General features: G+C 41.2%; 2 protein-coding genes across 14 annotated transcripts; one reads left to right on the top strand and one right to left on the bottom strand.

Annotated features, from left to right (window-relative positions):
* Positions 1–4,485: 4,485 nt before the first annotated feature.
* ENTPD1 (ectonucleoside triphosphate diphosphohydrolase 1) lies at positions 4,486–79,469 on the bottom strand. 12 transcript variants are annotated; one of them, XM_087764934.1, is made up of 13 exons: positions 79,358–79,469; positions 39,042–39,222; positions 38,834–38,955; positions 34,477–34,690; positions 14,349–14,482; positions 13,842–13,959; positions 12,682–12,832; positions 11,657–11,816; positions 10,776–11,012; positions 9,978–10,238; positions 8,779–8,898; positions 8,443–8,580; positions 4,486–8,287 (listed from the first exon to the last, which is right to left on the bottom strand). In XM_087764934.1, the coding sequence occupies exons 4-13, from the start codon at positions 34,547–34,549 to the stop codon at positions 8,081–8,083; spliced, it is 1,599 nt and encodes a 532-aa protein (XP_087621060.1). In that variant the 5' UTR covers positions 34,550–34,690; positions 38,834–38,955; positions 39,042–39,222; positions 79,358–79,469; the 3' UTR covers positions 4,486–8,080. The 12 variants fall into 12 exon arrangements, with proteins under 12 accessions (XP_087621060.1, XP_087621061.1, XP_087621059.1 ...); XM_087764935.1 differs by lacking the exon at positions 79,358–79,469 and adding an exon at positions 63,476–63,526; XM_087764933.1 differs by lacking the exon at positions 79,358–79,469 and adding an exon at positions 39,469–39,640.
* Positions 56,911–114,759, top strand: LOC104012864 (gamma-aminobutyric acid receptor subunit pi-like). Of its 2 annotated transcripts, none has more exons than XM_087764947.1 (10): positions 56,911–57,043; positions 74,590–74,678; positions 80,647–80,750; positions 90,444–90,511; positions 91,976–92,193; positions 92,875–92,957; positions 97,431–97,568; positions 107,628–107,780; positions 108,653–108,846; positions 114,448–114,759. In XM_087764947.1, the coding sequence occupies exons 2-10, from the start codon at positions 74,623–74,625 to the stop codon at positions 114,757–114,759; spliced, it is 1,326 nt and encodes a 441-aa protein (XP_087621073.1). In that variant the 5' UTR covers positions 56,911–57,043; positions 74,590–74,622. The 2 variants fall into 2 exon arrangements, with proteins under 2 accessions (XP_087621073.1, XP_087621071.1); XM_087764945.1 differs by lacking the exon at positions 56,911–57,043 and adding an exon at positions 66,270–66,327.
* Positions 114,760–115,203: the final 444 nt, after the last annotated feature.

Genomic DNA, 115,203 nt, shown 5'->3' with positions numbered 1-115,203 from the left:
CGAGCCCTTCCGCGGGGCGAGAGCCGAGCGGGGTGGGGACGGCGCCAGGGCGGCCCCGGTGCCCGCACGGCTGCCGCAGCCCTGCCCGGCCCCTGCCTGCCCGCCGCGGGCAGCTCCCGCCGCTCTCCCCGGGGCCCGGACGCCGGCTCGGAGCCGCGCCTGCTCTCCTGCCCCATCTCCTGGGGAAGCAGAGGGAGACATCGCCGCAGGCTCTGCGGGTCTGCCGGCCCCTCTGCCCCCGGCCCTGCGCCCCCGGCCGTCCCGCTGCTCCCGGGATAAACAGAGCCGGGGACCGCGCCGCCCTCCCCGCAGCTGCCTGCCCGAGCAGCCCAGCTGGGAAGTCGCAGGGGGAGGACAGGGCAACGTGGGGTCTGATGCAGGAGCTGTCTGCTGAGCAGGTACCAGCAAGGAGAGCTCTGCTCAGAGGTCTGGTATCGCTCTGCTGTGCACTGGAAGTGGGCACGATAATGACCTCTGACAGGCACCGGACAACTGGCAGCAGAAGAGAGCTCAACAGCCTAAAGGCAGATGAAAATGCCCTGCTCTCTGTTAATAGACAGAGTTGCAGACCGTTTCTGGATTTGGGGGAAGCTGGTTTCTCTCCACCCCTCTGCCACATATACCCTTGCCCCAGTGGGCATCAGTCACCTGGGGGTCCCTGTGCTCTGCCCATGGACGGGCGCAGCTGCGGGAGGCAGCCCTGGTTTGCAGCCTTACCCTGCAGGGCTAAAACCCCATCAGCTTAGTGGTTCTGACAGAGATCGTTATTAGGACATCCCTGACACAGAGCCCAAATGTGAGTACAAACAGCTGAAAGGTTTACCATCACACTTGGGCATGTCAGGAGAAAGGCTCCCTTTGCTAACATGAGCGCGCCATACCGCTCTGTCCAGGCCACCCCGGAAAGGAGCTCCTCCTGCCAGAAGCAATGAGCTTCTCAGAATACTCAGAGCCGTGCTAAACACCTGCCTTCCCTTCAACCTTGAGGTGGATCCACAATGCATTGCTCTAACCCCTGTGACAAGAGGCAGCTAGCCTCTTCCCCCAGCAAAGCATCCTCTACCAGCGCTGCCCCGCACCACTGCTTTCCTACCCGTCCTCTACATGCACTTGGGCTGCCGACTGCCTTTCTGCCTCAGTTTCCCAGGAAGAGCAGTGGTAAACCCAAGGACCCCCATTTATAACCTCTAACGCAAACAGTGCAGGCTGGTGGGCAAAGCACACAGCCTGTCTGCTCCTGGCTTGGCTTACTCAGACTTTCCCACTTCCAACTTTCTTCTGCCCCAGCTCCACCATACTGGTCCTTTCTCTCCTTGTCCCTGTGCCTTCTTGGTCTCCTGCCCCATCTGCAGTGTCCTCCTCTCAATTACGGCCCCTTTAAAAAAAAAAAAAGGGGTGTAAAAGGCCTGGTTTTGAACAAATATCTTTTGAAGACATGACCAGAAAAAAAAATGTTATACATATATAAAGACAGCAGTAGCCACATTAATACCTTCTCCCAGTTAAGCTCCATCCCTCCACATCCCTGCTCGTCAGTAAGTCTCAGAGCAACACACATTCAGGAGTGGGAATGGCATTGCACCCATCTTTAATCAGGTAACAAGAAACGGTGCTGGAGGTGTCAGCTTCTCGCAGCACTTGTAGGAAAGCAAGGAAAAGTAGCTGAGGTGGTGGCAGGGCATGGCAAGCACGGGTATGGCAAGCACGGGTACGGCAGGACAGCTCGTATCTGTACAGCAAGCCACGTCTGGTGGTATTTTGTGGAGCTGGCGGCTCACACAGTGGTGAGAAATGCCCTGGCCTCCTTCACATCGTGGCTCCCAGGGCTGCTGAGTTCCCGTGGAGCTGCTCTCTCCCCAGCTTTCAGCAACCAAGGCGATGCGAAGGAGGTAGGCAGGTTTCCAGTGCTAGCTGGTGTTACTTGGCAGCCAGAGAGCGCTAGGCAGGGCTATAGTAAAATAGCACAAACCCCATGTTTGGTCTGTCCCCCCCCTCCCCTTTCCCTTGCCAGGCTGTTTCCAGTGGCCTGTGACAGCAGTGGGAGAGTTGGAGCTGCAGTGCTGCCAAGGGACGCATGAGAAAAGCACTCGCTTTCCTACGGAGACAAGCAACACTGATGTGAGAAACAACAGAAAAAAAAGAAATGCCAGACCGTTAGATCCTAAAAAGGAGCCATGAGCAAAATCTGCGGTGGGCGGAGAACGCATCTCACGCACTACTAGGTCTGGAGAATTAGTCAGCGTTATCTGCAGCATAGGGATGGAGGCAGCCTGTTATCAAGCAGCAGGTTTAAAGCAAACAAAAGCAAATAGTTTTGCACACAAGGCACAATGAAACTACCTTGTCAAAGCTGAAAGTTAAATGAGTGCAAAAGAGGACAGCATGAATTCATAGAGAACTGCGGCATCCACAGCTGTTGATTATGCAGATCCAGAAGCAATCGCTTGATCACAAATTGCCTATGCTCCTGATGACTACAAGAGAAGGATCATGCCCTTTCTCTAACTGTCCATCTAAATCCTCGCCCACCGTGCAGCTGGAGGCAAGCGCCAATGCACTGGCTGGCTGATCTGACCTAGCGTGGCTCTTATTACATTCTAGGAAAACAACATGCTAATGAAGCTTTAAGCCAATAATAAGTTTGGTTATGTTAAAAAACACTGATGAAAGCAGAAACAAACAATATGTGACATTAGCTCTTAGAAACAGTGCAGGAAGTAAACAAAGACTTAGTTTGGAAAATGCAACTAATACATCTGGGATGGATCATCCATCCCCCCCCCAGATGTTCAAAGATGGAGAGACCTTGAGGCAGTGGGAGAGAGAGGGCGAGCAGGAACGCGCTGTGCCACAGCGGTGAGAGTGAGAGGAATGCGAATGTGAGCTCCGTCCCCCCCATTGCTCCGTGGCTGAGGGTCACAGGCAGCAAGAAACCAATCCCTCTGGAGCCGGCCGTGGAAAGACTCCACCTGGTGCGCTTGTTTTTAATTCCAGCCATACTGTTACCAGAAGGAGACTGGAAAATTTGAGGAAAGTTCAAGCTACAAGCCATAGGAATGAGCAAACTAGGAAGAGTGTGCGCTGAAAGAAAAATGATGAGCCGTGACAAGTATGTTTGCTTTGGCGGAGCTACAGCTGTGGCTGCACGCAGAGGCACGCAGCCGCATGGCCCCCAAGAGAGGGGGACAGGCCCCCCATCCTTCAGCTGCTTTGGGGGGCTAACAGTGCCAGCGTGAAGCCAGTGGTGCTGCCTGGGGGAGGCAGAGGGAAAACGAGGACAGAGGACTGCAGCCATCCAGTGCGCGGCAGGGGAGAACAAGCTGCTTTGGGGAGATCAGGCTGAAGCTAAAGCAAGGAAAGATGGGGTTTGGGCAGTAGCAGCCTTCCCGGGAGCGAGGCCACCCATGTGAGGTGCCTGGAGCCTCGGAAGGACCACAATGCCTTTCCTTGCCAGGAGGGGATGCTGCCCATCCACCAGGAACTTCAGATCCGACCCAGGAGAACAGCAGGGAACTGGCAAGAGAGGAAATCCCATCTCCGGACTTTTCCATGTTTAGTGCCAGAAGCTCCATTCCACTATTGGCGAGTTCCCATCTTCTGGAAAACAGCGCAAAACTTTTCTGCATCAGTTTAGAAGCCTTTATTGTGATAAGGATACAGGGATTTGTGCGTGCATCAAAACAAAGATCCACTTCATTAGGGCTGAGCCGCAAAAAGAAAGCGCGTGGCCTGGGTGACAGGGACTGTTGTCCTCAGTGTGTTCCTCCCAGCCCCTCCTGAACAGGCTGCTGAGCCCCGCGATGCAGCCGGCATCCCCGCAGAGCCTGCGCATCCCTCCGGCACAGAGCATGGGAAGAACTGGGATGACGAGGAGGGGGCACGCATCCAGCTGAGGGCTGCTCTTGGAGAAGCTGGGGAGCCCTGGCCAGCACCAACATTGCAAATCAGCCTCTCACCACAGAGGTGATGGCCCCACTTCCCAGAGCTTTCTTCCAAGTGGAGGCTCCACTGCGCTTTGCTGTAGGGTCAGAGAAATCAGCTGTAGCCCATGCACAGGGGAGAGCTGGCTGTGTCGTGGAGGAGTGAAGGGTACTTAGAGCCTGTGGTGGGGACTGATGGTTTTCTACAAGAAGTGAGTGTGCTGCAGGTACCCAGGCTTTCTCTTCTGACCCCTGAAAATCTCAGCCTCACTGATAGTATTGCCTCAGACCTGACACTTGGGTGAATATGAGAGAGCTTGTGGAAGTCATCAGTCCCAGAGAGACCGGACTGCTCCCGCACCCTGCAAAGCTATCAAATTCCCCTGCAAGGAACCTTCCCAAAAATGGACCACTCAGCATTTGAACCCAAACCAGAGACACTCATCCCACCTTGCTGCAGCACATCTCAGGGCTTCCTGTGGCAAAATGGGAGCGACCAAGGTCTGGAGTCTCAGCAGCCCAGCAGAGCTGATCGGTGAATAAATATTTGCAAGACAAGAACATGTGGTGTTAAAAGATGCTTTAACCCAGAAGAGCAAAACTGTACAGGAGCCAGTGGCTGGAAATTAAAGCCAGAAGCTATTGAATTAAAAATAAGGCACAGATAATTATCAGTGAGGCAGATCAACTGCATTAACAAGAGAAGTGATACCATATTATTACTGGCATATTTGGAAATTCCCCCCGCTATGATTCATGGTCTTCACATACGCATTGAGTGGCTCTGGAACACACATTTGAGCTGAATACAGCTGGGTCAGATGCAGCACAGAAGCAAAGTGAATGTACATTAAACTTGAACTCTTTGACCAAGGATTTTGAGTAGCCTCCATGAGTGAAGTCCTGCAAAAGCAGGAGAAATGGGGAGAAAAAATCATGCTTTTCTGGGAAGGTTCAAGTGCAGCCACTGATATGCAGAAGTCTCACCCTGATAGGATGCCTTCAGTCGACCAGTTCCTGGAGCCTCAGCCTGCTCAAGTGATTTTTAAATGGCACATCTGCTGTCATCTCAGAAATTCTAGTTCTGGAGAGATGGACTCGTAAATGTGGTTTAAACATCATCAGGTTTTAAAACAATGTAACATAATTCGTATTTATCTTAGTTTGGGGCCTTTAGGTTGCGCTCAAGTCACATTTACAGCTTTAAAAAAAAACAAAACCCAAACCAAAAAACCGAGAGAAGGCAGGCAGGAGGGAGTGAGCAAAGACACCAGCTGATCACCTGACTCCAGAATCAAGAGCTAATAAAATTAATACTATGGGACTTGCAATAAAGATACAAAACATTGCTAAAGCTCTTCTCCCAAGTTCTGTATTTGACCTTTTCCTTTGGCATAAACCCTTAGCAGGGATCAGAAAAGCAGACTGGCACAGGCTTTCTCTCCACACCAGCTTCCACATGGAGTTTCTGCATCAATTTCTGAACTGTCCCAATGGATCTGCTGGTTTCAGCATCATGGACACAACTAAGCAGTTGCAAGATCCCCGAGGGGGTCCCAGGAGAGGAATTACCATTCCGCAGGTTTCCACGCTGTTCATGGGGAGGAAGGAGGCACCAGCGCACGCGGGGAGCTTCTCCAGGGCACCTGCTCTGCTACAAAGACTCTGTATGCAAGGAAGGTGGCACAGGATAGAGTGTGTTGCAAGTGGGGCTGACTGGGGAGCTGAAGTGGCTCTGATCGCACGCTCCTCCTTCATGCCTTGCAGCCATGACCAAAACCTACTGTTAATCTCTCACATACCTATCTTTGCTGAAAACAACGGAAGGAAGACTCCATCTCTAGATGAATTCCAAAATCTCAATGTATTTGCAGATAAAACAAAAACTGGTCAATGGACAAACAGTGTGGGGAAGCGTCATTTGCCGGTTCATCTGGATCACTTGCTTGGGGGAATATTCTTTGAATAGTACGTGTTTCAGTGGAGCCACATGGAAGGCAAAGCTGCTCATGTTAAGAGATGGTAATGTACAGTGTGAGACAGTGGCCGTTCTGGAATGCAATGACTGGAAGAAAAGGCCAAGTTGCAATAGTCCAACTGGACAAAACAGCCCCAAAACTTTCTCTTAAGTGAGAAGACCTGGCCCTGAGATATACAAATGGGGAACATAGAGTATAGATCAAAACCAGAGGGTAGTACTTTTATATACACTATTAGCTACTTCACTACCACTTGCTGCTGGAAACTTTGGTGTCCAAATTTCAGAAAGATGTAAAAATTTTCAAAGAAATGGATTCAAGAGCTACAAGTGAGGTCAGCACAGAGCACTTTACAGATTGAAGATCAATCTATTTAATATGATACAATAATGACTTGCAAGCACCAACACGGAAAAAGGGATTTTGATAGCAGAGAGTTACTCAGTCTTTCTGAAATGGGCAGAACAAGACCCAACAGAAGCTGAAGCCAGCTAATTCAGAGCAAAAATAAGACACAGATTTTTGGAAGAACAGTGAACTGCCCAGAGATCTTACCACAAGACAGGGTACATTTTTCCCTTACCTTCAGGTTCTTCAATATGTTACGGCTCCTACTTGCAGGCACGAAGTAGAAATAAGTGGGGGACATTTTCCAGCCTGCACTGTGCAGAGGGACAGGCTGGGAGAGCATGAAAACCCCGAGCTCTGTGTCTGTGCTTGCCTAAAGGAGAAGGCTTTATTGGGGTTGCACATCCTGATCCCCTCCGCGCCTTCTACAGCTTTGCTTGGGAAAACAGGCAAAGGTGTGTGTTTGCCATGCCCTTCTCTCCACAATATCTGCTTTCGTTTGGCCTCCAGCACTTACAGGTCATTAGGAGAAGAGATTTCCGAGATTTTGTGCGAGGTGGACAGGCACCAGTGGTTCCAAGTGTTTTTATAAAAATGGATTTCTGACTTACCTCTCTTTTTTTTTTGGGCCAAGGAATGCAAAATGAAAGAAAGTGATTCATAAACCTGATCAGTGGCATTGCCCTAGTTGTGTGCTAGAAGATGGGCTGCGGTATGTGCACTCACAAGCCCTGGGTCTTATGGTCGTGGGATAAGCCTAAGCCATGAGGGAAGGAAAGGCAAATTTTCACTGATTTTGCTGGTGGAAAGAGTGGTTCAATTTGTGCATGCTTATGCTGGTTAACTGCTGCCAGCTGTCTATTTATAAAGGAACATGACCTAATAAACATTTTCCCTAGATCAGAGGCTGTTGTATGATCAGCACAGTGACACTGGATTGCTTTAGTGGGTGTATACCTGTAGGCACACTGATCACACCAGAGTCCCTGTAGGCATAAGCACTTGCTACTGGTCAAGGATCCTCGGCCAGTATGAGCTGTTCCTACAAAAATCAGCAATGCTTGGCTGGGAACTCATGTCTTGATGTACCCTAGGGACATGGGAATGGCTCAGTGTAACAGTGAGCCAGCTTTGGTCCAGCAACAACATCAGGAAGACGTGGGAAAGAGGCTTCTTGCCACCTGCGAAAGGAGCAGACAGCCACCGGAGCCCAGCTAAGGGCTGATGACCACCAGCACATTCAGTTTCTTCATCCTCATCCCTTCTTTTCCCAGAGTGGCATTTGGGAGCCTGGCCAGCCTTCAGGGGCCAGCCAGATGCAGGTGGCCGTACGCGGCTGTAGGGCTGCGAGGGCTCAGGGCGCGGGGAGGCGAGTGGAGGTGTGCTGGTGCGGGAAGGGCTCTCGGGAACGGCTTCAGCAGAGGAGGAGCAGGATCACCCTGTGTGTGATTGCTCCCAAGAGCTCAGTGGGATATGTGACCCTGAGATTACCCTTGCAGGAGCACCGGCTCCCAAAGATTGCTGCCATTTTTCTCTTTATAATGCTGTGCACAAGGCAAAAAACAACAAGCAGCAAAGTTTCATTGAATGAAAGTACGACCCATTCAAGGAGGGGACACCTGCTTGTCTGTCCTTGGTAGAGAGAGGTGGCGAGCCTGATGTCCCACCATCTGTCAGTGCAAGTGTGAGTCAGAAGGAATAAATGCCCTTGTTGTACACAGTCAGTAGCTTCAGTGAGAGGCAAGAGGGGCTCTGCAGTACAGCCTGCTCTGCTGGGGTCTCTTAGCCCTGAGTGGCCAGGGTGACGTGGCCCCTCTCACCCCAAGGCTTTTCCTAAACAATTCCCTTCTGCAGGCACTTGGGCTTGTGGAAGAGAAGCCAGGCAAACAGGAGCACTAACACCAGCACGAGGGAGCACAGCACCATCAGCCCCACGTAGCTGCCGTGGGAAAGAGGGGGCACAGCAGGCTCCTCTGCGGGGATCATGTTGGTCAGGTTCAGCATGTAGCCCAGGGTCCAGCCCGCATCGCTGCTGCCGATCTGAAATGGGAGAGGAGCAGAATCAGTGCTGGGAGGTGCAGGGGCTGCTTGTGGCATTGCTGGGGCCGTGGCACCTCTGGGGAAAAAGGGCCGGGCTGTGCAGCAGAGGTTGCAGTTAGCTGCTGGGGTAGAGCCCTGCCTGCCATGAAACACACCTTTCCAAGGAAGTGGATCCTTTGCCAGTTCTTTTCAGTGAATTCGTAGCCATTTTCCAGGAGAGAGAGGATGTAGGCTCCAGAGAAGCAATATTCGCTCAGGTACTTTTCTTTTATTTGGTGATACGCTGTCTTCACCTAGGGAAGGAGGAAGTCACCAGGCTGTTAAACACGGCTTCCCATAGCTCCAGCTTGTGCCTGAGCATCCACTGCAGGTGCTGGGGGGATCTTCCTCCTCTTGCCTTGGAAGTTACCCCCAACCATTTGTCCTACAGAAAAATATCAGCAGCTCTTGCCACCCGGCAGCCCCAGCCCACTGCCACAAGCACTGCTCACCTCATGCCAAGGCCGGGCGCAGAAGCTCTCGATGGCGCTGGCCACTTTGTCCAGGGCAACGGGGCTTTGTTCACTGGTCAGGTTCAAAAAGTTCATCACAAAGTAGAAAGCAGAAAAAGCCTGAAGGAGAAAGAATATTTTAACTGGACTGGGCCTCAGCATGAGCAGGACAGAAGAAATCCCACAGAAGAAAATGGTTTTATTTGCAGATAGAGGAATATACGAAGCAACATCACACACACAAAAGTAGGTATATTTTCAAGAGCGATGTCATTTTGAGACACACCTCTCAGAGCTGATTGGAGGTAAGGACCCCAAAAGGCAGGTGGAGGTAGGAACTTCACTGACCACAGTATCCTCAAGAACTTCAGTAAATCCCTTCCCTCTATGCACTGGTGCCAGAGTGGCACATGGTGAACGCTGCTTGCCATCATAACCGTGATCCCATTTTGGCAACTGAATGAGATGAGCGTGCAGCCAATATCGCCACAAACAGCAGAGGTGATGGTCTGAAAGGACTGTACACAGCCCCAGTATATAATCCAAAGTTCAGAAAACCCATCTCTGACCATGACCAACAGCTGATAGGTAGGGGGCAGTTTATGAAGAGGGCAAGGGAATATTAACAGTTCCCCCAGAAAGCCTCACAGCCGCTGAAGTCTTGCAGCTCTAGGACTGATGTTCAGTGTGGTGTCACACGTGACGTCTGTTCAGAGCATGCACTGTCTGCTCATCACGTCTGGCAGGCAGACAGGTGAGCCGACTGATTGGTTTCAGTAGCGCTTACACATTTCTGGATGAATTTCAGATCTGGTACCACCATTAACCTCAGGAGACAAGGTTTGCAGGACCAGTGTATCATGCACGGCCTGCAGCAGGCTCTCCTGCCTCTGGTGCTGGCCATCAGGAAGGACTGCTTGAAAAATGAATTAATAAATGGGGCACCCCAAGGAGATGCCTATAGGAGATGGGTTAGAATGGGAACAGCGCAGTACTGGTAGGTCAGTATTTACTGGGGTAGCTCTTACACATGTTGTCCTCACAGCAAGTGCAGCACTACTTTTGTAGTTACATGTGCAAAAAGCCATCTTGTAAATGATTTCTTGCCCCAGTCATGGAAAATACACTCTAGTATTACTCTGAGTTTCTGCTCTTCTGATGTTCCGGGTTATAGAGAGTTGAAGAATGTGAAGACTTACCCCAAAATCCCCTTGTAATGGAGGTAGGTATATCCCATTGAAGGAGCAACTGGAGTAAGGACAATTGGTTTTGTTAAAGAGTTTCTGGATGTTTCTTCGGCACTTTTGATAATCTCCCTCTCCCTGTACGTACAGCTGGCTGAAAGGGAATTGCTTTTTCTCAGCTGATGTACAAGGGTTTTTGAAGAGGTCACTTATATTTATAGTCCTCTGATACCCCTGGTGAAAGCACGGATCAAGGAGGCTGCTGCTCTCCACAGTCTGAAAGTAAAATCAACCCAAGTTACACTTCACTCTAGAGTAACACCCGGGGAAAGAGCCACAAGGAAGGGTGGCCACAAGGCACTTGTCACAGTACATCACACCAAGATACACGCATCGGGTCAAAGTGATGAGGATGGTTTAAGGCACTGGCTGTGATTTGGGAGATGTGGATACTGCCACAGCCTCCCTGAAGGACTCTGGGCAAATTACTTTCAGGCACATTTTGTGAAGCTGCTGTTGATTTGGGATTCTCAGAGGTGGTGAAACATCACCTCCCCTGAGTACTTCAGTTAAGCACAGTACTCCTGCTATCTCATGCCCAAGAATCAAGGCATATCAAAATTGGTAGTACTTTTGAACATGTTGACTGTCATCTCTTTGGGCATCTTCCCAGTCTTTATGAAGGATAATGGCATTTCCCAAACCCAGACTAAGGGATGAGACATTTAGCTGGGACACAGCAACTTCTACTGCACCAGTACGTCAAAGCTGGGAGGATCCAGGACCTCCACCTGCAATTACAGATGTACTTGCCTGTAGGTCCCTGGCCAGTTTCTGTTGCAGAGCCTGGTCCTTCCCATAGCAGAGAAAGCTGTGCGTGTACACTAGGTAATCCTTGCCATAGAGACGAAAGTAGAGCAGATTCTCTGGGGACTCAGAAGAGAGTTGATTTGGTACAAAGGTAATCTGTGTTGAGGCTCCTCCGAGGTCTAGCGCTCCTGATGTCTCACTTATGGATTTCAGGGAATGTAGAAGTTTTGTCCAGCCAGACTTTAAAACAAAAATTCAAAGTAAAACAGGTACATCAGGCATGGAGAAAATATATTTGGGAGCAAAAAAAAAAAAAAAAAAGAGAAAGACATATGAGGAGAAGAGAAGCAGAAGCACAGAACACGGGAAAGGCAGGAAGACCTGGAGGGGGGCATGAGATAAGAGCTGGAATAAGACACATGAAAGATGCAGGCTTGGAAAAGCAGAAGAGGGATCATGTCTGAGTGTTTGCCGGAGGACTAGGAATATGAAATCTAACACAATTATTATAAGAAAAAACAGTCAACTTACTGTTTCAGCCTCCAGGTGATTTATACGCTCAATAGTAAAGAATCATTGTCAAACTTTGCAGTCACAGAAACATTTTAGATCAGAAAGTGAGGAGGATGCTGTACCCAAGTGAAGTTATCAAAGATGTTAGTGCTTTATTTCAATGCTTTAAGCCTGACTACAGTGGTACATCCTGATACTTATTGGCATCAGGATGTACTCACAGTAATTCCTGAGGCAAGATGTGCAGCTTCCTGATCTCTGGTAAATGGCTTACAAGGGAAGATAGTGCCTGTGACACCCTCCTGCAAGGCATGATTTACAAAGTGCTGTAAGCCCATGATTCAAATACAGACTTGCTGTTGATACAGTACCTGCTTGAAATTGCCCAGCAGGTAGTTAATGGTGATCCATCCATAGGCTCCTTCTTCCTGACCACTGATGATTCTGGCACCCTGGAAGTTGAAGGGAGCTGAGCGTAGCGTCTTCTCTACTGAGGACAAGACTTTGTCAGCTGCACTTTTATTCTCCAAGCTGGATGAATGGAAGAAAGGATGGAGTGACTCTGGCTGACAGCTCTCTGCAGCCTATGGGCTTTTCTGAGTAGGCAGGCTGGAACTCCCCACCAGATGTTAATTCTAACAGAACAGTCATTCACATGGGTACATCCAGCTCTAACTGGCCACGTCCCTCTCTGTCACACATTGACAGCACAGCTGCCACCAGCTCTGACACTTACAGATCCCGCAGCTGAGAGGTGTACCTGGAGCAGAGACCAGAGCTCTCTTGTTGTCCTGGAGCACGTGCCCTGGTAGGGACTGCATTGTGGAGATTCCTCTCACTCTTTGCCATCACCATTACAGAAGAAATCCATGCCCTCTGATATCACCAGGGAGATTTCCCAGGGAATACATACATAAGATCAGCTCCCTGTCCCAGCCAGGCAAGAGGTCTGGAGCACCCCGTGAAAATCACAAATTGGAATTAAAGGAGGATATGATTATAAAGTTACCTTAGCTCTGATGGTCTCAGACTAAGTCAAGGTATGTGGGGAGCCGCAACATGGTTGGGCTCAAAAATCCTGGGCCAGGCCTAATACCAGACTGCGAGGGGTGTCTGAGCATCCCCTGAGCATCGGCTTGGGCACTGCTACCCTCCTGGTGTCTCTGTGCTGCATGTGGGTGCTGGAGATGATGGAAGGTTGGAGTGAGTGGAAGTAGACCTGCTGGGCAAGTACGGGAATAGCCCAGGGAGACTCGGGGCTCAGAGAGGCCAGCGGCAGAAGGGGGTATCTGGGCAAAGTGTGAGCTGGCAGCATTTCCAGGGACTTTGCCCAAGAGGTCCCCACTGAGCATCCATGGCACAGTGCTGCAGGAGAAGGGGACAAGCCCTGAAGTACCTGAGAAGCCGCATGCCGGCAGTTGCTCCGAGGTAGACGGGTGTCTCTTGGTGCTGCTTTGAGGGAATCACCTCTTCTGCTTGTCGTAGGCACTCTGCCAGAGAAGGACCTGCCTTCTCTGTGGCATGGGAGTAACCTGAGATCCCAGGGCCTGCAAGAAATAAGGATACTTCATTGCTCAAACTCCAAGCATAACCCCAGAGTGCTGTCATGAGAAGTCGTGTTAAACCATATCACTATCACAGGCAGGAACATCAGATTCAACCACCTCATTTCTAAAGAGTTTTAGAAATCCTACAGTACCAACTAAGCCTGATGCACGCGGGGACGACCACAGTGCCCAGCATCTGCCACCCACTCTCCGCAAAGCAGGCTATGAACTGGCGATGAGGGCCGCAGTGAGACAGATCATTTGCTTAGTATGTCCAGGACATCTGCAGACTCATCTCTGCTTCTGCCTGGGTGTACCCCAGATCTGCACCTAAAAATCCCTGACCTTTCACTACGCTGGGTCCTCCAGGGGAAGATGCTGTCATTTGTTTGTGTATTGTATGCTCACACTACAGCACTGAGCATTTTGCAGCTATCCCCTTTCATGCTAACCCAAAGAAAAATTCATTGTCCCTTCCTGCCGTGTGTCCCCTGGTGAATGGACTGCCCCAGGACCAGTGCCTGCATGGGCAGCAGTGAAGCCCGCTCTGTGTTTGCTCCAGGTTGCCGTATGCTCAGCACGCTGCTCGTGGTATGGCATGCTGCAGCGCCGAGCAGCTATTGCAGCAGCTCGATAACAGCGTGTCTCTCCCCTGCGCTGCAGACAGGCCTGAAAAGACCCCAGGCAGGCTCTGACAGCACCTCTCCTCCCTTCAGCAAGCGTGCATGCAGATGTTTTATTTAAGTACATTCTTTGGTGTAGTTCTTTCCAAAAAGCACTTACTTCCAAGCATCCTAAAAACAAAGGAAGAAGTGGATCCAGCTTTCCTCCCAGGAAGGTCAGGCACATACAGCTCCCCGTGGGGGGTGGTGGGATATACATTAGCTCACAGATGTATCACTGTTTTTATTATTGGCCTCTTCCTCCAGGTTTCTCCTCCCCCACCCTTTGGTCGCATTATCTCTTCTTCATCCTGTGCCCCTTCCACAGCTCCCTTTTCTCCTCTTACCTTCGACTTTACACACCTCCACCTGCTGCACCACCCCAGTGTCGTTCTCCTTCTCTGCTGGCCACTCGTACACGTACAGGTTAGTGTGGGATGACCCCGCATCCAGCACAATCCCATACTGTGGGCAAAACAGAGCCGTCATTGCACCTGAGGCACCGAACCAGCGTGCGCTGGTCTCCACACGCGAGGGGACCAGAAATGAACAGCCTATCTGGCAGCTGTGGGGACATGCTGTGTCGTTACTCAGTAGTGCTTCAGTGCAAAGTTTCCATTAAAGAATACAAGAGCAGAGAAGCAGCAAAATTGGGACTGATTACTTAGGAGATGATCCCCCGTGAAGCCATATCTGTTTTTACCGCGAAGATGTAAAATGAGATGTTGAGGTGCATGGAGCCAGAAAGAGAGGTTACTCGGACCCAGCAAGGGCAGCGACTTGTCCTAGAGCACTATGCATGCCTAACCCCCTAGCTTGGCTTGTTTTCCTGAAAGAGTCCCAGCTCATAATACCTTAATATTCTTCGGAAGTGGCTTGTTTTGGGTCACTGCTACAGCAATTAAAGCAATTACAGCCAAAGTAGAGAGGAATCCCAGGATGAGTAGAATCTTTCTTGTCCAGGACATCTTTGGTTTGGTACCTGTGACTAGAGCAGAAAAAGGATGTTAGTATCCAGCAGCCCAGCTTACCTCACACCCTAAAGGTCTTCAGGCATGTTCCTGCAGTCCCTTTCCACTATGAAGCATCTGCCTTTGCCCATCCCTGCTACCATCTCCTGCCCCATGTCCTCGTGCAGGATTTCTTAGAGGCAGAGCTCAGCAATGGTGTCCTGCAGATCTGCTGTCATGGGCCGTGCCACATCTCCATGGGCTGCCCTGTGCCAAGTGGTGACGAAGGAGGACTTCAAGATGCAGCTTATGGTTAGCCTGTCCTTGAGATACCTGCAGGTGGCTGAGCAAGCGTATAGCAAAAGCATCGGTATGGGGCAAACACCAACTTCTATAGCTCTGCATGTGGCTTAATAATCCCTGAGAAGCTGAAAGAGCAGACTGCTAATATATAAACAGTGTAACCTTGTGGAACCCAAAGCTTTAACCCCTGTGACATTTTGTCCTAGTATACTTTGTGCTTCAGTTTGTTTACAACATTTATAACAATTTCCAACATCCTCATCACTAGTAATGCATTTAGGAAGTCTAACACTAGCATTTCAGTATGTGGCAGTCAGTTCAAGCAATGCTGTCCTGCACCTCAGCAATGCTGTATAGAAAATTTGATCTGCACTCCACAGGGTGTTTAAGAAATCTGTGGAGATTTTTGATGCCACTTCTCATAAGACTGATAAATTATGAATAGCCTGTATTTGCAGAATTGGCATATGGTTAAAAATCACACACTTTTTGCAAAATTTGTACCAGTCTGATTCCTTTACTGTTACTGATATATTTGGTATGACCTATCTAACAAATTAAGATTTTTTGTAACTTAAAATACATGGTTAGCAGTAGAATTCTGTAAAAAAAAACCCCACGTATGGCTGACGGAAATCATTCACAACCAATATGGCATTTGAGTTTTCAGAACCAATATACATACATCTGCATTTGTTGGTGGCTAGCATGATGCTGTCTTTTATATTTTCCTGCTTTGGATTCTCCTTCATATATCCCATGCTGGAAATCTCACTTCACAACTTAGGCTCAGACAGTTTTGGTATTGTTTAAGAAAATACCATCTTACAACATGAAGCTCTAGAAAGGGTATCAGCAAAAGCATTTTCCAGATTTATAATCTAGCTGTAAATTCAATGCTGACAACTAACAAATAGCTTCAGCACTCTAGGGGACATACCTGCTCCCACTACAACAAGAAATCCATTTCTACCCACACTGATGCTCCATACTCAAAAGCACTGATTGTCTGACTGCTCACATGGGTACTAATTTCTCTTCTCCTTGTACACAAATACTCCAGGAGATGTTTAGAAGTACATTATGGGTCATCCAGGGTGACAATATCTCTGTGCAGGCAACCACATCAACTACCTTAATGCTCCAAGAAGGTAAGGTGACTGAACCTGCTCTGCATCTGCATGCCAGAACAGGAGTGACACTCAGGGTGAGTGACCTCAGGTGACACTGGGTCAATGCTCCAAATCCATCCTGGCACCCCACGTCATGCATACAAATACAAAAAGCATTCAAGTTCTGAACAGGGTCATTGAACCACTCTGGTTTCACATGAAAGGTGGTCCCAGGCGCCAGAACTACACAAAGTGTTACCCAACCTTACAAATGACTCCAAATCCTAGAGTTATTTTCAGAAGTTAGCCCAAGTAAAAAGAAGCAACGCACCTCTGGAAATCTCTAACTGTAGACCAATAATGTGTTCCCACCTACCTAGAGAAAACAGAATCTAGAAGTGCCAAGAGAACTGGTTTGGAAGATCTCCCTGCAGGCAGTTCCATTGGAAACCTAATGCTGACCTGGAGCTCTGTGCTCCCTCTCATCGTGCTCATGTGTAAATCTGCTGAGGCTAACTGTGAAATTTGGAAGCTTGTTATGCTTGCATTTTGTGAGTGCCTGTTAGAGGCACAGCATGCTTGCCAATATCTCCAAGAATGCAGCTTAAAAAAATAGTCTAGTGCGCATACCAGACAGCAAGAAGTAAGAATGAATTTTATACAGCTTTATTCAAAAAGGCCCCAGAACTCATGGCTTGAAGTGATTAGAAACAGCAGAGCATGACAGCTGGGAGACTTTTCTTCTTATTGGAGAGGGTAGTTGGCTCAGGTTGTGATAGCACTGATCATGTCTGTTGAACAAAAATTATTTTAACACTAGAAAAATGAATAAAACCAGATGCTATAATGTAAAATTAGCTGTACAGTATAGATACAAAGATAGCATGCTTGAAAACTGAAACTGCTGCTGACAGTTGCACAGCACATCCATGTAATTATTGCCACCCTTGCTCTGAGATCTTGCCTAGAGGCAGCCACTAACGGCTTTGTTGGGTGTTTACTGTCATAGGAACGAAGGATGGGTGACTTTGCATCATTTCTAAGATTTTCAAACTTGCCGTTGTGATGGGTATTGTCTGTGTGCTCTGTATTTTCAGCAGCCACACTCTGCAAGTAGCAGCAAAGCAAGAACAATTTTCTCACTGTAATGGACCATCCCAATAAACAGCTGTAGAAATCCCTTGTCTGTAGGCAGAAGCATAACGATCATTGTCTGCATCCCACCTGCAACCTGAGATTAGTCATTTTTTTCCAAAGCACATTATTTCCTTAACCCTGAACATGACTTTTGCCTGAATTTTAACTCAGTATCATGAGCACTTTTCAGGACTTTGAGAGTTGTAGATATGCGATTTCATTGCTGTATCCCATACCAGAGCATCCATCTGTGTGAACTCTAATGCTATCAAGCAGCATTTTGTTGGAATGTTTCAGACAAGAAAAGGTACAAAATGATAAGCATAATTGAGAAAGTAGCCTAGCAAAGCAATAACCATCCAAACAGCACTCAAAATGTACAGACTTGAATACTTATTTTAAAAAAAAAACAAAACCAAACCACATCATTGCAAATCCAGATAAAGAATTCAATGTAATTAAAATAAAACTCACCTGCCATTTGCTTAGAAAGGTGAGGTACTTGAACAAGTTCCCTTTTCTGCACACTTCACTGTTACCTCCATCAGGTCTAGGCATAACTGCAGGTTCCGCAGTGGCTAAAGGATTAACTTATTCCCTAGACTTCTCCAGCTCATTTGCACCCCACGTTCACGTCGCTGAATGCCGTGCAAACACTCCTCAGTCTCCACCAGGTGGGGCAGCACCTGACCCGCCAGCACCTCTGATGGCCAGACCCCAGGACTATTCTTCCACTAGCAGTTTTCCTCAGCTAAAGATTAAGCAGGCATGATCTTCTGTCTCTGTGCCCAGCCAGAACCAAAATAGAGACAGATCTCTACTCTTTCTCCCATACTGCCCGCTGTAAGTGGTGATAAAAACATCATGTAAGGCCATAAGTAGGCATAGAAATGACACTGCTTTTCTTCTTCCCCACCCTAAAGCTCAGAGCCGGCTGGTGCTGGAGCCCTGCCTGGCTGCGCAGGCATTAAGCACTCTCCAGATGTTGGAGCACAGCCCAGTTGCTCAGGCATCTCTGTCTGTTTCTAATTTTGGTCTCTTTGTTTTTTTGTAGGGGCTACCATTGGTTCCATCCAGTGATTGGTGCAGGTCCCAGAACATAAACAGATCTAATATCCTTTCTGTCTCTGAGTTAGCTATCAACTGAGAATGATGTTGGCAGCCACTCCAGCTAACAGCAGTTTTGCTGCAGAAACCCTGTTGCTCTCGGTGAATGACCCAGGAAGGACCACACCAGCATAGGAGGTAGCTCTGTGTGAAGGCAAGGAAGCAGGATTGTCCCCAGTGTCTTCCACAGCCTCAAGACAAATAGGAAACTGCTCCTCCAGCCAACATCACGCTAAGTCACCTGCAGCTCTGCACGCCAGGAGATGTCACTCACAGCCAAGGTTACCCACCTCCCAACTTCCTTCTTACCAAACAAGACTTAGCAACAAATGTTCAAAGGCATCAGGCAACCAGCTGCTTTTAGAGATGCAATAAGGGGAGGCTAAGGCTGGCTTAAGGACTGAAATTAGAATTGTCAAGCAGAAAAGGAGAGATGCTGTGCGTAGTCCAAAGCCATGTTAAGTTCAGATAACCTCACTGTGACCCATCATCTCTAATATAAATACAAATACTGTCGTAAGCTCTGACTTAGCAGAACAGCTAAAGTTGATGTTTGCTCTTTCCTTTGGATGCTCATGCTCAGCCTGTTACAGACGGGATCACAAGAAGCTGTACTGCAAGGCCATCACTCTTCCACCACACAAGTGCCACACTGACAGAGACAGTTCCCACCGTCACCTTTATGCTCTCAGCACACCTTTGTATGGTCAGAAACATTCTCATTTTCAGCCTTAATTTATTTATTGCCAGTCTATTCCCTCTGTCTTTGTTCCACCTCTGTCTCAAAACTTCTGTAACTTTCAATCCTCCTGGAATTTATTCTCTTAACCAACTTATAAGCAATGATCCTTTCTGGATTTTTGTCTTTCCAGCCTTGTCCATCTCCCTCAACAGTCTCTGCATACAGAATAATCTGCTTTTATTTTTCTAGCCTTGCACAGTAATGTACCTGTTACACCAGGAGATGATACCATCCCAGCCTAAATGAAGCGAGGTGGGGACCTGTACTACCTCAGACGCATGATCATCTACAATCACAGCCAGTGCTAAGTTAACCCAGCAATTCTATGCAATCCCAGCAAACCCACATTTGATCACATTTAATTAAATTAGCCCTGCTACATGCTTTAAGCAAAGGGAGTTCCAAAGACACATTGCCTGCTGCCCACGAGGCTTGGAGTGACAACAGAGAATAAGACAGCGTCTTACGAATCCTGCCCATCAGCTGGCAGCTACCTCTACTGCTGATCGCCCACGTTGCTGCTGCAGTCTGTTGGGAGTCTCTCCAATAATTGGTTTCCTAAGCACATGTCCAGTCTTGGGGGAGAGCTGCTGGATGCTCATGAAATCACGTAGACCATCAAATGTGAATATAGTCTGCAGAGCTCCTGAACCTAAACGTATCAGAGAGACACAGGGCAGTGCTGAGAAGCCACTGAATTATGACCCATCACAAAGGGACACAGGCATACTCAAAGACTGAGAAACTGGGAACAGTATGGATTGAAATGAGTCAGATGCCACTGTATTTTTAAAGTGAGGAGCAACAACTTGCCTGCCTGACTGCCAGCTGAAAGAGCACAGGAGCCCATGGCTGAAGGGTGCCTGAATCCCTCAGCAGTCTGAATGCATCCAGCACCTGTGACCAGCTCTGTGGCACGGGGTGGGCAGCTTGGGCAGAAGGAGCATCCGTCAGGGCAGGTGCTTGCAGACAAACATCATCCAGGTCAGCAGAGAGCCCAGTAGACAGGGGCTCTGGCAATGCAGTCTGTGCACATTTATTAACTGCAGGAATTCATTTCTATGAAGTTCTGCCAGCAGTGATGGCAGGGAGGGGGAATAGGAGCAGTCAGTGCTGCTGTTCTTCAAGGTGGATAGGGGGGACGCACATTATCCTCCTGCTGAGGGAAAATGAGATTTCGGTAGTCATGAAGTTTATCAGGCTGAATTGCACACTCTGTGAGGTTGCTGAACTTGGATCAGGTTTTGAGGCACAGTACCTAAAAAGGCACTCCTGTCTTCAGACTCCATGCAACCAAACATCCGAGTCCAAAAACACTCAGAAGAGCCACACTGCTTCATTTATCCACCCTTTTCTGAAATTTTCTCTGTCCCCATCTGACTTCTTACTCATTCTTTATCTGCCTTTTTCACTCAAACGTGTTCTTGTCTAAGTTACCTAGGAAGATTTTCCTGCAAAGTAATGTAAACCACCTGTTTCAGGCCAACATATTGGAAAAGTCCCTTACACTGGCGAGAGGCTCAGGTTTGTCTTAGAATATACATACAAGTGCGTATACAGTAAGTGAATTGCTTCGGTTTAAGGAGTTTTATTCAAAATATCAGAGCAAGACACTGAACATGTTGAAAATTAGAATTCAAGCTCCAGACCAGGATTTTACACCACTTTTTACAGCTGTTACATGGAACAGTGTGGCAGGCTCTGCTCCAAGATTTAATTATTCATATGGCAAAGATTGTGGCCTAAATACTGGTATGATCTCTGGCCCTCTTTGTGGTGCTAGATACAATTATAAATGCACATTTACTGGATTATGTTTTTCCAGATTAAATACTTCTAAATGCTGATGTACAAACACTGAAATGTCAGCAAAACTGATAATCCAAACAATGCAGTATATTTCTTTTTGGATGCCGTCTTTCGGAGATATTTGACACTTTGAAATAACACAGTCCTACACATCTCAAACCCCAGCAGACTCCTATGGATCTAGGCTATGCAGCCGGGCAGAGTGCTTGAACTAGTCTGTGCCACGCGCACAGACAGATGTGCGTTAGTGAGCTGGAAGATGGAGTAAAGAGTGCGCCTATATCTGTGATAAGACCAAGCTGGGAGCAAAAGCACACTGACACATAGAACTGGAATTCAAAATAAATTTGATAAATAGGGGAGAGCCTCGGGAAAACGCCTAACTTAAGTAAGGACAAGAGCAAATATGACATTCAGAAAATAGCCACCACCCAAAGACAGTGTGGTGAGCAATCAGTTAAGAAGCACTTCCAGATAAAACATTCTTGCAGCAATAGCGGTTTGCAGTAATCCTTCCCTCCATCTAACGCTGATAAAGCCTCCTGTGAAGTTCTATGCCCAATTTTGGACACTGTCTTTCAGGAAAGATGTAGACCACTTGGAGAAACTCCAGAAGAGAACAAGAAGAAAGATCAGAAGTCTAAAAACTTGACCTATGAGGAAGACTGAAGGAATTGGGTTGTTTAGTTTAGCAAGAGAAGAGCAAGGGAGACACATTAGCTGTCTTCAGACAAATGAAGTCTCTATCTGCCAGCACTGCTGTAGCTGATCCTGCCTCAGGGCAGGGGTGGCTCCTGGACTTTCTCCCAGCTCTGTTTCCTTGGTTCAGAAGGCAGGGAGTTAGTAAAGAGAGGGTGAGGCACTCATAAGCCATGCTGTTAGCAAAGACCAACGCAATGTGTATGTGCTCCTCATGCGATACCGATGTATTTGAATAAATCTGTCCCCTCCTTCCCCCAACAAAGCTCCAGGTTGCATTCAGACATAATTCAGCCACGACAACCACCCTGCTATATGCTATCCATATGTACAACATTGCTTGGGGTGGGAGCACCTCATACTTTTGCTGCTTTTAAAGTTGTGACTGGGATACAACCCTGGGAAATTGCACAAGACACATTAGAGGAGCCCTGTTTTCCTGGAAAAAAGAAAAGCACGTGGCAATCCTGGAGAGCTGGCGGCTGCTAGAGGCTGCAAAAGCCGAGCTGCAGCAGCAAGAGACGGACACAAAGGAGCGAGCAGCCCACAGGCCTCTTCTTTCCCTTCCGCAGCCGCCCGCGCAGCCAGCAGCGGCACAGAGAGGCTTTGTGCTCGGGGCAGTCCCATGGCCCTGCTTACATTGGCCCTGTGGTGCGGATTTACTGCTGGAGGGGTGATGTCTGAGGGGTTCCAGGCAGGAGCCCCTGCGACCCAGGCTGCCCCACCAACAAATCCCCCATTCACCCTGTGCACAAAGGAGATTCCCGTTTGAGACCTTCCCACGGTGCCTGGCAGTGCTGGGTGCGCTGCTCAGCCTCCCCAGATGCTCTGCAAGGCACTTGCACCACCTCCCATCCCTGCATCATAGCCCCTCTCCCTGTTACTATACACTGCCCCCACCAAAGCTTTCCCAATGCCTGTTCGTTAAATAGTCTCTCTACGGGAAGATATTCTTCTGGCTTACATGCCAGCAGTCAGACCAAGATACTCAATATTCTCAAATACAACCAACAAGTGGCAGGATACCACTGACACAATGGCCTTTAGACAGTTAATTTTCACATTTATATGGTGTTTACTGGGCTTCTAAGCCTGTACCCTATTTGTACTCATTTCTTTAGGATTCACACATCAAAGAGGTTTTCAAATCAGAAGGAACAACTGTTATCAGTTACATCAGTCTCCTACCAGGCAACTTCTGGTATTAACTTGCTACCAGCCCATCAAAGCTATATTTTAACTGGAGAAGATTTATTGCCATTACCCACAAAGCTTGAAGTTTCATCAGAAAATATCCAGTGAGTTCAAGATGGCTTCCCACTCCCCCCCAGCTTATCACGTAAGTCATTGCTTGAGTATACTTGGCTATCACATGATGTGAAGACATTTGTTTTTCTTTCAGAGAAAAAAGAAGCATCAAGCACTGACACTTTTTCTGTTTTGTTATTATCGATAGTTCTAATATGCTGACTTGCAATGGTCCAATGGTGCTGCTAGGCTTCCTTTTGTGCTCAATATCCTTAAATTCTTCTTTGCTCTTCTTAAATCTCTGACCATAATTTTTTCCTTATGCTTCTTTTGACCACCTTCTACACTTCCTAACTTTAAATTTGCAGTAATTGCAGATTTCTTTTTCCCCCCTAAATGTGCATCTTTTAGAGATGTTATTATTTTTCAAATTAGCATAACTTTCAACTGTTGGATTAAAGCTTTGGGGGAATAGACTAAGAAGTGAATAGGCTGCTTCTGATTAGCATGCCTATTTGGCTATTTTAAATACTCCACTGATTCAGCTCAAATATTTTTAAATTTGGGAAATCATTTCTTTTAAGAGCTACTAGATGTTATTTGTTGACACAGAATAAGCACGCGTTACTTGTATAATAACTTGTAACTCTCATAGCAATGCTTCTTTCTCTATCAAGATTGGGGCCAATATACATTTCCTTTGTGCTGGAAGTAAGGCATTGCAAATTATGAGATAGTCACCCTTGGTTTTGAGGAATTACCCTGTCATGCACTAAAATCCACCATCATATCAGCTTTCCTCATCCCTATATAGACAGTCGCACACTTCTCTGTCTCTGGCATCCTGGCTGGTAACGGGCACTAACTTTCACACGCTTTGGTCGCTTGTTCCCAGTTCAGCCCCAGGCAGCTATTGTGTATAACTATTTAATTATTATTGTTGCTGTTAAAGACAGCAATAGGAAGACTGGTGATGCATGAGTCTGTTGTGGTTTAATCCCCGTTGGCAACCAAGCACCACATAGCCGCTCGCTCACCCTCCCGCCCCCGGTGGGATGATGGAGGGAATCAGAGGAGCAAGAGTGAGAAAACTCATGGGTTGAGATAAGAACAGTTTAATAATTGAAAATAATAACAACAACAATAACAATAATGTAATGAAAAGGAAAACAATGAAACAGAGAGAGAAACAAAACTCAGGAAAAACAAGTGATGCAACCACTCACAACCTGCTTGCCCGATGCCCAGCCAGTCCCCAAGCAGTGATCGCCGCCCCCCGCCCAACTCCTCCCCATTTATACACTGAGCATGACATCATATGGTATGGAATAGCCCTTTGGCCAGTTTGGATCAGCTGTCTTGGCGTCCCAGCTTCTTGTGCACCTGGCAGAGCATGGGAAGCTGAAAAGTCCTTGACTAGTGTAAGCGCTGCTGAGCAAGAAGTAAAACATCAGTGTCTTATCAACATTATAAATCATACTAAATTCAAAACACAGCACTATGCCAGCTACTGGGAAGAAAATTAACTCTATCCAAGACGAAATCAGGACAAGCCAAATCCAACCCAGTATAGCCCACCCTTCCATGTGCCCCATCCGCCACCCACACCAGGAGGATGTAGAATTTGTCGTGGCAAAAGAGAGGAAATAGCCTCCAGAACAACAATTCCCCTCCCTTCAATACCCATGTTGGGTCAGCAAGTTAAGAAACTTCCTGGAAAACACAAAGTCCTGAGCACTGTAAATACTGCTACCCGCAACAGGAGGTTCTAGCGGGGGAACGACCGCAGAGGAAACACATCCAAACCTCTCACCACCCACAGCGCGCTCTGCACCCAGCGCTTACAGCAGTGTCAAAATACGCCTTCCCAGTAGCCACCAGTTTCCCATCTATGCCCCCTCCACTGACAGCCTCTCCTGACTCGAAGGGGCCGAGGCCGGCAAGCCCCTCGCCACATCTCAAGGACGTTTTTCTCTGAATCGCAGATTCCTGGGATCGCCTTGTGTGTTGAGCAACACTACTGCTTTCAGGGGCTCACTTCCCCAGCTTCCAAAAACCAACATGGCTGCCCAAAGTGCCACATGTGAGCAAACAGAGCAGCCGCCAGGGACCCAAACTTCCCGGGTATTTCTGCTCAGCAAAGCAACCAGCGTTTCTCCTGAAGTTTCACTTCCCACTCAGGACTGAAGACCATTGGAGACCGACTGCAGACGCACAAACACCGTTCCAGGCTGGTGCAGCATCAGCAGAGCCACTGCAAAGCCCCTGGACGACGAGGCCATGTATGCAAAGGGACAGATGATGCCCATTCCCTGGCAGGCCTGTGTGCGAGTGCGTGCGCTGGGGACTGCTGCAGTGCTTATCCGTGCCTGGAATTTTGCCTGCACCTGGATTGTGCCACCCCTTGCAAGTGTGATTTCCAGCACAGGTGTTTGCTCTTTTAGAGGAGCATATCTCAGGCCTGCAGGATACCCAGTGAGTTTTTCCTCCCTTAACATGCATAGTACTCATCTGCAGCAGAGAAAACTATGGGCACCTTCCCTTTGCAAGTAGTTCTAGCAGATGAAGCGAAAGGCCCCTTGCTATCCAGGCACGGCAGCAACCCTGCTGCCTCCTTTCAGTAAGCCAAGGTTAAGCCTGCACGCATAAAAAAGATAGCTCTCTAGTTAAACACTTCCAGATTTGCCCCCTTACTGCCAGCTGTCAGCGCTGGTATCTTTGTTCCTCATTGCAGAGCACAGGACAGGGAACAGCTGGGATAGTTTCTGTCTCCTGCTGAGGAGTGCATCCACTGTCTAGGCTTTGCGGAAAAATATACTGATTTCTCAGAGGTCAGCTTTAATAACTAGGATTCCCACAAACCATGAGGAGAATTCAGGTCATGATATTTGGCATGAATATCATGCTCTGTTCCACATGCTGCTACAATTTCCATTTCAAATAGCAGGAAACAAATTACCCTGTGGTATTTTTCAGGACAACCAGTGGGAAGGAACATGGGACCAAAGCCTGTTGCGGGGCACAGGCATTGACAAAGTTCCCGAATGTGAGAGAAGAAATACTTCTTGGAGGTTACAAAGGTAATGAAAAGTAAAAGTTAAATATGAATCTAAATTTTCATGGTCAGAAGAGCACCTTGCAAGGGCTGGAGCCTCATGCAGACGTGGAACAAAACAGCAAAGGAGTTTTGCTGGATGAATGGGCTGGCACAGGATGTCATTAATCTCTAAAGTTCAGATTACTTATTACCAGGAGGTGCAGTGAATCCCAGGGAGAATTAGGCTCAGGAAAGGAAACCCATTTAAAATCAAACTGTAGTTTGGCCTTCAATTTGTATGTCTTCATTACTCCCCTCCCCCAACAGTCCTTGCTTCAAATAGTTCAAAATACAGACATGAAATATTTTGGATAAGGCAGCATGGGGACAGAGTGGTAACAAGGACAAGGGACAGTCACAGCAACCCATCCTTCTGACAAGCGCCCGAGCTGCCCTGTCTGCGCGCGTTACACGCAAGGGGCTGCTGCGGAGGCATTAAACCACTGTCACCTCTGGGTGGCTGAGCAGCCCCCAGGCATCTGCAGAGGCTGCACCCAGGAGTGGCCCCAGCAAACGGACATTACAGCTCTGACTTCTCACTGCATCGCCCCCAGAGGAGTAAGAGCATGGCATGAGCCACTCTCCATTCCCGGCGAGAAGATGCAAGCAGGGAGGTCCCAAGCTCTTCTCTAACACTTGCCTCCAGTTTTCTGCTCCATGCTCTAGCCTGTGTGTCCAAAGATGCTTACCGGGACAGAGAAATCAACACTCTCCACTGTCAAAAGCCAACAAAACGGAGGTTACTTCAGCTGAAGAAGCCACAAGCTTGTGACACGGCCACTCCAGCAAAGGGGACAGATTTACAGCATGGAGAAGAGCCACTGGCTGGGCTCTATTAAGATGAGCACAGCCCCTCAGCAGCAGGAATGGCCAGCAAACCTGGTCCCATGCAAAAAGCAGCTACAGGTCTGCTGCTTTCCTGCCACTGCTGCATTTCCCTGCCTCTCTGAGCACTGTTCTCCCTCTGGCTATGGGAGGTCCCAAGCTCAAGCCCACCTTCTAGCCACAGGATCCCCAGCCCAGCTGCAGTGCTAAGTTCACATGAACACAGACTTGTTTCCTCATGTCTCCTGCAGGAGCAGGGGCATTGAAAAGGTTATTTATTAACAGCTCTGGGACAAAGGAGCAAGAAAGAAGACAAATCCATTTATAAATCAGCTAAAGAGAAAACTTGTGACTCTAATGGTCTCCTTTGTAATTCCTTAAGTGTGGCCTGGAGCTGCCCTGGCATCACTTCTTCTGATGCTGAATCAGCAGAACAGCCCCACTTGTGCAGCAAATAGCCCGATAAGGGCAGAATAGTCCTGAAGAAAGCGCTAACTTATGCTGCGTCCAGATTTTTCTTGGCTTCTGCTAGCATTTAGGAAGACTGATAGTGGTCAACTTTCTCACCACTAAATACCAACTGGTGACTCACATTAACATCTACCTCTGCAATCCAGGACACAGGCTTTCCTCTGGGACAACGTAGAAACAGGATAAAGAGAGAAAACTCATGAGAGCTGTCTCAAACAATGCCAGTCAGTGCTAGCTGAGCTCTCAGACAGGATCATACCAATCCTGAATACTTTGCCAGACTTTTTCCTTTGATAACGTTTCTCAAGGGGGGAAGGAGAACAAAAAAATAACAAAACACTGTTTTGTTTAACAGTTACCCATAGCAGAGAAAAGCTGAGCTAAAGTTTCCAACAATTATCAGTACAAAATCCTAAAATAGACACGCAATGTACCATTTTTTAATTTAAAACTGGCTGGGATAAGAGTTCTATCATGTGGATTGAAAGCTGCATAAGAGCACAAGGCAACATATCAAGATGACAAGACATTAGAACAGCAGCATTAAAATGCTCAGTACAGCACCAATATGAATGAAGGAGCAAAGGCCTGAAGCAGAAGTGGCAAATTGCACTGTAATTCATTGGGAGGGACTGCACATCCAGGGAGGATAGATAAATAATGTCCAAGGTATCTATGGAAACAACCATCCTACACAGGAAACAATAAAACTTGCAAAGAGACAAACATGAGAAAAATAACTCAAACTTCAGATACTCATAATGACAATAATGCTAATTGAAAGCAGGATTTGATCCCAAAGAGATGTGGCTCACTTAAAGAGATGTGAAGTGTGGAAATGAGGGCTAGCAGCCTGAAGGAGAAATCGGAGCTGTACAGTAACTTTGCAAAGAGAAATCTGTGGGGCCATCTCAGAGCAGATGTGGGAGCTCCCACACCACTCTTGTTCAGATGACTCTCAGCAGTGGGTCTCCTCCTGGGCCATGACCTGTTCACCCTTTACACAGACACACAGGAAATCAACTTTGGGTGGGAATAGTGAAGGCAAAAGGCTGGTGAGTAGTTTCAGCTTTGCACTCTCCATCGCTGAAACAACTTTCCTTGCCCTCCTGTTTTGTTTTGTCAGATATTTTTGCCCAATACTTATCAGCCCTCAGAGCCTCTCAGCTCAGTTTGGACCTGATTACATTTTTGCACCACTGATCATGCAAAACCAAAAACTTCTTAAACTCTGCTGAGCTTACCAGTTATAAACAAGGGTTTCACATCTTTTCCTCATTTAAAAATAGAGTAATTTTTAACGTAGCTATGATACAGGAAATTAATGTAGCAACAGTGCAAGATGTTATGGAACAGGAAGATGATACTTGTTTCAAAAAATCATTTCAGTCACGCTCATTTTCTCACCCACACTCACTCCCCCCATACTCACAGGCACCGAGCTCTCCCAGGCGCTCTGGCAGGGTCCTGTGTGAGATGGGACCAAGTGTGCCAGATGCCAAGTCCTCACCGTATCTCTTGGGTTCCTCTTCAGTGGTAAGCTACAAATTTTTGAGCAGGTCTTTTACCATCTTTAGGACCTAATGGTTACTACAGTGCGATCCCTTTGCCTTGAAATCTTGCTTACTTTATCCCCCGAGAGCCCTAGGACAGGTGGCTGCCTAGTGCCTTCTTTTCCTCATTTTGGGTACCTTAGCTCCCACTGTCTACCTTCCTGCTGGAAGAGGAGGAGGAGGACTTGCACAGGGAATGTGCTGTGACCTTGCTGTCATCCTTCTGTTGTAGGAGCACAGTTTTTTTTCCCCAGGGAGTCATCTGCACAGAGGCTTTATCAGCACCCATGCCTTCTGCTGACGAGTTGACCATGCAAGCCCTTATCAGAGTGCAGGCTGCTGAGCTTGTCACAAGCAACACATTTGTCAGTATTTACCCAGTTTTAGTGCAGTCAGTCACATCCTTGGTTATCAATACAGACCATTCTTTTAACCCTTGCTCTGTTGCTTCTTTTAGTCCTCTCACACGCACACTTCCATTCGTGTTTCCTTCAGGCCAGTCTTAGTGTTTCTGCTTCTTCAGCTGCATGCCTGCCTTATGGACAGTGTGCCTAGACCTTTGCTTCACAGGCCATCATTGTGGCTGTGAAAAGGTCTCCTTGGCTTGGTTAGGTTATGGGAGACCCTAATAACAGCTAAGGAAGCAGGTTTTAGGGCTGGTCTGGGGTCTGCTCCTGCATGCAGCTCTGCTGCTCGGATGCAGCCAGGTCTCCTGCTTGGAGCTCACGGCACAGCGCACACGAGCGCAGCACCGGTGGCAGTCTGTTGGAAATTAGAGGACGCTGAAATCGAAGAGAGGAACAATGTAGCCTGTCCCTGGGTGTCACTACCAGACTTACCACGAGGGATTTTAAACAGTTTACACCCAAGATCTCACTGACAATGTTAGAGCTGGAGCTGTTTTCAGGCTGTCACACGCTGAGCAGCTCCCTGTGACAGCACGGGGTGAGACCATTGTCACTAGTGTAGTGCAGACCTGGTGGTGTTCCTATACCCAGGCTCACAGGGCAAAGCTGGCGTTAACCTCAGCTTCCCCCTTAAAGCTCCTGGTGAGACAGGATAGCTGCAATTATCCCATAGCAGAACCACAATACTCACAAGGAGGCTTTTGTGTGCACACATTTTCTCATGCTCATGTCACAGCCTTATGAGTCCAGCCTTCTCTCACTGAGGCCAGGATCTGTCTCACTTCTTTCCCACTATTCCCAAGCTCCCCTTAAGTCTGTGGCTTTCACAGCTGACTCCAGCTCTCAGCAGTGCTGTCTACCCAGAACATACAGGGAACTAATACCAAACAGGTAAAGCTGGAGCCGACCATCATACTTCTATGTCTGTTGAACCTCAGCCTTTCCCTAATAACAAATCATAACATTTAAATTTGTCACAGTGCTTTCCATTCATATACTGCCAAGCAGTTTACAGAGACCAGCACCATTAGTCCCATTTTCCCAGATGGTGAAAAAGCACAAGAGAGCAGCAAATAGCCAGTCTGATGCTCTGTCCCATCAACTACGTCGTCGTCTGCTTGTCTGGGAAGTTCTCATGAACCAGGGCTCACAGCACGCTCCCTCCCGCAGAGAGGCAGTGTTCCCAGGGTCCAGGGAAGGAGCAGCATGCTTCGGCTACACTTACTCTTAAATTCATCTTCTGTCATTTTGATCTATTCTCTCACGTTCTGCCAGATTAATAGCAACTCAAGAGATTATTGATCTAGTAAGATACACACACGACTCATACTACAAGATCTATGTAGTTCTGCTACAACTTTAAAAACATGGGAAATATGGAAAACGTCATTTAGATTAGGAGAAACATGCTGAAATAGAGGAACACAGGCAGTGGAGCCCCTTAAGCAGGAAAGAAGGCAATTCCCCGTGTTTCCTTCCTGCAGTCTGACTCCAGGGGCGGAGGTAGGAGAAACCAGTAGAGTTGTTTATTACTTTTATAAAGGAGTTAGAAACTACCTAACAGCAGTCGAGCTGCATTATATATAATCTCTATGAAATGCTAGTAAATGTAAAGACAAACCACTGTACCACAACAACAAAAAAAAAAATCTAGCGATGTGGTTTGCAGTAGATTACAATGTAAATTTATGGTTGCAGTCTCCCAACAAGTAAATGGGCAGAAGAGGCTCTCCAAGATCCCTATTTACAGAAGGGCATCTATTCCCAGCAAGGTTTATGGGATCCAGTTAGCATTCTCACAGACACCAAGTGGCCACAACGCTAAAAGGTCCTTAAATTGGTAGAGAAATTACTAGCCTTTGGAGCCGAGACATGCTTTGTAACCTAAAAAGCAACTGTAAAATTATTGTCTTTAACAAGGACTTCATAGCATAGGGCCAGGTTCCGTTGTAAAACACTATTTTTAAGATGAAGTGCAAAGGCTGAGTTTCCCAGCTGGCTTAACTCATCTGTTTGCTCTGCCAAAAAAAGGGACTATCCTACGTCTGCCTTTTGCCATAGTTCTACCTTGCACTTACAGAAGTCCAGATTCCTTTTCTAATTTTTGCATATATATTTTTTTTATCAGACTGCTCTTCAGATGGGTTAAATTCTCTGGTCAGGCTGACACAGTCACAAGCGCAGCATGGGAAAGGACTGGTGGTCTGACTGGCCTTTTCATCAGGCAGGGTAGTCATAGCTCAGCCCAACTTCATGTGTTAAAACCACGTGCTAAACTCATCTTTAAACTTGCAACTGATTGATTTCAAAATAAGGTCTTAATTATCTCTGGTTAATGAGAGAATAAACCCTAAACAACACTGCTGGAACATTCTTTTCTTCTTTTCTTTATGGCCTTCATGCTTTTTTGTCACAACAGTATTTCTAAGTCTTGTAAACGAGAACCTGACCACTAGTTTTACCAGAATGAAGTTCTTTTTAGCTTCGGCTGGTTTTGTGTTTACTGCAGTCTCAAAGCTGACAAACAGTAAGCTTCCTATACTATTTCTGGAAAACAAGACTAAATATATAGAAGCTGCAGATCAACTTATTGGGCACATTCAATTCAAGGCAAAATTGTAGATTTCCAGTGTGTTTCCCACATAGCAGCTGGAGCCAGCAGCTAAGGGCTGATCTTGGCCAAGAGCAGATGTTCTCCCTGGCAAGAGCTGCCCACTGTCATTCTGGCAAAGAGCAGGTAGGAGGGAGGGACAGTTTTCAGCTGAGGAACAAATCCCACCTGTCCCCACCACCAAGCCCACACTCCATACAGGTGCTCCATCTTCCCTCCTGCTGTGTGCCTGCTCCAAGGGCTTTGCCATGCATCATGGACATTTCCATCCCATCAGCTGTGCTGCAGAGACTCCAAATTTCCTCCATCCCTCCCTTTTGAAGGAGTCTCCCCCTTCTAGCTGTAGCCCAGGGAGGAAGGTGCAGAGGCTGCTGCCTCCCCTGCCCCCAGCTGCAGAGTCACTATTAGTTAACGGTAAAAACCGCAGCAGCTCTACCGGCAGTTCCTCCTATCTCGAGAGCCCTCTGAGCCGAGTGCGAAAGCGCTGTGAATCGGCTGAGGGGTTGAAGTGGTTTCTACGCCCTGAGCTGCTGATTCACCTTTTCCAAGCAGCACACAGAGCTCAAAGGCCAGTGGTGGTTTGAGCTTTGGCTGAAAGATTGGAGATAGTTAATGAGAAAACAAGCTATTTCTCATTCCTTTGTAAAAATAGGTCCATTTCCTTTTCATCCTCTCCCCCAAGAAGGATCTGGCATTCACCACCATATATGATAAGGGCAAAGATTCTCAGGAAGATCAGAAACAAAGGGGAGAACACAAATCAAACTAAGAGCCTTTAACTTCTACTTATGTAAAATAAAAATGTTCTCTCAAAGGTGCAAGTCCCAGCCTGTAAACCATTCAGCCACCCTGTAAGGGTTACTTTTTGATCAGAAGAGATGTAGTGTACTGCTGGATGAAGGTCACAAGGGAGCATGGGACAGTGCAGGTCAGACTGATGGGCACCTGTCTCCTCATACCAGAAGCTTAATCACTGCCTACAAAGTATGTTGACGTTACAGGGAGAATTTGAAAGGCAATTTGAAGGCAAACAGTGAAGCAGCTCTGCAGATCCTCACGGAAAGCTCTTCCCAAGCTGGGACCAATAAAAGCCCAAAAAGGTTCAGACAAGAACTGTAACAGGCAGAGTTGTAGCATTGCTGGCCATGGCTAAGCACTGGCAGAGTACTGACAGCAGTGACTGCTACACTGCCTGCATTGCCCTTGAATGTGAACAGCCAGCACAGCACAAGGGACAGAGGGACAAGGAGCGCAAAGAGCAGGCTGGGAAACTGATCTTTCCAGTCGCATTTGGGGGGAGCAAACGCATGAGAGGACGTGAGCAGATGAATTTATTCAGTGTGCACTTAGGCGACTCTGTTCCCTTCCATCTGGTCTCTCACACTTTTTCCCTTAACTCATTTCTTAATTTGTACTGCTAATGCAGCACTGTTTCAGAGCACAGGGCTGTTTTTGTCTCTCCTTGTCTTACAGTGAAACCCCCCCCCCCCAATAACTGTAATCTGAGTGACTTTTATCCTTGCCTCCTTCTGTTCTCTCACTTTGGCTGGTGGTGGCTTTCAAGCCAGACAAGCTGAAAGTTATTGCAGAAAAAAAGAACAAGGCTAGAGACAAGGACAGGTGCCTTTTCTCTTCTCTTTCAGCAGCACAGATTTATGTCAAATTATGCCGGCTGTAGAAGTGCACCCTTAGGCTCTGCTGCTCCCCATGCAAGTGTACTGGCAAGAGCTCTGTGGCTAGGAAATGCTGATGGAAGTGCCTGCCATAAAACTTCAGCTCTGCTCAGGGAAGGGAAGCTTCCACTGAGCTAAGAGACGAAGCCAGTTCTCACATCTAGCTGACAAAACCATAAGAAAATACAATTTAAGAAATGGTCCCATCTAACTCATCTTTCACAAAACTGACAGGGTTGCTTCTTTTGTGAAGATGATCTGGAATTTTACAATTTAGTTTGATTGATCTCAAGCGATATCCCTTATGGGTTAGCTCCCCAAAGACATCTCAGTATTATTCACTTCACCCCAAAGTTTAGCCTAAACACTTCTGTCCTTAACCATATCCTAACCACTTTGAACAGATTGTTTCCAAGCTGAGAACCTGACGCCTATCTTAACACACTTCAAAGAGATCCAGCTCCATGGAACACTGTCATTGAACACTGGGCTAGTAAAAGGGTACAAAATACCTAGCCAGGGGGTGTTAACCCCAAAGTCAGGTTTGCTAGTTGCTCCCAACCCCACAGGTGCTAAAGGTGCAAAGATGTCTTAGGAAAAGAAGGAATGTGACCGAGCTTGATATTTTGGCATCATACTAAGACAGTTATACAACTTAGGAAAGGTCAAAAGGATTATCAATTACTACAGCTTTTGTAACCCTTCCTTTTTCAGGTGTCCAGCCTCTTAAATTTAGTCTCTCCTCTAGAAATTCCTTGAGGGTTTTCTATGTGTTTCTTGTAATTACAAGTCAAGAGGCAAACACAGGCTGCAGTGGTCACAATAAGGTTGACTAGAGGACAACTTTCTCCCAAACAAACAAACAAAAAAAATTGCTTTATAAAGCAGAAAAACTACAAGTTATGGCTGTCATATACATACATACACACGTCTCTGGATATTTTTTCTGGACAACATTGTCTGGAAATCTTTCTAGTCTATTCAGGATTTGAATGTCCAATTTTCCTCCCAAAGTTGCATTAGCTTGTTAGTTGCATACAAGCTTGACTTGAAGCCCATTATTTGCTCTTTATGTTTCCAACCACTTTTGGCTTCCTTAGACTTTTTCCTCTGACTTAATTGGTATTTGTCCTGGTCCTCCTAGCGCTGACAAATTCCATCTGTAAATCAGCAATGATTTTACACTTTTTAGATCATTATTGAAAATGTCTAATGCCATCAGGCCTCTTGCACAATACCTTTGAAAACACAGCTGTTTAATGATGATTTCCTTTGATAACTATTTTTGAGGTCTGTTGTTATCCAGGTCATAATCCATTAGTTCATTCTTTGCTGGAGAGTCATAGAAAGACTTTTGTAATCAAAACAACATCAGAAATGCATCTATTGCTGTGGAGAAGTTTAAACATGGGAAATATTCCTGTTTACTGTTTTCAACCACATTTGCCATCTCTGAAAAATAAAACAAGCACAAATAATTCGTTGGAAAACAGATCAGATAAAGGACCAGTTGCCTTCCCAGTCCTACACTCATAATCCACCCTATGGCTATCAAGTACCGACCAGGGAGATTAGTTCTTCCAGTTCCCCTTTTGTGAGGTGGTTCCTAACCATCAGGGAAGTCAGGCTCTAGAAGTCCCTTAAGTTACAGCCCAGATTTATTCAATATTCACTCAATTTTCAAGAATCTTGTTTTTCTCCTAGACCTTCAATGAGCCTCCAACCTCATTTGAAGAAATAAATCAAGAAGAGGATGGTAATAGTGATAATATGCATAAGACAAAACGCAGCCTGTTTTTTCCAAATGAGAATCACATCAGGCTTGTTTGACATCTATTTCGTTAAGTCAGCTGACCTACTTGTAACAAAAAAGCCTTCAAGAAAGCAAGGATAAATGAAAAGGTCTATCAGTACTTGAAATACTCCCCCCTCCCCTCCCTTATAAATGCATTCTCTAGCCAAGTCCCAAAACCAAAAGGAACATATTCCTTGAAGTTCTTGCTTCAGACTCTTGCAGGTGGGACTATCTCCGTTCTAGGAGGCAGATTAATATGCTCGCTTGAGGGGACCACATGAACTCACAGGCTTGCTTCCATCTGGGATGAGTAATTTCCTTTTCAATGTATTCCTTCCTGTTATCCATTTTGACAGTGCTATCCATTTCTACAACGTTATTCTGAAAGCTACTTTGATAAGCCTTATCCTTTACAAAAACAAAAGAACATGATCAAACAGGCTATTAAAACTTGATTATTGGGGAGATCTATCCAGTAATTTAGATAGAACTAGTGTCAAACTAAACTGGCAATAGTTCTCTAGGCTACCCACCATCATACTGCTGGGATATAGGGTCAACAATAGCATCCTTCCCATTGCCTGGGATATCCCTAATGTTCCACGCTATTTTGTTGGTAATTAACATCACTCAGCATAGATCTCCTCAGTAAGTATTTGGCACATTTAATTTTGAATTGTTATAAAACTTTGTTTCTCCCAAAAATATTAATCTACACACCAGGCTACTTGGCTATAATAATTCCATGAAACATTCCTTCATATCAGAATTTTTTTTCCCCAAAATTTGGAATTATTTAACCAACACTTCTGTGGGGTTTTTTTTCTGCATCATCATTAAAATCTTACCTTCTCCACCTCCATAATGATTATGCGATTGCTAGATATACATTATTTTGTTCCAAAGACACACAGAATGCCTCCTTTGAATTGTGCTTGGTCCTGCTAACTTTAGATTTTCCCCTGACATCTTCACTTTCTCTAAATAATATTCCACAATTCACAGCCTGTATTTTCACTCAGATGTTCTCCATTTCCTCTTTCTCCACTTCCTTTCAATTAACTTGTGTTAACTCCTATTTGCCGCCTTCACTGCCTGAATGAACTAGCCAAAGTCATCCTCGTTCTTGTTTTTGGAGTGCTGGTCAGTATGTATCCTTAAATTCGCAATCTTCGTTCACATTCCTTTACTTTTTTTCCATCAGATTTTGCTTTATTACCGTTCCATGCTGGAACGGTCACTGGTCCATAGAGAGCAGTCACCCGACAGCAGTGATTAACTCATCCTGTATATAGAGCTCCAAACCAGAGTTACTGCCTCTTGTTCAGTTCAGTACCTTTTATGTTAAAATCTATATATTTTAGAATGTTGACTGCTTTTTACTGCTGTCTGCATGAGATCAGCATCATGCTTTCCCCAGACTGAAGCCCCACACATATATTTTTCAGTAACGTATATTTTTCAGACTACGTTATGCTTTCTCCCCAAGAAGATGTTCATACTGATCACTGATATAATCTGTTGCTCTGTAGCACCCCAAGCAGAATTTCTTCCTTGAGCACGTTAGCATATTGATCCAAATTTCAAGGCAGAGTTGACAGTATCAGTATTTAAAATACGGGCTTCCTAAAACTGAAGAGTAGCATTTCAAACTTGTTTGTTACAGTCTGTGTGGACAAGACTCCCAGGAAACAGGTCTCTCACTGAAACACTCCCTATTAATTCCTTTCTGATGAAAGGATGTGCCCTTGGCATGCATTCATGCCTCATTTCAAGGTGGAAACTTTCCTACTAGTGGATAGATACTGCCTGTCCTGGACTCCCCCATGTTGAACCTCTTGATTGCTGCCTCTGGAAGAGATACTGCGAGAGGCGTTTTCAAAAGTACTGCCTCGTGTTTTCTTCTCCCACACACATGAAACATGGTTTCTTGCTATTCATTGCACCAATTTTCATTAGGCACTTGCAAGACGACTTGCATTTTCTGCAGGTCGGCCTAATCTGTTACCATCACCACCTCTTCTGCAATCAGCTCGAGCACTAACTGTCAGTTTTCTTCAGTTTCCTTCTGTCTCTCTAAAATCCCACTTTCTAAAAGAAGGCTCATTTGGTCCTCTTTGCTAAATCAGTTCTCATCATCTAAGTTTCTTCCCTGTGATTCCTCACCTCACTAGAAAAGGCATCTCCGTTCATGCATTACATTTCATTTTTGGAATGAAATTTTTTAAAGACTGGTTTCAAAGCTATTCTTATCTCCCTCCTCAGCAGAGGCAAATTATTTCTAAATTTCCAGCTTCACACGTGACTGCATACACTAATGAGTTAACCTTCTCCTTCTGCCGGTGTTTGCTTTAAATTTTGATGTACGTCAGACTGAGAAAATGCTTCTTCCACTCAAATGCCATTCATTACATTCTATGACGTTAAAAACTTGGAGAGGTCTAGTTTACTATTATATTTATTCCAAGAAAAACCCCAAAAGAAATCACATTTTGATTCCCTATTGTCATAACAATGATAAATGAAAGACTTCCACCTGGCACTGAACAAGAAGCTATCAAAATAGTGGAAACTACGATCCCTAAGCTGCTTGCTCAATTTAAAGGCTAAGTTTCTGCCCAGGTCTTTTTCCAGTTTGCTGCTTCTTGCCTATCTGTCCGAGTTCCTGCTTTGTGTTTAAAAGCCCCACGCAGAGCCCAGTACTGTCAGCAGTATGGAGAGATGGACCGTATTGCAGAAGTTGCTGTAAATAGAGGGCAAGACACCCAGATAGATAGACAAAAGCTGATACTAAACTAGGAAATGTTTCTGCCAAGCGTTAAGTGTGACTAGTGCTGCTACATGAACCGTGCCAGCCGATTATAAAAGGCAAACCCTGGTACAAGACACGTATCTCGTAGACAAATTACTGTGCAATAAGCGTCTCCAGCTAATGCCGAGTCCCTCCCCCGATGCCTAGGACCGCAGTTAAGGCGAGAGGGCTGCCCGGGTGCCAAGCGGGGAATCCCCCTCTCCCTTGCGCTCTCCCGAGCCGCTTCTGGCCCCGAGCCCACGCACCCAGAGCCCCTCGTACCCGGCACAGCAATTCTTCCAACCTCAGAGCGGTCGCTTTCCACCGCGGTTTCCTAACAGCCAATACTTCCACTGAGTTTTTGCTCCGTTTTGGTTTGGGTTTTTTTTTTTTTTTTTTTTTTCCCCTCTCCCCCTTTCGCCCTTCGAGCGCGGTTCTCGGCGCCGCGGGAGCTCGGCCCCGGCCCCGCGGGCAGTGCGGGCTGCAGCCGGGGAGCCACCGCCGGCTCTTCCCCTGCGGGGCGAGGGAGGGAATCCCTCGCACTGACGCGGCCAAACTTCTGCCAGACGCCGGCACGGAGCCTCCGCTCCCGCCCGCCCCGCCGCGCCGCCCGGGGACCCGCGGCCACCCGCAGCTTCCCCCGAGCAGCCGCGGCCCCCCGCCCGGGCACCCCAGCCGACGAGCGGACATTGTCCCTTCAGAAACGTCCAGGAGTCCAAAGGCTTTAAAGCTGATGCCAGCCGGGGGAGGACTGCGGCAAGGCTGCAGCCACCCAGGCGAGCCCCCGCCGCGGAGCCTTCGCCCACCGCCGGCAGCGCTCCGCGGGCGCGGAGGGAGGGACGCGTCGCCCGGGGATGCCGCAGCCGCAGCCTCCTGACTGGCAAAGCTGCTGGAGCTCCTCAGGAACAGGCACAGCCTCCCCCGGGGCGCCCCGCCGAGCCCTGCCTCCCCCCGCTTCCCGGGGGGTCAGGGCTGCTGTTGGAGATCAGCGGTTCGCTTCTGTCCTTACCCTTTGGCTCGTCCATCAGTGCCGGTGCTCGCTCCCTCCCCCTCTTCCTTTCTCAGCCTCTGCCGCTCCGAGCTGCCTTAGTGAGAGGTGCTCATGAAAATGGGCGCTTTAGTGGTCCATGGCTGTGGGAGGGGTTAGTTTAACTCTACATGACTCAATCCATCTAACTTGCAGGCTGACCTCCTGCTTTCCTTAAAGCACAGATTACCTCAGATTTGCCACGTTACCAGCGCCTTGGGCTCCTCCGCCGGGTCGGAGGGTCCCGCCCGGCCGGGGGGAGCGGTGCGCGCCCGGGGGCTACCCGAGGGAACGGCGGCCGCTGGCTCTGCTGGGGCCGTGGGCTGAGGCAGGATTGCATCGCCGGCTCCGGGGGGGAGATGTCATTTTGGCTGCGGAGAGAAAGTATTTTGTCAGGTTTTTTTGTTGTTTTTTTTTTTTTTTTTTTTTAACTTGCAGAAGACTGAGCAGATACCCTTCATGCCAGTGAGGTACACGAAGAGAAGAACCGTCCTGAGAAGAGATAACCTTTGTTTTCAGATATGAGGTCAAGCCCACAGCAAAAAACCAAACCAAAACCAAACCATGAAAGGAGATAACTTGTCAGCAGTTATTGCAGGGTTAACTCCTGTGCCTACCTGCCCCATAGAATCAGCTTGCACCTCTGGCTGCATCTCCTGGGAATCTTCAGGAAAAAGCCAATTTTTGACTACTTGCTAGGAAGGCCTGAAGGGACACCCCTCACCCTTGCCTTTTATCCCTCCTGAGCCCCTGTGCTCCTCCCAGGTTGACTCCACGCAAATAAGAAATACAGGACAGTGCTGGAGGAGTCTCAGCAAATTTTCTGTATGGCCTCTGGCACTCAGGCCCTTTCCAGGCACCACGTGTCCCCCCACGCTCCCGCCTTGGATCTGTCAGTCTCCCACTCCAAAGGAAGTTGCCAGCCACCCTGGCTCTTTCACTTCCTTCTCAGAGCGGTGGCCAACAGCTTCCCAGCCCCTGGGGCTCTTCCTACTCCCCATGTTCCTTCCCCGCTGGTCACCCAGGGGGTGAAGTCACTGGAGCACAGGCCACCCCACCACCTGCAGCCAGCTGCCATGCCCTGCCTGTGCCAGAGCCCAGTCCGCTCTCAGAGGTGTCACTATTATCAACTCTCCTTCCTGCTCCTGGGGTTTCTCTTTGCAGCCAGACAAGTGGACATGCTGCCCTGCAGCTGGACATCATCCAGCCCTGTGCCCCCCACCCCCAGAGGTCTTGCCCTGAGGAGAGGCAAGAAGAGCAGGGTCCTGATGCTAGGACCTGGAGAGCCACATCTGGTCATGGGGTTTCAAATCCCTTCCATTTTTGCAGCTCTATCACAAACAAAGACCACTTCTTTCTCCTTCACAGACAAACATTGACCTAGTCTGTATTACTGCAATCTGATAAGACAACGCTCCTGTTTATAATCTTCCTGGGAACAGGAAAATAGGGATCTACAAAATAAAACAATCTACATAATTAAGGCTTTAGTGGGTTAAATTCTTTCTGATTGTCAGCTTTGGTTCAAAAGCCCAGGGAGCAGTGTTTCAGCAGATAAAGCTGAGGGTGGACTGTGTTTGTCATCTTATTCAGAAAAATTAGCCCAGGCAGCACAAGTAAGGGAGAACTGACCTTACCTCCAGTGATAACAGGCCAACATTTTTAAAGAGTTTAGCATGGCAGAAGCAATTTTGTCAGCCACCTTGACACCAAATCTTTTAAAAATAAGAGTGTAGTTGATACAACGCTCAGTTAATAAATGCAACTTTAAAAGTCTTCACTGTAATAAATAGCAACTGCACAGATTTATCAGTAAGAAATACTGATTTTTTTTTTTTTAAACAAGACTGATAAAAGTATGTGTGCTTACGTACCAGTCACACACAGACTTCTGCAAAGAATACTTGCTGGTAGAGTGTCATCACAGGAAATAAATCAGTTACAGAAAAGAATGTCACACATTAAATGAATTAAACCCCACTGAATGGTAGTTTTTAAAAAATATAGTTGGAATTCAGGACTGATTTTCAAACGGCTGTGCTTAGATTCACCGTCTCTACAGTCAAAAACTCAAGAAGCTCTCTCAGCTGGGCTTATCAAAGAGCTCACCCAAGGGCTAATGAGTTCAAATATAACAAGTGGAAGGTATCTACAGGCCCCCCTCAGAGAAAGATAAACATGACTCCACGTCATGTCTAACACCTCTTATGGATGCTCAGACTGGCCTATTTCAAGTCATTTAAAATTATGTATGTACCTAACAAACTACAATAAGCTCTTCCATACAAGTCAGTCAGTAACAGTTTTTTTTTTTTGTCTGAGGAAGTTCACCTTTAAACTGAGACAGATGAAACCTTTATGGGGAAGGATGGGACATTATTAGTCAATGACCATGAAACACATGTGTTTTCACACAAGAAGAAGTTGTCACCTGGAGCGTAAGGGCCCTGTGGGGAAGGGTTGCAGTCAACTGTGATGGTTATGGTTTTCTACACCTAAAAACATCCAGGTCCTTCATAGAGCTGCAGGGAACAAATTTCTGAGTTGAAGATGATCTGCTTTAAGTGATGGACTGATAAACAAGTGTTTCCACAGCTACAGGAGCAGAGAACGATGTTGCACGCTACTTTGCAGCCATTCGGTTTAGATGTAAGAGTGATGAAACAAACTTTCCCCCTTTGGCTGTGACAGAGGAGGGGAAGGGTGGACTTTGTAGCTTCATGTGACATGAGATGCAGACTTCCTCTTCCACAGAGGGTCAGACTGGGATTTGCCAGAGCAGTTTGTTCTGCCTGCTGATACTCCTGCCTTTGGGCAAACCTCTGCCTGCAATCCACAAACCTGCAAAAGGCAACAGCAGATTCTGCATCGCAGTCACTTCCATAAGAAAACAAAACAAAACAAAGCAGCCCCGGAGGCAGGCATTTGTACTCAGATAAGGCTCCAGTCGGTGTGAGGAGGAAGCCTGAAAACACAGAAATAAAAAAAAAAAAAAAAAAAGAGGAAACCAGAGAGCTCAGGATGCAGTTTCCACACATCTTGAGCAGGGGGTAAGAATAGCAAAACAGCAGAGGAGTACCACTCTTCTAGGACAAAAACAAGCATCCTGTGCAAATTTGGAGGAACAAAATGTATCTTAAATATCCATCTTCTTCCTAGCCATAGTAAGAGCTTAGTCTCAATCATCTTGCTCCTCTAAGTTTACACAAGTCATGCGTGTGTTTGAATGTGTCTAAAACCACGAAACTTCATAGATGTCTAGAATTTGCTGTTTTGCAGACAAGGTATGCTGCTTTTGGAAATCAGAAAAGGAGCAAGAGTGAGCGAGCACTGGGACAGGTTACCTCCACTTCCAGCAAACAGGAGACAAAGAACTGAGGCAATAATGCTGGAATCCAGGGCCAGAACCTCTCAGCTTTGGGATAGGGGAAGGAAACAGCCGTAGGAAAAGAGAGTTGGGGAGCCTGGGAATGAACCTACAGGCATTAGAAACATAAGTAGCTTGTTTCCACAGAAAGGATTGGTATGAAAACATCTGAAATATTTTAAACAGAAACAGGCCTTCCCATCACCAATCTCAAGAACAATATCAAAGTCATCCATGTCTGTCTTTGCTTAGGGCATATACATTTAGATGATGACATATCACTCTCTGTATGTTTGAACAACAGAGCAGAGTGGCAGCTTCAAGAAACTGTGTGTAAACATTGGCCTTAACAGAGATAGGCTGAATATTCCTCAGGCTTTCCTAGATATTTAGTCCCAGTGTGCTGGTTCATGTCACCACCTACCAGCCTGCAGCCCTGGGAGGAGGGGCAGCAGGTACCCAGCCCTCCATCCCCAGCATCTCTGCAACAGATGATAAACAGTGAAGGTCTCCAGAAAGACAGTGAACATGGTAAATTGCTGGGACTAGAAGGACCAAAGTTCCCTACGCAGGGAAGTTGATCCAAGTGATTAGGACAGCTTCCTTCTGGAAAGAAAGGCAGAAGAGGGGCCAGGCATTAGAAAAAGGCAAATAACCAAAAGCACCAATAGTGCCAGATTTTTTTTTTAACAGCTTTCAGCTCCTTGGCCCACTCATCCCACATTGCAATCACCTCAGACTCGACAGTTTTCACAACACAGTAGGCCAAGTCCTCCCCACATCTCCAGGTTCCTCTGCAATAGCTGAAGTTCAAATGCTTAATTTAGATACACTTCCTTTGTGAAAAGCAAACCTCTTGGATGACTCGTAAAGAAACAGACAAACAAGCAAGAAGCTATACAATATTTGTCTGTGTGCACTGAATGTTATTTCTAAAGAATGCAATTCTCTGAAAAAGGAAAAATTACTTTGGGTATTTAGGTAAAAAGATGAGATGACCTTCAGCTTTGTCTTGCTGCAGACAAATATTGCTCCTTAGCCTTAAGCTTATGAAATGCATTATCTATAAAAATGACTTAAGTTCCATTCCTTCATCTTACTTCCTTATCTTGGTTTAAATATTTGTAACCCTCTTCTCAGAGGATGCCACTATGCTGTTTCTATACCAATATTCACAGATCTTGTCACCCAAAACCTGCGTATCACCTCTAAGATAACACGTTTTTACTGCATTTCTTCTCCACCTTTTTATAGTCATCAGTAAACATTACTATCTCCTCTATCGATCCAATATAAGTCCCTTTCATTTCTTTGCTGCTTCTTGCATCAGACCATGTCTGTATCGCTGGTTCCTCTTCCACTTTAATGTAATTTCCTCAGAGACCCTGATGCTATTTTGTTTTGAAGTGCAAGAGATAAAACTATCTAGCTTGTCTGCTACTTAACCACTACCCTGTCATCATCTCTGCTGGCTGTTTTCTCCTCCATTCATGTTAAAGTTTCATAGCCTTTGCCCATCCCTATTATTTTTGTGGTATAGGGATCATAGTGCTCAGATGACATATCTGCAGAGCAACCTGTTAATTATTTACTGGTTTTGCATAATCACTAAAAAACTGATAACAGAGGCAATGATGATCATTGAAACTGGCCAAAAAAAAGTTCCTGTTTTTGTTTATACAGGTGAATCAATTTTGTAGTTAATTTGTTAGGGTTGTTCCTCTAAACAGTAATGGCTGTTCTGGTTTTGGCTGGGACAGAGTTAATTTTCTTCACAGAAACTAGTATGGGGCTATGTTTTGGATTTGTGCTGAAAACAGTGTTGAGAATACAGGGATATTTTAGTTATTGCTGAGCAGTGCTTACACAGAGTCAAGGCCTTTTCTGCTTCTCACCCCACCGCACCAGCAAGTAGACTGGGGGTGCAGAAGAAGCTGGGAGGGGACACAGCCAGGACAGCTGACCCCAACGGAGCAAAGGGCTATTCCATACCATATGATGTCATGCTCAGCATATAAAGCTGGGGGAAGAAAAAGGTAGGGGAGGATGTTTGGAGTTATGGCATTTTGTCTTCCCAAGTAACTGTTACATGTGATGGAGCCCTGCTTTCCTGGAGATGGCCGAACACCTGCTTGCTGATGGGAAGTAGTGAACGAACTCCTTCTTTTGCTTTGCTTGCATGCGCAGCTTTTGCTTTATCTATTAAACCGTCTTTATCTCAATTCTTGAGTTTCCTCACTTTTACCCTTCTGATTCTCTTCCCTGTCCTGCTGCAGGGGGAGCGAGCAAGCAGCTGTATGGTGCTTAGTTGCCGGCTGGGGTTAAACCGTGACAATGGCTATTGAAGACAAATTGTATTTTTACAAAATAAATGAAACCAGTTAACACCCTTATTGTTAAAAATCCGCAAAACTTCAGCAAAACATGCAAACAAGTTCTCACACTCAGCCTCAGAATAACAGAAGCAACATGAATGATGGGCATTGAAATGTCATTTGAAAGGAGCAGTACCAAAGGCCCATTCTCTGACACCTTAAAATGCCAACCTAGTTTACATATTCATTAGCAAATTATGTTAGGTGTAACTGCATAACAGGGTTGCAATACCATGTTCTCTAGGTTCGACATACTTTCAATGCTATTACCTCATAGTATCATTAAAGATTCTATCACTACCTTTATTTAACTTTACAGAGATACATTAATGTATTAAAAGCAAAATCAATTAGTTTTCATAAGCTATACAACTTAGTGTAAAAAAAGTATATCCTAAAAAGTTAACATGTCATATTTTTCATTATCCAAGTACCTAGTTAACAAAAGACCAGTTGCTCTTTCTACTCGGGTTATTTCATGCACCTGATATTTTACCCATGTCAGCTGTAAATTTTCTAAACCAAATTCCAGAGGCTCTCCAATTTGCTTGGTAATTTTAATAAAAGCATCACAGTTCCAAACATAGGCAACATCCTTCCCTGTACATCTGCTTCTCAGATCATTAAATATCGATTAGATAGTCGATATTTATACAGCACATTGGTACTCCCCTGATGGCAACAGAGCTCTTGTTTTTCCTTCCAAGCAACTGGGAATAGAGCTAGGCAAAACTATTATTACTGTTTTTTAGCAAATACACTAGTGTTGGCAGTATTTCCGATTCCTTTGATGTTTTATTCTTATGGTTTGCATCTTTCAGTACCTTCTTATCATTTCATCTGACAGGAATAGCAGACAATCCCTAATAACAGTTTACCAAAGCAAAAATTCCCAACTTTCTGATGCTCCCACAGAGCAGGGAGCCCTCCCTGGCTACACAGGACAGAGCTCTCAGGAGCAGCAAACAGCCACGTTTACTCTTAAACCTCACTTTTCGTGTTATGGGGCCACCAATACCAAGAAAAGAAAGGAGTGCTGTAAAGTGAAATAAGTGAGGCTTATGAAAAGGAATTCCACTAAAAAGAAAAAAAAAAGAAGAAAAACACAGAAAAAATATCCTCAAAGCTCTAAGAGGATAGAACAAGAAAAAGATAGAGAAGAAAGAAGTATCAGAAAAATCAGTAGTAAATATACCATGAACTGATAAGGGAAGATAATGAGTACCAGTTGCTCTTTCTAACAAACAGAACTTCAAAGTACCTCCCAAACTTAGTAAATTACAGTAAGAAAATAAGAAAAATAAATTAACAACGTGCATATAGGCCTTGAATAATTGCTATCTTAAGACTGGAGAAAGGAGACAGTTTTATTTCTAGCTCCTCTGTATGGTTTTATGACCAAAATTAATTTTTGTCCTGTTAAATCTTAATTTATCATGCAACACACTGGTAGCTAAGACAAAAATAAATATACAAATCACCCCAAAGCAGCTACTTTCAAAAAAGAACTGTATGTATTTAGATCAGATTAAGTCACTCAATTTTAATATTTCTTCAAAAGAATGAAAGTAGACAGAATGTGGAAAAGATGCATAAAATGAAAAAGAATAACTTTAAAATAAAGACTTTTTTCAATGTCTGAATTCAGCCTGACTACCCACTACCCACTCACCCTCTGTTAAGTGATTTGTTCTTTAATAAGTGAGCATCCGCAGAAGAAAACCAGTGGCAGCATAGACACATTGTCCATCAGATGTCACTCAGTCAATAGCAGAAGAGAAGTTGACTGCATCCATCCAGAGGGACTATCTGAAGACAGTGATGGAAAGGGAGATATCTTTAAAATCCCAAGCATCTAATTTGCATATGTTTGTTAACCATCGCCATAAATATACCCATGATAATTCAGCCCACCTGCTTTGCTATGTTCTAGAAGCATACCTTGTTCTCCCTTCCAACAGAGCTGTGGAAAGTCGGCTTTGCTTTAGGAAATAATTAAGCACCACTTTGTGTTGGACTATTTACTACCCTTTACCAAAAGGGAAACCACTAAATCTTTGCAACTGTGAAAGCGTGCTGCCTTCTTTACACCCCACTCCATTTCAGTACACGCATGCGCTGAGTTTATGCATGTCCGTGAGCACCATGGAGAACTATCTATAGAGATGTGAGTTCTCAGATATTTTCAGACTTGCTTTCAGATTCTCACTATGAGATTTTTCTCCATGTGAATTTATTTATGCCTTACATGACTTTGGATACAAGTATTTCAGTGTGGTCATCTTTATTTAGTCTCTGGGAGGTTTCATGTTCTCTTTTTTAGTTTTGCGCTTCAACAGACTGACAAAAATGGGGAGAAAAAGGACAGAGACTTTGAAGTCATCCCAAATTTTAGAAAGTGGTATACCTTAGTTTACTGGTGATTGACATTTATTAATTCCACAGGTTCTAGTATTTTTGCTTTATATAAGGTCTTCTTCACCCCATTTCAATTCTCTTGGAATTAGCAGAAAGAATTAAGTAATATGTTTAAAGCAAAACAATTTTTTTGTACTTGCATTGATTTATAAATTTGGAAAAAAGGTTATGTCTGATTATTTCCAGCTGCATTGAGCTTCACACTCAAGTCTAAACTGGGAAACTAACTTGTAATTTTATGAAATACAGAATTTGTGCATATATTAACAAAGGAGAATTGGTCTGGGGTCTATAGATTCATGTGTATCAACTACATCATAGAAATGGCTTTCCAATCCTTCTGTTTCTCTTAGTGGCTTTCCCTTTTCCACCACCAACTCCAAGTGATTAACTTCAACAATGTGTTCCTTATCCTGTCTATATCTGCAATGAAGGTATAAATCTGCCCCCTTAGTAAACATGCCTATATAATTTCAAATCACGTTTACCTTTTTCTCCTTGAGCTGTCCTACATACTGAAATGTATGCTTTAATCATTCAGCATGCAGGAAGCGTCCTTCATCCATTTTTTCTGTGAACACATCTCCAACTTGGTGTCCAGTTTAAACTGTCATTTGTATTGTCGGTGTTTTCCTGTATAATCTCAACAGTGTTTTCACCTACTTAAATGTGTAACTATATTCTTATCCAACAGTCTTGGTTCTAGGAACAGCCTTTCTATGCCTCTCAGCATCATCAGATGGCTGAGTCTTTTCAAATGGAAAATATTTTTCTGAAGTTAAATATCTCAGTATCTCTCATTCTGTCATTAAATCATTAATTCTTCAAACCTTCAACCTGCCTGCCTATGAGAGCACCAATAGATAACTAATTTAATGGAATGTATTTTATTTAATAAACCTTTTTCTACAATAGTTATTTCAGTTTTTCAGTTATTTCAGTATATACGAAATAGTTATTTCAGTATTTCCCCCAAGCAGTCTTTAGAAAAAGAAAATTACAAGGGGGATGAAATTCTGTGAATAGGTATAGAGAAGGAAAGATTTAGGTCTGAAAAATATTCCCAACTGAAAAGATTCATGAAGGACTAGACAAATACACCTGACTGTTGTTTTAAGGAATTCCTGCACGAGAGTTTCTCTTCCAAGGAAACTATCACATTTCAAATGCTCCTGCACAACCCACTTTATAGCACTCACAAATTAGGTACCTTCACTAGCTTAGTTACAAATTAGAAGGCTCTGAAATCAGTTCTCATTTGCAGACAAGACCCTATTGGTATGGTGCTAGTCTTTCCCAAGCATGCTAGCTACACTTGGAATAAGGAATTAACAACCTATTCAGATCCTGCTGGTGATATTTCCAGCAGATATTTCATTCTATGGCAGTAATTGCATTCACGAAGCAAAAAGCTTATACCATTATTGGCAGCCCTGGGTGTCACTCAGGTAAGGAGGATTGCACAGCTGGAGCACAACCCAGGCAGCCCCGCTCATGGAGGGATGCAGAGCGAGAGGCAGGGCATCAGCTGCCGCCTCCCAGCTCAGCCCTCGCCAGCGCTGCACGCTGGGCAGCCCGAGCCCCGCTGCACCCAGCAAGGCCCTGAGAGGGATGGATAACTGCTGACAATCAAAAGAGTCATTTGCAAGCAGATATTAATTTAAAAGCTCTGCAGAACAATTATCTGACATGTGCCAAAGTCTTACTGTCATACTTTTGGGATAGCGGTTCTGTTATCTGGATCAGAGGCTTTCATCAGGCCTTCATGTGACCTAGCCCTTACGGAATTAAATAGTTAAACATTAAAATGCAACATGCAAAAAAAAAAATCATGTTTTTAGCCTTCTGTGAAACTATCTGAACTGAGAGGCACATCAGTTCCATTCATTTTGTGGTTTTCAGTCTACTACTTAAAAGACTTTGAAGCAAGAAGATAGTCTAAAAACCTAATTCAAGGAATAATTCCAGTTTCAAACCTGTTAGGGATTATCAAATTTCCAACTTCTTAACTCAGATTTCAAATTTTTTATTTAATGCTCACATGGAGCTTCTTTCTCTAAATTGATAGCTGGTCTTTAAAGACCTGTGGGTCATTAAGCAAAATTTTTGGACCAACATTAAAAGCTGCAAGAGGAAACAACTGGCTATTCAGTTACTGATTTCACTTCTTCTGTTCACTCTTACATGGAGCAGACTTCCTCTGAGCACAGCTGTGTCTACTCAAACAACATTACATCACAGAAAATCTAACATGCTAAAAATATATCCTGTAGGTATAATCTTAATTATGCCTAGGTTAAAAAGATTTCGTAACCTTGGAGATAGAAAACAGTGTAGAAATGATTATTTTTAGCAGCAAGGAACTTCTCCAAGCAACAATATCACACAGTGTAAAAATATACCAGGTCAGTACACTTTGGAGATTTCAGATGTTTCGTCCTCTTATGGGCTAAACCACAGTACTATTAAACTATATTACTTTGGAACATTTTTTTTTTTTCAGATTTATACTCCATATGACCAAATAAAGAAACTACACAGACATGCAAAGATGTACAGGAACTTTAAGCACACCGTCTTTACAAACTGAGCTTGACTCAACAAAAATGGAGTTTTCCACTTGCTTTCAAGGCAACCATCCACTGTTTTAAATTTAATTTGCAATATTGAGAGCAGAAATCCCAAGTGACAGTCTGAGCTTGAACTGATGATGACAGTAATTTCTCTGGGGTCCCATGTTTGTTGGAACACTCCTCATAACTTAAAAGTCCTCAGGCTCTAGTCACAGGCAAAAATAGTCTCAGCAAGAGTGTTATAGGATCAAAAATCCACATTATTTGGTCCTGTTAAATCATATTTGTGTACTGACAGCCCCCCCATGCTCCTTTCTTCGTTTCTTCTCTTATGAATATGCCAAGCTGGTCTGCTGGAGCAAACACAGTAGCATGCCAGCCCTCTCCATAACCTCACTAGGTAACGAGTGCAAGTGTGTGAGCGTGTGTGACTGTAGGAGGAAATAATTGAAAGTACCATGTGAGTAGTTATCTGTTAATAACAGCTTGCTTATATTAATAGCAGCTTCATTTCTGCTAAATAAAGGAGAAATTCTTCTAATATTGGTGGAGAGAATTTCCCTGACTTGATGCCCTATCAGGGAAATGCACCACAGTGATGCTTGCCTAACTTTTGTTAGCTATGACAAGAAACCCATGCACGCAAAAGTTTCATAGCTCAGAGCAAATGAAATTTTGAGTTTCAACACTTAGTGACAAAGCCTATATGAAAGCGTATACACTGAAGATTCATTAATAAAATATACCAGAAGGACATATGTGGATATCGGTCATTAATATGCAATATTTCCCCAGATGCTCAGATTTCTCACGGGCTTATTTCTGGGAAACATCAACTCTTAGGTGCTGAACACATGGTGAGACTTCCCAACTGCAAAGCGCAGGTCGCACTCTCCTCCACCAAAATCAATGTAAGCAGGCTGAAAAAAGCTGAACAGCCCTGGAGAAGGCACAGGTTGGCTTCTCTCTGGAGCTGTTCCACTGTACACTGCCATGGTAACTGGCACAGGCTTTACCATTGTAAGAAAATGGACTTTAAGACAGCTTGGTTTAAATGCAGGCAAAAATGAAATACTTAACATAGGAACAATAGGGTTTTTTGTGGCAGGGAAAAATGTTTTTTTCCCTCTGAGTGCTGGTAGATTACCCCCAGTCTATTCTGCTTCTCTTTTGCTCTGTCTGCTTTTCATTTTTTTTTTTTTTTATACTCCGTTTTAAAGAATAATCTGGAATTCAGGGAAAAGCATTACCTACCACTGTGACACAGGCCTGCCTAACAGTATGAAATAGGAAAATGTATTTTCCCAAAGCAACCTCTCATTTAAACTTACAGAACTCCTGGAATAACTGACAGGGGGCTACATTAGCATGTACAAACACGAACAGTGCCAACCTCAAGCTGTTAGTCTTTTCTTACATAGTTCCCATTGCCATTCTTCAGCTCCTGCCTCAGCATTAATTTCTCTTTCATTTTTCAATGTTTCACTTTCCTTTACTCCCTTCCTCCATCTACTGGTTGCTCTTTCCGTTCTAACTACGCCCTTCTCTCACTTCCTAGTAGTCCTTCTTTTAATAAAAATATTTTCTCTTTTCATATTTTTACATAAGGCTTTGCCATCTTAGTTTAGCAGCATTTCATTTGGAATTTCTTACACACAAAGGCACACCAACTGTAACAAATCGGAGGTGCCCAAATCCTCTCCAGAGAAAAGAAACAGATTAAAAACTAAGTTTAAAGCATAAAGACGTGTTATACTTCAGAACAACAGTAATAACATTGCTTTAAATTGTTCCCAGATGTAGTCTAAGACTATAAGCTAAAGACAACAGCATTTACAGTATACTAATCAAAGCATTGCATAATTTATGTAGCAGTCTGTCATCACTGCTCTAAATGACTGCCAATAACTGACACATGGCAAGCATTTTGCACATATTTAATATACTTATCTTTCAAAACATGATAATGATAGGAGCAATGGACAGCTATGACAAGCTGAAGATCTACTGCATAATGCATTCATTTATAAAGTGTTGTTTGCTTCCATTTCTTATATAGCAAGATTTACATAAAACACATTTAAAAGCTACTTTGATGAAATGGTATTGTCACCTGCAGAAAGCTAGCCTTTACCATCTTTACTTAGTTTTTAGAGTATTTGCTAATGTTCCAATAATTGCACTCATTTAAACTATAGAATGTTGTTCTTATCCTCACTAGTAATTAATTCTTTATATGAAGGAGACAATTGCAGCTGTTGATTTTTATATTTTTTTCACTTTTTTCCTCATCCTTTTTTTCACCCCAAGGTGTGGATCTGAAAGTTCTGCAGATTGACCCTATTTCCAGCTGACTGTCCGGAAATTCCTGGGGTATAGGAATGGCAAAACACAGCACGTAACATTAAAATGATTTATTTAAACACACATCTGTACAAGTGTCCCAATAAATGAGCATTCTACTAGAAGTCTTCCAAGTAATTTTCATTACCTCTTCCTAATGGAAGTTGAATATTTATGATCCATCCCTTAAGTTTTATTTAATAAAGGCAACTTCACCCCTACCATTAATTTATCAGAGGGAAGGACAGGTTCCCTCACCGGTAATGACTATCACCTCTCCAGACTCACTCAGTTCTGCTCACAATCCCTTTTTTACTGTCCTGCTCCCATGTCAGTATCCCTTTCCATGTAGTCTTGTGTACCTTTAGCATCCCCATGAATCCATCAGCAAAGCAACTCTTGAATAAACCATCTTCCTTGAGTCCTTCCCTAATTGCCCTTTTAATAAGGAAATCTATAAGCCTACCTTACCCTCTAAGGAACTGTTCACATGACTATGAAAAAAGGAAGGAGCAGACAAGCAACCAAAGAAATCCTGCAACACTAAATCCTAATACCAAGCATCCAAATGCCGTCCCTCAGGCGCTTCTCACTGTGTCCTGATCTTACTCTCTCAACCACAATTAAAAAAAAAAAAAAAAAAGACTTCAACAGCAATTTGGGACTTCGGCCAAAATCCAGCACAAGAGTAAAATAATACTGCTCATTCAGGCTAGAGTTGGAAACTTGAAACAAATGGCAGCCAAGTCATCTCCTTGAGTGCCACCACACAGAAAACAAAAAGCATGGCTCAGATGGTGCAGAGGAATATTGTAATTTCTTGTGACATGAGCACAAGCCTCTATCAGGCCTGTGGTCTTTTTTCAGACTGAGGAGGAGGTGGGATGGTATTTGAGAAGCATCTCTAAAGCATAGCACTTTCCAGGATTGCCTGTACCTCCTTCAGTTGTCCACAGCCGTTTAAGGCCTCACCATCCCTAAAATATTCTTTGTTTTTGTCAGAGTGGCATTTATGCAATTTCTTGGAAAGGAAAAAGTGTTCCTTCAGAATTTAAATCACTTGGGGAAACTCAGAGACAGGGGCTTGCCCAAGGCTGTGCAAGTGTCTGCACTAAAGAGCTGTAAGTGCAACTACGCAACATAGCCATATGGGCTATAGTGATGAGGGCATGCAAGTGTTGTACAGCTCGCCCACTGCAAGCACTGTATCCCTTGCTAACCGATGACTCTAGCCAGACCTCATCTTTGGTCAATGAGCATCCGTGGGTTAATAGACAGTTACAGCTCATTGTTTTGTGCAATGTGGGTATAGTCCCAGACTTCACACAGCATAAAGAATCCCGGGAGCAGTCTGGTCCCCGTGTCCTTGGGCAGCTCCATGCTGCAAAACCCTCCCGGGCTGAAGGCTGCCCCGCAGGCTGCCCAAACAAGCACTGCAAATGGTCAGAAACACATGGGAGAGATCTACCCAGACATTTTGTCTGTCTTAGTTTGTGCCATTGCATGCTTCCAAAGGAACTGTCCTGTATAAATATTCTCTACATGTTTTGATGTGCAAACACTATCTGATATAGTCTTGCTGTAAGTCCCATGACAAAGCAACAAGAGTTTCCTCAATGCTCATCAGCATGGTAAGCACCAGCACAGCAGCATCAGGGATGACATGATGCTCTTGCCCCTTTACATGGCTTTTTTGAGTTAGATTTGGCCCTGGGGGAGCTATGGAAACACTCTGGGTCTGCCTCTGCTTCAGTCTAGTTCACTGCAATAACCCGCACTGAAGTTCAGCGCTTAAAGTTGATGTAGGTTAAAACTGGCCAACTGGAGGGGTGACATTGGGCTTGGTGTTGTCCAAATGTGGAAATTAAGCAGTATAATAAAAGGGAATCAAAACACAAACTTGCTTCACCTTCTTTGATTTACTTGTGGAAAGCAACCTGCATGGATTCTATAAAGTTTACATGACCCTGTAAAATCTTTTTATTTGCAATAGAATTTCCCACTATTATCCCATTTCAGACCTGCATTTGATAGTTCCTAAAAGGCTTATTGCTTTTATGTCACACACTGGAAAAATACTTATTTACTGTACTATCCTCAAGTACCTCAAAAATATTATTACTTCTTAAGCTTAAAAGCCTCACTGTTTGATTTGAAAGGAAACTAAGTGGTAGATGCTTCCCCCACCTCTTCCCACAGCAAATGAATGGAAAGTAAAGCAAATATAGCTGCAGATGCAAACAAATTAGAAATATTTCAAGAATTTTACTGCAACTATGACCCTATTTTCTTTAAGGAGATGAAGGTAAAAGTAAACAAAAAGCTTTTGCAGGTGAAACTGCTTCCTGACCTATCCAAACTTAAATATCTGGAGTGACTTAAGGCTTTGAGAGAGGTGGTTAGCAGAAACTCTTCCAAGTAAAGCATTTAAGTAGAGTGAAACCCAGTATTTTGAGATATTTAAAAACCATGTTGGTAGTTGAATACTAACTTACCCCTCAGTGTGCTGCAAGATTAGTTTAGCTCATGTATTCAATGACAACATACTAATTCTCTATAGAAAAAGTAGTGAAACTGAACTATGCATTTACATCACGCTGCAGAAACAGGAACATAAGTGTTCACAGTTCTCAACTTTTTTTTTCCCTTCTAGAGACTAGAATATGAATACTGCAGATTGAATACAATAACATAGCTCATTTAAAGTAAGAGTCTCCAGAGATATTCATATGAGACTGCAAATATTGAGGCACTGATTTAGAGTGCCATGGTGACATTGGGCATGTCAGTTAAAATCATAACTACTCCACATAAATTAATTTTTCAGCCATATTTTTTTTGGCTTAAAAACAAAATTGTTTTAGCAATATGTTAATTTAAATAATGTAAGGTTTTATCAAAACATTTGCTCCCGCAAGTAATTTTAATCTTGTTCCTGAAGTGCTAGCAACCCTCCAACCTCCAGTAGAGAGCTCTCCCAGCATGGTGGCACTGGGCACAACTCTGGTAGTACCATAATGGGAAGGATTTGAGATCTTCAGTCTTTTGACTGCATGTGGTATATCAATAATTCCCATGCTTAAACACAACTTGGCCAGCATAAACAGCATCGGCACTTGCAACACTTTGCTTATGTAGTGTACAAATGTAGAAATATTGCTAAAGACCTGGTTTAAAGCTAACAATATAAGCAAATATTAATTACATGCAAGTACTTTTTTCTTTTAATGTTATTATTCCTAGTCTGTTCTCTTCAGCCTGTGAAGATTTTTACTATATAGCTTCCAGTTTTTTTTTTTTTTTACACCAGTATGCTGTATTTACTTTTACATACAGTAGTAATGTACTGCTTGTGGGTTTGAATTCAATTCATATTTAGAAAAATCTTTATCACAGTAATGAAACTAGACCAGTTTGGCAAAAGTCTTAAAAAAAAAATCTATGTAACTTGAAGCAAATATTTATTTAAGGTTTAACAGTAGCTGTTTAAAATTCAACTAATGTTTAATTGACAGTATTTAAGCAAATAAATAGCTCCCCTGACTTTCATTAGTAAGTTTCCTTGCAGGTGTTAAAATTCTTGGTGTATTACCAGACTGCAGTTCTCCTACTTTGAATTTTCACTTACATTAAATCCCTGAATAAAATGGCCTATACAAGGCCCTGAACACTCAGTGTGTTGTATTTTGCCTACTCAAGTTTATTACACTAGTTTCCCTATTTTTAATATTAATCATTGTCTCAAGTCCCTTCAAAATAAACAAATGCAAATGCACTGTTTCATTCAATGTAAACTTTCACAAGAATATATTAGAAAAGAACCTAATTTTATGACATCATAAAGATGCTATCATGGAAGGAAATGACTCTCTAATAAAATGAGTTTTGTAGTGGAGCTCCTGCAATTGGTAGTTTCATTTCAAGTTATATCCACTAAAATCTCAACTATGGAATTAGTTTTCCCTTAGCTTTGGCAGTCTTTTCATTAATACAGGCAGAAAGGTTAATTTCAATTTTTTGCATTCCAAGTTAAAGAAAGTTTTAACAACAAGTTAACTGCTTGTACTGCATAACTGAGCCGGAGCTTCCTATAGTGTTTACAAAGACAGGAATCCCACTCTGAACTACACGAACACCCATCAACATTCAAACAAGCAGAATTATTCATGTAATAGAGAGCTGATTAGATAAGAAATATGTAAACACAGCTACAAGGAAATACTAATATAAAGCTCCTGTAAGCAACATTGGCTATAAACTGAACTCATCATCAGTCAATACTGTAAAGAAAGATTCAATTTTTACATTACTCCACATATTTTCAACATCAGTCCATAGTTAGTAAACAACTTTGCGTCAGTAGCTTATCTGTCCTGCTCCTGCAGGTTATATCAACCATTTTAAACAAAGGTGTGGCAGTGTTTTATATAAACCATATACATTACATGAGCCAGTTACGTGTGCCAGCATGCTGGCCTCAGACTCTTCATGGCTACCAAGTCAGCAAAAACCTTATACCCCCCAGCTCCTCAGGAAAGGCATTTTCCTTAAAAGCTAAAACAATTTATCTTTTCCTAGAGCTGGAATTACCATCCCTGGTAATGATAATCCCCACACAACTTGCTTTGGCCAATCTTTCTCATGAATAACTTTTAAAAAATTGTTAATTACTGTTACTGCTGTACACACCTCACCTGAATCAGGCATTGTGATATTGGTCTGTGATCAGTGTGAGCCCACATCCTAGGCTAGGAGACTGCAGGCTGAATGGACGTTTGCCCTACGAAATCAGAAAGGCTGCTGAGGCAGAAGAGGGTTTCCCTGCCTTTGAGGATGGTACCACACTGCCACCCTCAGCAGGAACAGCAAATCATCATCAATACAAACATTTTCCTCCTTTCAAAAGGCAACGGATCAAATGATCTTGAATTTCTTTTCAGTGAGTAATAAATCCATCTCCCATCCACTGTGTGTGTCACTACCATAAACAGCATTGCACTTTTAGGAAATAAAAAGATGAAGTACCTGCATCAGTAAAGTTTGCTGTGCTCTGCTCAGGCTCCTCTTGAATATGGGAAGACAATAGGTACCGACGAACTGATGAGCAACTACAGTGGTAAGTAGCCTGTCTCAATTACTAACGAACAGCTTTGATATGTCTTTTTCATAGATACAGTGATTGAAAGCAAGTCAGAACTGACTGATTCTTCTTCTTCCATTGTATAAACATATGGAAACACATACATCCAGGACAACCAATATTATATAGTATATATTTGATATTAAAATATTACACTAGATGTTTTGCTGACATATGTACACTTCAGAAATCATTATCCTCTGTGTTTTAAATACCATATATAATGTTACTTTTAAGATAACTCTTGAATCGGTTCAGCAGAGCACACGTTTTTAATTAAAGTATTAATCTTGGAATCAACTGCGATTTCTCATTCACTTAAGTAGGTGTCAACATCTGTAAAGAAGTACAGAACCTGCAATTTCAGAAAGGCTAAGGAAGAGCTTTCACTTATTTCAAGCCCAGATCCTTTTTCCTCTCTACAGTCTGTATATTTCTCTGATCAGTTATTAAATTTCAGGGCACAAAAGAGCGCCTGCACAGACTTGATTTCCTGCTCATGCTTAGGTCTGCTTTGCTCTGTAATGAACATTAGAGACTCTTCAGTAAGACATAGGCAGATATGTAGCAGTGTCAAAGAGGTGTAATCTATGAACAAGAGTGATATTAATTTTTTTTTTCATCTAAACTCACATTTTCATTTTCTTTTTGTATTTCCATCTTCCAAATTGATCAGAAAAATAAGAGCCCATAAGAATATGGGCAGAACAGAGTAAACTAGCAGTGCAGCTTGGGGCAAACCCCTCCAATTGGATGTTTGTATTATACTGTAAACCTAAAATATATTAATATACTGTAAATGATGTTTTCCTTAAAATTTTCTATTTTACATGATGGCAGTAGATGTACTAATTTAAGTAATTTTTATTCATAAAAAGCAGACAGTATTCCATATTCTGTTTCACCTCCAGGAGGCAAAATTTCAAGTTTCTACATTCACAGCTACTCAAAATGTTTTTAGTGGATATATATTTCAGTAACTAAACAACAGAAGAACATCTATTGCAGAACTGATTAATTAAAACTATTAAAAAGTTACCCTTGTTTTAAATTTTAGCTGTACAAAGTGTAATAACTTTTCCACTTTTTTTCATTTTTGAGTTCCCAACTAATTACTTTTGAATGTGTTTATTAATTTGTCTCAGGTTTGACAGATAATTAGTCTCAAATATATTTAATTGTCCAAAGTTTCATGTAAATAAACATGGAAAGATCATATATTTTAGTCTAGATCAGACCATCTACTGTCTCCCCAGAAGAAAGGCAGAATCCTGAACTTAACCTTGTCTGGCCCTTAAAGAGCCCAGGCTCCAGGGGAAAGTTGATGACATCCCAGTCACAGGAAAAACCACCAGCACAGACACCTGTTTAGACACCAGAGATTGCAGCCATGGGCCAAATACAGGAACTCTGTTTTCATAGTCTTGCTCCTCAGAAGTTAAATATTACAGACAAAGCCTATTTTCCAGCTGTTTACTGTCAGCACAGACCCAAGGGTAGAACGTTTTGCCCAGCTACGTTGGTTTTTCAAGCTTCCCCTTCAATGCAGAGCCACAGTACTCCTATGGCCTGGCAATGAGATTGTAAAGTTGACTGCATACAACTGTATTACTCTGCTTTATTATAGAGTAATGTAAATCAGACCAGGAGATTAATAATAATTGCATAACTTGAAGTATTCAAGGATGATTTCTAGTCTAAATTCCAAACATTTAGTATAATGTACTTAAAGAGCAGAAGAGAAAAAGAATGCAGGACAGAAGCAGTGTTTAGAATAACAAAAAGCAAAATAATAAAAACTAAGCTAAAACAAGTTTAGCATTTGGAATACATTAAACCCACAAACTTTTAAAAAATAGTGTTATTTTGAGGCTCTGAGCCTCAGCATTTCACATCCCAACAACTGTTCATTTAGTAAGTTTGAACTAAATTCTTTGCTGAGTTCATTAAAAGAAACATTGAAGATAATTCCCATTTCATCAATTACTGTGTGACTTTGAATCAACGTGGCATTTAAGATCACTGTAGATGTTGACTTGCATTAACTTTCACTAGGAGATTTTTGTATGTCATGTATATCTATAACTCTTTAAACTGCCTTTGGCATTTTCTGTTCTCAGAATTATTTTTTTTCTTTAAGTTTAATAGATCAGACAGATATTATCTCTTTGGAATTAAAACAACTCTGCATGCACTCCTGAGGAAAATGAAAAATGATTTGAGCATAATTGCACACTACTTTTTTTTTTTGCAATTTAAAACTCTTTAGCCCTGAGAATAATACAGATAACACACTTTCTGTGAAAATAAGGTCCACTGTTACCCAGAGTAAAGTTTTACTCCTGACTTAAACTGGAACATGAGGAAATCCTCTTTCGTGACCCAAAGTTCAGATACATTAACCTCTGATAGCAATCTGGTAGCCTCTTGTGAAGTTTTTAAGAACATGGATATTTAGGCTTAGGACTGGAAACCTAGTCCAATATTCTGTATTTATCCCATTCTCTTGCCAGCTAGCTCTACAATCTGCAATTTCAAAGTCGCAGACATTGAGGCACATGACCTCTACCTGTTACACAAGTGAGTCAGCCTGAGAAAGGCCAGAACATCAGGATACCCATTTCTTTATAGGGATCTGAAACTATCAATCTAAATACCTACAGGAATGCAGGGATTTAAATATGCACCAGTGGTAAAAATGAAAAGTGTTATGTTTTGTCTTGTGAAGACAGGTCTCGTTGGAGATTTTTCCACCCATTGTGTTCCCCTAACTCTGCCTGGACTATATCACTCTGCTTACTGCAAACTAGCAGCCGTTTAATGCTGAATGGATTGCTTGTGTCCTCCAAAGGACTACTGAGGCAGCTGGTGAAAAATGTCCATCACCAACTTGGCCTGGACACTTCCAATTTTCCCCTAGCAAAGCTCCTAGAAAAAGGCAGATAGTTTATTCTGAGAGCATAGTTACTCAAAGTAAAAATTATTTTTTCTGGAAATTTTGCTCTAAATTGACAGCCTTACAAAGAGGTGTTCCCAACTAAAAAGTAATGTTGCCATCACCGACTTAAAATGAGCTTGTGGAAAGTTTAACTTCACCAGCTATCGTCCTGAATACTCCTTATGGGTTAGTATTTCTACATAATGGGGGTTCATACACAGTGTATTCATAAGACAGACTTAAATGAACATTACATTTTAATTTGATAAATTTAAGAGATCATAATTCAAGTGACACTTAAGAGGCTATTATGCCTTGCTATTATTCTCCTTTCATAATTTTACAGTAAGTGAAAGCCTGACAAGCACCCATAAGAAACACTTTCTCCGTATTCATAACTAATTCTTAAAAGAAATATTGGTGAATCCTTTTTGCGTTTATACATAGCTACTAAGCATTAATAATAAATAGCACATTAAGGTCTACATTTAACAACACAAGTAGGAGTTAGATTATGGGGTAGTGCACAGCCAACTATAGAAACAAAATTTGTCTTAATAGTTTCCTCAGTATGCTTTTAAAACAGTTAAGAGTACATTAATAGTACTTCCTTTTTTTTTTTTTTTTTTTACACAAGGTCTCCCTAAACTTTGGCTCTCTAATGCCATTGATATAGAGTGTAGTGGAATAAACCAAACCATAAACAGATGAAGCCATGTGGTACATGTTTCACAGCAAAGTGCAATCCCATTTGGGCTGGGGGAAAAAAAAAAAAAAAAAATCTTTTCCTTGAAAGTAGAGTTTCAGTATTATGTCATCAGTTCTTTTAGTCTTGCTCAGATCACATAGCAGGTAGGGCTTAAGAAATGAAACTCGAATGTGTTCTTACAGTTTTTAGTATGCCTCATGCAGTGTCGATGATAAAAAGATGGTCGTTACATTCATGAACACTGGTAGCACCTTTAGGTAGACTGACCATGGACAGGAGAAAGTGCAGAAAGTGGCACTTTTCTAATGACCACTTCTTTCATGAGGAAGTGTAGGAAAGGGCCAGTAACCACTCCAGCTTCTTTAGTGAGGACAAGTCAATCTTCTGCTAGCAATTCGGCTTTACCTCTAGGACTACACAACAGCAACTCAGCAAATTTATCTGGCTGCACAGTTAGAGTGAGCCTGGTGCCTCACAGCTCTTCCCAGCCCTGTTACAATTGAGGCTAACTATACGCCAGCCTGTTTATCTTACCCCATGGCCAGGCCAGAGAGCTCACAATGCATATCATGAATGTCCGTAGAGCTCCATGGGGTAATGGGGATTGTGAAAACTGCTTCTTGATGTCTCAGTAGCACACTTCTTGGAGGCTTTTTGTTGTTGATAGCTGAACAGGTACATTCTGCTCATGATGAAAAGTGAGCATTTCATTTTTTTTTTTACCAGAAAACCTATGATACCAAGTTTTTCAAAACAGCAGGAGACATCCCTGCCAGAGGCTTACACATTTCCACTGTCCTACTGATAATAAACTGGAAAATTGTATGTGATGCATGACTAGCACAAGTTTGCCTGTTCTTGACAGAATCAGTTAATCCACCTGGCCTTTCAGGCATTGACAGCATCGTACAAAGAAAATCAATTACCTGAGATAATCACATCCACTGTCTTCATCTCAGTTTTCTCATTAATTTAATCTAATTCTTGAGTATTGACATTATTCCAGGCATAATGGAAACATAAATACTTCATTAAAGCCAGCACCTGGACATATTCAATCATGTAGCAAGAGCTAACAAAGCTATGACAAATGCAGCCTTGCTGTTATGAATTAACTGACAAGTGATACAGCCAAAAATATGTGCTTCTCAAAACAACCTTTAAAGAAAGTGGTTTCAGATGAAGGTGCCTTGCTCCTGGGAAGGTTTCACCCTGGAGTGCTTTGTCACTACATGGGAAGAGTAAAGGTTAGCATAGTGCCCAAAAGCCGTGATTCAAGCAGATGATGTTCAGGTGCAAATGCACCCTGGCTGCCTGTAGCAGCATCTCTCAAGGTAACAGAGCCATAATGCTCCAGACAGAGGTGGGGTAGGAGGCTGCAATTTCAGTAAGAACATGCTTTGATTTCAGCATATGAGTAATCCTACAAGAGGTCAGATGAACATTAAAATAACCCATTAAGCCTCAACGATTTCAGTAAAAAAAAAAAAAGCAGCAAGTAGTGAAATAAGTTCACCTGGCAAGTAAAGGCTTATCAAGAGGAGAAAAATTTCAAACCAAGATGGTTCTAAAACAAAATGAAGACATCCAATACTAATAAAAAATGATTGTGTTTTATGTAAGTATGACTCTTGCTACACGTAATGTTCAAAGAATTCATTGTGGGCACCAAGATACAAAAAGGGAAGATATGAACTCTTAAATTTGAGCCATCTTATGTTTTCATTATTTTCCGCTCAGATAATCTGGAATGGTTGCAGAATATGTAGCCCTCAGGTCATTGAGTATTATTATAATAATTTAAAATGTAACTATTCATGCAGTCTGTAGTAGGTATAAGAATGTAAATTGTCAGGGACAAGCATCCCTATTTCAGATTATACCTTACCAGGTATTACAATACTAATTGACTCATCCTCTACTTCCCACATAATTTATAGTAATCAGAAAACTTTTTTTCCTAAAGAATTCTAAAGATGGAGCACATTTTATGGTGTTATTTTAATCCTTTCCATTACGTTCGCTGGGACACTGAATAATGAAATAGAATTGTTTATAGTAATTTCAAATCGATACTCTCCAATTAGCAGATTTTGAAAGTCCTCAACATCAATATTACCTGTTACCTCATTAAAATGGGAAAATTTAAATAAAAATCTATAGATCAGTGGGTCTTTTCTCACTTTTTGCTTTGCATTTAGCTTAAATACAAAATTGTATTATTTGGTCTCATTTTCAGGTCCTCACTCAATACTGCCTTTATTCAGAACTTGTTTGGTCAGCATGCCAAGCATTTGCACTTACATTTATATGTCCAAAATAATGCCCGTTAAATGTCAATGTAATAAAATTAAAAGTGGGGACATTTTGGTTTATGATACACCACATTGCCAAGTATTTTATGTATCAATGTGATACTTAAGTGATAATGCTAATATTGGCTTATTTATAAGAGTTATGTGTTATTGGGCAAGCAGTTCAAGCACCTAAAATCTCACAGCCAGCCTGCTGATCAGAATTTAACATATCTCAAGGAATCCCTGGGATACCAGAAGTTCACTATGTTTTCTATTATTCAGGGCATTACGGCTATTGAAAGTCATTACAGATTACAATGCCATTTAATCAGTGCTGCAGATGTTGTAACAACCCTCTGAGGTTACAAATTGCAAGGTAAATCTACTAAAAAACCAACTTACCCAACACGGGCTCCAATACTGATGCAGAGGGATAAATGCACAGGAGTTAAATGATTTCTTACCGCAAGCATCCAGATTTTGTGTGTTCAAGGAGTCTTTTCTGCAAGCTGTTCTCTGAAACAATTTCATTACTCTTTACCAGCCTTGAGGATGGAGTCAGCTGATTTTCCATCAATGAATGGCTCTATTCAAAGACTTAAGCTTTGGGTTAATAATTGAGCTGTCCCCTTCTGGGACTGGCTCAAGGGCAGGTGGCAGGTTCAGTGCCGCAGAGGTCCCACTGCTGCAGGGAGTGCAAAGGGCACAAGGGCTTGGCAGGAGCTGGCTCTCGGGGGGACAGGTCTGCTTCTGTGCACGGGCACAGATTCACATTAGCCAGCTGCTGATAAACTACTACAGCCCTTACTGAGGGTGCAACAGCCTCAACAGAAAATATAGGCACTCTGAAGGACCAGTATAAGCTTTAGAAGCAGAAACCAGCATAAGATTTATTTTTATAACAACATGTTTTACTGGCAGCCTTAATATTTCAGGTCATGGTAATTAATTTTTGCACTGCCCTTTACTTGCTTGTCTCCAACAGACACTGCCCATGGCCCAGGTGCCATTTCAGGGGATTTGGAGTCCCAGTGACTGCCACTGCTCAGGGCTCTTGTGCGGAAAGAAGGATGTGCGCTGCCCGGGATTTTCAAATGCATGTCAACTGTCTTGAAGCCTTGAAATTCAGACAGGTGCTGAATTCCCAGTTTCTTAAGATATTTTTCAGAGCTCTCTGAGCACTGTGAACTGAAACAGGCAACAGCACACTGATGCTTTGAGTTTTCAGACAGAATATTTTTATTCTTTTTAAATTATGACTTGCAATTAGTGGAAACTTGAAATAGGTTTTAAGAAGTAGGTAGAAAGAGAACCCTAGAAATTTAAGGATTTCTGATACTGCCCATTAGATATAACCTGTGCTTGGAGTACTATTTGGAATAATAAGTAAACATCAGCATTGTTTCTATGCCAGTTGGTAACAGAGTTGTCTTTGAAGCTGTTTTCTCAGTTCTAATGCTATGAAATGCCACATGAGACCAAACTTGCTGATTCTCCCACTTGCAGCTGTTCTGCAATAGAAACAATCAGGGATTTTTTTCCACTGGGTTTCAAGCTTCTTTCTGCTTGGCTGATGAATGAAAGATAAACACTATACACGTTACACAGTTAGACAGACTGTTCAAACGAGATATGGGGGGGAAGTACCCCAGAGCAGACACACTCAGCATGTATTCTTGACTTATAATTGGATCAACATTCAGCATTTGCAGGGAATATGGGATTTTACATTTCTCTAATTTCTCCTGCCCACAGATGCAGTAACAAAGAAGAGCTTTAGGCAATAACAGTAGCAGAAAGGCACACAACAGTAGGGAAACATGTTCCATTTTTTGTCACAGAGAGATCTGTTTTTCATCTCCTATTTTGGGCCTCAGACCTTCCCATGTTCTGTAGCCTGGGGGGAGCTTCCAGTGCAGTCACAGCAGGCATATGATGTTAAAATAGCCTCTTACAACACCATATGAGTAACTAATTTAAAGATAAAGTTAAGAAAAAAGACAAGAGGTATTGGTTTTAAACTAAGAGAGGGTAGATTCAGACTAGATATAAGGAAGAAATTTTTTTACAATGAGGGTGGTGAAACACGGGAACAGGTTTCCCAGAGAGGCAGTAGATGCCCCATCCCTGGAAACATTCAAGGTCAGGTTGGATGGGGCTCTGAGCAACCTGATCGAGTTGAAGATGTCCCTGCTCATTGCAGGGGGGTTGGACTAGATGGCCTTTAAAGGTCCCTTCCAACCGAAACTATTCTATGAAAAAGCAAACAACACATGCTTACTTCTGACATGAACTGAGACTAGCATGTGCTAGGAAGCAAAAGCTGAGGGTCCTTACTGCTAGAAGATGCAGGGTTGGGACCTCTCAGCCTTCGCTTTCCTCAACAGTTGTCAACTCTTTTGTTCCAAAAAACAGCGTTAATAGTTGAAACAAATTGTCAAAATCATCTTCTTTCTCCTCCTCCACAGCTTGGACCAGCAATACCATATTTTAGTACTGGTGATAGTGACCCTGTCAGGAAGGATTTTTTTTCCTTTTCCTTGTATCCTAGCTACAGACAATGATTTCTGACAGCAGATCTTAAACTCTGTCAGAAGTTGCTTCCCCTAACACAGCCTGGGTTGGGAATCACATTCCCTAAGTGGTTTTCTTCATGTGTTGTGTGGAAAGGTGTTTCCCCAGAGAAAGTGGTACTTTCATTTATCTGCAAGCTGCAGACAGCTCCTGAAGTGAAAGGTCAAACAGGAGAGTAACATCTGCAAAACTAACATTTTTCTTCCAGTCACTCCTAGAAAGACTTGAACAGTATTACCTAAAGACACCCAGAACATTTGCACATCAAATAGAGAACGAAGGTGGATGTTTCTACCCAGGGTAGCTGGGATGTGACAATTGCAAGAAGGAAAACAAGGCAATAAGCAGGAAGTTTTATGCAAGTTTTGTTACAGAGGCATGGCAAAAAAAGAAGTGGTGGGAAGTGCTGCCACTGGTTTTTGTCTGGCAGGGATCCCTCACCACTTCTCTCTCCAGCATCCTTTCCCCCAAACACACTAGAAACTGTAAAGGGGTGCAAGTGAGAGTGAGCAAAGGAGGAGTGGCAGAGAAGGGACAATGCTGCTTAGAGGCACCTATGGGGGCTTCAGCTAGCAGTAGCGGGGGGGCCTTCTCCCACTGCCGCCCACCCCGGCCGTGGGCGGGCTCGAACCCGCGGCCCGGCGCCCCCGCAGTCCTCGGCCGGCTGCGAGGCTGCACGGAGGCGGCCGCCGCGCTCCGTCCGCCGCCCACTGCCGCGGAGGGGCCGCGGCCCCGGCTGCAGGTAAGGCGCGCTGGCCCTCGGGGAACGCGGCACCCTCCCCGCCGGGAGCCTGTCCCCAGCACTGCTCCTTTCCTGGGGGTACTCTTGCCTTCCCTTCTCATTCCTCCCCTTCTGCTCAATTGTTTTTAAAAAATGTTAGTTTTTCCTCTCTGAGGTATTATAAAGGCACATTCTGCTGGATATCACAGCGTAACTCAAATTGCCATTAATGAAATAAGTCAAATCTGAGAAGTGAGTTTCCCCTCAAAAGCCTGCAAAAACTTGTTTTTAAAAACAGTGAATGGCATATGGAGAAGCTTCTCCCAGAAAGAAAATTTAAGAGCCAGCTTCCATTTTTTCCCCCCAACTCCCTATCAAATCTGCACATCTCACCTCAAATGAATACATAGATGAACAATGTGCCAGTACTTAAAAAGGTGTACAGTATTTGAATGAAAATAGACCATGTTGATTAAACCTGTTGTTGGGCATTGAGTCATGATGAAAGGGAATATTTGAATTAAATGAAAGCATTTTATTTCTCTAGCAGGCTTTTTTCTAATTATGAAAAAATCATCTGCCTATATAGATAATTTCAACGTCTATTCAGACTTTAAGTAGGGTTCTTAAAGGCTGCTCTTCATGACAACTCCAGGTAATTCTAATGACTGTCATACTGCTAAAGCAGTATGTACTTAAAGAAGAGGAAGATCCTGAAGCAGTCACACACTTACCATATGGGAAGATTAGTTAAATCTGTATTAGTGGAAAAAATCTGAAAGACATGTTTTATTGAAAAATGCCACATGCTTTAAAGCCCCTCTTGTGATTTCCTCTTAGACTGAATTCCTGCTGACTTTGAGCTCAGTTCCACATCTCGGTCAGAATAACTCCTCTGACTTCAGCCTTGGCAGGTACAAAAGTGTGCAGCTGAGCCCAGGACACTGAACTTTGAGAACATTCACATTTTTGTGTGGCTGTACAGTTAAAAGCTGTGATTATCACTTGCTAATACATGCATTTCTATTGAGTAATTTTAATTATGTTAATTTGTGCCAGTTTGTTTCAAATGCAAAAGCTTCCTAGATTGTAGAAAAACTAAACTGCTTTGAAAACTGATTTTCTCCTTCCGAGTCTTTCATCCTGTTGAACTGCTCAAAATGGTTAGTTTGTAAATCTCTTGTTACAGGACACTTAGTAATTCAGCGAGGAATTACAGACCTCAGACTCAACTGACAAGTACTTGTTTAGTGACTAAGTGTCCCAAGGAAAATTATACTTTCTCTGGAGATTTACAGGCATGCATAAGAACAGTCAAACCAGGAATAATCTATGGTTCTAATTCATAATTTGCATGGAAAACAAGGCATCACTGGGGTATATTCCCTCCCTTCTCCCCCCCAAACAAACAAGCCTTTGCAACTGCAAACAAAATTAGTTGCAAACCAAGGGGCTGATTCTCTGTCATAGATCTGAGGCACACTGTAAAGTATTCAACGAGGAGAGAAGATGGATATGATTAAGCCTAATCTGCTACCGCAGGGCTATTATTTTTCCCTCACAGCCTTGAGCATGTGTTCAGTGACATATAGTGAGATGTCCCTCATTCTCCCATGCCAGAGGCTGCATGGAAGTAAGCCACGGGCAGATGAGCTGGGTCCTGGGTAGTTTCTACAACATGACAATGTTTGAGCAAAGCTCACAGATATCGGGAACTATATGGGGAGACTTCCTCCAGGTTAAGAGCTAGAAGATTCTAGCTCTGTTAACTTTCATAAGGAACGATAATTTAAGCTGACATCAGAAAGATGTGATTTGACTTGTCTTTTCAAATCAAGTTGCTGCTTTCTTAATCTGAACCAGCATACTCTGTCCAACTTTCTGGATTTTCAGCTATTTATATTAATCATATCTATTTTGATAGTGCCCAAACAAAACTGTGGCTCCATTTTGCTATGGGCTATAGAAACAGCTTAGCCTGGTCTGTGTAACTAGTGAAGTATGGTACCGATGCTGCAGGAGCACTGTATCTGCTTTCAACCCCCACTTGTGGGTGCCCTTTAGAAACTTGGTGACCTGAAGTGCTCACCCAGGCAGCTGTCAGGTCTCAGCTGGGAGATGGGACACCACGCAAGCCATCAGTGTTAGCCATATGAAAGCTGTTTGCACCTTCCTGCAAAGTCAAAACCTTTGTTAAGGTGCCTTTGAGGTTTCATTCATCATTTGCAGACTCTGAAGGTTGCCTATCTCTGACTTAAACACATTCATTCTCTAAATTGCATGAAAACTGAGCACCTCTCTGCTCTTTGCTGTTCTGGTGCAGCCACATGTGTGGGCTGTGACTGGTAACTGTCAAACACAGACTGGTGTGGCAGAAGGTGATCCCTGTGGGACTGGGTGTGGGAGGACCTTGCAGTGTTGATATACCCCTTAAAAAGCCAGTAAAGGTCTCAGATTTGAGAGATCTGTAGTTTGGTACAAGAGGACTCAAACTTCTGCAGATGTATATAGAGGCTCAGCTGCACAGATAGCAGAACTGGGATGTACAAAGAAAAAAGGTTTAAGTAAAAAAGCCTATATACACACATAAACAACCATTAACAACCCCACAAATTTCTAATTAATTTGGATAATTACAAATGGCAGTAATCATTAACCATGACTCAAACACCACTGATCTACTGGACTTTTGAGAGTCAGCTATCTAAAAGCATGTTTAGGAGCAAGGTGGAGATAAGTTATTTAATCCATTGCCTTTTTTACTAGAAAATAGCCTGTGTGGCACACTTTCTATAGATTTTTTTCAATAAATATGAGCAGAGCTCATAATGAGTGCTATATTTAAGCAGTCACATGAACACATTCATTTATTAAAACCTATTCTGTGAGTGTTCATTACTACATCAATTTCTGTACATTGCTGAAACCTTTCAGTTCAGTGTTATGCTGGTTGGAAGTAGGACATCTGACACTCGTTCATGAAGGTAGCTCCTAGAATTCTATTGCCATCCTAAACACCCAGTTGTTATAAATCTGAAATTAATTTTCCAGGAAAACCGTATAACATTAACATCTCTGCCAGTTAACTTCTTTCCCAGCTAATCCAAGATACATACTAATCTATTTAAAAAGCACAGAGTGAAAACAACAACAGATAAACATATACAATAATCCTATTATAGGTTATGTAAGTTACTCTAAGTCTCTGATGTTTATGAAATTGATAATGCAGAGAACTTGGTGAGAAATACAGACCTCAATCTAGAACAGCAAATGTCTCTAACAATTAGACAGTATTCATATACTTAATACTATAAGTATTAGCAGCATATTGCTAGTCTTTACTCCTTTTCAGGTTAAAGTACCAATACTAAAAAAAAAAATTAAAATGGCTGCAGCAATGGATTTCTTTGACCTAGCTTATTGACCTTCCAGTGTATTCTGAGGACAGTGATTTTCACATGTTAACTTGGATATTATTCAGGATATTGAAATATATCACTGAGTTGTTGCTAATACAGTCCGAAATCTTGCCATGCTAATTTGAAATATTTTTAAAAAACATGAACCTGTTTGTCATACAGATTTATTCAGGATCATTTTAAATACTCTCATGCAATACCCTATACATGTATAAGCAATGTTTAATTGCGAATTTTCACTTACAGCTCATTTTGCTACACCAGAGAAGCAGATTTTCATTTCTGGTGAATCTTAAATTCATTCTACTTATTTTAACAATATGACCTTCTGCTGTTGAACAATGTCTTAGACAAAAACATCTCAGAGCATAACACTTGAGAAAGATGTTGTACCGATTGGAGCAACTTCCTGAGTGTTTCAGTGAGAAAGTGACATTTTCAGCTATTATTTGTATTACCTGGCACATGTGACAACTGTATTGATCAGAACATCAGAGCGTAACTGGAATCCAGTATTTCACTTTGAACTATTGCTCGATACATCAACAGTAGAAACTTAACATCCATCCAATTGCTAACATAGCACTGTCACCACAGATGGCCCCTGCATGCCTGTCTCTGCAAAGAAAACATGACAAGACAGCTACTTTCCATGGACCAAGTAAATCTAAAATTTGCTTACTCGCCCAAGGAGACTCTACATGGTTTATGTCCATGCTAGGCAAGATCGAATGTGCCTAGGGTTTAGAAACAAGCTAGCTGGTATGCCAAGAGCCAACTTGTCAGCCAAATAAGAGCGTGCCCCTAATAATAGGATGCAGACACATGCATTGGTCCACTTTCATAAATCAATTCCCCAGTTAGACCTGGAGTTTTGCTGCTGCTGGGTTTTACTCCTTCTTTCTAATTTGCCCCATAAAAAACCCTCTTGCTACTTTTCACTCAAGCCGCACTCTGCAGTATTAATCCATCTTAACATGAAAAATCATCCTAATGTGTGAAAATTTTGCATTTTCTTCTCTTTCATGATCTAAGTATTTTAGGGAGATTTAAAAAGTATCATAAAACTAGGGCTATTGTAGACAGACATCCAGATTAATACAAAGACAGATAGCACATCACTTTATTCCACAAAATGCTCTCTCTCAGTGACTACTGTCAATCATTTCTGTGCAGCTGGCTTTTCCAAGTGATGAGCAAAAGTTACTCACTGTCCCTTTATTTTCACTTGTTGCTTGTGCACAGCTGAAAAGAGGCAAACAATTATTTCCTATGCAACTTGGAAATAAGAAGATTAAGGAAGACTGCCCAGAAGAACTGGAGAAGCCAATGAAGACGGCAATATAGTGTCAAATGCCAATTTGCTAAAAGCAAGGGCAGGAGTGAAGAACAAATAAAGAATCTGGAAGTGACAGGGGCATTCTGGGGCCACATCCTGTAGGAGTTTTTCCCTTTTATCTCTCTGCCCCTCTACTTCAGAATCATATCTTGTGACTGCCTTCCATGTATCAACTCCCTTTCTCCCACTGAGTCTTTAGTATTCTCAGTTTTCCATCATTTTCCCTCCAATTGGTTCATATTAATCTAACAACCAGATGATGGAGTAAAGAATATATACATAGACGTATTGGCTATGCCACAGTTGTAGGGGACAATGCAGAGCAGGGGAGGTAGTTATACTTCTCCAGCACTCTGGCTGAATCCCTCCTGAACTTCTAGCTGCTTTTCAGTCAAGCACTTAAAGGCGCTGTCATTCAACAGTTTGGATTAAGAAGTCAAATGTAACTGCAATGCTAATTCAGCTTATACTATCTATAAAGCTACTATTGACTTTTAAAGATAATTCTACATGCAGTTTTAGATGCCTGCAACAGCAGCCATGGGAATTCAGGCATATGGCCACTACCATATGACAAAGTGTCTGTATCTAATAATTTTTGGTCTTTTCCATGCATCCGCTTGTGGGTAAGACACTTCAGTATAACAGCCATTTCATCCTTTGATTCATTCACACAAAATTAATTTCCAGTGAAATTTTAAGATACTGCTACTACCTCTGCCAGCTCTCTGCCTCATCCCATTTCATTCTTGGAGGTTTGTGAAACTTGCATAATTCACTTTTCCTCTCATGCTGAAGATAATAAATGCTAAGTTCTCAGGAGAAATGCCAAAACATTAGGTACTATTTTAGAGTCCTAATCTGATCTGATTCAAAGTAGAAAGTGTTGTTGTCTCATCATATGGGAAACTGGGGCAGATATTTGTTACCTTCACCTCAATTACTTAATAGTATGTTTAGAACATAAAGATGTGCCAGTATGTGCACAATGATCTGGACTGCACATTGTCTGGTAAAACCAAATGGCTCAATACTCCCTGTCAAGAACAGGTTATGTCTATTTTTCTAGGCTCTGGAAAAGAAGAAAATATGGGTCCTGCTGAACTAGTTTTAAATACCAGTAGTTAATATGGTCTACATATGGAGGAAGGAATCCTGCTGTGAATGTATAGCATTTGAGAAAGAAATGCATGACAGAGGAAAGGTCCAGATGTGCCAATATGCTAAAAGGCAGGCTTTTCAGTGGAACAAACCAGCTCAGTAAGCCATATAAAAAAGGGACAGCAGACAAAATATGTGTGTGTGCATGCACGCATGTATGCACATGCAGCAGTGATTTATATATCCAGTTTAAGTATTATCTGTGAAACTGCTTAAGACTTCAGCAGCTACCCAGTTCTATTCCTTGGCTGGCATGCAGTGTCCCTTTTCAGTAATGGGCTGCCAGTTGACATGGCAATTAGGTCTCTTGATTAGTATTTCTTATACAGAAATAAGAGATCCTCTCCTTCCTGTTATTTCCATGCTCTCTCTTCCTAAGCATACAAAATTAATTCAAGTAGCATAGGATTTGGATTTGGCCTTTCATGTGTTAAAGATGAAAATTCTCCACCCCATCCCCCCATAAAATTGCTAAATTGGATGTTGGTTAAGATCTGAAGGTAAACCAGTTGCTTTGGAAAGAGATTAGTAATCAACCCATTCATTTTGATCTTCAGTACTGTAAAAACTAAAACCAAACAAGTACAGAAATATCCATACGTTTCCTTAATCTGTTGAAAAAGGATCTTCAGACACATTAGGAGCTCATAGTAGCAATTCAAAAGCTAAATATAAAAGAAGCTTTATGAAGTACTTATAAAGTCAGTAAGAGGTTTTCTGGGAAACCAGAAAGATAATACTTATTTTTAGCATATTTTCCTGTGAGATAAAGATAGTGAATGTAGAAAGTACCCATCCAAACCCAAAATGAGACACGAAAAAGAGATCCCACGATATGCACCAAGAGAGTGTCACAGAATCAGCATTTAGAGAGCAATGTTCTGACAACACCATCTGCTCATTTGTGCTGTATCTTCTTATTACAGGCTCTCTTAACATCTCATGCATGATTTTCTGTGGAAGTCAGTAGGAGTGTATGATTTATTTTGACATTAATATTTACCAGGCTGGTGTATGCTTAAAGTATCCAAGATGCTGAGAATTTTTACTTGTTTAAAAAGCCATTGAAATGGCTTTCATTTTTCTTTGGAGACATTAACAACTTATTTTGTCACTTCCCCACTGTTACATACAAGTCAGATACCACTCACACTGCATTAATTTAAGTAAATACCACTAGTGTTGCTCTTACTAGAACTATAGACTGAAAGAAAGATTACTTTGTGGTAAAAAAGTAATTAGCTAGCATTTTGCATTTGTCACTAAAGGATGGTGAAACAAAGCTTCAAGTTGTGAAGCTTCAAATTCTTTACTGTTAGTAATTTATTATGAAATCAAAGTGCAACAGACTCCTGCAAAATTCATTCTGGATGTTGAAAATAGTATTGTTTGATTGTCCCTTCCTAAAACCTACAACAGATATTTCATTTGTATTTATTAACATTTAACAGTTGTGTTGCAGATTCTGGGTAGGTAATGTTCCTGTCATGTAGTTGTGGTTTTTTTGTGTGTGTGGTTTTTTTTTTTTTTTTTTAAAGTTTTGAAGCGAGTCTTACAAATAAGATTTCAGTGCTCTGGTGAAATATAGCAAAAGTTTGCACAGTCCGTGAATTTCAGATCAGTTGCATGACTGCATTAAACAATTGATGCTCTTTTCATCCAGAAATGGATTACAGACCTGACAGATTACTTAAAATAACCATTATGGATATGAATCATACTGACAAAAGCAAAGAAATCCCATTCAGAAGAAAATATCTTGCCTCAGCCAAACATTTTGATGAACGTAGATGGTTATATATGATTATTTATACACAGTCAAAGGATTTTTTTTTAATAGCTAAAGGTAGAAACATATCATTTCAACTTTCCTCATTAACAAAAAGCTTACCAAAGATATGTATCATAGGTATTGTTACTACCCATGTACGAGAGAGGTTGCTCTTATACAGCTCTGTATTCTAAGATCGGGTTATGTATTTTCCATTCAGAGGAGGGCACTGATATGCCAGAGATGCGCTCTTATAAGCATGAATAGCAGAGACACTCAGTGTTTATGATTCTCCTGCACGTGATTGCATTATTTTTCAAAACAATTACTTTTCCTAATATTTAAAGGACAGATGCAAACAATGAAAGAGCTGTAGTATACTGGAATGCAACTTCTATTGGTAAGTTAAATTATTGCTGATACCATGTTTTTTTTGAAGTTTTGAGTGTTTTTATTGTTGTAGATATGTACTAATACGTTTATAGCAGCAGCTATTCAAGATACAATATCTTTAGTGTCGAAAACTGAAATTTGTATATTTGAAATGCAAATGTGCTGTAAAACATTACCTCTGAACTTTTTTTTTTTAGGAACTACAAGAACTTTTGAAACCACACCTGACAATGTGCAGTCTTAAATGCTGCGGTCTCAGAGCCCTTTTTCTATTGATGCTGTGTAGGTAAGAAATATTTGCTAAAAAATATTATTTCCTCAATGTATAATAATATCAGTTAGTTTATAATCAATTTACTTATAATTAGAAATATATCTGACTGGGTAACAAAGCCAAATCTACTTGACAGTTGAATCTTTCCTCTTACAAAGATTAAACAACCTGGATATTAATAACAGAAATACAGGACTGAACTCTTTCACAGATCATCTCAGCTGCCTTGGTTGAGTTACAGATTTTTTCACTAAGACAGATGGGGAGAAAAAGAAAGGAATTTACCTTAAGCAAATGATCCTTCAAACAGAGGATTACTGTGTAGAGAGTGTGCATATCATATCAGATGCTTAGCAAATTTAGAAGGGCACATGGTCCTTGGCTGGAGCATAGTACCTTGCCCAAGGACAGAAGCACACAGTCCATCTAGATGTACTGTAAGCTTGAAGTAGTAAAGTCATTGGCGTGCATTTGTTACTAAATGAGAGCGTCTTAAAAAGAATTACCTGGTTAAAACATTGTTTTCTTATTCTCTGTTGATGAAATCATGAAGCTGAGTTGTGTTAAGCTGGAAAGTGAAACTGATCCTTTCTGTGTACAAGTAACCCTGCTAACAGTGCAGTTGCCATGACACAAAACTTGATAGAAATGGAGGACTTAAAATATATTCCTTCTATAAAAATGGGGAAAACATTATTCTTTATAAGTAGTTCTAATACGAAAATGCAAGCATGGACAGGTTAAACATTGTCACTACCACATTTAACTGAAGTATTTAAAGTCTGTTAGCCAATTCTCTGTGTAGAATTGCCTAACCTATTTGGTCTCCCAGTAAATTCCTCACGATAAGATTCTGCCTGAGCTTTAGTTCAAGTGGATGTGCAAACACATGCTTAGATAAAGCCTCTACTTGTTGTGAGGGCAGGTGGAACAATGCCCTGAAAGGGAGTTTAAAACATCCATCTCCCCCACCTTCTCCGGTGCCATAAAGAGATCTTTGTCCAGAACACACATTTGCTCTAATTCCACCTTCCTTCCTCATCCGCTGTGACTTGCCACACTCCATAATCACTGCATGATTCATGGCTTTGCAGTAATAAAACACTGCAAAGAGATGAACAAAATTTCAGAAGCATCTAAGTAACAAGGAGGCAAAATTCCCTGAGAAGTTCATTCTGCAGTATATAATTGCCTTCATTAATATAAGGCAGACTTTGTGAATCCTCTCTTACAGCTTCATACAGCTAAAAGTATCCAGAAGCACAGACAGTTAATTCCTGTATAGTATCCATGGGAGTTATGTGCATGCACAGTACGTGTTTAGCTTGGACACAAGTGCACAACACGGAGCTGATCCCATCATGTTGTACCCAAATCCAAACACAGGCTGAGAAGAAGCTCTGCCCCTTGGCTAGCTCACAGCCAAGATGATGCTTAGGTACACAAATGCCTTTTTCCAGTGCACAAATCAGGAAGGTTTGGTGAAAGTGCTGTTTAAAACAAAAACTATCCTGCTTGGCACTGAAACAGAAATATTTCTAAGCAATATCCAAAGACCGAGGTGCACTGAAGCAAGGGCCAGGACTGCTCTGCAACTGGCCCCTTAGATATCCCACTTGTATAAGCTCTGGCTAATGTGTGAAGAGTTTCCTCTATTGAGTACTTTATAATCAATAATGGTGTGTTTGTTTTTTTTTTTTTAATTTAAAGTTTAGAGACAGCCAGAGCCTCATCTTCCCCATCATATACAGAGGACAGGATCTGTCACAACGCACATGCTAACAGTATCACACCAGCCTATCAGACTCCACCTTACTTTCTAGTTCTCCCTTCCTGAATGACATTTCTTAACTTCACTTTCAGCATTTGACGTTAAATTACATTACGATCACATCATAGACACTCATACTAAAATCTGTATCCGGGGGTTGCCTGGATGGTCACTTTCCCAGAAAGATTTTTATTAAGAAGTAGAAATTAAAAAGAGTGAGGCAAATGTGAGAGTCATCAATGGAATTTACAGATCATTATCAGGATTTCGTTGAAGTAAATATATGCTATTTGATCCCTAGAAGGGCTCCCATTTATTTCAGGATGGGTGTTTTTGAATTGAAGAATGCTAGCCTGGGCTTATAGGATCAGATCTAGAAAATTCTGTGGTATGTTTATTTTTTTTTTTTGGCTGAGTTTAAGAGCACTTACATTATTTATTCATTCCTGTATCTGGTAAGTGATAGTGTAATGCTACTGTTTCAACCTCACCAATTAACCAAAAAACAGTAATAGTACTGGCTGTTTTGAAGCAGAGAATTGAAGCAGTGATGTAGGTGATTCTGCTGTAGTTTATCTACAAAGACCATACAAAAGCCTGTATCCTTGAGAATCAGGTGTGAAACAAGAAGTAACACCTTCGTTTGCATCTGTAAACCCTCTGCCTGTCAGTGGATTGCCTGAAAAAAGCTTTTTTTCCCTAGTTTTTCCTGAGGGGGGTGTTTCAAAAGCTTGCTCAGACTGTGTTTGGCATTTTGTTTCTCCCTTCTCTCAGTTCTAAGGTGTTTCTGTCTCTTTCATGATACATAACTTCTGACAAAAAATAGCCAGGAAAAATATTCCTGTACATATGTCTAGACTGTACTTTTGTTTTAAGCAGTGATATATACTACTGTTTAGGGCAGATGTTCCCTTTTCCCCCTTCCAGTTACCCAATTCTGTTAAAACACTAACTTGAAAGTATCTTAACAAGCAGTTGTTGTACCTTCCAAGTTTAGCCTAGCCTGTAAAAAAAACTCAGTTTTTGAGCCATAAGAATAACTAAGGAAATGAAATAATTATAGTTCAGGTTTTATAAAAGCAAGCATGGGTCATCAAACCTGGAGAGTTTAAAACATGTATTATACATTGACAGCCCAGAACAGATAGATATTCCCAGCTGTCAAATAAATACATATTCAGTTTTCTTCTATAAAAGCCTGTTATCTTCTCAGTGGCTGGAGCAGCTGTTTCAAGGCAATTCCGTACTTACATGCATGCCAACATATTTCAAATACATAAAGAAAATGGAGGAACTAAACCATGTGCAGTTAGTTAAATATGACAACACAAATACCAGGTAAAAGGGAAGCTTAGATGCATTGATGAGAAGATCTACATGCATAAGAGGAATGAGTCTCAGCTTTTACTTTTACCCTTATGATCCCTGCATAAGGCTATATGACAGAATATAGGAATGCGTGCAGCTGTGAGCTCACTCTTGCTTAGTGATGAATGGGGCACGTGAATTGAAGAGCACTTCCAGGAAGCAGGGCATCCTCCCTTAAAATGTAGGTAAGCAAAACCAGTTAAGGCACGTAACATCTGTAGGTTCCTTGCCTTTCAACACTGACAATCTGCTTCTGAGTATCCCCAAAGTTACCAGAATGGCAGCACCACACACTGACATTTAGGAGGCATCAGGTTCTGCTTATATATGGCTTACTATGATAGGACTTCTCAAAGATTGCATGGCAAAATAGCACACAAGGGACAGTGCCCCATTAATTCACAGCCTTAATTACTGCACAACAGCTTTCCCATGCCAACAAGTTCTTACTTAGCCATAAAAATCAAAGACAGGAAGCTACGCATCATGTATTAATGAGGGAAATCAAGAATTACCTCAAAGGGTACCACAGGTGATTTAAGGGAAGGACTTCCACACAATAACACCAAATATTTAAGATGTATTTCAGAAAATAGCTGTTAATGATAACACACCAGACCACTCTGCAACTGCACACTGATCAGCAGAACAATATTATACCATTGCAGTGGAAAAGTGACAAGTTTTCCTTTTTCATTTTACAATATGTGAAAGTTATTCAAGAACAATCCAGTGAAGCAGTGAAATTAAACTCATGCAGCTCATTGAGCACTTAGCTAAAGTTATATGTAAATCACAAAAGGAGAATATCTATTGCAAGTACAGCATTTAAGATATTAATTAAATTCAAGTACATTTCTAATTCCAACACTTTTGTGCAATATAAAATTGGCCTTTTTATTTATATCCACATTTCAACTCAACGTGACTGTGCTTGTTTCTTTAGGACACAACTTACAGGAAAAACATTCCTTATTTCAATGCTGGCATTACTCAAGACCACACTTAACATTAAATAGACTAATAACATACTTCTCTAGCAATAAAGAAATAAAAAACAGGGACAAAAAAAGGGAAATAAATAGGATCATTCAAATATCTAAGCTATATGAATTACAAGACTGCTAATGAAAAACAGCTACTTACGTGGGAATAGGGTCTGGTGAACAGAAAAGTTACACAGCAATAGTAGCACTTCAAGACAGCGGACACCACATCTAAAACCACAGTGTGATTTGGCCACATGCATTCAGTAAGATCATCGTAGCATTTAAGTTTTGCCAATCTAAGATACTGTATTATTCCTAGTGGATGAAAAACACAGTTTCCTGACAGAAAAGCTCAGGTTCTCTCAGAAACATAGTAAAATTAAAAGCAAAGGAGCAAGCTTTGGAAAGCAATAGGAGGCCCAGAAATATCATCAGGAAGAGCAAGCAGAGTTTTCAGGAACAGCTCTGGGAGAAACTGGGAAGAAGAAATTCAGCAAGGATTTAGCAGGACTAGGAAAGACCACAAAACACTGGTACCCCTGTAGCCATCAACTTGCACTTACATCCTTTTCCCCTGGGCTGAGCCACCAGAGCTACAACTCTTGTACTTGCTGTGGGAGAGCTAAGGGATAGAGCTGGTCACTCTTAGTAACCAGTCACTTTTAGCATGGGGGGTAAGAAACACAGAGACCCTCTCCTGGTGAATATATAGGTGGCTGCTCCCCACCAGCAGAGGCAACGCCTCTGCCTGCAGCCAGCTGGGCTTCCTTGAGTCAATCAATTATTTGCTTCTCATCTTCATAATTAAAGTCATACCCCCACTTTTCTCAAATCATTGGCAATGAGCAGTCAGTACTACTTGTGTTTTAATTTATAAAGAGCACAGCCTGAATCTGTGATGGGTGAGCATGCCCTGTTTGCACTCTCGGGGTGCTCACCTTAGGGGTTAGGCAGAAATTAAGAGCAAAGCTATGATACCTTCTGTTATGGGACTGTTACTTACAGTGTAACAGCCCTTAATGGGCCCGGGTGTCCCTCTCACAGCTGCTAACCATCAAGACCCATAAAAGGTGAAGGGGGGAATAGATAAAAATGAATCCTGATGTGGTCTGAGTAAAGAATTGCAATTCAGATATGCATCTTCCCTAGTCCCTTTGCTCATCCTCCCAATAAGGCTATTGCAGGGGCCTCAGGGCAAAAATGGGGTTTGTAATTACTGATTTATATTTCATTTTTGTGGAGCATATTTGTAGCTGTTTCTGAACAAAGAAGTGGTTTGCATTCTCATTATGCTTCACTGATTTTTGCCCAACAGGATTATTTCTGTAACCTGTTTAACAATTGTGTTGTAAAAGCAGGATTTTAAGTGTTTTTATGCACTAATCTCTGAGGCTGGTTTCTGTCTCTCTCCAGGAGCTAAATTGAATGTATTTCATTATGTAAAAAGAAGCTTAATTTTAAATGCTGAAATAAACAATCAACACCCCTCCCACATTCCTAGATTGTAACAATAGTGCCCTATTTACAGAGAAGGTATTAAAGAAGACTGAACTGTTTTCTCAGTTGAGGTGTTAAGAAACGATAGACTTTAAAGAAATAAGAGAATTTAAGATATAAAAGTGGTATTTTTTTCCAATAAGACTAATACAGATTATAAAATCTGATATTTTCTGGAACATTATTTTTCTATAGTGCTGTGAAATGCAAACTTACAAATGTTTCATGATATGCTATCTGATGGGCAATAATCGGCAGTAACCTTGAAACTAATACAGCATTTTCCTGGAATGTCACCTCTGCTATAACTGATGATGTTCTTTTAAAACATCCTCACTTTTTTCATTCCTTTTAGGTCAATGCAAATTCTTGAAGCTGAAGGAAAAGGTGAAATTCTACCTCCAACTATACAAAAAATAATAAAAGGATACAACAAGTATCTGCGTCCATTTTTTGATAGTAAGTAGAAAAGCTGTTTTAATAAGATTGAGCCATAACATAATGCAGTGTCTGAAACTCAGCAATGAGAGCAAATGTTTTTCTGATGTACTTTTTTCTCCAATGTTTGACAGTGACTGATCTGATTATACATTATGTACTATGATATAATAAGATATAGCGTAATAGCTTTTTGTGGCCCAAGGTGAAACTTATATATTCCAGGCATTCACAAGCAAAACTTCCAGACTCTGTTTGAAACTTAGCTATTGATATTCATGTGTCCTTAGTGAAATAAGCTGTAACACCTTATCTATTTAAAAGCACAATTTCCCCTAATTTCCTAAACTATAAAAATTTCCTATATTTCTAACTAATTTCCTCTCTTTCCTATAACTAATTAATTTCCTATAACTACAAAAATTTTGATTAAAGATAAGAAAGCTTTATATATCAAACTGTTCATAAAAGCACAGGCAAATCTTGTTACTATACCAAGTATTATGTGCATCTACTATAAGATTGCAAGAGAATTATTTAATAAATGCTTCTTGCCTCGGGTCTTAGAGGTCACTGAACTGGTTTACTGCAGAACTGTGAGGGAAAATGAATCAAAAATGTCAGTTCCCTCTGTCAGAAGGCCATGGTCACCAGGCTGGAAGACCCACATAGTCTACTGCACTGAGGCTGATTTTACTGCCCCGCAGTGCAGTCAACATTAAGCACCTGAAATCTCAGTGGCAAACACCTTCCTTGCTTGAATCAGAAATACTTCCTTGCACCTATCAGAAATACTGAAGAGTTACGACACAAGGTGAAGATCTCTGCCTGGAGTAACTGTAGAACTCTGAAAAAGAAAATATTCGGCCTGTTGAAAAGATGCTCAGCATCACATCTCTGTCGGGAAATAAACTTACAGAGTGAATGCTAGGCAATAGTTCTTAAGTTAGATATTCAGAAACGTTAGAGGTTTCAAATGAAGACTTTAATATCCCTTTATATTCTGCTTAAAAATGATTGACTAAAGACTTTCTCAGACCATACTGTTACCTCTTGCCATCCAAATACCTGGTGAGGCTATCAGCCTGTTCAATAAGGGCACTCCACATCATGTGCAATTTCTGAATCCATTTCATACTAACCCCTTCTCATTGGAGATGATGCATAATGGAAAATAACTATATGTTCAGTGGCCATTAATATATTTCATTCATTACTTCATGCTAGTACTAGAGATACTTTGGCACTGCTATGATGGACGTGCTTTGGTAGACAGCAAACAGAATTTCACTGCAAAATCCTATGATAGTAGTTAAGACTAACAGTAACGCACTTTTGAGTTATGAATCTCTCTTTTCCAATGTGAGCCTTTTTTTTTCTCAGCTGTTGTAATGCAGCGAGGCTATAGCTCTTTTTCTGCCTGGGAATTTTGTTCAGAGGGATGCTAAGGACTTTCTGCGTTTGCCTGGAAATCCCAGAGGAGTTCAAGCACAGATCAAGCCTATGTCATACACAGAGCCAGTCTGGCACTTCCAGACAGTGCCAGCATCGCTGCATATGCTCACCGCAGCTCAGGCATGCAAACACTGAGTCTCAGAAAGCTTTGATGGATCTGTATTAGCACTACTGCTGAAGGAATGGGATGAGACTCTGAAAAATATGTTTTATTGATGCCATTTCTAAATGTAGCATTGATGGGTTTGTGAGAAATGACTTTTTTTTTTTTAGGAATAATTTAGGTTAGGATGACCCAGGAAGTGTTCATCCTGATTTTTGGACCTGTAGCTTTTTGCAAGATCATTTGGGATCATTTTCCATGTGATGTATGCTCAGGGTGGGGTGGGGAGTGGTATCTGCCTATCCCTGACCCCTCTCCATTACTGGCAAGGTGGGCTGCAGCTCGGATGAGATTCAGGTCCAGGAGAAGCTATGGCTTTTCTCAGAAGCAGAGCTAGTAATCCACTTAAACCCCCATCTTAACAAATCAGTGGATTATACTGATCTTTGTGACCACAGCTATGTTATCGTTGTTCCATGTAGTATTTCCCTTATTTCTATGGATATTATCTGCCTGCAGCTGGTGTACCTTGTACCTGTTCTTCATGAGAAAGATTTCAGTATAACTGGCTTTACTCAGAATTATATCAATGGCTATAGCACACCTGCTAAATAGTTGATGAAGCCAGAGTATCGATTTAGTAATTTATACCTCTTCTGTGACTTTTTTTACCCTCTTTATCCCCCCAAATCCTTGATTTCTTTGGTGTGATATTTGCATTTTAATAGTAAGAGGCTGACCAATCAAAAGTGGATCGTAAGATCAGAGTGCTGGTTAGACTTGAGTATACTAATGACCAAATGCATGATAAAAACCTAAACCAGCGTATTCTGGTACTGGTGGAGATTACTAGCTACTGTAAAAGCCTGCACAGTTCTAACTGTGTCAACCTATCAGTGCTGATTTAGTCTGAGAAGGAAACTTGTATTTCTAGAAACATGAACAGAAAAGGATGTATATGCATATTAACCCCAAGACCTATGTTTGCTGTCTGAAGTGCATGAAAGGATTTGCATAAAATGGGAACCTAGTATGTGTATGTTAATATGCAGAAATACCAAAAAATAATATCCTAAAGTCAGCCTCTTTAAGACATTTGGCTCCCCCCCCCCCCCCCCCCAATTCCTTTGCTTTCAAAGTTGTGCATATTTCTGTTTATTTGTGTGGTGAGTTAGATATGCAGTCATAAATACGCATGAAGAAATTTGTCATAAAACTAGATGCTATTATTTGTTGGCATCTACAGTGCTTTGAGCTTAATGTTACCTAGTCATAGTGGAACACTGAAATATGATTTTTATCAAGTGTGAGAGGGCCAGAGGTTAGCTTGAATTTTAGAATAACGTAATTCAAAGTCATTTCAAAGTTATTTGTCCTTGAAATTTTTCTTCAGGCAGGAAATGGGGATTTTTGAAGTGATGCTTGCTGCCAAAATACAATCATACTGTTAGAAAATCAGTGACACTGAACTCCTTAATATTTAGCAAAATGTGTTTTTTTTTTTTTTTTTTTTTAGTCCTGCAAACAAAGCACTAGGTATAAGCAAATGATCATAAAATGAAGGTTTGTTTTTCCTAAAGCCAGGAGAAACAGAAATATTTACTAGTAAAGGAAATTTTATGGCAGCTCATAAGTTCTTAGTTTGATAAGCCCTCCATTTGCCTGTTTGTTTGTGTTTGGTCCTTGTGCTGGGACTGGCAGATGACTGGAAATTACCTACATGGATACAACTCAGCCAGTGTCATTAACAAGGGGATTATGAAGATATTTTTCGTTTGAATCCAATGACTGTGCATAACAACATAAAAATTGTCTTCTCCTCTCCTTGCACGGATTGGAACAAATAGATTTCTAGATTTTAAGCCTGGATTAATCTCGCCTTTAGTCATCTCCTCCCCCACAAGTCACCCCTCCAGACCCTTGCTACCCAAACGCTGCCATTTACGCCCAATACAGACTGTCATTCCCATCTCTAGGCACCAAAATTAGGTGCCTAAAGTTAGATTAGCTGAAGCCAGGCTTAGTATGTCAAAGGTCTGCAGGCAGGTAAAACTGACTGAGCATTTTATGTTTGTCCACCTTGGGTGGCACATACCAGTTACCAAATTATGGGAGTACTTTTACACAGTGTTTAGTACAGAGGAATCCCAGCTGGACTGGTTACTTGGCTCTGCCCTCATCTGAATATACTATTAAGAATGTTCTCTTTCCTTAACTATAGCATTTTAATGTCCCTCTTTGATCCGGTTCATCAAGTAAGTCTTAATAAACTGAACAGATAGACCTGGGAAGTTCCATTAGTGAATTAAAAAATTACCTAATCTAGAATGATTTTAGCCATTCTTTGGACTGGAGTATGAAATACTCTTATACTAATGTTAGTAGATAGTACCCCTTAACATAATAATATCTATCCTAGACTTTTAGATAGGTGTGAAAGTATTCTATAGAAAAGCTGACAGAAGGGATTTAAAAATGCAGTTATTTCCCTTAAATGTGCTACATAACCCTGGCACTTTATCTCAGCAATACAAGCTGATTTCAACATCAGGATTTCTGCTGGAACTGTGTAGACCAATTTTATAACTTTAGGTGCTGTGCCAAACCTCTCTGAATTAACGAGCAATTCCTGCTGACTTCAGTGAGCCTTGGATCAGGTTGATAGAGTTGTTAAGGGATGCATAAAATCTTGTAAATAATTTTATACAAATAGATTTTGTTCTGTGATTGAATGTGATAATTTAAGTGTTCTAATTAAAAAGAGAGAGATGAGGAAAAGGTCACAGCTAAGTATATTTGAATATGGAAGCTGCTTTCAAGTGGTATAGAAAAGTGTCATGCTTAAATCAGTTATTCTAAACCACATTTAAAAGGTTATTTTCCTTAGCTTTGTAATGATTAATACATTTCATGGTCTTAAGCTTTAAATTCAAGAAAGCAAATTAAATTTTGAGTCCAACCTTCTGTGTAAGACCAGTCATCATATTTTTTTTTCTCAAATGTTGTTTATATTAAGTTCTATGAGTTTAATTAGATGAAGGGATTTTATTCCTCAGAAGTTTACCCCTAAAAAAGACCAGGAGATATCAGGATGTTACCCGTATCTAAGACCCTTTGATTTAGTGAGACAAGCTCACAGGGTACATGAGAAATAAATATAAAATCATCATCATCTAAAGACTATTTTATGTACCAGTTAACCAATGCCTAATTCTTCAGAGAAAGGCAAAAAGCCCAGAATATGTATGACAAGTTGTGTACTGGAAAAAAAGAATCTTTTGAATCCCTACTGAATCCTTACAATTGTGATTTAATAAATCAATGACTTGCCGCAAAACTGTAAACTTCAGCATACAGATGGTAACATATATTTTCTTTCCTTTCCCATGGAGATGAGGGACACTATGAGACTATTATTGCCACCAAACCCAGCTTCCTGCCTGCAGGACAGTTTGGTGTTTCCCATCTCCCCATCCCTAAATGCTAAGTTCTAGAGACTCTAAATCATAGAATCATGGAATTGTTAAGGTTGGAAAAGACCCTTAAGATCATTGAGTCCAACCGTTAACCTATCACTGTCAAGTCCACCACTAAACCATGTCCCTAAGCACCACATCTACCCGTCTTTTAAATACCTCCAGGGATGGGGACTCAACCACTTCCCTGGGCAGCCTGTTCCAATGCCTGACCACCCTTTCGGTGAAGAAGTTTTTTCTAATATCCAACCTAAACCTCCCCTGGGACAGCATGAGGCCGTTTCCTCTTGTCCTATTGCTTGTTACTAGGGAGACGAGACCGACCCCCACCTCGCTCCAGCCTCCTTTCAGGTAGTCGTAGAGAGCAATAAGGTCTCCCCTCAGCCTCCTCTTCTCCAGACTAAACAATGAATGACAAATGATAAAGAATGATTAAGTTAAGTTAGAAAAAAATCAATTTATTTGAAGTTTCACATATCTAGCTTCCATAAAGTGGGATCTTGCTTTGCTTTGTCAGAGAATTTGTACAACTTACCACTGGATACCTTTCCTGTGCACTTGCTGGCATTGGGCAAGTCACCTCTCTGTCTTCTCTTTGAGGAGCTGAGTAAATGCTATTCCTTAATTTTCATGTTAGAAGCTTTGATATTAAGCTTCCAGAGATTTTTGTCTTCTGGAATATTTCTCTCTCTCAACTGAACTGTCTGCTGTTTGCACATTTTTTTTCAAATGTGGAAAACAAATCTTGTCACAGTAATCTTATAACAGTCTTGCCAATATAGTCTAGATTGCAAGATAACTTAATTCTGTGTATTGCTCCCCATTGCAATAGTGCTTCTGCCAAAGCATAATACAGAAAGATCGTGTTGAAATGATTATCTGTGACAACCTTTAAATCCTTCTCAAAGGCACTGCTTGCCAAGATAGTTTCCTATCCTGTGCATACTGCCTGCATTATTTGTCCCCACATTAATTGCTTGCATCTGGCAGTATTAAAATATGGTTTTTTGACAAATGATATAACAAGCTGTTGTTATTACGATCCCCACCAATTTTGTTTTGTTGCCCACAAACTATACTAGCGAAGCTACATCACTGTCTAAAGATCATTGATGTGAACAAATAGGATTGAAGCTGATTCCTGCTAGAAATGGGTCTGTCTTCTGATGTCTTCATGTCAACAATTATAGTTGAGATCTGTCAGAAGGCCTATCTTAATCTGTCCAGTCTCTTCATGTAACGTATATTTGTCAAGAAAGATGTCTTGTGTTGGGAAGTTAAATGCACTGAAAAAATCGAAGCGTAATGTATCACTTTATCTAAAAGTCCCATAATACTCAAAGCAAAGCTGGCAATCAGGTGGACTAAAGCAGTTTTTCATGTGTGCTGGTTTTGGCTGGGGTTAATTTTCTTCATAGTAGCTAGTATGGGGCTGTGTTTTGGATCTGTGCTGAAAACAGTGTTGAGAATACAGGGATGTTTTAGTTATTGCTGAGCAGTGCTTACACGGAGTCAAGGCCTTTTCTGCTTCTCGCCCCACCCCACCAGCGAGTAGACTGGGGGTGCAGAAGAAGTTGGGAGGGGACACAGCCGGGACAGCTGACTGCAACTGAGCAAAGGGCTATTCCATACCATATGATGTCATGCTCAGCATATAAAGCTGGGGGAAGAAAAAGGAAGGGAGGGATGTTTGGAGTTATGGCATTTTGTCTTCCCAAGTAACTGTTACGCGTGGTGGAGCCCTGCTTTCCTGGAGATGGACGAACACCTGCCTGCTGATGGGAAGTAGTGAATGAATTCACTTGTTTTGTTTTGTTTGCATGTGTGGCTTTTGCTTTACCTATTAAACTGCCTTTAGCTCAACCCACGAGTTTTCTTACTTTTACTCTTGTGATTCTCTCCCCCACGCCACGGGGAGGGAGTGAGCAAGTGGCTGTGTGGTGCTTAGTTGCCAGCTGGGGTTAAACCACGATATCATAAAACTATAATAAATTATTCTAGTCATACTTTTCCTTCTAATTCTCTGTTAGAGTTCCATAGTATTTTATCCAGTATTGCTGCAAGGATGAAGTGTTCTTTCAAAAAGCAATCCCTTTTGAGATATTTTTGAAAGTCAGAATTAAGTTTTCTTAAACTAAATGAAAAAGAGCTAGTACTAACAGCTCAGCACTGGCAGTTCATGATAGTGCTGATTGTCTTAAGTAGTAGGTCTTCAGAGTTACAGACATATGTGACACAGCGGTGGTTTACTTTGTTGGTACAAAGTTTAACAGGCTGTGATCATTGCAGTGATCCAAACTTAATTTTTCGGTATACTGTCTGCTGCTTTCTGGCCGCTTTCCTGTATAGGATTACTGTGAATATCTGTAAAGTGCATAAAGTAATAGTCTTTGTACGTTAATTTCAGTAAAAATTAAAATATGTGTTAATTAGATTGTGCACAAGTACAAGGCACACCCTTTGGCATTTCTTTGCCATATTTTGAAGATTCCCTTCACTAATGCAGGACAGACTGACTAGTTTTCTTCTGAAGATTGGTAGATTTCTTCCGAAGTTGTCGTTATATATACAGTTCCTGCCAAACACATGGAAACATAGGAACTGACTGCCTCATCTGGTGTACTGCCCTGTTTTTGACACTGTCATCAGGAGACCTTTCAGAGGAAGTTTGGGGGAAGCCCTGGTGGATAATTATGGGAAGACTCATTCTGTTATTAATACTTTGCTTATTTAGTAAGGCACCATAAATTGTATTTAGCCTCACACACAAAAAAGAAATTAACATTTAACTATTAATATTGTTCTGATTTAATTAACTGTTAAAGCAAAGCTATTCTCAGCAGCTTGTATTGTGTTAATAAAACCCCCTTCCATAATTGTGGGGTAACAGTTACTTGGGAAGACAGTTGGCAATAATATGCTCTGTTACAGTCATACATGGGAATCTGTAGGAAGACTTTAAAAAAATCAGAAAGTGGATTATAAATCACACTTATTTTTAAATTTAATGATTTTTGAGGGCCTGACACGTCTTTTGAGGCTGACAATATTGTACCTGTAATAATGATATAGCACAATGGTAAGCATAAATATCAATTGACTCTGTTGCTGTTTCACCCTAGAAAGTTGGGCTGAGTTTCCTAAAGGGTCAAGTTTTTAACCCTGGAGGAACAAAACATAAATGTATTCTTGGAATATGAAAACCTGAAAAGAATGGAAAGAAACAAAAGAACAAGCTGTCAATGGTCTGAGAACTTTTCAGTCAAATAATTTTGTTCCAAAGTTAACCTCCAAAGTCATCTTCCAATCGATGAACAATTTCTTTTAATCCCTATGTACAATTTATGGTACATAATAAACACATAGATTGCCATCAGGGGATGCTGCAAGCCTACAGTCCTGCTATAAGCTGGAGCTTTATATTTGAACTTTCAACTGAGTCCAGAACAAAGCATTTATAGATTCTTTCAGGAGTGCCAGATGTTTAACAATTTTAACCCATGCATTACAAATGGAAATTATTTTGGAAAAAAAAAAATACTAATATGCTTATACCACTTAGAATGACACGTTTTTTCTTGAGTGTTACTCAGTGGGGTAGAGTTGGACCCATCTCCCTCTAGATGCCATTTGGGGGCATATAAGAACCATGTACATAATGTGTTGCAAGGAGCCAAGAGGGGATTTCAGCAGTGTGCCGGCAATATGCTGGCACCATCAGCTACGTAGATCTTATCTAAAATATTTCTGCATTTCTCAGTACTGCATTTTCTGCTTCTCAGTTACTTGGAAAGATGCACTTATTTAATATGAATTTCCTTGTACATGTACTCTGTTAATTATTCTGCACATATTTAACCAGGAATAATGGCATGTTTCCATGAAAGCTCTGCACAAATTCTGCATTTTAAAATGCATGGCTGGTGATCTTCCTTCTGACACTGTAAAATGCACATTCACAAGGAAACAAGAGTCTGAGCATACTAACATTACAATGACAACTACTTCGGTAAGGTATTTAATGACACTGAATAAACCTTCAGCAGATATTAATATTAAAAGGAGAATGAAATGACTAGTTTTCCTTTATAAATGCAAGTATTTAAATCACAAGTTTACTGCTAATGGTCAAAAGCAAGACATTAAAATGCAGTGACACAATATAGACAATATGTTCTTAAATAGGCAGTAAGTGAAGTCACTCAGCTATCCCATCTGGATGTTCACCATGTGACATTGCCATGTGCAACTTCTTAGTTCACTAACATCTGATGGACCAGATGTCGCTACTGGAAGAATTCTTTCCACCGCTCTGCATCTCGGAGCAGAAGGGTGCGATGTAAAAAGCGGATTGAACCTTCCACACCTTGTTGTGCAACATTTTCCCCAGCACTTTTTTTTCTGGGGAAAAAAATAAGAAATCGTATAAACCAGGAAATATTCAGGAAATAAAGCATGTTTATTAAAACCAAGGTACTGTTAGTCTAGAAGTATTATATTTTGGTTATGAAATTGTTAAAATTCTTTTATAATCTAAGTTTGAGAAATATTTCCTTTTTAAAAAGCTATTAAACATTTAGGAAAAAATGGATCATATTGTGGAAGATTTTGTAGCCACTTCTCCTGAACACTGAGTTTTAAAGAACTATGTGCTAGATTCTGACTTTCTCTTTTTTGCAGATGGTCCTGTATCAGTTGGAATGAGTCTGGATATTGCAAGCATTGATACAATATCAGAAATAAATATGGTATTGTAGCTTTTGCAATCTTTTTTGTTTTGCTTGTTGATAAGCTAATGTCTTGTGTTTACAGCTGCTGGCAAAAAGTGACTTGAGACTTTTCTCCTTATGCAGTCAATGTGTACTAGGAGATGGAATTTTATTTTTCACTACAGATAATGGTTATAACACTATAATAAGCATAGAAATTCAGATGCAAATCACACCTTTCAAACAAAAGAAAGAAAAAAAATACAAAAAAAATTACTAAGGAGTATTAATCTTAATGAAAGGCATGTAGAGCAGTATTTATTTTCCAGATGAAATGTCTAAATCTTCATGCATTTCAGAAAATTAAAGATATATTCATATGACTTTGAAGCCACTCCCTTTCCTTGTGATTAGACACAGCTGAACTCATATTGTTTTCCTCTTTTACTGTCACACATTAATTTATTCCAGCTGCGTTTCATTAAATTTGTATAATTTATTTTTGAACAAACTATGAAATGGAGTATACTTTTCTAATTAAAGCTTCTCCATTGGTACATAGAAATAAAAGGCAAAATTCATTAATCAGATATTCAATATTAGCAAATACTTGTGTGTGTGTGTGTGTGCATATAAAAAAGTGTGTACACATATAAATGAATATATAAAAAAATAAAAGTGTATATATATATAAATGTACCTCACCATTTCATTACTCAGGCTTCCACAGAAGTTGAATATTAGAATCCCTCTGTACTTAGTAAGTATCAGTTAATATTTAGAAAGGGGGAAGTAAGGTCAGAACTTAAGATGAACTTATACTGATAAAAACACACCGTAAAATCAAAAGTTGATTAAAAAAGTGCTAAGAAATAGTGTGATTTTAATGTAAGACTACAAGGCATATATGAATTGAAGGTGGATTGGGCTAAGAGCTATATTGAAGGTTTTGATAAATTTGCCACCAATGTTTCCCTTGTGATGCTGAAAGGATAAATTGTGCTAAAAGATGATAATTCCCTTCCTATTTCACTAACTTCTTTTGTCCTTTTGTCTATCTGAATTTAGACAACTTTTTCCAAAGTTTTCTTAAAACCACATTATTTAGTAGTTTATGCAAACAAAATGATATTTGCAACCACTTATATAAATAATTCCAAAATTAAAAGATTTACAGGGCCAGATTATCTGCTTACAAAACTCTGATGACTTCAGCTGATTTATAGCCCCAGACTTAGACCATCAGCTTTTACTGTAAAATTGCAATGCCCGTAACAAAATCTACTCAAGATAATATTTCTTAATGATGTCAGCCTCACATCAAGTGTTGGAAAATTTGGCAGTACAAGAGCCATTACAACTGCTATCGGAGTGCCAGCATTTAAGAATGGGACATGGAGAGTCACAGGCCATTTGTGCCCAACAGCTGTTTCTATATACTTTTGTAAAACAGAATATAATACAGGCTTGCTCTATATGATAACTTTGTTTTTTCTCTTTCAGGACTACACGGCTACCATATTTCTAAGGCAGCGATGGACTGATGAGAGACTTTGTTTCGATGGTAATAAGAGTTTAAGCTTAGACGGTCGGCTTGTGGAAATGCTTTGGGTACCGGATACCTTCATAGTTGATTCAAAAAAGTCTTTTCTTCATGATATCACTGTTGAGAATCGTCTTATAAGAATATACCCTAATGGAACAGTTTTGTATGCTCTACGGTATGTATATACCACACACCAGCCTTTATATTTGGCTTCTACTTACATTTTAAACTTTCCAGGTTAGTATAATTTTATGCTTAAGAAACAGATCTATTTGTAAAAGTAGAATATGCATGGTCTTGTCGTTTTATGAATATGTAGTATTATTGACCAATATGATTAAATTCTTAAATTTAATAATAGGTCTCCTTTTCTTCCCTAAGTAGACCCTTTTGCTTTCATGTAGACCAAATACAGGAATTGCATTTTGCCATTCCAGTTGTTTTGCCATGAAGTCATCACAGAGGAAAGCAAGCTGTGATGATTGATTTGCATTATTTATTGCGGCTTATCCTTTATCATAGATTTTGATAAACATAATAAAATTGTAAAATATATTGCAAAATATCAACACAGGAAAATGCACACTGTAAGTGAGAAGGGATCAAGGGGTGCCCTTTTTAGACTGCCACAAAACTCAGCTATTCTGGAGTGTCTGGAGTGGTTTCCAGTTTTGGATGCTATTACTCTTCCCCATTAGCTACCAGTAAATACTAGATGTTTTTTTTTTCCTCGCAATAGATATTTGCCTGCAATATTAGTTCAAGAAGGATACATAGCTTATTTTTATTTTTACTGATAAAAAAATTTATCCCATTAATAATCAGCAATACTCTTTTTTTTTTTTTTTTTTCCAAGGATCACTACAACTGTTGCATGCAGCATGGATCTGACCAAATATCCAATGGATAAGCAGACATGTACTTTGCAACTGGAAAGCTGTAAGATGCTTAATACTTATTATTTTTATACAATTAGAAAAAATATCTATGATCTTTTTCAAGGGTTGCTAGATATTATTATCAAAGAGGCTGGAATTTTCAAAGAAGCCAAGGGACAGTATGTGACCAGTCCCTGTTCAATTACAGTAGTATCTGTATACAAAGATAAATGCACGAGGCATCACTGAAAATAGCATGGCACTACTGAAATCTCAGGAGATTGTCATAGGCCTGGTTTTGCAGTGCATCCTGCAGTTATTCTGTTGGTCTTCAGGGGGAGTTCTGTGAGCAGACATTTTCTAGCACAGCTGAGAAAATATTTTTTATTTTTTGTTTCTCTTTCAGATAGTATGTATTTTTTTTTCCCCCTGAGGCACAATTCCTTTAGGAAAGAAAGATATTAGAATAAGGCTTATTTGTAAGGCATAGAGTTCATATTTAATTAATTTACTGTCTTCATACTGAAAAAAGGGTAATTGCATAGACAGTTCTGTTCTGAGATGGATATTTACAGATCTTTCTATCACTTATTTAATTGTGTCTATGCCAGTGTCCTGGGAAAAAATATCATCAATTGATGGATCAAGACTAAATATACCTTTATAGGTTCTCATGTTATCAATGTCCTCATAATTTTCATTGAAATATGGTCTCTAATACTTTGTGGACATGGTCACTTTGCAAATACCTAAATGTGTGTGTTTATAATTAACTGTCTGCTATTATTCATATGATAAGTCTCTATCAAAATATTTTTGCATGGGATAATGTAAAAGGATACCCAAACCTGTAAGATGAAAATATATGTTCAAATATATGTCAATGCATATTCAAAATCTTTTGGAAGGTTTTTCAGTACTTGTCAAGATTTATTCTTTACCATTTCAGACATGTGTGTGTTCTTTATCTCCTGTTGGTAATGACGAATTAGAAGATTGCTGCAAAGTTTCATTTTAGACAGAACCACAAAGGGAATCAGCCCCAAAACCTTCCTTACACAGGAGCCCCTCTAGAATCAGCAGTTTTGTAAGATCTGTTTAACACATAGTGATTTGAATTAGAATTTGGATTTATCTCTCATTTATTTTCCTTTGGAAGAGCATATTGGTAAGTCAACACATATGGTTTTACATCAACAGCATTGCCTAATGAGTCATTTAATATTTTCTCTAGTTCCAGAATGAAATATATGTCCCACAAGTACTTAAATTTATTTGACAGGATTAAAAAAAAGGAAAATTCCCTCTATAATTAAAAATAAACATTTTTCAGAATGATTCCATCTGCTTTTTCAACAACACACAAGTGTCTCCTGTCCAAGGGGAAAACATAGTAATGTCATCACAAATGCTCCCATGACATTGGTGTTTAGTTTTAAAGAAAAGAGCTAGAAGCAATAAATGCAAATGGAAAGAGCGTGCCTTTAGCTGTGGTCCTTTTTCTTCAGTGCACTGTAATACTTTCTTTTGGGTATGCTGGAAATGGTGTTTACCCTCTCATGAGATAAGCTGTGACAATTTATAGATGAATAATGACATCATCCCAGAATGCTGCTTGCAGATACCATTACCTGGAATTAATAACTGTGAATGCAAGCATGGATATACATCCACACAAATACCAACGTGTGTAAATAAAATGTAAAATATATAGCAAATATGTGATCTGAAACAAAGTGTTAGGCCTTTTATTAAGTGACTACTAATGTAATCGATTAATATTATCAAGTAATGGCTTTACACAGTAAGGCATCCCTAGTTGCCTTTACAACATGCTATTCTGCTATTAGTAGTTAATAACATTAATTGACTTATACTTTCTACACAGCAAAATACATTTCAGCCAAAATGTCTATTGTTTCTTTCCCCTGTTATTGCAACACTTTAGAAGGTAGTACAGGCATATGTTAGGAGACAGAGAGTTGCCACTCTGAGTCTCAGTTGATATGGCAGATGTGACATTTGGGGACTTGGAAGGTTCCTGTCTCGGTTGGTGCTGCCGGGGGGTTCATGCTCTCTGCCACATGGTAGGGAACACCACCATTCATTTACGCTGAGCTGAGGGCTTTTTTCCTCTTCCCCCCGCCCCCCACAGGCCTCCCATCCAAATACATATTCATGTTTTGGGCCATCTCTGAAATTTTATTTCCTTTTTGAACTTGTCCTTCAGCATTTATTCAGTGAAGAGCCATGTGAAGGCACTTAACTTGTGCTTGACAATCAGGGGAAATTAAAATTAGCAACAGAAAGGTAAAGAAACTCATTTGTATTAGGCATTATGAATGTTTAATCCCAAATTTACTATTCCTGTAGTTAACCCTGTTGACATTAGCTGCTCGTACTGTATCAACAAAGTACAGGAATGAGACATTTGGGCTTGAGGAATTAGTTAGAATGAAAACTCAGTGTCATATAAAGAGAATAGAGATTACTTACAAAAGCCAAATAAGATGGCTTAAGGATTTTGTCTCTATAAACTTTTTAAACATTTTATAATTAGTAAAATATTAATCCCCTGAATAAAGAATAACTTTGCACAGAGGGAGCACTGTGCTGTTTAACTTTGCTGGCTATTGGGAAGACTCCCCATGAAAATTCTTCACAAATAGAGTTTCATTATTAGTATTTTCAAAGAATTTTCAGAAGAAGGATCACCAAAACCTACTAATTGTTCAGCTAATGAAAATAATTTGGAACTAAAATGCATTAAAGCAAAACATCCTCCATTTGGAGATATGCTTGTTATCACCCATCTGGGCATCGAGAATTTCTCCCATCTCACACAACTTGGAAGACTGAATATGTTGTAAAAATAAATAATAATTTACTGTGGTATTCTCTAGTTCTATGGACTTTATTTAAATATCTGCAGTTCATTTATATTAAAGGAAGGTAAAATGAATCCATGCCTGGAGTCATGCGTAAATACCGTTTCTACGAACCTCTTTGTTTTGACTGAGGACAATGCAATCATTTGTTTATAGGAAATGTTACTTTTATTTTTCATCTCCCAAATCTGGGAAATTTTCCAGCCTGTGGTTTTAAAGAATCAGGAACTTAGCTTGGACATGCATGCTTTTGGCTTAGTCTTTTGACACAGCAGTGTTTTGGCTTTAATTGCTATAAATGTGATAGTGTGAACAAAGATACCTGGTCATGATACCCTTTCAGAAAACTGCCAGTGATAGTGAAAACACTTAAGATTTACACTTAAAGAATGGTCAGGGAAAGAATTTCCAGGTGAAATTGCCATTTTCTTTGGTAACCAGCATAGCGTTTCCTTGAAATGAGATTTCCGAACTCCTGTTTTCCCTACATTAAATGGCTGTAGGAAATAAGTTCTTTTTTGTCATTGCAAGAAACAAAGCCATTAACTTAAAAATATTAAAGGGCTCTTTTGATTTTAATGCATCTCTTTTTCTGTGATTCTAAAGCTTTGTTCTTTTTGCAGCATATACCCTTGTGCAATGTATTGCATCATTGTCCCACTGTAATTTACTTACAATTGACTGGAGTCTAAAAATAATCATCAGCTCATGTTTCTGTCCCCTAAGCTTAGCTATTAACTTGCACAATATAAGTCTGTCAAATACAAGAATGATTGATCTAAGTAAGCTAAAGGAAAAGATGTTAAAATGCTCCCTGTTAACATGTAAATTACATTAACATAATCTTGAATTAATCATATACACTAGTCTGAAAATTGCTTGCCTTTTAATATAATGGGAAAAAGCTACAGAGGTATTTTAGCTATGATTGTGCCGCATATTGACAAGTGTGTGCAAAATAGTTGCCTTCTGATAGATGATTCGTGTCCCGTCTCAGCTCCTAATTACTACTTGAAGGTTAAGAGGAAACCTCCTGGGGCCCCTGGAGTGTGCCACGCTGTTGAGCCTGCAGAAACATCAGCATCTAAGCTGGTGTCCTTGGGAAGCATCCAAGCTCCTAAGCCAAAATGTCGTTCCAAGTGAGGACCCAAGCCCAGCTCGGAGCACAGTGCCAGCACTCAGCAGCCCCGCTGCTCTCCTCACCCCCTCATTTCTACAGGAATGAGGATCAAATGCACTGCATTGAGAAACAGCAGCCTGGGTTGCAACAAAGGGCATGCTTAATGTTTAGTCCAAATGCTGGCAGTACTGTAGTTCATAAAAACTGTATTTTTTTAAAGCTTAATAGATTTTGCCTTTAGAATACCATGTGGTACTAATCTCTTTTACTAGTTTGTCGTCTATACCAGAATAAATGATATAAAAAAGACCACCTCCAAAACAGTCAGCTTTTAAATTGCAAGACTTTGCGTGTTATTAGGAGTTTTGTTGCAAACAGGCATTACGTTCTGCCAAAAACCGTCATTGTTTATGTCTAATTGTACTTTCAGACAGATAAATAAGAAACAGCTGAACCATAAGTGTGCTCAAAACAAATTGATTATTGTGTAAAATAAACACTTGGCTTGGCTTGTGTATCACTACAGGGGGATATAACATCAATGATGTCATGTTTTACTGGACTAGAGGAAATGATTCAGTTCGAGGTTTGGACACACTCCGACTGGCACAATACACAGTAGAAGATCACTTTACCTCAGTGTCCGAAGCGGTATATGAGACAGGTAAAAACACCCTTCTAACACTTTCTAGGTACAGTTTGGAATATGGCTCTGGAAACAGAGCAGCATTAAGGAACTGAGCACATTGCTTTCTCTTAGTATGACAGTTTTCATTTTCTGCTAGATTACATTCTTGAAACCATACATACTTTTCCAGATGTTACCAGCAGAGACCCAGCTAATGTAAAGGTTGAGAGTTTTTGAGCATTTTCTCGGAGGCTATGCATTATCTAAAGAATGATAAAGAAGAGATGTACTACTTCTTCCACGTAATGTCAGGGAGAGCTCTTGTGAAGGAAGAGCCTGTACATTGGGCATTTAAATTCGAGAGAGACCAGGGACCCTGAGTACCCTGCTCAGAACAGTTCCCAGCCTTCCTGGAAATAGCCGCTCCGGCTTTATTAGGCAAGTCAAAAGCCTCTATTCAGCCATGGAAATTTCTGTGAATATGCTGGGTGCTTTTACAGCTGTAAGAAGTTGGTTTTCATGGCTAGTGCTTGTCGGAGTTGCTCTTTATCTGTGGCACCTCTGTCCAGCCTGGTGGGCAGCAGAGCGCAGATTGCCCAGCCTGAGGTTCCTCTGCCCGGGGAAGGGTCAGAAGCATTTCCACAGACCTGCTCCTCTGCTGATCTTAGGAAACTTCTGTAGAAAGTTTCCTCTAACTGCAGGACTTAACCTCATGAAAGAGTCTGCTCCTGTTTATTTTCCAGAGATATCGAAAGGGCTTTCAGAGAGTTCAAGACCTGCCAAACCTGTTTTATGCTCTTTGAGTTACCCTTAGGTCCTTCCTTGCTGTTCTTCACTGCACAGTTTCTCTTCTGCCCAAGCCAACATGCCAACCAAAAGGGTGGTCTTTAAATGAAGTCATGCACATCCTTCAAAGCTGTAGTTTCACCAGAGGATATGTTACTAATTCTGAATCACAGAAATATAGTTTCTCTATTCAATTGTTGGGTATTTCTGCTTTAATAATTCAACACAGAGAAATTTTATGATATTAATTCAGGCTAAAAGTCAAAGTTCTCTAAATGGATATAAAAGTAGAAATGAAATACATACTAGCAGGCTCCAGGATCACAAAGTATCTTGCTGCTTACATAAGTGACAACTGCTTGCCTTCTTCCTCTTTACAGCTTCTGGGTAAGCAACATCAGGTTCAATCAAAGGAGAATAATCCTTTACCGCTGTTCTGCCCAGAAGGGTATTAGGACCTGTTCACCATACAGGAAAGAGGAAGAGGAAACCTGCTTGATTCTATCATAGAGTCCAGACTCTAAAGCCAAAAAAAGTTCTACTGTTTTTTACCAAATAGAATAGAGCCAATTTCCAATTATAACTGAAGAGGCACGATCAGATGAACGGTGCTCTTCTTTTCAGTAAATGATGCTGTCTTCCTCACTTTATGTTGGCAGGAATCACATGTATAAAGTCAAAAGCCACTTTTTCTTTTAATTATACATTTTAACACATGCAACTTAATTCGATTAAAATTCCCCACACCTGCTTGTTTCAATTCTCCTGTTCAAGAAAGCCATGTTATCCAGTGCTATGCAGTACTTTTAAAATGAAATCTCATAATCCTCTTAATTTTCTATTGAGTTGTTATGAATTAGGTGCTGTTTTCTACAGTTTTTTTTTTTTTAGGAAAGCAGTGCCTGCTGTAGCCCATATTAAAACAAAAAAGCAACCAGATTATGGAACTATGTAATCAGTTTTGAAATGAAAAATGATGCTTTGCTTTTACTTAACACCATTAATAGATATCTGAGAGTATTTTATAAATAACAGTTACATTATAAATACTAGTTATTTATAACAGTTACAATTCAAAAGGCTAAAGCTAAAGATACGAGAGAAGAGCTGTGTGTAGTAATTCCTAACACAGCAAAAAAAACAATCAGGATTTGATACTGTGTGAACTTGAACAGACAGTACAGCTGCTGTGCAAGTGAAATATTGTGCAATAACGCAAAGCCCAAGTTCACGTACAGCCACTGACAGAGCCAAATTTAAAATGTAGTCAGCAAAATTCCTGCGTAAGTAACTTCAGTAAATTTAAGAAAAGGACATTGTGGATTAATCTTGTTTATAGAACAGCATGTATCACATAATAGTAATCACATTATTGTAATCACATAATAGTAAGTCACTTTGAATAATGTTAGCTAGATGGCTGGCTAGGGTTTGGTGTTGATTTCGTTTTAGTACGGACCAATTTCATTTTGGACATGGGTAAATTAATGGTTAGAACCACTTCCTACATGTCTTTTAACTATAGTCCTTATTCTGCATACACTGATACACTCTTGGACCCCAAACCCTTGTATCTGCATCAGTGGCTGCTGGGTTTTTATTTTAGCTGTCTAGCCAACACCACCTGCATTCTCAGAGTAATAAACAGGGATATAAAAAGCTTGCCTTTCTTATTGGAAAAACATAAAAGCAATGAAGGACTGTTACAGTCTAGCTTTTTGTGTAAATAATCATAGAAATAAGGCTGAAATACACTTTAAGAATTCATTTAATCTATTCTCATGTCACAAGGCAAGGTCGTCAGTATCTACAGTCTACTTCCTGACAGATGTTTTAGTAGTAAGTTAGACAAACCTCCAAAGTGTCTGCTTCACGACCTCCCTAGATGATTTTTTTTCCTGGTGACTATTACAAGGATATTTTCCTCATGTCTAATCTTGATCTCCCTTGCTGCATTTCAAACCCATTATGTGGATATGGAAGACAAATTTCCTGCTATTTTTCAGCAGCCCTTTCATGATTTCAGGAAAGATATATCTGTTCTTAGACCAACACTTTCCCTCTTTTTAATTCATATAAACAATTTAGCAGATTTCCTGTCTTTGCTATTGTTCTCCCATTGAATTTCTCATATCTTTGCTGATGTGCAGCACCCAAAACTGGGTACCCTGTTCCCATCAGATATCCTCCATAGAGGGAAGGGTTCACTTAATGCATTTCATGAACTCTATTCCTTGTTATCCATTCTGGGTTGATAGTTGCTTTTCTTGCAGAAAATTGTTGTGCATTTTTTACCTTGTTCAGCTTTCAATTCCTTCTAGTACTCCACCTCCTTTATTGCCCTGTAGCCACATATGCCCTGTGCTCTGTTTAGGGAGATAGTGATTCCTGTATGAGAGTAGGACTTTGTACTTGCTTTTGTTGAATTGTGTCTTGTTTTACTCAGGCTGTTTTTGATAGTTTTTGAGATAATTTTGAACTCTAATCCTGTTCTCCAATGTGCTAACGCTCCTCTCTTAAAAGACACTTGGTATGTCATCATGTTTGTTAGTGAGCAGTACTGGGCATGGGACAGACCCCACATGTTCCCACTTGATAAATGCTTCTATTTTCACAGCAAGAGATAGCTAATTAATCTCAATTAACATTTTTAATTAGAGAAAGAAGCAAAAACATCATTTAATAGTTGAGGTTAATTGGCTGTTTATAGCTCTTCTTCTGGCCGGCAACTTTCCTTAGTCTTGCTCTCACTACTGCAACGCTCCTGCCAAGTCTTCAGCAGCAACAGGAATGAAGAGGCTCAGCTTGCTTGAGTCTAGTCTAACACTGAGTCTTCAGCCTGAGCCCAGAAGGCAGGGAGAGTTATGTCAGAGTCAGGGCTCTCAGTGCACTTCCCTGCTTAGAAAACCATGAAGTCAGCAAAATGGCGTATTCAGATGGTATTATTTTGGCAGAACAGAAAGAAAGAAGAGACAGAAGCATAAAGTCAGTCTCCTCTCCTTGATGCACAAAGACAAGACATTTGCCCTCTTGAAAAAGACTGCAAAGGGAGCTGGCTGCTGTTCCTTGTCTGCAGTCACTGCCAGGATTTTGATGTCTGTCACAAATCCTGCTTTAGCCTCCTTGGGCTAGAGGCCTCGTCAGGCCTTGTTTGGCTATGTAGTGTTGAAACTCTGCTGACCCCTTACCATTCCATGTTATTGACTTCTCAGGTGGGAGGTCACGACTAAGCCAGTAATGAGTTGCTCTCATTTATAATTAGTGATCTGAAAATCAAAAAGTATATAAACTATATATAAACTATAAAGGGTGTATACGAGTGTATAAATATAACAGACTCCTACACAGAGTGTATGTTCATCAGTCACAGTGTCTTTCTCTTGAAACAGATGCATTACCTTGCTTTGTCCTACAGGCCCACCTGCAGTTTTCCAAGGCTCAGGAGATTTCTTAGTTAACAATCAAACTTTTCTAGGATTTTCAATTATTCTTTTTTGAGGTATGGTACACTGAGTAACTTCTCTCATTCCCTTTATCAGTTCTTTTATAATCTGTAATTGCTCTCCAAATTGTTATTTCTGAGAACATCTTCTTTGCCATACAGGGCTTAGAAACAATCTCAGAACCATATTCAGTATAATCTTATCTGGTGAGTCTTTGGGCAGCCTCACCTAAGATTCAAGCAGTTACATATGTATATATATCTGCTACCATGTTATGTTCAACTTACTTATCTGAGCTCATATAATCACTCTTTGTAAGCAAGGTTTTCCTCTTGAGTTGACATTGAAAAGTTTTCCATCATGAGTTGTTTTTGTGATACTTCTGCAATGTAGAACAGTTTAGAAAGAAAACGGTTTTGGAAAATGCATTGAAAAAGTTACAGTAACATAAAAACATATGGAAATGCAATGAATGGAATGATTATCAAGGGTATTAAGAGGTATTTTTTTGTTAACTTATGGGAAGTTCGTTGTAGTGTAGACCGAAATACACACAAACACTTGGAAAACTTTCTGGGGCATAATTGTTTGTAAGTTTTTTTTTTTTTTCTTTTACAGGTAAGCTAAATGGATAAATATATTTGCACACAAACACTACATGAAAGGGTTTGTTTCATTCTTAGGAAATTTGAATTTCAAACTCATTTTTTGTAAAGCATTTTTGTGAAGATGAAACACAGGTTGAGAAGCCTGCCCTGATCTTTCATTTCCTTTAGTTCACCTCTGAAGAAGTAGGAAAAGAGGTAGTTTATAAGATCTTGACTGTGAAGAACAGAAGACTATGATTGTTCTCTGAGGGAGGGACAAAGGAGCTGTAATAACATATTAACTATATATATTGGCACACATAGCATCCTAAATCAGTCAGAGAATTGCATTTCAGTTACACAACTTATTTGTTTAGTAAAAGTGGGGACACTACCCTTTCCTTAATGCATATGTTCATTGTAAACAAGCAATAAAAAAATTGCATGCTGAAAGCTACATTTTCAGCACATAGTTAACGCAGTAAAATTCTATTTAAAGCTTTCCTGTACTGTGCCCTTAAAAGGTGCAAGAAGAGAAGAAAATGATGCATTGGTAGAGTTATACTGACGCACTTGTGTAAGATGTACATCACACATTTTAGCTGGCACCCAAGAGGTTAGCATACATATTTCATGATGGAGAAGAATGTGCTCTTTGTGCCTGACTGCACACCCCTGTGCAGGATACCAAAGTGCTTCTTACATAAAGAGTGATGTGGAGCAGTCTTTTACTGGAGTAGAGTTCATCAAAAAGTCCGCAGGAAGTAACTGTAGGGAAGATGCTCCCATCCCATCACACCAGAGTGGAAGTTAGGAACTGCCGACAGCATTTGTAGAGCATCAGTCCTTCCTTCAGGCACCGCTGCTGTGACCGTCCACTGGTCAGAGGGCAGCAGGAAAGAGCAGAGATGCAGCGTTCTGCCATCAGCTGGGAACAGATGCCATAGAAAAATGGGATAATCAAAAAACGGATGACCTAGGGTGATAAGGAAGCCCGTTTGTTTAGGTTTATATCTATTTCTCAGGCAGTGCAGCAATAGTCAGTGTTGATAAAATCATCAGTATTACGGCAAGATCTATACTAAGTGTGAGATAGGCAGTGCTGTAAATTAGAATACTGTTTTTAGAAGCCAAAAGCCAAACTTCAAAGGCAAGTTAGAGAGAGGAATAAACTAGCTTTTCTTGCCTTCAGAAATATCTGCCTTAGACCTAGACCTACACCTGCTCAGCTACTGGGAACGAGTCTATGCTGGTATAATTTTTATGGTACTGAAACAAACATAGTCACCTGGAACCAAATGAAACTTGATTTCTTTAATTTCTTTCTACTTTCTAGGGTACTTTTTTTTTTTTTTTTTAAGCAGTAGAGAGAGTTAGAGTAGGTATGGATACTATAGTCTGCTATCTAGATTTGTTCTTCATCTACAAGTTAGAGCTACTGTCTAGTTTTGTACTTCTGCCCTCTAGTAAATTCCGTAAAGCCCAAGTAACTCAGCTTAATCTTCTTTCTCTATGGGATGATCTAAGTAGAATACCTCTCCTTCTGGTGGGTTTGGAGTATATATACTGACAGCCACTTAGGTTCAGATTCATCTGAGAAACTGTTAAACACAGTAATTTGATAATTTGTTAAGCGCTAACACTGTGCCTTTGCTGCAGAGTTAGCTATCTGCACAGAGATTATTTCCATCACATTATCAAATTTAAGTCAGAGCAGTCACACACTGAGGTGCCATCCATCATGGGCCAGAAACTCGAATGAAAAAGCATCTTCTCATTTTAATGCAAATATTTTGTTTCAATAAGACTCAAGCAAGGGGCAAACTTGATAGTTTTGAGGAGTTAACTTGAACTGTACTTGAGTTAACTCTAGTAAAGACAGGACTAGGATTACATGAATCTATTTTGCTTTTGATATGACTGATGGCACCATAGCCTCAGATGTGCAAGTCAAAGGCAATGAGATACAGCATTACCATCTCATATGCAACTCACGTATTAGGAGCAGCAAATCTGTTTCTTTTTAAAGATGATAACTTTTGGTAGATGTGGAGCGTAGATGAAAAAAGGACTGGAACATTTCTCTATCTTCATTTTGTCCCATTACTCATTTCTTTAGCATGATAAGTATACATTGCATACTTTTTCTCGACTACTTCTTCGTTCAGTTTATTACAGGAGGAGCTCATATGAATTCTTTATATAGGTTGCTTCAAAATTTCCATTATAAAAGCTCTTCTGAACTCTTTAGAGAAATGCTGACACTATTATTATCATGTCCATGATGTGTCTTTGGATTCTGGCAAGCAGAAAGCCTTAAGGTTAGAGAAATGCCTTTTCTTTGTTCCCCAAAAAGCCACTCAGCTATAATCTGTTACCTCTCTATTTCTTTTTGTTGTTCACATTGCTTCAGAAATTCCTAGCATCAGGAAAAATAACATGAAAGAATACAGGAACATTTAAAGGGCTTGTCTACACTTGGGAATTGCAGCAAAGTGGCAAAATGTGACTTTCAAGTTTGATATTTTGGACTAACTTTCCATGTACACACTTTTATACTAAAGTGAAGAGAGATACAGCTGTAGGGTCCTAACAAGACGAGGCTATTGCTGTATGGCTATTATGTATTGGATGTTTTCAGAGTCTTCCTTCTTAAAGGCAAGCTCTAAGGCTGAACCACAGGAACCCCCAAGTGCCTGTGGTACTCTGCAGGAAGCGTAGTCCAGTCTCTTCATGCCCCTTTGCTGCGTGCATGGCACCACATCCTTCCCTAACACAAGACAAATTACTTTTGTGGAGGATTTGGTTTCCTGCTGATGGTTTGCACCCTCTGCAGTCTCACACGAGCTCAGGGTTGACACCCTTCCCTCACTCATGGTGGCTGTGCCATCATCCTTTGTGCGCTAGCTGCAACCATGCCACAGTAATGACAGTTTGGGGTACAAACACTGCAGAGAAAATCTTGTCTTTCTATTTAAAATTATCTGTTTTGAGTCCTAGTTAAATAGCAGCCTAGAAGATTGCAAGCAAAATTAATAAAATCCTTAACAGTTTTTATTAAGGTTTTAAATGCTTGCTCTTGTGCACTAGGAAGCCACAGATTTACAATTGCCTGTACAATTCTAATTCTCTTTCCTTAAATATGCTTTATGCTATAGTATTTTATTGTACAGACTCAGTGTTTTTCCATAGCACTAGTGCTTGATTTAGTGCAAGGATGAGTGCAGACAGAAGCAGAAGTAATGTTGCACAGTCAGCTGTAAGTTTTGCACTTCCTAACTTTTGAGTGCTTTACTTTGGTCTGCTTACACTTAAAATCAATTTTGGTGGGCAAAATGACTTTTACTGGAACAACTGTATTGGTAAAAATCACAGTAATGATAGAGGTACACTAATGTAATATTTCTCTTTTCACATAAAAATGATGCTAATGGTATAAATTATCTTTGTATCTCCTGCCTCATGAAGAGAGTTAAAGGCTACTGTCCATCTTTGTATCCTTTTTTCTATCAGTCATAAACTTGAAAAACTCAATATGTTGAACCCTAAATACAATGTATTTGTACCTTCAGGAGGACAAAGAGTTGACTACCAAAGGACTATTTAGTCTACTAGTGAAAAGGCAGAGTCAACATGGCAGAAAGCTTGAGTAAAATCTTTCTTAAATCAGATTAAGATTAGAAATTAGACATTCATTTTTAACAGATAGAATGATTCTAATTGCTGTAACAGATTACTGAAACAGTGGATGCTGCATGCCTTGATATCCTCAGATTAAGTCTAGATGTCTTTGTGAAAGGTGGACTCTATTCCAATCAGAGTGACTGAGTTCAAAGCATGGGATAATTGGGGAAATTTAATGACTTGTGATTAGGGTCAGACTACATAATCTAGTGATTCTTTCTGATTTTAAGAGTTCTATGAAAGCTTATTTTTCTCTGGATGCAATTTATACAATACTTCTAAAAATGGAAATTTAACCATCCATTTTCTAGCCTGGGAGCAAGAAGACATTTCTTGGCATCCATTACTTGCACTTTAGGCTTTTAAAAGTACTCTTTTCTTTGACTCCATGTCTCACAGCACACCTGAGGGATGCACAAATAGCCTGTCTATGCATGTATTGTTGCTAAAGTGCATTCATCGTTCTGTAGTTCTGTCCTGACTCACAGCACTCAGCACTGGAAACAAACATAGGTCCTGGAGATCACCATTTGTTGGATTAAAATAGATGAAGCCAAAGCTATCTGACCACAGTATATTCAAGCATTACTCTCTCACCAATATTCTGGTTCAAGAATTTTGTTGAAATAATGTTTTAAAAAACTTAAACATTTTAACACTTAATTTTGAACTTGAACTTCTGAATAAAAAGTCTGTTCTGCACTTTTAAGTTACTACAAAGCAAGCTTTTGCCTTACTTTGATCTGTTGGACTGGTAACAATTTCAGATCCTGTGCTTCTGTTGCCCAAACATAGCCAAATTTTGCTCAGTTACTGAGCTGGATAACAAATTCAGGCTTTGCTTACCAGTGTGCTGTCCCCTTACAAAACCCAATTCTGTATTTGACTCTGTGAACCCAAACTTTCATCTTCTGGACATCACCCACCTAGAAGTGAACCATTTGTGCCACAAGAATGACACTGCTCAGAATGACACAAACACTGCAATGCACTAATGTAAAGAAAAAATGAACAGTGAAGATGGAAAGGCACTGCTTGTTTTTAAGTAGAATATAAAAGTTAGGTCAACAGTATCGGAGAAGATACCTTTGATCCACATCTTAAGTAATAGTAAATGAAAAAAAAAAGCACAATGATCTAGATATTTGAGGCAGTTAAGGATAAGGACCCATGCCAACTTCATAAAATTACAATTGTCATTATGCTGGTTTATATAGTAGCTCATTGTGGTAATTCTTATGAATAACCACAGCTAAATACATATGTGATTTCAAATTTCTTTGTGTTGTGTTATATAATGAAACATCCTTTCCACACATTGATGGATTTATTTTTTCCTTCACTAATCTTCAGTGAATTTCCAATTCAAGACATCTTTAATGGAACTCTGGATATGGTGACTGGATGTTATATATTTTGATTTTTTTTTTCTTCAGTTCAGTTGAGAGTCTTCATGGTAGAGTTTTTCAGCACTGTGTTTATCTTTTTTTTCAAGCTTATTTGTTAAGCTTTTACTGCATAATAATGTACAAACATAATACAGTTTGATAATTTAAAGAACCTTCACAATATTTTTTTTCTTGCTCTTTCTACAGGACGTTACCCAAAATTAGTGTTTCACTTTGAACTCAGGAGAAACATCTTGTATTTCATACTAGAGACATATGTACCATCAATCCTACTCGTTGTGCTCTCCTGGGTATCATTTTGGATAAGCCAGTCATCAGTTCCAGCCAGAATCTGCATAGGTGAGAAGCTGATAAAACAAAACAAACCAAGAGTTGGATCATTAAGATGCTTTCTTTATTGCACATACATGGCATCCATTTCCAAAAGTTGCAAACACTGCTGAGTTTTATGGAATTACTGTTCTGGTTTGCCATCTGCAATACATCATGCAGATTCCCCTTAAAGCCTTGGTATTCTTTAACTAAGAAAATGTCTTTGGGAGCTACAGCATACTTGGAGGCAGGGGAGCCTGCTGAAAGCAAAGGAAAACTCAATCATTTTGGAAATAATTTCAACATACTCAAACACATGGCATGCACAGACAGAATTGTGAGGCTTTTGTGAGGGTTAATGGTACATAATAATTAACACATGAATAATAACAGAATTATAAGAGATTAAATATAATTAATTTCAAATAAAGGAGATTCTGAAAGGGAAAGAATGCAAATCAGTTCTGATCAGATTGCAGGTGGAGTGGGAAAAACACTTCTACAGAATAGGGAAGAAATAAAGGTTTCACATCAAATGAGGCCAGTGGGCGACTGCACCGAGCAAAATGATATCTGAGTGTTTTAAAGGGAGCATTTGCATAGTATTGCAATAATAATGTGTTAATCATAAATACACATTCTATGACACCAAAATCTGTCTCATTTTAATTTCCAGTCATCTCAGCTTTACAAACAATTTTTGTGAGTGTTTTTAAGCATTTAACTTCAGAATCACAAGTTCATTTGAAAGTCTTCTTTCCAAAACCTGACACACTAAATGCTGTGGCATACTAGGAGTTCACAGAGCCAGGAAAAACTGTCTTGTAGCAGGGCCCTTGCAGTAGAGGCCCTCATTGCTATCCGTGTTTTATCAGAACTTATATTTTTGCATTCCACAGGTGTTACCACAGTCCTTACTATGACAACACTGATGATGGGAGCCAGGACTTCACTCCCAAATGCTAATTGCTTTATTAAGGCAATTGATGTGTACCTCGGTATCTGCTTCAGTTTCATCTTTGGAGCACTGTTAGAGTATGCTGTGGCTCATTTCTGCACTCTGCATCGACTCAGTTCAAAGGAACTTCCAAAGGTACTTTAATTCTTTGATTGTTGTCCTACACAACAGGCTTCAATTATATCTGCTGAAGAGAATGTGTTATTTTAGCACTAATGGTAAAGGTATTTAGGGAAGTTTCTGGTTTAGAATAAGGAGAGTGAAAACAGAATAACCTTGAGAAAAAGAAAAATTATTTGTGTACCTGGAACTTTTGGAAGAGATCAAACAAACTGAAACACCCTTCCATAATGATTCTCTCTTTTGGCATGGACTTCATGGCCATTTATCAAACAATGCACTAGACGTATCACAAAAACCATAGGTGCTTGTTGTCTCCCCACAATGACATACGCTTACTTACAGTTCAAAAATTAGACTGAGCTCGGTGACTTGATCTTATTGCAATACAGCAAAAAAGAAAAGATTTTATCACATTCCATTTATGAAACCTTCTGCACATGCGTGGTACATGAGTCAGTTTACTAGCAGACAGCTTCGTGTATTAGGTGGATCAGATCCCTATAGCCTTCCACTTACACCTTCTCTTTCAACAGCTGCAGCTGAAGGTCAGACTGGGATTCACTTTCTGCTCTGCATCATTATTATAGCAGCACTTTTTGCTGCTCTAATGAGCTGCTCACAACTCTGAAATACTGTGAAATATACCTAAAATAAAAAGGGATCAAATCAACATAGGCATTTTTGAGTCTGGTGGTTGTCATCTTGCTGAAATAATAAGGACAGGTTCATGAAGAAGTTTTGTCACATCTTCCATCTCCAGTGTTTAGCACTGCTTTCATAAGCAGTGAAAAAGAAATCACAAGGAAGTTGGAAGCTGATTGTCTTGCAGCTTTTAATTACGGAACTGAATCTAATATGCATGATAGAAAAGAAAATTTTAAGCAGCTTATGAAATTTCTGGATGAATAGAAAGAAGTAAAACATGGAAAGTGAGAATAACAGAAAAAAAAGCAGGAAAAAGTTTGGTTGAGTGCTGTAGGGATAAACGGCCAGAAGAAGAAGGATTGTTAACTATTTAAGCCAAACTAGAACAGAGCATCACAAATGCCTAAGCAAAGCTCTTTGGTAGACTCAAGAAACAGGATATTGAGTTCAAGTGGAGAAGCTTAAAAACAAGGAAGATCAGCCAAGATGTGGTTTTTTTTATGCCTGGATAGTTCAACAATTAATATGGGATTTTGGCTGTTTGGATGAGAAATATGTTCTGTAAATGCACAGGAATATGTTCAAAGCTGTCATTAGATATAGGTGTATGGAGAAGGACTGAAAAATGGACACAAAGCTGAGCCGCCCAGTGGATTTTAAAAGACAACATCTAACGGGGGAATGTCTGCAAATGGGCAAGCACTCATTTCGAATGAGGATTTGAGTGGAAAGCCTGAAAGTAATTTTTCTTGGCAAGGTAGCATCAGTGACAATTCCCTCTGAGCATATCCATCTTGTGAAGTAAGTGGTTGTCATTTTGCTCATAGAGCAGAAAAAAAAAAAGCTTATTGGAGGTTTGAGCAAGAAAATAAAGTGTTTCAGTGCTTGGATGATTAAGCATCTTTGGATCTGTGAAGGGCATTTATGACTGCCCTTGCCTTTGCCTACCTGTGTCAGATTCCCTTTCATCTGGAGCACATGTACTAGTGCTTGCAGATGGAGCAGACATGGGAACTTGTGAACTTGAAAGATGCGCATGGAAGTAAATGGAGGTACAGCCCTAAAATGAGGAAGGAAGAAAGACTTAAGGTACAGTTTTGTGGTGGACTTAATGACTGAAAGCAATGGTCTGTCACTTCAGGCATGTTTCCTGCCTTCTCCTGTGCATCAGGAGTGAGCAAGTCAGTCCAACTCACTTGCCCACACAAGCACGAGCATATAAGGGAAGGGGCAGTTGGTTGGTCCTAGATCAACTAAAGACCCTGTAGAATAAGGAAAATGCCTGTCATGTCCTTTTCCTGCTGTAGCCAAGGACAAGCACCACTTAGTGAGCAGGGTGCCATGGAGAGCACACCTGACTTGTATTTCTCATTTCTCACTGTAAAAAACAAAACATCACAAGGACACAAGTAGCAGCTAAGATCTCATGTCACTGTCTAGCAGGTACTTAACAAATTTCTGTGTGAGTATTGTCACCATAAATGTGTTCTCCTCATTATCGTATTCTCTTGTGGACATAGGTTAATTAGAAATCTCCCTTCCCAGTTTGTTATTCCCATATGTGAGCTGATACAAAATTTGCACTCAGAATTATGTAAATAAATGTAGGAGGTGCCTTGAAAATGTAACCCTCTGCCTTGTATAGTAATTAGTTGTACTGGTTTGCTTTCTGCTTTACTCTTTAAAGCAGCTGGGCACAGGCATATCATGTTCTTTTGAAGCCCTTGGGGTCTCCAATTTTGAATATAAACTGGTGAAACTGCTCATCATATCCACACTCTTGCAGTGTCTCACGCCACGTGAACCAGGACCCACGGAGACAGTTTCAAAGCTAATGGCAAAAGCAGAGGAGCCACCTGCTGCAAGGAAGGTCAGGCAAAATGTGCCATTCACGTCAACTGCATAGCAGACTGCCTAAACAGAGAGTTTGCCTCTCCAAAATCCCGAGTTTCTTCTCTTTTATACAACGGTGTGAATTGTGCCCTCCTATAAAACAGAGAATTCTTCCTTGGCCTTCATCTGTCTTTCACCTAAACTTCTTCCTTTTAATCAGAAAGGAGAAATGTTTGAAAACTGAAAATAAGGTTACAAGGGCAGTGTTCAGCCTCCCTGGCATTTCTGTGCAAGAATCGTGCAGTCTTTCTGAACACCGAATAAGCTCTGGGTATGCAACACTCTAGGTTGAAATATTTTTAAACCTGAGTGTCTTTATTATTCAATGGAAGTGATAACTTTCCTCAATTCTGTTGGCTGTTAGCTGCCAGCAAACATTTCGGTTAGCATAAACAGCAGCCACAGTAGCACATGCCATATACAGTGCTTTTCAGGTGATGTACCATACCTTTCCTGGATGCTACCAATTTTGTGTTCAAACATACCCTTCTTAGTGACATTTTGTCATTTACAGCTGGAATCCCGAGAAAACTTAGTGTGACATTTAAGATTAGAGCCACAGTTGAACACTTGCAACACAATTTTTTTATAAAATGTAAACCAGCTTAATCTTTCATCACATTCAGTTCTCGATAGTGAGTTGGAAAAGTCCCTTGATAGTCCCAGTTTATAAGACCAGGTTTTTTATAAAACAGCAGTTGTGGTTCTCCTCCGGATGAGCTTTCTCCTCTTGAAGCAATGTGATACAGCGCTTTTGCTGTAAATTTGTTTCTGTTCTGTGAAACAGAATCAAGTACATATGTACCATGTACGGTATTTTCTGCTTAAGTAATAACTGCTTCTTGGGGTGTAGAAAGGAGTTAAGAACAGTCTAATAAAGCATCAGCCTCCTGCGAATTGTTCACCTGTGGTTGTGTGAAAAGAAAAATGGCATATACGCAATGTCCTTCCATGCTCTGCAGTAAAACTAATTCTGTACAACTTTTAGCTACCTGAGAGACAAATAGACTCTTACACTGAGTAATGCCCCAAATCCTGCCAGTTTTGAAGTACAGATGTTGTTTTGCTTTTTTCCCTTTCTAAAAAATGAGAGCAGTGGAAAAAAGTCAGGACTCTTCTGACAGGTTTCTTTATTTTATTAACTTTTAAAGCGCTGAGTGCATTCATTAGGCTGTCGTACTGGTGCCTTGTTTCAAGTGCCAGGCGCTGCTGACAAAGGCTCCTCTGCCAGCCCCAGTGCTTCCCTCAGCTGCCTGAACTTTTTGAAGCAGAAGAGCTAGGTATTTATAACAGAGTTAGGCCCCAAGTAAAACTCCAGGTTTGAGTTTTAGTACTACCCTGGGGATTGTTTAAGGTTCAGACTGGAATTTTATGGATTGATCCTCTTAATGCTTTATAGGCAGATTTTTATCCTGGCCTTTGGTTTCAAAATTCTCATGTAGCTGTGGGAGGCTAGGTGGAGGATGAGAAAGGTTTTGTAGTCAGTGTATTTTTAGGATGACACGTTGTGTTGAGCTACGTTTATCTCTCTCAAATAAAATATACTGGATTTTTTTGGCAAATTGAAAATGAAAAGCAGTAATAATCCCTTTTTCTAGCTCCATCTGTTCTGCTTCACTGATTCACAGCAGTCTGAGGACATTGTCCAGACTCCACTTTAGTTTTCAAGGACATTACTAATTTTAGATGGAGAAAGGCTCAAGAACCGTGTCGTCTACAAGTACCCTGGGCAGAAGAGCAATTCTGCACTAGCATGGAGATCATTCAGGTGGCTTAATGAGCTTTCTTTGACTTTAATAGCTGGGATATTTCTAAATGAGCTTTTTGTGTGGCTACACATAGGGCTGTACATCCTAACTTTTCTGAAGTTTGTCCTTGTCTCATCTATTTCTTCTCATGATGCAAATGGAAAAAGTAAATTGGTCAGAGGAAAGAGATTCTGCATTCTACATTTCACAAATAAATTTTTAGCCTTTTCTTGCTTGCCACTCACTGATTTGGAAGGTAATAAAATCATCAGGAGAAAATTAAAATTATATGTACACCTGCCTGAATTAAAATGACCCCTCCTCCAACTGTAGAAATTTAGGTTTAGTTTAGATACAACGTTGGAGCCAATCTTTGTAGCTTGGATCTGCTTGTATCTCTGCAATATCCCAAACCAAACTAAATACCCCAGAACTTTCAAGAAAGCTTGTGTTTAGAGCTCAAGCTGCAGCTGATGTCTAATCCTGTGTCCTCTGAGTCAGTAACAGAGAACCTGCTGACTTCAAAGGGTGAAGATTTCATACATTAACTTCATGGCTCTGAGCCATTTCTAATCAAAGAAAGAAAACCCACCAGAAGGCTTATACAACATTCTCCAAAGAGCTGTCTTGATGCAGTGAAGCACATAAAAATGCACTTAACCTTAGCATAACTTTGAACGTAAAGAATGGGTTTCAGGACTTGAAAGAAAGTAGTATGAGCTATTTAATATTGAATTAGTTGTGGGGCTTGTCCTCCTTTATGATCCTCTTTTTTTGTGCCTTTTTTTTTTTTTTTTTAAGTAATTTGATTTTCATCACAAAGCACTGGGAATAGAGTAGCCAACTGCACAGAAGGAAAGTGTCTTGTATTCTGGGGTGCTCGATTTGAGGTGCAACCAGCTTGACTAGCTGGTCTGGCAGCTCCCCCAACTTCTCCATCTCCAGACTGGGGCTTTACTTTACCTGCTTTCTAGACACTGACCTTTGCCAGTATTTTCCCTGAGCAGAAGACAGCTTATTGTTGTGCATTTCATGGATTTGCTGCTCTTAAGTAAAGCTTAGTGGGCCATATTTGAACAAATCCAGCTTTTCTCGACAGTCCTATGAAAGCTTTTGCAGTAAGATGTTGTTTAAGTCAGTGTTTTTCCTGTAAATGGAGGCTTTGAAAGCTGAAAGGAGCTGTCTGGTGTGTGTAGGTGCTCACCCTTGACACAAAGGAGCAAGCTACAGGAGGAGTCATAAGAAAAATGCTATTATTTGCTGCAGCTGTAAAGTAAATAGGCAATGAAACAGGCACATAAGTACCTGCTGTTTTGTTTCCCATCAGGATGAGGATGATGAGGCTGAAGAAGAGAGGAATGGAGTCCTGGCAGCAGTTGCTAACAGTTGCAGTCCCCCTGACGATATGAACAAGATCGATTCACACAAGAGCAGCACAACCAGCATTGACGGAAAAAGGAAGAGAAGTAAACACAGTGGGTGTAGTTCACCAATGTCAGTAATGAAAAGACTTTGCTGTATCTTTGATTGCTTCCGTGTTAAAAATCCTTACCACATAGACAACTATGCCAGATTTTCTTTCCCATTATCATTCATCATAATTAATGTATTTTATTGGGTATATTATTTGTATTTCTAAATATCTTAATGTGCAAAATTGGTTTAAAGTTTAGAAAGTGGATATGGGAGGGGAAGTTGCAGAAGAATGAAGAAGTTGCATTTGGATAAAGGGATATGAAAGGATATGCCATCTTTTCAAGCATTTCTACAAAGTTTCTTGTTAACTCACTTTTCCACTGTTAAATGACTGTCATCCAAAACTGACTTTCCTATTAGCATGCATCTTGCATATTAAACTATTTATCAAAGGCCAATAAGTCCTTTTTTGACATTTTAATGGTCAACTTTGTAAAATAAGAGTTATATTACACTTGTTTCTGAACAGCATTGAATACCTTTAAAAATAAAAACATTGAAGTGTTGTGTTCCTGCTATGCTTTCAGTATTCAGTTCCTTCTAGCTTTGTCAATAATGCATAATTTTTCCAGATTATATAAGAAAATGTATAATTGCAGATCAAAGT

Source organism: Nipponia nippon, unplaced genomic scaffold (genome assembly GCF_047370975.1).
Source record: "Nipponia nippon isolate SJK-2023a ecotype South Korea unplaced genomic scaffold, ASM4737097v1 scaffold_3, whole genome shotgun sequence".
Lineage (NCBI taxonomy): Eukaryota > Metazoa > Chordata > Aves > Pelecaniformes > Threskiornithidae > Nipponia > Nipponia nippon.
The sequence above is the reverse complement of the archived record's forward strand: the minus strand, read 5'-3'. Positions and strand labels throughout refer to the sequence as shown.

Excerpts from the sequence above, each read along its gene's own strand:
- LOC104012864 (XM_087764947.1), top strand. The coding sequence starts at position 74,623 with ATGTGCAGTCTTAAATGCTGCGGTCTCAGAGCCCTTTTTCTATTGATG. Across the intron at positions 74,679-80,646 it reads TTTCTATTGATGCTGTGTAG|GTCAATGCAAATTCTTGAAG; the intron begins GTAAGAAATATT and ends CATTCCTTTTAG. Across the intron at positions 90,512-91,975 it reads CAATATCAGAAATAAATATG|GACTACACGGCTACCATATT; the intron begins GTATTGTAGCTT and ends TTTCTCTTTCAG.
- ENTPD1 (XM_087764934.1), bottom strand. The coding sequence starts at position 34,549 with ATGACCTGGATAACAACAGACCTCAAAAATAGTTATCAAAGGAAATCA. Across the intron at positions 11,817-12,681 it reads GCCGGCATGCGGCTTCTCAG|CTTGGAGAATAAAAGTGCAG; the intron begins GTACTTCAGGGC and ends CCATTCATCCAG. Across the intron at positions 8,581-8,778 it reads GCGCCCGGCCTTGGCATGAG|GTGAAGACAGCGTATCACCA; the intron begins GTGAGCAGTGCT and ends CTCCTTCCCTAG.